The 130,069-nt window shown below is 40.3% G+C and overlaps 5 protein-coding genes across 6 annotated transcripts; 2 read left to right on the top strand and 3 right to left on the bottom strand.

The window, feature by feature from the left end:
- Window positions 1–9,566: 9,566 nt before the first annotated feature.
- Window positions 9,567–77,526, top strand: spns2 (SPNS lysolipid transporter 2, sphingosine-1-phosphate). 2 transcript variants are annotated; one of them, XM_029447496.1, is made up of 13 exons: window positions 9,567–10,042; window positions 29,898–29,963; window positions 46,419–46,555; window positions 50,045–50,196; window positions 52,780–52,846; window positions 55,582–55,703; window positions 56,918–57,070; window positions 57,883–58,072; window positions 59,985–60,050; window positions 60,561–60,659; window positions 64,145–64,308; window positions 67,558–67,594; window positions 73,597–77,526. In XM_029447496.1, exons 1-13 carry the CDS (start codon window positions 9,811–9,813, stop codon window positions 73,609–73,611), a joined length of 1,500 nt encoding a protein of 499 aa, XP_029303356.1. In that variant the 5' UTR covers window positions 9,567–9,810; the 3' UTR covers window positions 73,612–77,526. The 2 variants fall into 2 exon arrangements, with proteins under 2 accessions (XP_029303356.1, XP_029303357.1); XM_029447497.1 differs by having other exon boundaries at window positions 67,558–67,604.
- Window positions 77,527–89,899: 12,373 nt separating this feature from the next.
- On the bottom strand, window positions 89,900–95,810 carry ruvbl2 (RuvB-like AAA ATPase 2). Its single transcript, XM_029448107.1, has 14 exons — window positions 95,712–95,810; window positions 94,879–94,933; window positions 94,648–94,703; window positions 94,236–94,377; window positions 93,933–94,062; window positions 93,785–93,851; window positions 92,927–93,033; window positions 92,733–92,826; window positions 92,316–92,534; window positions 92,110–92,228; window positions 91,449–91,568; window positions 91,226–91,355; window positions 90,942–91,056; window positions 89,900–90,275 (listed from the first exon to the last, which is right to left on the bottom strand). Exons 2-14 carry the CDS (start codon window positions 94,931–94,933, stop codon window positions 90,250–90,252), a joined length of 1,380 nt encoding a protein of 459 aa, XP_029303967.1. The 5' UTR covers window positions 95,712–95,810; the 3' UTR covers window positions 89,900–90,249.
- Window positions 95,811–98,519: 2,709 nt separating this feature from the next.
- On the bottom strand, window positions 98,520–104,777 carry ftr83 (finTRIM family, member 83). The gene is made up of 7 exons (XM_029448106.1): window positions 104,202–104,777; window positions 102,328–102,423; window positions 101,907–102,140; window positions 101,330–101,489; window positions 101,124–101,186; window positions 100,530–100,598; window positions 98,520–99,137 (listed from the first exon to the last, which is right to left on the bottom strand). The coding sequence occupies exons 1-7, from the start codon at window positions 104,775–104,777 to the stop codon at window positions 98,611–98,613; spliced, it is 1,725 nt and encodes a 574-aa protein (XP_029303966.1). The 3' UTR covers window positions 98,520–98,610.
- Window positions 104,778–111,302: 6,525 nt separating this feature from the next.
- ftr82 (finTRIM family, member 82) lies at window positions 111,303–116,862 on the top strand. Its single transcript, XM_029448369.1, is given in 8 exon segments — window positions 111,303–112,027; window positions 113,451–113,546; window positions 113,655–113,759; window positions 113,761–113,889; window positions 114,593–114,752; window positions 114,853–114,909; window positions 115,114–115,173; window positions 115,544–116,862. Coding segments are annotated over 8 exon segments (1,719 nt in total). The 5' UTR covers window positions 111,303–111,436; the 3' UTR covers window positions 116,065–116,862.
- Window positions 116,863–117,695: 833 nt separating this feature from the next.
- On the bottom strand, window positions 117,696–120,953 carry atp5l (ATP synthase, H+ transporting, mitochondrial F0 complex, subunit g). The gene is made up of 3 exons (XM_029448370.1): window positions 120,791–120,953; window positions 120,249–120,409; window positions 117,696–117,897 (listed from the first exon to the last, which is right to left on the bottom strand). Exons 1-3 carry the CDS (start codon window positions 120,840–120,842, stop codon window positions 117,799–117,801), a joined length of 312 nt encoding a protein of 103 aa, XP_029304230.1. The 5' UTR covers window positions 120,843–120,953; the 3' UTR covers window positions 117,696–117,798.
- Between the last annotated feature and the right edge of the window lie 9,116 nt (window positions 120,954–130,069).

The raw sequence follows: 130,069 nt of genomic DNA, 5'->3' as shown, positions 1-130,069 counted from the left end.
TCTCGTCAAAGACGAGCACAGACCAGACAAACGGGACATATTTACATACCCTAGTATGACAGCCGCTTGTCACTCAATTTCTAAACTGTTGCTGCTGCAGATAACGTCCCCTGGCAAATTCTAACAGCTGCAAGTCATTGCATGTCTCCTTTGTATTGTAGTGGAGCAAACCATGCAGGGGGGTCAAAGGTCATCGCCCTAGTCTCTCTGAGCTACAAGGTCGTGCAATAATTGGGCTGCATTGTCATCGTGTTATTCTCAATAACTGCTGTACAGAACAACAACTTGGCTGAAGTGGAGTCGCGTACGAGAATTCATTTGCTGATTTATGACATTTCTGGCCAAATATCAAATATTTCCCGTAAAAGTGTTGAAACGGCTAACTGAACTTCACATTCACAGATCGATGAAAGCTGTAGTTCAAGGCCGCCAAGTCATTGTTAAAGGTTTCATTGCTTTATTGTTGAGTTCTCTGGTATTTCCTTTTGTTTTTGAGCTTTTCAGCCTTGTGATTTTCCAGAACTTGAGTGATTACTCAGTATGCTGAGGGAATAGATCGGGGCAGCAGGACATGTATATGGAACAACTAGCTAGCACACACGCACACTAAAAGGTATGTGGCAAACATTCTGGAGGTAACAGTTCAACCTGCAATCAAAACACAATAGGTATTGTGCACCATGCTTCTGAGCACTTTATCTGCATACCTCTTCGTTTCCCCTGTCGACCCTGGCTGTACAGGAAACTGTCACAATGGCAAATAAATTGTCCAGGCCAATCAATGAGGGAGCCAGGAGCCAGGGTGAGAGCGGATACGGTCAATGTTTACTCAGGGATAGGGAGAATTTTAGTCATGAAAACAGCCATTCCTCAGATGCAAACAACATGGTGATACACACAATATTGAAGCAATCAGAATGCTGTCAATAACACTGATATTAAGTACTCATCAAACATATTTACTGTAACCAGTAACATAAGCCAGCTTATCACTTCCATGTGTGTGTTATTCTCACCCTTCCACATCAGCCCCAGGACAATGATAAGAGTTGTCAAACCACATTTGTGGATGTGAAGTTGCACTCTTTTCCTTATCACCATTAAACTGCTGCAGTGGCATGACATCATAGAGAGGAAGAGCCCTCTCCACCCTATGTACTGCTCCTTATTTGGACAATTACACCATATTGGCCTTCCTGTCTTCACACCGCAGCAAACATACATATCATATTTTACTGTAAAGTGCCAGGACAAGAAGAAGAGCCGTGTTGGTTACATAAAAAAAGAAAACGTGATACCAAAGAAAACACAGGATTATTATTTGAAGGCTGAGACTGGAGTGTTAGTGTTACTCTATATAAATGCACAGCTCTGTGTGTGTTTCATGGCTGATACAGTATCACATTAAATGTGTTGATTGTACTGTTAGGGATTGATCATTTACATATACATTGTTGGCTCCAACTAACACAGAGGTTTGGTGATTAGTCTTTTCAGCCTAATTGTAAAATGTGATATTTTTAGGTAATATATCAACAATATCAATTATTATTCCTGTTTGTATTTAATGGTGTTTTTTGATTTTGAGGAACACTTCACCCCAAATATGACCATTTGTATATTACTCACTCTGTGTTACCTTGAATACTTGCATGCATTTTTGCTAAAACTTTATTATTTAATACACTCATTCAATAAGCGGTCTTAGGTTTTAGTGAAAATGTGTTTGGAAATTAGTGAGTATACAACTGGATTAATGAGACTTGGATTATACTGCATGAGTTGAGTTTGTAAACAGATGTTTTGATTTAGTTTTGCTGTTGTTAAACGCGGACCCTATTTACTTCAATTTATCAAGAATTGCATCCGTTTTTAGATTCTTCGTTCATCGTGGAGGTATGCGAGAAAAACAAAGATTTCTTCAAGAACTCAAGGTAACACAGGGTGATTTCTTGATATACAAATGGTCATTTTGTGGATTTCAGGCTGCATAGCAGATCAATCAAGCCTTTTTATCATTGTCATGCAAATGACTTAGTCTGGAGCAGGGAGTACAAATGTGGACTACAACGGAAATACAGCCAAATCTGAGGTTTGCCCTATAATGGCATATGCACATTCTGGTCCTATGTATTTAGCATTCCTGTTTCAGAGGCTTATGGCCTCTGGGCTGGAGAGTGCTGATTCAAAGACACAGCCATAGCAATGGGGTAATTACAAAGACCCGTGCAGTCTATAAATATGAGCTACAGCACCACACAGATCTGCTCTCACTGCAAGTCAACCTCAGCCGCATCGCTGCTAAAATTTCCCCAATTAGGCAGAGCTTGTAAGTTTTTCAGTTGCATAAAGAATGCAGTCTGAGGAAAATGATTCAAACAAAGAGGATCAATGTGATGATATTGAGGCAGACAGTGGAATCAGAGCTGGCTTTACCTCCCAGACAGATCAACTGAGACTGATGACCCCACGACCAAGGAGTCCAGCGTAGATGGAGCTGTCGAATAAATAATTAAATGAGCAGATAAAAGACGCTGTCTCTGCTCTGAACACTATATTTAGTCACTGCAGTCTCTCGGTCTCCTGCTGCTGCGCTGTACAGTACAGCACCCCAGATCACACTTCCAAGGAGCGGAGACATCAGTCCAGATCAATTCAAATCCTCAGCTGCTCTGCCTCCAGACACCCTGTTGCTTGAGTTTGGGAGTGCATGACAGGAAGGGGGGTGGAGGGCAGGAGCTACAGCAAGCTACTGTCAGGCAGAGACAGTCAGGAGGTCAGGAGGTCACAGCGGATGAGAAAAGGTCAGAGCCCACACCTCAAGGCTGACTAAAGCCTAGACGGCTCTGGCTCCAACAACAAATGCATGTGAGGAGAGTGCATGGAAGCGGGGTGGTCCAGTGCCATCAGACATCATGTGTTGATGATAACAGCTTAGTGTGAATGAATGTCCCTGAAGGCCCCTGTAGGGCACATGAACAATATTCTGGCAATATAAGGGCATCTTTCTATTGAAGTTGGCCTATGTTCAGAGCTGGCTCTATACAACATTTGTTTTTATGAACACAAGACATTAACTAAATACAATTTTTTCTTGAACTGACAATATTTTGTGGCATTTTTGCCAACATATACTGAAAAAACAATAAGCTCAGAGATGAGCAAAATTACTGTCCGCTATGAAACATGCACCCTGTTAGATTTTGGGGTTGTATTAGATATGTTAAGCACTGCAACCCATGATGTAAAGTTAAATTAATTACATTAGGCACTGCCTATGTTAATGCTTGACCTAAAGTTTGACCTCTTATGAATGAATGGAGCACAATCTTCCCCAGTCCGTTCGGCTCACTGGCCTGTGTGAAATGACTCCAGTTCGATGCTTCATTGGCTGATCATCGAATCAACCGTTTCTGCATAAATTGACGCCATGGGTCAAATAGAAATGGAACAAGTTCATGTCTCTTCCAATAATGAGATTTGATAATATTTATTATCACTACTTTACTCTCTTGCTGTAATAACGTAAATTTCCCCGTCGTGGGACTAACAAAGGATTTCTGATTCTGATTCTGATTCTGATATTCAATGAGTTGAACTGAAATGAGGGCAGTAAACTGGGCAGTATGATTTACTACGGCATGATGAACTACAAACTACACCGACGTGTAAGATGAAAGAGATGCTTCAAAATTATATTTTTTCTGGAAAATGACAGAGATGTCAGATGTCAGAATGTTCTCCATTGAAAAAAATGTTTCGACAACACAAATTATAATTTTTTTCTCAGCTGAGCCAAACATCAGGGAGGCCTGCTCATTGCCCCCTTCTGGATCATTAACATAAATAATGTACTCAGGGAAACTGGGACAAAAGTGGCAGAATCCCACACTGTTGTGTGATTACTGATTATTTGAATTGTTTAACATTTTGTTTGTTTGTTTCAATGTACATTTGTTTCCAGAGCCATAGCTCACAGAAGAAAACACTGTAAGATAGAGAATAAAACAGATATTTACATACATTAAATACAACAATCAGATGAAAACATCATCACTATCAATTACAAATTCTACAAAATGTAAAAATGCTTTTGGAGGGATTATGGAGGAACCAATCTAAACGCTGATGGTGTCATTATTCTACAGCCAATAAATGAAGCAATGATAAGTTAGAGCAAAACTCTTGTCTATTGCCACTTTAAACAAGAACAGAGTAACACCCCACCATCCCCATTACTGAGCTGAGTTATTAATGGTGTGTGTACTCTTGACAGTCGGAAAAAAAGGTGGAGACATGTTTACCAGAAGCACAGCTGATAGACTCAGAGGGACATTTAAACTTTGTTGGCAGAATGCAGAAGATGTCGGCCTTATCGTCCTGCAGGCGCTGGGCCCAGTGATTAGCAGGTTATCTCCTATCCTGCACTGGGGGCTCGGCCCTGAGCTGAGACAGGAAGGAAGGCCAGAGCAGTGGCTCAGTGGCTCCGGGCCACATAGCAGAATAACACGAGAGATAGGTTCAGGTCCACCAAGCCATTCTGCATGATGGAAAAACCCACAGGATCTCGGCACAGACAAGACCAGCATATCAAACACATCCCAAAGAATGAGGAGGCGAGGTGGGGGCTGCAGAGAGGGAGACAGGAACAACTGTTTTCTGGGGCACCCTCCTAAGCCCTCCGCATGAGACCACCGGTTGGTTTGGCCCTCTTCTCATTTTCCTGCATCCTCCTTTCCTGGATGTCAGTGTACAAAAGCAATTCTTGTCAGTATGGCTTGATCACTTTCTGCAGAGCCTGCCAGGCTGCACTGTTTGCATCAAACTTTCCAGATTCAAGCAGAGGGGATTTTCAGACATCAAAGATATCAGGAAGCAAGTGGATGATTGCTTTGAAACTAGTTCTGCAAAACAAAATGCCATGAGGGGGTTTAGGTTTTGCTGGAAGAACTTTCTCATTTCAGTCGAAATAAAACAATACAGGTCAACTCAGTGCATGTGAATGCCTTCAGACCTCAACTCTGATACCCTTGCAATGCCAAACGCCTGCAGAGCAGAGCCAGACAAGCGCCCAGCGTTCTCCCAAACGGCTAACAGGACTCAGCCTCCCTCAACTTCTACATGTTTACCTCCCTCCCAGATTTTGAAACCTTTCACTACTTTAAAAAGTCTAATTTACCTTTGCAGTTATGAGCATATGGCTTTATGCTTTTATTTCTACAGTGATGTATATGAGGGCAAAAAATAATCATAGGGATCCATTTTATAAGTCTGATCTAAATTGTTTATGACTAAAGAAAAGGGAATTAAAAGGTTTTGCCAGTAAGAGTTTTCTAAATATTATTTTAAAGAAATTTCCTCTTTGAAACAGGCGGGGAAAAAATAAGTTTTGCCAGTGTTTTTTTCAAGTGTTTGTTGTTTTAATACCTATTTAAGCCACAAGAGGCTGAAGTGCATCGATTCCCAATTTTCTATATACAGTAGGACTAAAAGCATTCAACTTAGTTTAAAATGGATCACCAGAATATTGTATTTCTTACTCTCAGGCGTCAATACTAGCCAGTTCATCAGAAATAAGAGCCTGCTGGCCAATGTCCCCTTTGGCTTTCAGCTAAATCTAACTGCACTTGTCAGGAATGCCCCTCAGCACGCCCACCTTTCACTCACACACTGAACTCTGTACTGGTGCTAAAGCTACAACATCTCAACTTTCTGGTCAAACTCCTTTAGTACGTCTTTGTTCAGAATTATATAATTCCCTACACTCTGCTCTATATATATAAAATATAGTTGATCATGCTGGTGTAAATTTGGGATTCCTGTCTTGGCAAAGTCAAAATAGCTCTTTGCATACAATAGAATAGTCTAACAATTAGCTGGAGATGTTTTGGCTCCTTTCTGACTGAAAACAGATGGCCAAGAAAAACTTATTTGCATGAAAGATTGGACCAGTCCCAGCCATTCTGGGAAAAAAGCTAATCTTCCTTTGGTGCCGCTATCACAACAATTTGTTTCAGAAGCTCATCTCATGAAAAGTTGTTCATTGAGGTGCTTTTCACATCAGACAACAACACGATGTGTAGTCATACAGGGCATTGTCACCTTCTTCTGTGGTATTTAAACCATCATTGTAATTAGTTAAAAATTCTGAATCCCAGTAGCATCAATAAAAGGAGTTATATCCAAACTCCCCGCAGTCATTTAAGGCTTTTTATATCTCTGCCACAGACTGTAATGAAGTTGGGGACAGTGGTGGCTCTCAGATAGTAACGAAACCGCTGTCAGAACTGAGCCAGTTGCATTGTGTTTATCTTTTCTTAACCGAACCAGATGATTTCTCCCCTAAATGTTTTTCTGTAACCACCAGGAATGTTACATCCAAACACGTCCAATAGAAGAATTCCTCCGGTACGACTGCTTCATATCAACTCCAAGTTGAGTTTATTCATTTTTCAGCCACACATACTTTTTTCAATGAGAATAATTTGGTGCAGAACATTACAGACAAAATGACATTTGGGTCAGAGTGAAAAATCTCTGTTCTAATGGGTCTGCTACGCTGGTAGTGAATAAAAAATGACTTTCTTTCAGCATTCTCCAGGGACTGTTCAAACCACTGCTGTTGTCTTTTGTGTAAACCTCTCTCAAATGTGTGCAGTGCAGACAACCAGGAGATGGAGAGTGATAAGCAGCTCAGGCTCAGACTGATGGTGTGACAGCATATCATTTGGCGACTTGAAGTAATAGTTCTCCCCAATGTGGAGTCCGGGTTTGCTGTGAACTCAAAGCCACAGTTATATTCAAGCAGCTAGATCATCTTTATGGAGGCTACAAACCTCACAAGGTTGAATATTGTGCTTTTTGTGTTTCTTAATCACTAAACTGTGCGGGATTTCTTCATTTTCACCTCAAAAAAACTATTAAAATAAAACATGCAGATGTATACGATGGTATTATTCAATTATCAATAGATAATTATAAAGGTTTGTGCATCTGCAAATTATTTTGGAATCACAGTGTCACAGTGAAACATATTATCAACATCTCATGTCATATTTTGGTTGTAAGTGTGGGGTTTGAAAATTGTTATTCAGAAAGCTTCTATTCTAACTTTTGAGACGACATGTCTGATGATATTTGATGATTTCTTCCCCCACATGACAAGCTCCATGGGACTTTTAGATGCACAATAACGCTCCACTGAAACTGTAATTTCTGCTTTCTGTGGTATTGAACAATGGAGTGACATGAGCATGGACAGATTCTTATTCCCATGTATACAGAGTACAAGTGCAGCTTAGACATAACAGTGGTTATATAGTTGTTATTATAATGTTTTTTAAATATTGGAATCCCTATTGGTACTACTCTTCCTGGTGGTCCATAGTCAAAGAAAATAAATGTGATCATCATTTGTTTCATGTATTCACCACATAGACACATTAGAACACAGATTTTCCACTCAAAAGTCACCTTGCCTGGGAAGTTTACAATATTAACATTACATCCATCAAAAGAAGTGGTTGGGAACTGTTCAATGGCAATTGCATGTCTGTTAGAGCTCATTGTGTGCAGTGGAAAAGCCCAGTAACCATGTGAGATTTGTATTATTATATTCCCACACACCTAAATAGCATTTCCTGTACACCTGACCAAACCAATTCATTCATCAAACCAATTTCACCGTTTCCTTTAATGCGTACTATAGCCTTATATGTGAGGTCTAATGTAATCTCACCTCAATCACATAACAAAGTGTCTCGGTTAGACCTATAAACCTGCTGTTCCATGGTAATGTACCTGAATGTATCTGTGCACATAGAACATTCTGGGTAAGTTCTCCTTGTAACGCTACGATCCGAACACGGGAAGTAGGACACAAATGCACAATCCAGAGGCAGCTTGTGGTGTAGGTAAAAGTCTTTACTTGGAGCATAAACAGGTTCGGTACACAGGTAGGAACAGAAGGAACCCTTACGCTCCTGTTGTGTTAAAAGAGCAAAGTCCTCCATGTGGCCTTTGATTTAATAACAGCAGTAACAAAAACTTACACTAAAGAAACAACATCCCACATGTTGAATACAAACAGTACACAGTACATTTTTTTTGTAATCTAATGAATGACATTACTAATTACATTAGCTGCCGTATTCAGTAACTGACTACATGTCAAAGTAATCTGATCCTGTCCCTAAACTACACATTTACATTAGAATATAATTTATCTCTACTCCAACACCACAATCAACACTGTTAGCCTCTGTTACTGAATGTAAACTCCCCAGCAACAAGCCTCTGTGTTATCTTTGATTCTAGTTGAACATTTTGATAAACACATCAACTGCGTCGTCGGCACTACATTAGATCACTTGCAAAATAATAATCCTTCCTGTCTGTTAAGGATTTGGAGACCATAGTTCATGCTTTTATTTTTCCTTATCTCGCCTATTGCAAATCACACAGCCTTATCTGCAGCTGGTTCAAACAGCAGCGCGAGACTCCTTCCTGGTACCAAGAAGAGAGACCATATCTCCCCCATACTGGCCTCTCTACGGGGAGATGTAACTGATTTTAAGATTATCTTATTTGTTTTTAAAGCACTGTATGGATTGCCACCAGGATATATATCTGAACTCCTCATCCCCTATTCCACCTCCAGACCCCTCAGAACTGCTGACCACCCACTGCTCTTCATTCAGCGCTGCCAGTTAAAACCCAGAGGTGACTAACACCAGTGTGAATCCAACACAAGATCTTCCCTCTAATGGGATATCTTTAAAACCTGTTAAAATACCTTTTCTTTGGCCTTTTAAAAGTCATCATATGTGTTCTCTGTGCAATGTAGTGTGGATTTATGATTTTTTACAGAATTATTAATTCTTCATTTTCATCAAAGGTAATAATTCTAATTATGTCTGTGCTGTTGCTTGAATGTAATCATCAGGGACAGCAGATACAAGATGTGCTCATTAGCTAACTCTGGCATCTACATTGAGGTGGATGAGGAAATGTTCATTAATATGCACTGTCTCTGGTAAATAATAACAGTAATAAAAAACAAAAACAATAATAAATAAATAGAGTAAACTAAAATAAATAACTTGCCTTCCAAGCATGCTGTCTTTCATCTGAAGCCTCTAAAAAGGTATGAAAAGCTAAACTAATTAAATCAGATTTTGAAATGTACTAATATTTGACCCTTTACTCAAAATATGAGCTCACCAGGGGCAATGCAGGGGCTTCCTCTTATCTCTAAATGTGTCTGTGCAACATACTGACCTACTTTTATCAGCCTATACTTATTCAGGAGGAATATTTTCTCTGTCAGCAGTCATTGCTCCCCGATAAATATGAAAGCTGAGGATTAATAAATATATAGATACATTCAGTCACACCCACCCGTCTCCCACCACTGTCAGTTTACAGAAAGGTTTTTTCCAAACGCACCACACTCCGGTCCCCGGCATCTGCAGCACAGTATCAGGTGCGGCTCCATCATTCGCTGCGGGGCTTCAGGGGAGGAGTTTGTGCAGCCAGGTCACACCCCCTGCACTACAGCGCCCGGTCCTTAGAAAAATAATACTAAGGAGCGCACAGCCCGTCCGTCCCTGCACAGTGCTAGAAAAATATGATCCCGAGAAGAGCAACTCAAGCGCTTCAACACTTAAGACAACAATTTCACTGCGAATAATTCCAATTAAAATCACAGACCATCGCTGAGTCTGGTCTTTGTTGAACTATTTTTTATCTCTCCATTCCTTTCTCTCTCTCTTTTTAATTCTCTCTGCGCTGGATCTTTCGAGCCAGGAGATGTGTGTGGAGAGCGATGGGTGCGAGATTGAAGGCTGCGGCAGCCTGGATGAGGTGCGCACGCTGTCGGGCAGCATGAGCCCCGCGCTGAAATCCAACCCGGACCTCCACCCGTGCAAGCCGGGGCAAAAATTCCGCGCCGCGCTGCTCAGATGCCACTCACCGGCTGCTGCCGCCGGGATCCTCAGCTTTGGGAACGTCCTCAATTACATGGATAGATACACTGTAGTCGGTAAGAGACCTTCCTTTTCCCTTTATGTTAGAGCTGTTTGTTTTATTTATCTGAGTGTCTCCAACACACAGCAGAGCAGATTTCTGTATTTTCTGGAGTGATTGCACATGCGCTAATTGCCTGTGAGCTGTGTTGTAGAGCAGCCAGCACACCTCATCTGAGACGGGCGGAACAATGGGCTTTGCCCAAGCGCAGTGGACACTCTGCTAAAACCACAAGGCTGTAAGGTGTTTCCATCGCTGTAGACTGTGTGCTGTGCTTTCATCATATAGATGTACTCGCTATTACTCAAGAAAATGCTGGACAGTGATAGTTTTTAACCGGGGCTGGTAGATAATTGCAGATCGATCAATTAAGGCGATCAACTCTATGTGTGTTGTGTGTGTGTGTGTTTGTGTGTGTGTGTGTGTGTGTGTGTGTGTCGCTGTGGGCTTTTCTGTCAGACCAGTATCATCGACTGCAAAATAAGAGCGATAGAGTGCATCATTATGAAGAATCAGTCATTAATTCCTCTCCGTTTCTGGGAGCGATTTATTGCAGCAATATCTAATCGCCTGTATTTTGTGCGGCAGGCAGCTCGCTGTGTGTGTGATGCTGTGATGAGGCCATGTGGTGCTCATCCCCCTCAAGTGTCCGCATCTCCTCACTATAGCTGAGATCCAGAGCATCATTTATGCAAACTGAACACTGTGTACAGATGGAAATGCAAGCGTGTATATTGGCTTGTGTTAGAATGTTACAGTGTTACAAAACCTTGATTAGTTTAAGACCAATTTTGGAATTGATAGAATAATAGAATTTGACTGCCAATTATAAATGTTAAAAGAAAAGTCAAGAGCAGAGTCAATTAAGATAGAGGTTTCAGTTTGTAGTCCCACACCTCACACCAGCATGTAGGCTATGGTATCTATTATGGATTCCTTATAAAGTGTGACATTTGTATATAAAAAATAAAAATAAACTACTCAAAGTACACATTCAAAGTGTTACATCGGACCTTATCCTTATCTTAGGTTTTCCAATATTTGGTTGCTGGATTTTGTTGGGCTTCTTATCAAGGCTTGGACATCGGTGGCACTGAATGGGTTAAAATTGTTGCTGCAGCATGGAGAATAGAGGGAAGCTGTTCATGGGGAGAGAATATACTCTTCTGTACAAAGAGCTGTCTTCCTGGTTAAAGTGCAAGTTTCTATTGATACTCTTATTGACATGCCTATTGTCACACAACAGCAAAGTAGTAGGAGGGAAATCATTTTATTTTTTTCTTCACCAATTATTTGCTGCATAGCATATAATTATCTGACATCAAGATATCTGAAATTGATAAATCACGGAGTGTCATTTCACTCTGTAGCCCCTGGCAGAAAGAAGGAGTGGCCAATTAAAACAGAACAATGTGTACACCTAAGTAGCCACATGCCTACGGCTCATCTTCCTGAGGGTTTCAGGTCCAGTCTGTAAAGAGTCAAGCCCTTGGGCACCTGAATCATCATGGAAGGCTTTAGCTGCTCGACCTACAGTCAAGAATGTGTTGATGAGGCATATCTAATCTCAGCATCTGTAAGCACCACTCAGCACAGCACATCCTCATCATGGATGCGTCGGTCTTCCTCCACAGTAACAATTTGTATTCATGTCTCTTTACACCTCCTCATGCTTTTGATCAGAGGAAACCCCTCATTAAGTGTCACAAAAATAACTCCTCCATCCTCTCCATCATGATCCTGCCACTACAGCTATTGTAAAGCAGAAAATCCTCGGCAAAGTCGTTAACTTCGCTGGACCTCCGAGCGCTTGCTTGTGGCAGGAGGACGAGTGACTGAAGAGAGATGAGGAGAAAGTAGAAAAAGGGAAGGGTATGCGGAGGAAGGGATGATTGGGTTGGGGAGGGGAGTGTGGTTGCAGCAGCCTGGGCTAACCCTCGTGGCGAGAGGCTGCGCTCGGTGCATGTGGTGCAGAGGGATCCCTATCTCTTTCCATCCCTGCCACCTGCATTATGCATGGGCAGCATGTGCGTCTGAGCGTCATACAGGATGAGGACGGGCAACTCTGTGCATCCAACACAACTAATACATACAGCCTGAGCTGATCTGCCATTCTCCATCTCCTTCTTTCTCTCTTCAAGCCTTTCTCTCCTCTCCTGCTGTGTGAGCTACATTGCAGTAGTATTTAGGTGGTGCATCTCTGTTAGCAGCGCAGTGGTTTCTACAAGTAGAGCTGCAATGATTACTCCACTGTTTCTATAATCGATTAATCGTTAAAGTAATTTCTCAATCAAAAGTGTCAGAAAATGCTGTTTTCAGCCTCTCAAATATGGAGAGTTCCTGCTTCTCTCTGTTTTATATCATATTAAACTGAATATCTTGGGATTTGGACTGACAAATCAAGACATTTAAAGACATCACCTTGGACTTTGAGAAACTGGGATGTATATTTTTCTACCATTTTCTTACATATTAACCGAGAAAATGATCGGAAGATGAATCGATAATGAAAATAATGGGGTGTTGCGGTGATTGTAAAAACGTGTCATTTAGCTTAGATTTTTTCTTTTCCTGATTTAATTTCTGAGCTCAGTTCTAAGTGGAATTAACTATTAATTTGTCTACTTTCCATTTCCTCCTTGTGGGACTCTCCCGTTAGCTCTCTGTCACTTCTTGTTTCTAATCACTCTGCTTCTCCAGCTTTCTTGTTCTCTTTCTTCAGCAGCAGGTACCCAAAGCGCATCCCAACTCATAGATCTTAATGTCAATTAGGCAAGCATGAGCGCACACCCACATAAAGCAAATACACATTTTGAAAAGACTCTCCCCACCATTTCAAGAGGGGCTGAATAAGAGAGGGGAGTTTTGAGGGAGGGGCAGGCTGCTGCAGTGGCAGGCAGTCAGAGGGAAGTGAACGCAGAATGCAGGCTGAGCCCGTGTGATGCCGTCCCCCCCACTCCCCGACGTCAAAAGGTCTTTGTACCAACAGCCATTACTGTAGTGTGTGTGTATCACTAAAGCATTGTCACAGAGACAGAGGGTGACCATTCCAGACACCGGGGCTATTCTGCTCCACAACAATGATGGGAAAATTGCACCCACCAATGCACAGCAGCAGTGTCAAAGACTTGGATCTTTCTGTTAATCCCCGGTGTCAGAGGTGAAGCCACACACACACACACATAAAAAACACCACATACAAACTGCAGTTTATGATTCCAACACTTGACTTTTCCAAGACGATGGTGAGAACCACAAAAGAAGAGAGGAGTCACAATGTCTTTTCATTTTTACGAGAGGTTGTTTTGTTCTCGATTTGATAGATGCACCGCCAATATGTGTTTTACAAGGCTTGGATTTCTAATGCCACCAGTATGTAAGAAGGGGCGGCTTCAACACAAAGTCAGTGTAGTATGAGACTTAAGCTGCTGCATTTTGAAGGGAATGCTTTAGATCTGGGTATGGCACTAGAATGAGTGAACGTATCATCCTTCAGATTTCTAACAGTGAGTTACTTTCAGTCTGGGAATGGAATTTACTGTAATGTAAGTGAATTATGGTAATACACTTCCACTTTTCCATTCCTTAAACTGCTCTTCCCCCTCTTTTAAAATACATTTTGAAGATCTGTTTCACTCTCTTAATGCGGTGTGTTACTCGGGATCATCAAAGTGGTAGCAGTTCAAATGTCAGCAATTTCCATATTACTATGTCGAGGAATTGGCAAAGAGACAGTGATCTGTTTTTTGTTATGGAACAAATCCAAATGTGAATAGGCACAGTTTAGGGCTGCTGAAGAGAAGCGACAGCAGTCCGCTGCAAACTCTATGCAGTCAGTTGGACTTTAAGCTCAGCTGTTCAGCCGGTGGGTCAGACCTGACCTGGAGTGCTCCTTCAGAAGCATGTGCTTGTTTTTACGACTGTCTGTGAAGCAGACAAGGCAGAAATGGGGAGCGTCTGGTACATTTCAGGGTGTCCTGATGAAGTCGTTTACGCCCTTTCTGCTCACTGCGTTCGAGAATAACAGCGTGCAGGGAAATGAGATGGCGATCACACAAGATTGGAGTGGAGGTCGGGGCTGGATGAGTTACGATGCTCTGGTCGGGTCACCTGTGTCTCGCCTTTGGAAGCAAACCACAGACACTTATATTCCATTTGCTTTTTAGAGTGCATAAGAGCTCTGAGATTTAGAGGGACACTATTTAATTAAATTAAATTTGAGGTGGCTTTGAAACCTTAAATCCCGGTGTTGGTCTCTCAGTAGCCCCAGAGCAGACAGTCCAAGCTCCTCGACAGCTTATCATAAAGAGGGGATTAGGCGTTTTTTTTTAAAGAATATGAGGATAAGGCAGACACTCGGCACTTAAAGTTATTTGCCTGGTAAGTACCGTGATGTGTGTCAACTCTAGCCACCCCCCTGTGTGAACACAGAGGCACCCCCTTCTTAACCAGCAATGGGGTAATTGGGGGGGGGGGGGGGGGGCACTGATTGCAGCCTAATCTGTGGAGAACAGAAATGTTGGGGAGTTGCAGATTATCCCCTCTTCTTCCCGGCACCTTAAACTGAGTTGTCTCAGTCAAGCTGTCATTCCAGGAATACCAAAATACAAACAGGGTCACATCCCATTGGACAAGTGCAGGACCCTTGCATGTGAACTTTTGGCATCTTGCATATAGACACAGATGACCTTGTGGTAATAATCCTCTTAAGGCAAACTCTGTCGCGCTGGACAGAAGATGTAGCAATCTATACAGTCTGACAGGCTATACAGATTCAATTCCTGATAGCTTAGTTCCTTTGTGGCGATTTATTATCGTTCCTCTGCATTAGCATTTCCTAATAAAGCAATCACTGTGTAAACTCTGCGCTTATTTTCTGCCGTCCACATGTTTTCCTGTCTGTTGTCACATCATAAAGCGCTCTGTCTTGAGTGGAAGTGCTCAAAATTGAAGTAAGCGCACCACTTTCAGTTCCACAGGGGCTATAGAAAATAAGAGAAGTGAAGACAGTGTCTGTCCGGGGACATTTGGGGATAAATCAAATTCTTTGCAAATACAAAATTAGAAAACGTTGTGTCTGCGCAACAACCCCCAAGTGTAGAATGTCTCGGTGACATTTCTTTTTGACTGCTGGTAGAAACATGACAGCGCAGATCTTCTCAGTAACATGAAGTGTTGCAGCGAAATATGTCAGGATGATAATACAACAAGTGTCTCCTCACTACTAAACTGTGTGAGAGGCTGTGTGGGCAACACTCGAGGTGCTTTGGGGTTTGGCTGTTGACTATTTCACCCTTCACTCTTCTCCCTATTTCACCCTCTCTCGTTTTATAGTGTTCACATTAAAGGACCCCAAACAGATGCATTGAAAAGATGGAAGGGCCTCTAGTAATTTACTTTATAGGGCTGCTGCGTCTTTCTTACCGTCTGATGTTGAGCTGTTTCGAATTAGACTCTGTACAGTATGAGACGTCTCTTTGAAAGACATCTCAGACTTCTGCACTTCTCTAAAACAGTATACTTCAACATCCTTCAAAATCTTTTATTTTACTGTTGACAGCTAAATATTGATACTATTCAACAGATGTTAAATGCATTAACGATACATTTACAATTACATGATATCCTACCGAGGGGACTTTTCCAGACTTGCTTCCCACTGATGTCCCACTAATCTCTTTATGCCTATATCCAGGCGTGCAGTTCCCACTGCTGTGAGAAAACAGTCTGTGTGTTCTTTAGGCTCCGTTTTAGCCAAAGTCTGTAATAGTAACCAATGGAATTAGATGGAGTTTCTTCCTCTGCCAGTGCAGTGCCTTTCATGTGGCTACTTTTTACCATCAAGCAGATGCACTCCTCACAGCAGCGTTCACCCCTGTGACCCCCCGTGTATGAACGCACCGCTTCATGGCTCTGCTGATGTCACTTTGTTGCGACCCGTTGACTCTTCCCCTTGGTACAGCTGTTATTTTGGCATCGCCCCAACCTTGCATCCGACATCACTCATCACGGCTATGAGGTCATTACATGCGTTGCATTCTGGAGAGGATATTTTTACTCTGTGCTGCTCCTGCTATAGACCAGAGGTTTGAAGGGAGGGACGTGAGGTAAGGATACTGCGTGAGGTGAAAGGGACAGGTACATGCCAGTGTTCTAGAAACAACAGGAAGTTAGTTATTGTAGATTGGCTCATTTATTTGGCCCGCTCTCCAACATGGTCAGCAGTTAGGACACAGCTCATGGAGGCAGATAAGGTACTTTAAAACCATAGTGCCGGATTGCTGCAATTTGCATCTAAAAGCGTTGTTCTTCTCTGAGTCATAACCAAGAGGCAACATCAGGGGATGCTCTAGGGCGTAGCTACCTTGTGATTGATGGGTCACTACCGCAGTGTTGTCCGGTTTGAGTGTTGCACTTGTTTTCGTCTTCGAACTTTATCCCTATCACAGTGTGTTTTCAGTTTCTGCAAGTTAATTGTGACATTTTGGAAGCCTACAAATGTCTTGTTCTGCGTTTGGTTGTACTTTGCTTGTCCAAATATTGGAATTTCTGGTTTAAAAAAACCAAGATGGCGATGGCCAGAATGCAAAACAGTAGTACACAAACCGATGGGTTACGCCACGTTGACTACGTCCACTTTTTATATACAGTCTATGGTCATAACTCGGCCAATTGGCATTTTAAAACCTTTTGCACAACCCTGCCACACATCCATTTAGAACAAACATCAACAAAATCCAACATCAGGCAAGAATCTGAGTGGCTATTTCAACATACAGGTCCTTTTCTTATCCTTTAACTTCTTATCTGGTTTTTATCTTTTAACTTCCAGTAGCTTGACGAGTCAGCTTGTAAAAGGCACCAGTGCTTGCTCAAGATGCCTGTTGATCTTTGACACGTGAAGGTGAATGGTAGCCTGCTAATCACTGACCTCCTCTTTGTCATCAGTGGAGTGTGTGGACATAAGGACGGGGCGTTGGTGCTTTCTTTGGTATTGTGCCCTCCACCTACAAGTTTACATAAAGATTACAGCTCTGAGATAAACACAGTATCTGCTAACTGCAGTCCAGTTCTGAAGAAATGTTGCAGTGACGGCGAGATGAGTGACGAGCAGAGCAGAGGGATTCTCCCAGTCTCTATCCAGCCCACATGTTAAAAAGACGCACCACCCTTCCTGTCAAATTATCTAAGAGTGTTTATGTGAAGAAAGAGCTGATATTTGTCTTCAGGCAGACCGTAAGATTGCAGGAAGGAAGGAGAAGAGATTTTGGATGTGTTTAGCACTTTCTTTGCTGTGTTTGACACGCTGTCAAATAACAGCTCATGCCTACTTAGAAAATGTGATAAGAAAAAATGTTGCTTTCCTCACTCCCCACATTCCATCTCTTATGATAATCTCTGCAAATTTTAACTGGGAAATGTTAGAGCCGCAATGCTGTTGAAGTGAAAGTATGTAAGATTGTGCTGGAATAACATTGAGAAAACTTTATATAAAAACAGTCAAAAACATAAAGCCTTATACTCTGTGACATCCACACTCATTTCAACACACACACTAAGAGATATAAAAGAGAGAAAAAACAAAGCAGCACAAACTAGAATGACATTGGGAGAGCGCAGACCCCAGCCAAAGCCAATGGTGCAATCACGTGCTCTTCGGATGGTCCCAATTCCCGAGTTGTGTATCTGTCCTTCGGAGTTGTAATATGGAAGCAACATGGACGCTACAAAGAAGATGTGTTGTATTTTACTGCTCAGAGCGAGCTGTGTTGATAGCTGTGTCCAAGTTCTTATAACGACTTGAGGTGGTGTTCCCCAATTATTCCGTTTATTCTAACACCACATGAATGCAGCACAAACGTCCTTGTTAACTAAAATGAAACATCATTTGTTTATCCGCCTCGTGATTCAGATCTGTTCCCAAATCTAATGGCCCATGCTCCACCCCTCCACCAAGTTTCATGTAAATCAGGCCAGTAGTTGTTCCGTAATCCTGCTGACAGACGGACGGACAGACGGACAGAGGCAAAAATTGAAAAAGACAAAGCAACACAAACAAGTGACATTTCTGTGTTGTGAAGGTCATATTCAAATGTTCCCCAGAGTCCAGTGCTTTGGCGGAGACCGCTGATACATGAGATGAAGAAATAGAAATAGAAGAAAATTCAATCCATTTCTCATCATTGCAAAACACACTCACACACACAAACAGACACTGAATATTGATCAACAGAACAGCAGCTTGGAATTTGTTACAAATGATGAAACCGTAATGTCCTGAGACACACTGAAATTGGATTTTTCTCTGACACATTAACAAGTTGTTCCTGAGAGGATTTGGAATCTAATATTGACCTGCTGCACCAGTTACAGCCAGCGGTTGTGAAATCAGAACTGCAGCTAGCAGTGATATTAGCTCTCAGCTCCTGGAAGCTCTCACTGCTGCTCGAATAATATTTGGAGTGCTTATTTACAGCAGCCCTATATTTGACAAACCTTTCCTGCTGAGGACAAATTTAATCCCCCCGCCCTCACCCATTTACATGTGATTGAGTAAATAGTGGAGCCTGGCACAGGGATTATGTAATCTTTTATATCCACCGATCAGGCCCAGAATAATGTGTGTTTGTGTGTGTTGTGTGTGTGTGTGTGTGTGTGTGTGTGTGTGTGTGTGTGTGTGTGTGCGTGCATTCCCTCACATGTTTCATCAGCTCTTTTTTGATTTCATTTGTGGATATCTTTCATGTTGTCAGAGCTAGATGAGATTTCAGCAGGATTTTCATTACTGTGTTTGGCGTATGGGTTACTGTGTTTGTGAGAAGAGCCGGGGGTTGAATGAGGCCGCTGACCTCTGTCAAAGATTTTAGATCTTTGTGTTAATGCCCTAGGTCAGAGGTGGACACACACACACACACACACACACACACACATACATACACAGTGTCATTGGTTTTGTGTTTCAAAGATGTCAGTGCTGTCACAGGGGAAATACATATGTGCATTATGCAGGTATGAAAGGGACAGTTTACCCCAAAATCAAAAATACTTATTGTTTCTCTAACCTGTAGTGCTATTTATTAATCTAGATTGTTTTGGTTTCATTTGGTACGAGTTGCCGAGTGTTGGAGATATAGGCCGTAGAGATGTCTACGGATATAATGAAACTAGATGTCACTTTGTTTCCGGTGCTCAAATGGCCAAAGAAAGAAATGTATAATTAAAAACTCAACAGCAATGTCTCTTTCCAGAAATCATGGAAACAATTTTGTACCAAACTACACCCACCAACGAATGAGTCTCTCGTTCATGAGTAGATGCATCCTTCCTGCGCAGTGATAGTAGTAGTTTGTTAGAAAGTAAAATAGTTCCGTCAGTACATGAAACCAAAACCATGTAGATTGTTATATAGCACTACAGGTAAGAGGAGAAATGTGTATTTTGGATTTTTCTGCGAACTGTCCCTTTAAACTTAATGTTGGCCTGGCAGCAACACATTATCTTATCCAATCAGTCCAGCCTTTAAATACTGGCTAATTTCATCCTGCACAGTTTTTGTATCCATGTTCATTTCCTGGCTGCACTGTGGGAGAATTTGCTTATATGAGACAAAGGCAGGTTGAGTTTATGCTGTTTGTTTCTGCAGTGCAGTTGTACACCAGAATGGTGGGTTACGCCTCACTGCCCATGGAGGATTATTACAGCGTTCTTTTGATTCTTCTGCACCATAAATGTTTACTGGTCCATGTTTTAACTACATAAATCTGCAGGCAGCCTGTCAACACACCACTTCAAGAATGTTGATTGCATGTATTTATAACACTGAATATATAACATTCTACATTAAGCTGAATCTGCTGCGCAATGTGGTAGTTGTGGCACAAAGTGAAAGGGTACATGTTCTACACGACTTAGATGTTCAGTGATGCTTTAGGAGACACAGCCTACTGCAGCCGCACATGTCGTCATTCAGGTTGTTGATGGAAGTATGTGGGCAGCGCACCAGTGCAGAGCTTCATATGGTTTAATGACTGCATAAGGCCCGAGGCTGTGTACTGTGCTGTAGGCATGTGGGCCATTCTTTAATGAAACACGCCTGGTATGTGGAGGAAGTCATAGAAGAAGAAAAGGATACCTTGGTGTGTTTTCCCACGCTGAGAAAAACTCACACCTCACGAACAGTTCTAGAGTTCAGTTTTGTAAATGGGGTTGCATACTTATGAGTTCAGAAATCAAATTGTGTTTAATAATAATTATAAATTAATAAATAGTTAATAAATTAAAACGACCCACAAAAGATTAAATCTGGCGTATGAGGTCATTTTTTATAAATCTGTGCAATAAGACATATTTGGGTATCTCAGAGTGTTTGATGAAAAAGCAGAGGAAGTAATGAGATGCATATCTAATTCATGAGACAGTGAAAGATGAACCCTGCAGCGTTAACTAAACTGTCCTCCCTGGAAGCGGGATGCAATGGAGTGGAGAATTAGTGACTTTGCCCTTGAATGAAGACACAGTGTGAGAGTGGCATTGGTTGGATTGCTTTTTAGTAATATATACAGCTTTAGAGGTCACTTTGACAGCATCTCAGAACGAAAATGCTTTTCTACGTCTGATTGGTCTCCTGCTGGGATGGAAAAACATCTGTGACCATTCATGTTTATACATCTATAAACTCCCAGGAGTCATTGTAGCGTTAAAGTAAATGTTAGGTTATAAACATTGGGATATGCACACAGTATTGTAATGGATATGAGTGGCAGATATATCCCATTAGTCCAAATGGAGTAGTTGTGGCTGCCGTGGAGAATTGAGATTGATGTGTCGGAGTAAAGACAAACCCTTTTATGACAGAGGTTATCACTGTGCACATAAAAACTAAATATGGCTTTGTTGTTTCATAAGTCATACCTCTGCACGATCCAGTTGAACAGCCCTGTAACAAAATGGAGGCTACATTGCACGGCAGAGATTTCTACCTACAATTTATGCCCATGTTCACCGAAAAGCTGTTTTTGTTTTTAATGGGATTTTTAATGATGTGTGACAGATTTATGCATTGTGGATTTTATCCAATTTCACACAATTTCACCCATTTTTACGAATAAAAAAACAAAACAAGGAACTCACGATAAACAAGGCATTCTTGGATTCTTGAAGAATAAATCTGGAAAATATTGTGCTATTCATACTGTATTTGGACCAGCTAGGGCATCATTGCCCCTGAATTCTCCATTTTGTGGAGCCTCAGCACTGTGATTATCCAGAGAAGATAGCTGCGCTGTAGCTGTTTGATGCTAAATTGAGCTGAAAATACAAATCTTCACCAATTGTCTTCTGTTTTTATCATGGCTTTGAGTCACTTTGCCCCCTTTCTTTTTGAGAAGCAGCTCTGTGTTCCAGACAGTCAGTTTGACAGCCTGTGGATATCGTTATGCTTTACAGCTCACACTGCGAGTGAAACAAGTCAGATGAAGTAGATGAGTCAGGTGTCAAGCTGAGAGCACAGAAATATATTATTTTCAAAGTAGATCTGTACAGTATCAAGTATTTAAATAAATATACCAGCAGCATCTTTATCTTTGTCTTATTAAGGACGCCTTGGCTAAATGAGCGTCATTAAGTAAGATAATGTAATGTAATGTAATGCAGCAAGATGTTTCAATGTCCCCAATAGAAGATTCTAATAAAAGATCAAATAAAAATATCATCAAATAAAAAGAAAAAATTAAAAGAAAGAGAAAGAGGACAAAATGAAATATCACTACATAATGACTTTAATCCTCCACACTGTTATGTAAAAATAGCATAGGGATTACTGACAGAATATTTCAAATTCACACTGGCACACACACACACACACACACGCACACACGCACGCACACACACACACACACACACACACACACACACACACACACACACACACACACACACACACACCTATGCGTGATGTCTTAGGCTGTTTAAATGGACAAAGTGTACCTTGACGTAACCCTACATGTCCAGTCCTTCTGTCTGTCGGTTGGTGTTTCTACCACATTTGTCCTAACTGAAATATCTCAACAACTATTGGAGGGATGGCCTGGATATTTTGTACAGGCTTTCATGGTCCCCATGGAAAGAATCCTACCACGTTTGGGGAGTATTGACTTATCCAGTGCAACATCTCTACATCTAGAAGATAGATTGGAAGATTGGTTCAGACATGCACGTTCGCCAGGGGATGAATTGTAAAAATAAAATCCTCTAGCGCAGTAATCATGTCAAAATGTCACTTTTTCTTTAGTTTATGACCAAATACATGAAAGAATAATGACATTGCCATCAAGAAAATGTATAGTTTGTGTTTAGTGCCAAGTTATTTTCTTGTTTAATTAAATAAGTTAATTTAACCTTTATTTATACAGGTAATCTCTTGGGGTCTCATTCCCAAGAGAGACCTGGCCTAGCTAAAGCTAAACTAACATGGAGAACTTGATAAATGTTTTATGCTAAACATTAGCATGTTAGCATTGTCTTTGTGAGCATCTTGACGTTAGCATTTAGCTTAAAGCACTAGCTTAAATGCCATTGTGGGTAGTTCTTTTCTTTATTGATTGATATGTTTAAATGGTCCAAATTGAATGTGAACCTCAAGGCATTTGTATGTGTCTGTGAAAGAGACAATGCCCATATCACTCCTCTATTAAATGAAACCAGACACTGTTTGAGCCTTTCTCAAGATTTTCTCCGGTTAACGTGGCTCCTTTTCAAAATTCCACATAAATAACACTCCTCCGGAGTCCACATCCAAGGTTGAGTTCAACTGCTGTTCAGTATTCCTGAGAGACGCTGGTGTGAACGAGTGCAGATCCCCTGGCAGTCAGACGGTCTCATCTCATCTCAAATACCTTTACTTCGCTTCACTGCATCTCTCTCTTATACATCCAATGCATTATCTCATAACGAACATGTGGGCTAGCCCTGGATGTATTATAGATGAGCCATAGGTTTAGTCTGCTGCCTTGATGCTTCACTATGCATCCTCTCCACTACCATCAAATATTTAGCACGTACTGGCTGGGACTAATGCAACACGGCCCTTGAGCTGAATTCGAGCTTTTGATTAGTGAAAGAAAATTAGGTTGAAAAGAAGCTGTATTAATCAAAGTGGTAAGGCTGGCAAACCTACTGGCCTTTGAATTTGATTTGGCCACAGTTTGTCACAAATTTAGAAGATTAGAGTGAAAGCTGTCTCAAATTTTATAGTGGTGTTATCACTGAAAAAAAACACATATTCATCCTCACACACTGGCAGGTGTTCTGATTTGAATTCATTCCTCTTATATAGTATTAATGGTTAATATGTATAGTGGTGTATTGATATTTAGTAAACTGTCCTTGTTAAGTACTTACACTTGCTTGATACGGCATCAACGTCAGCGAAATCAAAAAAGAAACATGACCTGAAACCATGTGTTATACAATTCTTATGTTGGCATGATGGAAAATGAGCAGGAAATAAGACTTGAACTTTCTAGCACGCTCACACACTCCCCAACTCTTTGCTGATGTTATTCTCTGTACGAGCTCTGAAGTCCCTCCCGTGCAGGCAGCTCTACACTGTTTTCCCAGACATTTGCAGTACGTTTCCTTTCTGTGTGGCAGGGAAAGGAAGTGGAATGGAAAAAGCTCTCCACCGCCCACTGCAGCCACATGGCAAGGGAGGAGAGCAGTCGGTCAGGAGCCCGCCGGCCACAGTCGGGCATATTTGTGGTCAGCTTTCTCCTCGCTGCAGTCTGCAGCGCGGCCTGCCTCTGCACTCTGTTGCTCTCTCCCCCTGCTCTTTCTCACTGTCTCTCACACGCTCAAATCCCCAAAAATTGGTCACAAAAACAAGCAGAAAAGATACACTTTCTCCTCACTCATTATGTCCACCCCCCTTCTTCCTTTCCCAGACTATTTATACTGATGGGGTTGACAAATGAAAAGGGATCACCCCTTTGCAGGAATGAGGGGGAAGGATCTGGCCACATCAGCAAAGCGGTTCACCGCTGCCGTCACTCTCTGGCCAGAATGAATGACTTCCATCTATTGGCTCCCTCTCACTCAGACACACACACAGTGAAACGAGGGGAAAGGGGAACACACACACACACACACACACACAAACATATACTATATAAATAAACAATGGAAACATATGCTTTACAAAACGGATCCAGCCCAGACCCAATTGCAGCCACCACCTATTTCGTTGCTCCTCATGACTCCTCTCCTCTAACTCCGTCTCTGTTTCTGTCTCGCACACTCACCACTGTTAAATTGGACTGCGTTTCTCTCCTTCCTCTTAGCCTAGTTTCTATGTGCAGAAATAGAACCAAGGGGGGCCGGAGATCCTCAACTCTCTGTTGGGGATTTGATATTAAATCTGTCCTCTCCAAGCCGATGTAGTTCTGCTGGTGCATATCTGTGTATGGCCGTATGGGGTGTGGTGTGTGTGGGTGTGGGTGTGTGTGTGTGTGTGTGTTATGGTGTATTTGTGAGTGTATGATGGTCCCAGAGGAGTAATGCTGGCAGTGTGCGTCACTGCACGAAAGCTGGCCTTGCAGAAACAGCATGCCATATCCTCATTTAAAGGTTTCCTCTGGATCACGCCATCATGTTGTGTTGACTGAGGACGTCCAACTTCCGAAACTGCAACAAAATCCTCTTTGTGTCATCTTTTATATATAGAGTTTTTTTGAAAACATGATAACGAAAAAAACATGTTTGTCTCGGTTCTCTGAAGCTGCATTGTTCTACATTGATTCACAAATCCCAGCCTGTACAGCTTCCGTCTACTGGTAGAGCCTTATAATGGAAACAGGCGACTGAAAGAAAAGTACTATTCATATCGAAGAATGATCATTCACCATTCACTGCTCTAAATGCAGCATTTGTGGCATGTAAACATTCACCAATTTGAGTCATTTCTTCTTAAAAGCTACACTGAAAAATGTGGTCTTAAAGGCGGACATTATGAGAGGGTGGAATAAGTGTCAGCTCCACACTGGCCCCCGACTCTTTGTCAACTCTGTGTGTTGAGTTTCAGGGAGCAACTGTCTGCAGCCACATAGTGTGAACAGTTCAGCATCATAGTACATTCTGGAAAGGGGTCCGTAAGTGTCAAAGAATAAATAAATGTGCTGTGAACAAGTCAGTTAATTTGAATGAGCCTGTTAACAAATGTCTTATTCAAAGTCACACACATTTACCGACTCCTTCAAGCGCGTTCATTATGTTTTCTATGGTATGACGATGAACTAAGGGAGTGTACAGCGTCCTCTGTGTGTCAGAGGGAGTGGCCTGCTGTGACTTTGCTCTGCTGTGTGAGTGCTTGAATGAAGATGGAAGTATCTGGTGTTATTGTTATGTGCTGTCAGGAAGATCCACATTCCTGCCATGGTTCTTACTTAGCGTCATGCTCAGGTGCACACAATCCCACTTGAGGCCCGAAACTGGAGAAACTCATTAACGTTGTTAAATTAAATGTGCAATGTGCATCCCTTTCAAACAGTTACGCTGATGTGATCAGTCCTGATTATTACTTCCAAATGTCATCAGTCATTTTCAAAATATTACTCCTTTCAAATTAGTTTACATAATGCCACTGTTGTTTTTTAAAAACATTTAAAAAAAAACCACAAAAATGTCATTCTTTTCTGTATACTAAATTCTAGGAGGACAACAACAATGATTTTGATTTTTGTGCATTAAACCACGAAAAAGTACAATTTTGAGAGCAGGGCTCTCGATAGAAAGCCTGATCTAATAGAAAGCACTATTTCATGCTGTCACGACTGTGGGGTCAAACATTGGGGTTTTAATGGGTTTCAATGGAGACATTTAAGGGTCTGCATTTTAGCTACACACTTTATTATAGGAGCTAAGGATGAACTTACACAATTAAAAACAAACAAACCTCACACCTTAGTCAAAATAATTGAACATTTTAAAATTAAAAAGCCAAACATGTCCCTAGTGATACACAACGGTTAAATGGATCTGTGGGGTTATGTGTTTAATGTTGTCGCAAATACAGTGGTGACCTATACAATGGTAAATATATATCCCGCTTTTCAGTGTTGCTCCTGTGTTTATACTTGGCATTTCTGACCTTTGTAATTTAGGAACATGTGAGCAGATGCTGCCTTGTTAGATGCAACTGCAATGAGGATGTTAGTATTAAAAAAAAGAAAAGCAGTTTGGAGATTTGGAAAGCTGAGCTCCTTTGTGGTCTCTTGACCTTTATCTTGTACAGCATTACCATAGCAACTAAACTGGGCGCTGCCAGCTTGGGCGAAGGTTGTGGTACCTCATCATCAGATATGTCACTGAATCTCTGTGTCGTAATAAGACGTGGCTTTTACATTTACAGGCTGACGAAGTAGAAAAAAAGAAAAGAAGAGACATCGCTGAAAGAGGAAGGGAGATGTAGTGTAGAAGGGACATCAACAGCACAGAGTTTGATTGCCATGCATTAAAAGGCTTCATTGGGAGTAGAGATAATAGTTGCGATAGGCTGCTACACAAACACAGAGCTGCTGGCTCTCTGTAATCCCTTACAGATTAGCACACTCCATTACACAGCTCATTGCACTTGAATCTAGTACAATAAACAGTGTTGCTGTGATCTGACATCTACCGTTTACTTCAATGGGCACTGCTTGAATAAAGAATGTCATGTATATCATAATAACTCATACAATATTTCTCTGTTCGTATTAGATCTAATCTGGTTGGAGGAAAGTCTCACACAGTGGCTCTAGTTTGTCTGCACCTTCACAGCTCAGTTTTCCTAAAATTACAATAAAATAATAAAACAAATCCAACTCTACCTTTTTTAATTGTCCGGTGATTATTTGGTAAGTGTAGACGGGTGTGGCTCAGACAAATGCAGACTCTGTCCAGGAGGGACGCTCCACCATCTGGCGTAGGGATCCCCCTCCCAGCAGGCTGTGTGTGTGTGTGTGTGTGTGTGTGTGTGTGTGTGTGTGTGTGTGTGTGTGTGTGTGTGTGTGAACTTCTTTCAGGCTAATTAGAGTACAGCTGCAGTTGTACAGTACACTGTTAAACACTGTTGTTGCTGTTTGACAGGCTTGGCAGGGGAGGGGGCAGAGGGTCCATGTAGAGATGACAATCTGATATGTTTTATTATTATAAGTGGTTTCAAGTCTGTTTGTAGGTGGAGGATGGCAGATCAGATCAGCAAAGCCATACCTGCTCTCCAGTGGTGTAAAGTAACTAAGTACATTTAGTCAAGTACTGTATTTAAGTACAATTTTGAGATATTTTCAGTGTATGTTACTTTATACTTCTATATTTGATGTATATCTATATCAACATATAATCATCATCATCATATCAAATAAGATATGTTATATTATTATTATAGATTAAGCTATAAAGCCGTATTTAAAGCAATTGAAATGTGCCCCACCTTTACTTCTACACTGTGGTAATACTACTTTTACTTGAGTCAAATATCTAAATACTTCTTCCACCACTGCTGCATTCTTATTTTGAGTCACTTTGGACAATTAACTAAAGTGTAATCTGAATCCTTCCATTATTCTCCCCTAACTTTGGATAATCTAAGTTCATATCCTAACGGGATATGATTTTAGATATGCCTGGAAAATGTAAATTGAGTTTTACCTGCCTTGAGATAGTTGCTGCGTAATTGCCACACTTTGTGCTCCAACTGCTGCTGTGAGAGCTGCTAACGAGAAACACATCACATCATGTTAGTGTTGATAAATGAAACTGATCTAGTTTGTAGTTTCAGATTCTTCTCATCGTTGACAGTGTGTGTGACTGAACTGTTGGTTTCACTGAAACTGGCGGTTCCTTGCATAGGAACACCTTTAAACCATTATGAAAGAGAAACGAGGCAAGGAGTTGTGAGTGTTAGCTCTTGAACAGGAAAGCTTCCTGCAGTGTGAGAATGTGAGCAGGTGGTTTGACTCAGGTGACAGGAATCTGACGCATGTCTCTGCTCCCAGTGTCAGGCCAACCTGCACCTGCCTCTGCATCGCACCACCACCGACACATCCTGTGTCTCACTGTTGAAAAATAGACAAGCGATGCCGATGCCGAGGATAGCAGAATCAACATCTATTATGTCGAGTACATTATTTGCCTGCTTGGCTGTGATCTTTCACATCATCCTCCATGATGCATGAATTATTTCTGTAAGTTACAGCGACTCAGATGCACTAGTTTAGAGTTCAGGTTATGCGAGCATACTGGTCTGCTGCGCTCAGACGTAGCAAGCTTTTTAAAATGTTAGTCGTGCTGCTGTTCCATTTTCATGAGCTGTGTTGCAATCCCCAGGACCAGCCTGCCAGTTTCACAAGAGATATAGTCAGCACTACCATGCACACCACGTTGCATCTGGACTGCAACTTATTCCTTTTCTTTTCAGTTCTAAAATAAGACTCTGAACCTTTCGAAGCCGGTGGTCTCGAGAGGAGCAGAATTCATTTGATGAGTTGTGTTGCTTCTTGTTTACTGGTGCTTAAAATTGTATGGTAGCCATAAAGAGATTTCTTTAACCCTCATGAATCGCCCTCTGATCTTCGCCTTCATCTCCATCTTCTCATGTTTATGATGTGTTTAAAAATTTACAAGATTTCATTGCTTTACATGCTACCAAGATTGAACGCACAAAAGTCATAATGTTGTGACGAGCAGATGTTCAGCTGTTCACATGCATCCCCAGGTGCCATTCATTCTTTCATTAAGGCATTTAGGCTTTAGACACATGAACAGTAGGTGCATTCCCTCCATTCCAGCACAACCGCTCTTGGGTTACAGTAACAAGATTAACACGACTTCAAAGACTTTGTGGTTTCTCACAGTGGGGCGATGTTGTGCTGCTGCTGTGTGTCTGTGTGACTGATGAGAGCCACCAGGAAAATTGACCTCACTCAGTCGGTCGCAGTGTCATCGGTTAAAGCCAAATTCAACTGGCTGCTCCCCAGAGCTGATTACACGAACCAGTGGGAAGCTCATGATGTGTGAGAAAGTGTGTGTGTGTGTTATGGAAGTGTTTTTGCTTTTTACTCCACTACATTCATCTGACAGCTTTAGTTACTTTTCAAATTACAGTTTTTTCAAACTTTTTGGATCAGCTGGAAAAGTATCGTCACAAAGCTGAAAACAGACGTTTTCTTTGAGAAAGTTGACTTTTTATAGATACGTGGTTCTCACAGGATGATCTTATAGAATATGATGCATTGCTGTAGATTAAACTACCCAACAGTATATAAAGGAGTTCAAATGAGCACAACCGTAAACATCTACAGCAGGACAATGCAACATACACATTAATGCAGCTGTAATATTAATCCAGAAACATCGTATATAATAATAAAACACTGACAGGGAACATTTTACTGCACAACCAATACTTATTTGTGATACCTTAAGTACATTTTGCTTAAAAAACTTACATACTTTACTTCCATGCAGGAGTTTTACTTAAGTAAAGCATATGAATACTTCTTCCACCACTGGTTTTAACACCAGAACTGTTAGTATATAACACACAGCAGTGAAATCTTTGCAACCATTTACTTAAAGTTTACCTCTGTATGGCAGCCAAGAGAGCACTTATCACAGATACTATATTGCTCTTCAGCGATGGTAAGTGAAAGATAGCCTTTGAGTGCTGTCTATATCCATTCTTATCCAACAATATTCACAAGCCACAAAAGACTACCATAAAGCCAGAATCAATGTAGCTATAAATTATACAGAGCTCAGTCTTTTAGTACCTTTGATTATAATTAATACTATGTCTTGAAACCACATTTATGTTTTCCCTCTCCTCCTGCTTACAGGTGTTCTGCTTGACATCCAGCGGCACTACGGAGTAACAGACAGTGGAATCGGCTTGTTGCAAACAGGTAAATCTCCTTTCATCCCATAATTGCATGTGTGAAAGAATCTGAGCTGAGCACATTCTCAGTATGATAATTATTGTGTAACCCTTTTTGGGTTTAGCTAAATTGGATGGAGCAATGAAAGGCAGCGGCTCTGACCCCAAGTCCCAGTTACAGTAACAGCAAAAATGCTGTTTTCACACACAAACAGTAAAATATATTGACAGGTAGTAATGCTACACACTATGGAGTTAATTTACATACTAATGATTTACTTTTACCTCTAATCTTTCTCCTTCATACACATTAGGTGCTGTATTTGTAGTATTTAAAAAGGAAAAACAGGTCAGTCCTATTGAGATCAGGTATCTTTTTTACAAGGGAGACTTGGACAAGAATAACAGCAATGTAGAGTTTCAACAATTAACATTAAAGCACATATATTTGAGTAATATTAAAAAAGTTAATATAAAACATTCCCACACATTTAAAAGAGAAGACAAATTAGGTAGGAATTTTGCCAAGAATAGCTTTATAAAAAAAACATACACAGATAAAAGCCCTCTAATTTAAAGTCTGCAAAGCCGAAACAGAAACAGTTTATTCAAACTTTCTTTGAAAAAAAACTGCCTCAGTTTTTTATGGATTGATTTTAATTAATGATTAAAAAGCACAAATAGCACTGCTCTGCAGTTATTACATGCGTTCAATGTCACCAAGGATAAAAACACAATAAAGCCCAAAGGCCTATTTCCATTGTGTATGTGCATCTCCATGTGCATTGATCGGAACACGACATGAAAGTTACACCAGTGTTTATATAATATTTTGTAATTATTAGCACCACTGTATCCCAGTCTTAAGGGAGGGTGGGACATTTCCTCACAGCAGCAGCTGCAGCAGGTCAATGGGAAGGAAAACACCGTCAGGAGCCAGTCCGGCTGTTCTCCTGAGAGCCTGCATGTATGTACCAGGAGCGTCTGAGGATTCTGGCTCAGGGCAGGGTTTCCTGTTCCACTCTAGACCCCAATGAATTCACCTTTTTTAGAGAGATACCTTGCAAAGCCCCCTCATTGGAGGACAGGGCCCAGTTTTGTCTCCATGTGCCCTCAAACTCATTCAAACAACAACAAACTTGCACATAAAGTGCCATTGAGGGCAACCAGGCAGGTTGGAGTTTGAGGGGGGAAAGAATACAGCCCAGTGTTTTCCTCCTTCACTTGATGTTCTCAGACTAACTTTAGGTGAGCTGAATGGTGTGGTGAGGACAGAAATATCCCCTAGGAGGAAATAAATCAGTGTTCTGTTGGCTTTTCGGTGAATAAGCCATTTCATCAACTCCAAATCTTATTTCCCCCGCTGTTTCACTTTAGCATGAAGAATCTATATATCACTCAAGCTAACTTTCTATCAGAAACTCTTTTTCCTTTACACACCTTCAGCTCCTTTTTAGGTTTTTGCAGCTAGATTAAATAGTAAGTCTGGTGTTTCAAAGCAACTTCTTTATATGATGCCTGCATAGACTGCTAATAGTGCCTGATTTTGTGAAAACACAGACCTGCACCGGGAGATTTGTATGAAATCTTAACAAAAGACAGGAAACTGTAAAGGGTGTTTTACTTTTAATTCTGTTTACATTGGCTTAGTATGTCGGTTATGTGCACTACCACACTGGCAGAGACTCACACACCTAAACGCACACAGTAGAGGGGCATGTGCAGCTGATTTGCCCTCTGCACCATCTGCATTTGCAACAGGGCTGCTGTGTGTTTGGTTTGCCAGGCCTGTCCCGGCCTGTCATGGTTCAGACTCCGCGTGGCCCCTGATCCCCAGGCGACCTCTTTCTCACACTGGCCTGAGGAATGCTGGGTGTCCGGGACATGAGCTGTGAGAGCGGGTCGGCCCAGACAGGGAGCCTTGGTGTGAAGAAGAGGTTAGGAGGTTGACGTAATGAGGGAGCTGGAAGGGAGAGTCTCAGTGTGTGCTTGTATATGTTTACAGTATGCACACGTCTCTTCCGGTTTCCCCCACCCCCCACTTCCGTCCCCAGAGGGAACAATCCCTGCCTCTGTGAGCACCTGCAGGCCTGGCCCGCTCTGCCTTCTCTCCTTTCTCTCTCCCTCCATCCTGGCAGCTTACGTCCACCTGGAAAAGCAAATTGCCAACGTAGGTGTTTTACAGGCGGTGGGTGTTGTGTGTGCGCTGAGGCTTTCTCTCTGTCTCTGCTGCCAGGTCACCCTCACACTTTTAAAAAACACTCACCACACACTTTATGAACTCTCTTCTGGTTTCAGCTTGAGCAAAGGATAGTTTTGAACCTTTTCTTTGGCTCTTCATCAGAACTACTGAAATGAAAGATTTCCCATATCTAGAAGTTACTGACAAGTTGTACTAGCCTGATGAGAGCTAGAGGAGCCCTTTAGACCTGCTGCAGTGTTTGCATTTTGAGTGTTGCACTCCAACAATGTCTATCTTTGGTCTATTTTTGAATCGTGAGATTTACATTTCTTAAAACAAGCCCACAAGCACTGGCATTAGATAATTACCTCTGACTGGGATAATCGGAAGAAATAGTTCCCAAGTGGGAAAATGTACGTGAGCCCCCCTCAAGTCAGAACAACAATTCAGAAACAGATGTCAATGTGATGTTTAAATACTCGGAGCAATGAAATACAACACATCTCCTTTGTAGTGTCCATGTTGTTTCTACATGGCGACTCTTGAACACCACCTAGTCGTAAGAACTACTTCTGTGCCATCTGAGGGGTTTGTGAATGCACCATTTGCCTTGACTGACTGACTTCTGCGCTCTCCGAGTGCCATTCTAGTTTTAGTAGCCTATGTTAGTATCCAGTATAAATGTGTTTCAAGATTTTTATTTATTTTATTTAATTTCAAGAAAGAAAAATGTCTTGATGAATGCTTTTTGCAGTGTCGTGGGTGTAAACTGGTGTTTTCTTGCTAAAGAACAACACATGGAAAATACCCTGTGGTGAGGTCAGCCTCCGCAGTACCAGCTATCTCTGTTATTTGGTAACATCGACCCTTTCAAAAGCAGCTTACACAACACGAATTGACATGAGGTATGTGCTCATTTCTATTGTGCATGTGTGTGTGCATGTTTGTCATTATTGCCCAAGGAGGTGAGGTCTCAGCTCTGTGGGTAAAAGGATGAAGGTGTTCTTAACTGTCAGTCAGGTTAGTGGTAAAGGTAGTTTGAGCTGTTTGAGCCCGTCCATCAGCATGCAGAGATGGTCTCACCTGAGCTCAGCAAACCTGTCAGAGCACCAGGAGAGCCTGAGCTCAGCTCTCCCGCTGGAGATGACAGGCCTCCTTGCTAATGGCCCGAGGGCCGCGGCTAAGTGAGTGACTCTCACACGCAGCTGTGAACAGGCCCAGTCCCGAGGGTACGGAGGGCACGAAAGGTTAATGGAAGAGAAGAAGAGGAGAGGGGGTTCACCTGGATGGTGTTACCTTTGGTTTAGGGGTTTAGGGCACTTTCGTTAAACAGTCGGAGAAATCTGAGAGAAAACTTTCTCCTCCTCTTAGGTTATTGCATTCAAGTGCTTTGAGGCAAAACAGAAAAAAAGACCTAATGGGTTGAATTATTCCTTACGATGGAAGCTGGCATAGTAATTATCCGCCGCTGGTTTAACATGGAAGCAGAGTTATTGGGGTCAGTCAGGCTGGATGTACAGTGGAGCGGTGGCTTAATAAGGAGCCGGCGCTCAAAACAGCTCTCAGACTGTCTATGGCCTGTTCTGTGTGTGGCTGCCCACCTTGTCTGAAACACGACACCAGCACACACACACACACACACACACACACACACACACACACACACACACACACACACACACACACACACACACACACACCAACTGACATAGCCACAGCCTTAACATGGTGTCAGTCTGCCATTCAGCCAGTGTGTGAGCTGTATGGAATGAGACCACAGGTGCTGCGTAAGACTTCTGGCTTGAGCTCCTCTAACACATCAGACTTAAATAAAAAGACCTAAACCGACAGAAGTCAGCATTGTACTTAGTGGCAGTCAGATTTTTCTTTCCAAAGCTGTAGCTGTGGCTATCTGGAAGCATTTACTGGTTCAGAGGCGTGGCCAGTTGTAGGCCTGTCATGATAACTCATATTGTTGGACGATGTATTGTCCCGGAAATGATTGCGATATTATTGTCAAACCATTTTATGCCACTGATATAATGATAAAATAATAGCATAATAATGCAGTAAACCATTTCAAGGGGCAATGAACTTTTAATTATTAAGGATATTCAGACACAATAGGAATGTGAAAAAATAAATAAAACATACAATAAAAACACACAACCAAAACAATAAATAAAATGGACTCTCGGGCTATGTTCACAAAAATGCGGAATGCCCAAATCTTACAATGGTGGGGAAATCCTGATGTTAATCCTGGCATCGTGTTGGCTCAAATGTTGGTGACACTTATGTAAACAAACACACATGTAAACACAATGGGTAAAATCAGGGTCAGCATAAATGATAGCGGTGGTGTCCATATATCGTACAATAAGTCGATAACAAAATGACTGTGAAATGCCTGGCCAGATTGTATATGTTTATGGTCAGTGTCAATCACAATGTTCTACTGTTGGATAGAGGCCTCTCTGATTCCCTCTTACACAGTGGGAAGTTGTGCTATCAGTGCTTAATCAGCTGTTTTGGCCGATCACAGCTGCTCCTATTTTGTCTCTTGCCCTCGTTGGTATCCCTTGGTACCTCCTCTCTCTCTCTCTCTCTCTATCAGCAGTTTGGCAGCTGTTGTGGCCTCGTTGTCACTCCCACTGGCACCTTATAAGAGTTAGAGGAGACGAAGGGATGAAGGGAAATCCACTATTGATTCCCAAACCCAAATAATAGCATTGCGATGGTGTTTAGCGACTCCTCTCCTGCTGAGACGAGAATAGAACGCTGACCTGATGTTGCGTCGACTTCACGGCGCGAGCGTGGGTGTATGTGTGTCTCCATCTCGGACTGTTTTTATAGGCCATGTCTCGGAGGGGGGCAGCTGTTGGGCGATGATTGGCACCCTGCTCCCCATCTCCTTCCCCCCTCACTTCCTCTCAACGAACCAACAGCACTGCCTGTGAGTGACTGCCAATCAAATCAGGATTTTAAAGCCAATTAAACGAGCATGCTCTCAACCCCTCTTCGTGTAAATATCCCATCAGATCTCTAATCGCCCTTTATTTTTAAGCACTGCAATAACTGCACAAACACTGGAGAGTTGGGGGATGTTGTGGTTTAGTCACAGATTTGAAAATAGGCCTCTTATTTCATTGTCTTTTTTAGTCGATATGGGAGAGATCAAGCATTTCTGGCAACAAGGTTTTGGGTGATATTTTTTCCTGCTTCTTAGAAAACAAGGCTGAACTCTGATCGATTGCCTGACGCCACGGGAGGCTTCTCCAGTCTTTCTGGCATCAACAGATCAATTAGAAACACACACACACACACACACACACACACACACACACACACACACACACACACACACACACACACACACACACACACACACACACACACACACAGAGACTCCATGCCCCTCCTCGTCAAACACATGTGCACAATTCATACATACCCTAGCATGTCAGGGTTGAAAATTGGGCTGCTGCTTGCTCATTTGCTCTGTTTTCATTCTTCATTAAAAAGTGTGTGTATGTGTAAGTAATTTGTGCCTGTGTGTGTGTCTGTCAGCCCTAGTTTTCATATCCCACTAGTCCCAATAACAAGGGTAGCATACAGGAACACAAACACAGACAAGCAGGGTCCTCTGTCATTTCAGCCAGAGCTTGTCATTAAGCTGGCTGCTCCTGTAGTTACTTTAGGAAAATGGCAGGAAAGAAAAACTCCTCACCCCGCGCTCAAGTTCTCTGCTGGATCTCAGCTCAGTGCCATGTCACCACCCACAGGAAAGTATCCCTGGGAAAACATAACTACATGTTTTTATTAATGCTGCTGCTTGGATCGCAGGCTGGAAATTAAACTGACTGCGCATCTTGCTACTGTGCTACTGTTTCTTTGTTTTTAGTTCAGAAGCAAGCACGTTTCTTTAATCTCACCATATGTGTTTGCTTATAATATGCACTAGTAATGTGCAAAAGAGGATACACTCTTGACAGCCGGCCTGGTATTTGTAGCAGCGTGTAATTCTCCCCAGCTGCAGCTCTCACACTGAGCAGGTAGTAGCTCTGCTGCAGCTGTGGAGGCAAGCTATCAGGTCTCAGAGTAGATTCAATAAAAGAAAAGGGGTTTAAGTTTGCATTAGGTAACGCTTGATGGCAGCTTCTGCAGGAATTAGCTGCTGAGTTTGACAGAAACAGGCGAGAGAGTGCTGCACGGGTATTTCCCAGGCTGCATGTGGCATTTATCAAACAGCATTGGTAATCCAACACCGGTGAAGTCTGAACAGAGAGAATTAGCGGTGATCAGAAATTTGAGGAATGCAGAAATGTTCAGGGCGCCACATGAAGGGAAAACCAGCAGGCAGAGATGTGATGTATTAGAATGTCTTAGTTAAGACGTGTTGGTCAGCTCTGGTGTCCTACTCAAACCAAGTTATGTGTCACACCCTCCACAGGCAGTCACATTAATCATTAGAGGAAAAAGAAACAAAGGTGCCACTCCCACTGGTACTGCACACCTGATAAACACAACACACTGTTGCCACAGTGCACTGGTCACCGTTGATTAGATGGTGATGACCGAAAGGAAGATATCACTCTCCTTATTCCACTCCCTGTTGTAGTGTATGTCTTCTCTTTGCAGACTACTTTAGTCAGTAGCAACATCAAGTTAAAAAAAATATGTCTTGTCCCAACCTTTGTAGTAATGCATATGGATTTTCTCTCATTCCTATCCCATCTAAATATCATAGTGAGCAGGCAGGGAGAAGAGTAAATTACTCTGCTCCATATGGATACACAGAAGCCTTTTATGAGACCCAGAACTCCAGTAAACAGCATTAGATTTAGTGCTGTGTGAAATAGAATACACCAGAGACAGTGCAACCCACCAGGCTGCATTCTCTTAAACAAACATATGACTGTCCACAGCAGTAAACTTACCATGCCAACGTCTGTATTACTATATATATATATTGCACATTTGCATAGTAATAAGTTGTAAAATGTAATATCATACTGAACATGATTACTCCAAAATAGAACACTCACTAATCTTGCAGAGAGAGAGCTGCTCATTTACTTAATATATTGCACTCTAATAATAATTTTCCATTTAGGGAGTTTGTTTAATTATTGAACTGATACACACTCTCTGCCTTCCTAGAAACAAAGAAAACAGACATTCAGTGTCCCAGTGGAAAACGTCAGCTACTTTTCCATGTGTACAAAAATGTACATAACCAGTTTGAATCAGGACACCTGCATGGTTTAGAATTAGAACTGACGTGCTTTTATTATGAAAGGTTCCCCCTGTTAAGAAAAAGCTACACAGAATTGTTGCTACAGATTTAGTGGGTGGTGTTGTCAAAGATGTGTCAGCCAGCAGCTCATGCCAGACACACAGTAGTGACAGTTTAATACCGTGGACAGATTAATTCATTTGCTGTCTTTTGATTGGTGATAACTGCATCTCTGCGTCTCTGTTGTCTGCTGCAGAATGGAATTATACTGAGAAAGGTTACATACGGTTCAAATGCTTAACATTCTGTGTGTGATGAGATCCTGACAGTGGTGTGAGGGTTGGGTTACCTGTTGTGTTTCTACATCATTGCCAGTGCCTTGAAATGGTAACCTTAAGGGTAATGATAGGTGTGGATCTCACGTTATATTTAAATGACAAATGTACTGTACCATAGAGCTTTGGTTCTTTGCCAACTCAAAAAGAATATTCCTACTGGCTTGAATCATTAAAAACATCAGAAATTCTGGTTTTTAATCGGGCTCGGGTCTAAACTGCTGCCGCGGCTCGGGCTGGTGTCAGGCTTGGACAATAACCATATAGAGTTCGGCCTGATATTGTTTGGTGATATTGTATCACAGGCATCAAAATCTCACATTCATTTGGACTAAATGGTTCTAAATAGTTTGCAAGTTTCGAGCTATTTGAAGAAGTTATTTGTACGATTGGCTCTTTTGTTGTTAAGTAATACAAAGCAATGCATTCATACAAAGTGTTGTAAAATGTATTATTTAATCTATGTGATATAGAGATAACATTACTGCAGACCTTCTTGGACCGAGCCAATACAAGAGCAAGGACAGAGTTACAAAACTGTTTTCACTGACTAACAGACATTACTCATCCATAGTAACGCCTCCGGTTGCAGCAAGCAGATAACCTTGTAATGATGAAAAGGACAGGGCACAAAAGACACTGAAGAGGAAAGTTGTATTTATGGAAGCGGCGTGTTTGCGTGCTGAACCATGACATCTAGACACACACCTCGTCCACAGTGAACAGGTCACAGTGACACTCTATGTGCTGTAAAGGGCACCCAATGACAACGCCTAGCCCACAAACATGTCCAGACCTGCAGATAGGATGTGCTTCTCCTGTTCCTCTAATTCTGTCTGTGGCAGCTGAAGGACATTTGAATTCCTTCAACTGCTGTCCCTTGGTAAGACAGTCTATCCTGACTGTCAGGATTCACAGCTGCATGGATGACAGAGCCTTCAGCTACTGTATGATGGGAAATACCCATGTTGGAAATGACAGGAAAGCAGGAATTTTCAGAGATTCCAAATAGTTGAGATCTGACTTTAAGGAGGGAAAGAGCATAAAAGAGGCGCATTTATTCGTATACATTATTGTTTTGCATCCTTGTACGTAACAAATAGTGTTGCTATTGTTCTTCTGTTTAACTTCATGTGGTTATATATTTTCCTTTTCAAGAAATTTCTTTTTCAAAATGTGTCCCTGAAAACATGAATTTTCCAATTTGCCACTGCAGCATAAAGAAGCTCTGTGACACTTCAATTCAATTTTAAAAAACTGACATTGTATTCAACCAGCAGCACTTGAATCTCAGAGGTAGGAGTATAAGGGGAGCGGCAGAATACTTTCTGTGTGCGTTGTGAGGGGATTAAGATGGCTTTAATTTCCACTTTTCAAACAAAATCATTCTCAGACACCTTCAAGAGAAATGAAATAATTTCCATATACTCATCCTCTATACTCACTGCCTTTTTGTTCAAATTAAAAATGAAAAAGGATCAAATGGTCTGCAGAGCAGTTGGTATCGCACGGCCGGAAACAAGGCCTCACAGGTGCTCTCTTCAGGGGAAACTAGTGTTTCATAGGGAAATGCATCCATACAGACTCAGAGAATATCAATCACACACACACACACACACACACGCACGCACGCACGCACACACACACACACACGCACACGCACACGCACACACACACATACACCCTGCATCTCCTCCTGATCTTCCATGTAATCATAGGCGTCATCCCAGCAGGTATTGTTCTGCTGGCCAATCAAAGCGAGAGCTAGACGTCCGGTGTTCCTGTGTGTGTGTTTGTGTGTGTTTGTGTGTGTGTGTGTGTGTGTGTGTGTGTGTGTGTGTGTCTGTGTGTGTTTAGAAGGATCTGCCCGTGGAGGTGCAGCTTGATAAATTGTATTCAGTTTGAGCTGAGTTCGATGTTGGGATGTCGCGATACAGGCCTGCTCGTATTGACGATAACCGTGCTATTTAAAAATAGAATCATCTTATCATATGTCACAAATATGATAATATCGTGTTGGCAGATGTCAGGCCTTGTAGATTTTTTGTTTCTCTGGTCCATCTGGTTGCCTTTTCACTATCTATCAGTGTAATAGTTTTTTTTGTATGGCTCTCTGCCCATCTCCCTACACTCGTATTTTAAATGTATTTTAACTTGAAAAAAAAGCCTAAATGCACAATGATGAAATGTCTCATAAAAACAATATGATAAAACAAATCCAATAACAAAACTACCTAACTGAAGGTAAAGGTAAAGGTACGGTTACATTCACTTTTACAGCATTCATTCCCAATGAGACATATGTTTTAGGGGTTTTAAGTGTTCATAAGGTGCCACTAATGATAAAAGATAATAAATGATGATGGCGATGATAATAAAGGGTGATAAATGAATAAGTCCGGACTCTCTGACATTGTCCATACTGTTTATAAGTGCTTATCCAAGAGGTAGCCAGAGGACACATACAGCGTGATTCACCTGTGTCTGAGAACACAGTACTGTCACACTTACATACCTGACCACAGGTCTCATGTCATGTCTGCTTTTAGACTTCTCGCACATCCATTGTCCTCCCATGGAATGTGCTTAGACTATGCTAATTGATATAATTTGCTCGCTGTGAGACTGTGACAAATAGGCACAGCATCTTTTTTGGAATGCATAGAACGTCAGAACCGGTTTGGCACTCCTACCTGAAGCAGATATAAAACCAGAATTAGAATTCATTGTGGGAAATTTTGAGTCATTGCGACTGCTTTTAACTATTCTGTCAGAAGTACACTGAGAGTTCAAGAGACTTTGAGTTCTTCTATTTTACCTCTGGCTACAAAGAGAATGAAATAGTTAAGAAGGAATAATGATTCATTTATCTTCTCTATGGAGTACACTACAAATACAAACTCACTTCTCCTAGACTGGCCTGAAAGGGGTCCCTGCAGTCAGATGAGGCGACATTAATAAATGACCTTAATTATTCAAACAACTCAGTAAGGTTACCGGGAATGGCCTTCTTATTCACCGCATGGCTTTGAGTATACATAATGAGTATGAGTATACATAATAATTTAGTCATAAATGTCCTTGCCATTAATTAACCGCACAACTTGTTTTCTTAACTTGTGAATCTGGTGTAGAATTGACAATTACCCACAGCCTATGAGGAGGAACTTGTGAAATAAACATTGGTTTTTAAAGAAAGGATCTGTGTTTGGTCAGCTAATTGCTGGTAATATGTTACATGAGCCTAATGACAAAGGCACCATGTCAGTCAGAGCTGATACTGTAGGGCTTGTTTAGGTTGTTTTACAGTCTACAGTTGAGTCACTTGAGCAGATGTCTCTGTCACTGATAGCTCTCATAATCACACGCCAACATTTAAAACTGTAACTATTAATAATATAATAGAGTTAAAAGTATTTTCTTCAGGAATAGATCCTGACTTGGCAACAATCCCATTATGAGTACATTTATTAGTTTTTTTTAACAATGTTAATTGAGTTTTTTCACATTTTAATTAAAAAATAAATAAACAATGTGTGTGTATACTTACAGATATCCAGTATATATAATAATATAAACATATACACACACACACATTAATGACCAAACAATATTAAGATGATAAAATAAATAAATGATGGAACTCCCATTACATGAATTGTAAAATAATATTAATTACAAAAAGTATACATTCATTCATTCAAAATACAATAAAAATAAATCACCAGAGGGGTGACATTTCAAAAGGTTCATTTACAATATCTAAATATTCAACATTTATATTATCACGACATTCATGTTCTGTTCTCCTTATTCATAAAGAAAATCATCATAATCATAATCGGCCAGATTTTATATATTTTAGATGCAAACAGAGGTGTATGACATCATTTGGAGCTCAATAATAAAAGTTAATTCTGACTCTACAGCACTGAAAATGCAGCTTGAGTCAGTCAGAGAGTAGTCAGAGCTGACCATTGTTCTATAAAAGAGGTTATGGAAATGTTTCCTCCACTTTGACCTGCAGTGTAAACACAGTCTCCTCCAGACATCAACTCCTCCCTATTAGAGCTTTCCTGCTGCATATTTGTTACATGTGCAATTTATTTATGAGAGATTTACATCTTTGGCAATTACACAATGGTGTTCCACTGCATAAACAAGAATAAGTACAGAGACAATGGTGATCACATTAGGAATGTCATGCCTGTTGTATATTCACGAGCTGTTTACTGTAAGCCAAACCTTTCTATTCATTCCACTTCTAGCCAACTACCTGTTCAAAAGAGCCATTCAAGGTGTTTCAGGCCGCAACATTAGACGCATCCTTTACAGATTGAGTTATGAATAATTAAACTTTATCGAGTTCTCACTGCCTGCACTGAGAGTTTTGGGTGTGACCTGGCATCTGTAAAGACTTATTATTAGTCACGGTTTGTTTATCCGCCCTACAATGTCTTAAAACAGACTGAACACATTTTATTTTTTATGAGTCCATTCTTTTTAATGAAGCCAAAACATATGTTACACCAAGCGACAACCTCCAAGCCTGACAAGTGAAGCTAATGCCGAAGTGCCTTAAACCTGCATTCTTTCTAATGGCCAGCAGGGGACGACTTCACTGGTTGCAAAAAGAAGTCCGATTGTATAGAAGTCTATAAGAAAAGGACCCTACATCTCTCTTGATTTATTATCTCAGTAAACATTTTCTTAATGAGTTCATGGTCTCAATCTCTAGTTTCAAATCTTCTTCCATACAGCATGATTTTTGTTTTGTACATTTGAGTCACATTTAGAGTAAAATAGACGATAAAGCAGAGTGCTTAAGGGAGGGGCTACCATGCAATAGACCGGTCGCTATCACCGTTGTTGTCTGACTTTTTAAAAAGACACCCCAGGATTTAATCTCATGGACAAGTTTTTAAGCTTCATTTTATTTTGAAAGAAAACATACTTAATCCTTCTAAATGAGCTGCGCTCGGAGGAGAAAATCATTCTTTCCAAGCATGACAGATTTCTTCATTTGCATTTTTGCAGTCTTCACAGAAGACTGTCAGGAGGACAATGGGATCGTTTTACAGACAGTCTTTATAGTGACGGGGCATTTCCTGGGAGTAGATGAACCACCATTAAGGTTATATGGTATCAGTGTGCATCCGGTCTCAGTAACAGCATGTGTTTCATGTAATGCAGATTATGTCTACGCCTCAATCTTCTAAAATATACAATGTAACATTGTATTAATTACATCAAAGTTACACCATGAAAGATTCCTTTAGATTTTTGTCAAATGAAAAGAAGCAGGTGTCTCCTTTGTGGATCCATATTATACTGTGTGCTGCTCTTGTAATCCTAACATTAGCATGTTTTATCGACAGTTTGCAAGACTTTTATGATATGTCTTATTGTTATTCTATACAAAGGCCTATTTCAATTGTTTCATTCCCTTGAAGATCTATAAATGAGGTCAAAGAGAACTAGACAACCTACCTTGTCAGAGCCGACTCTGATTAGAAAGAATTTGATGAGAGCGAAACTGCAGCAACACGATTCTGTGGAAGGGTGTATCTGTATTTTTGCTTAAAATAAACAACCTGATAACATTCCTCTGTGCCTCGTATCAAATAAAGAAAATATCTGTCACAGTAATTCATCATCTCATTATTCTGTCAGTTCAAAGCAGCTTCTTGACAAAATGTTTCTCTGACACACGTGCCCTGTCGGGGCGTTCAGTCAACAAAACACTTGCGCATGTTTTCACTAGATTCCAATTTAAAATGGTATTATAGACTTTTGCTTGTTCTGCACCAAGGATTTGAAAGGGTTGCTGCAATCTATTTTTTCCTTAGCTTCTTCCTTGCTTACTGAAGCTTAACACTCCGATCATGCAGGATATTAAAGCAATACAAACATGAGGCTCCCTTTCCTTGCTCAGAAAGCAGCTAGGTTAAAAAGAAATAAGTGCGAGCACACAGCCAAGACCTAACTTCATTATCATGTGCTGACCCTGCTGAGAGGTGATAATGAGCGGTAGGAAAAAGGTTTAGCTTATCAACAATTCACAAAATTACATGAAATAAGACACACAGAGAGATTGTGATGTGTGGTCCTGCTTATTACTTTAAATAGGCCAGTTAATGATGTAAGGATATGTATTTCTGGCAAGCTGAACAGTGAGAGTAATGATCTCTGGGCCCCCTGGCTTCTAAAACCCATGTGGAACCAGCTGCTGGTGGCTGATAGAGGACTTCTCCCTCATCTTATCTCCAGTTTGCACTGCACCCTGCTGTGTGTGTGTGTGTGTGTGTGTGTGTGTGTGTGTGTGTGTGTGTGTGTGTGTGTGAGTGTGTGTGTGTGTGTGTGTGTGTGTGTGTGTGTGTGTGTGTGTGTGTGTGTGTGTGTGTGTGTGTTTGCCTGGCTTCCCCCGCAGTGCTGTGGCTGCAGGGTGAGCTGGTAAAGCTCTTCAGAGAGCCGGACCTGCACTGAGCAGCCATCAGTGTCATTTAGTATTACACAACAGACCTGCAGCACTCAGCCACATAAATGCTCACAATGGAGGCTGCAGAAAGAGCGAGAAGGAGGAAAAGGCAGAGTAGTGAGACAGAGAGGTAGAGGATGAAAACATACTGAGGTGGGAGAGACTCATTATGTGTAAAGAGCAGATAAAGTATTCCCAGCACTTGTGAAAGCTCTCACTGTAATTGATTCATCCATTAATAATAATAATTCAAATTAGATTTAAATTAGATTTTAGATTACATTTTCACTTTCTGAAATTAGATTTATTTTTCTCAAAATGATACAACGAGGTCATGCTGGATAAGTGATTTTACCGGTAGGGGTATTTCTTGTGTAAGATATTACTTATATATTATATTTATTAATATATTATTGTAATATAAATGTACACCCTAAGACATAACATTTTTACACTATATTTCCTTTTATTATATATTATATATATTTCACCATTTGAAAACACACCATCTTTGTAAAAAATAAGAATACTCACAGAAGAGCTCTTAATCTGAAATTATTCCAGTGTCGTATTGATGTGTCTTTATGTGCTGTTGTAGCTTTTGCTGCTTTTTGTTTCAATGTGAAGTCCTTTTCTTTCTGTGTTTCTAATGTAACAGAATGATAGCAAAACATTACAGCATCAGTATCAAAGTCACCCTGAACACACAGTAGCACTAACGAGGGGGAAACAACAAAGGTAGAGAAAGTCTCAGTCAGTTATGATGTACATAATGAAATTGAAGCTGATACAATAAAAACCATGTACTGATCAGATTTTGGAAGTAATGTAACATGATCACTTATATAATATATTTTGGGGGTAACTCTTCTCGCATAATATGGTTACAAAAGGTCATCTTTTTCATTTTTTTCTCAAACCCTAATGATGTTCAAAACTAGAGTTATGCTATAATCTGATTATAGTCCCTTATCCTGTTGGCTGGCCTGAGCAGCTGTGATGTCTTATATAACACCGCCTTCCTCTCTTTTCTCTCTCATCTCCTCTTCTCCCTTCCTCTTCTGTATGTTTATGCTGATGATGTGTCAAAACACTCCAGCCTATCTCCCCTAGCTCCCCTGTGTCAAGAGAGCAACATCTCTGCCCTCTCCCCTCTGCAAAGACGTTAAACACGGTTTGAGAGTATTAAAAATTCAGGTCTGTTTGGGTTCGTCCTCCTCATAAATATTGACTGAAAGCCCTGAGAATGAGGCCTAGTTGTCCAGTCAGCAGCGGGGCAATTACGGGGGCACACTTTAAAGCTCTTGTGTTCCTTTCACTGGGACATAAGTCTGGTTGTAAGAAATTTAGATGGAGGAATTATTTATGAGCACACAGCCACCACGGTCCTCCGGTGCCGCTGTGTGATATATTGCTATTAATCTCCTTGCATCTGGTCAGTTTGATTGTAATTCTAGCAGTGATACATTAACGCCTGGCATGTTTTCTTTCCTCCAACACTTTTCTGATTTGTTTAATCGCAACAAACTGACAACATATAATTATATTTCTCTATTAAGAACTACCGTATTTGACCACTTTCCTGCAATCCTATACACTGATAAACATATTCTAGTTTTAAATGTCTATTTTAATTGAAACAAACGTTTCTTTATTTCTATATTACTCACTTGAAGTGGGATCTACTGCTAGCGTTATTTTAAAGTTACATCACATTGTATGACCTGTTTTTAAAATAATCTCTTTAACGTGACGACATTCCTGCTGTGTTTAAAGTTAACGTGTCGATAGCAAAGGTCTGTGGCAAAGCACAAAGCCATAATCTTGAGGTTTCCCATCCCTGGGCACTACATGTACAAGTCCTCCCCTCTCTTTTCACAAATGGATTATTTTACAACCCACATCATCTTTCTCAGTGACATTGCTCAGTGTTGTATCATCCATATTTAATATTCTTTTGCCAGGTTTCTTGTAGTAAGTGTAGGTGAAGTATAATGGAATCCTAATTGGTTGGAGTTGAATGGAGGCGTCCTCTGGCAGTCCTTCAGTGTGCCTCTGGCTGACTGCTATCACACAGTCAATCTGGACAGGTCTCGGATTAATAAGTGGACCTGAAAGCTGAAATACTTGCCTCAGTCCAGTTGGCATTCGAGTTATTTTTACCGCACAGTGAACAACATATGTCTGCATCAGTATCAGTCATTTTCTGTCACTATATCCAAAGTAACACTTTCTCTTTCCTTCTACAGTCTTCATCTGCAGCTTCATGGTGGCGGCTCCCATCTTCGGTTACCTGGGCGACCGCTTCAACAGAAAGGTCATCCTGAGCTGTGGCATTTTCTTCTGGTCCATTGTTACTCTGTCGAGCTCCTTCATCAGTAAAGAGGTACGACATCGCAACCGTTCTGACGCAAAGGGTGGCAGCACGAGAGCTGCAGTGTTATTCTATTAGGCAGCCGTCTCTGTGACGAGCTAATTATTCTGTTCTGATCTGGATATGCTTTATGTTAAGACTAGTGAAAAAATTACACGCTTGTTAAGTCGGACACCCACTTTGTAGACATTCTTTATGTCTCTCTCTCTCTCTCGCTTTCTCACTGGCCACCAGCCAATCAACTAATGAAGGCCCATGCCTCAGACTTGTCTCAATTACAATGCTTTAGAAGATAAGGCTCAGTTGTTTCACTGCCCCCTGACAAGTGGATCTAGGTTTGATATCTCTAAAAGCCCCTGTGTGCTTGACGCTGTTGGATGCATTAAACAATACAATTATTCTCAGTGGCGGGAGACGGGTTTCCACTGAGAGTAGCCTGTATGTGGCTCTGTATGTGTGTATGTGTGTGGTTGTGTCGAGGAACCCCATTATACAGTCTTGATGGACAGTTGTGATACAAATCTAACAGACTGACGATTTGAAGTCGCTCGACTGGCAGGGATATGTGGCATTAAAAGCTACGTGAGTTAAATTTATGCAACACACATAGTGTGTGCAGAGCAGTGTCATGGAGTCCCGCAGTGTTGTCTCTCCAGTGAGTAAGCCCATATACTGCTGAAGCTCTTCAGCCCAGAGCTATGTAAGAGAATGACAGCTCAGAGATGTCTCAGGAGGACGTCCTTTGACTTAAATCCCCCTTTAGACTCGTCTACTTGGAGACAAGATGGCAGCCATTTGCTAAGCAGGAAATACATTCATGCTGCTTATGGCTAAAATTAAATTAAGGGCCTCTTCCCCTCTGACAGATGCCACAAAGGCAGCTGATTGCTGATGAGGAGATGGGGAGTGATTTCCAGCACCTACAGTACTTTGCCCTAAACTTTAACTTTAGCTTTCAGACATGTTCCTGAATTTGCCAATCAAATGAGACAAGAGTAGATGGCTCTTATGTAATAGCTCCACAGCACTGTCGCCATAAGAGATGAAAGACATGACAAGTAATGAAATGTTAATGACCACTTACAACTGAGTCCTATCATGTAAGACACTGTGGGGCATTTTGGAAGGATTTGCAGCAGATGCAGAGTTCAGATCTTATGTAACAGAAATGTGCTGCTGCCATAAAATTAAATTGCACACTTTTTTCTGCATGAGCACAACAGATTGTCGTCAAACATTATCACTTTCAGGGCATTTGAAATTTGAAACACATTAGTGGCAATCTATTTATATTTTTATCAAATGGAAAGCACGACTCATTTAATTTATGTTCATCTATAAAGAGGGTGAGACAAGGAAAATCACAACTGAACTACTGTTATTGTTCAGCCTGGCTGATTGATGATCCTTTCTTCTTTTTAGCACTGAAAGTCATCTTTATAGCTGCAATTATGTTTTTATTTGAATACTAAAGTAAGAAGAGGGTGACATAGGTTGTTGCAAAGTGGATAATAAATTGTAGTATTTTAATGATATCTATAAAATATTTCCTTCTAAACAAATGTGCCAATTGATACACTAATTAGTGTCAAGCCTTCTATGTCCTATTAAATAGATATAATTGTGCAATAAGGGAAACGGTCTATGTACTATAAACTGTGCATAGAAAACGTTTTACTAAAACATTCATGAAAACTTAAAATTTGGCTAAATATGTTTTAAGCCGATATTTAGTGCTACATAGCAAATGTTAGCATGTAAACACGATGTTGAAAATAATAAATATTAAACCTCTTGGAAATTGTTTCAGAACAGTTGAATATCTATATCCTATATTCTTTTTTATCTCATCATAGTTTTCAATCTGCTTTTATAACCAACCTTTGGTATTGCTGCTTTTTGTTGTCAGCTGCTCGCATTTCTGTTCCAAGTGGCGTGAAAGTCTGGTGACCACATAATCAAAAAGGATCACGATCCCACTACAAGACGGACCGTTAAAAGAAGAAAATAGACTGATTGTAAATCATTCAAAAACAATGTGACAAGCACAAAGATATACAGCAGAGAGAGCTCAGCTGTGATCAATCGTGAACAAAGCCAACACAAAAGTAGAAACAAATAACTGTTTAAAGGAACAGTTCACCACAAAAATACATATGGTTCCTCTTCGCTATAGTGCTATTTATCAATCTAAATAGTTTTGGCGGGAGTTGCCGAGTGTTGGAGATATCTGCCATAGAGATGTCGGCCTTCTCTCCAATATAATGGAACTAGATGGCACTTGGCTTGTGGGGCTCAAAGTGCCCAAAAGATAAATTTGAAAAAGTCAACAGCAATGTCTCTTTCCAGAAATCATGAACCGGTTACTCAAGATAAGCACTTTTCCTTCTGCGTGGTGATATGGGTGGTAGGTGTATTTTAGAATAAAGAAAAGTAGTTCCTACATGAAACTGCTTACAACAAGGTCAGTGGATTAACTTGAGTAACAGAGCCTTGATTTCTGGAAAGAGACATTGCTATTGAGTTTTTCTAATTCCTTTTTAGCACCACAAGCCGAGTGCCATCTAGTTCCACGGTATTGGAGAGAAGCAGACATCTCTACAGCCGATACTGTATCTCCAACACTCGGCAACTCACACCAAAACAATCTAGATTAATAAATAGCACCACAGGAAGAAGAAGAGGAACAATATGTATTTTGTTGGATGGATCCCCTGAGTGTCATCTCAAAGTGAGGTGTGTGTTTGTGGTGTAGTCTCCAGAGCATGGTTGATGGTTGTGTGTGACCCCGTGACGTGATGTCTCAAGCGCTACCTGCAACTAATATTACTCATGAGACTAATGGACAAATTAGTGGCCAATATTTGCACTTTGCGTCATTTCCTCCGGAGTGTGGGGGAACCAGATTTCTTCACGAGCAGACACGGTGTCCGAATCCAGTGAATAGTGGTTTCCATGGAAACAGTTAACAATCCAGCTGCCTACACAAGTGCCCCTGCCAGCGTTCAGCTCGTATTCAAGCCTTTTAAGTATTCCTCTTTTCATTTATCACTTTATTACATCTGGTGGAAGATAATGTGTCGTGGTAATTTAATGTTGCTAAATTGTACTAAACACATTAAAATGCTGACGTGAGGCTACTTCACAATTTCATTAAGTAAATATTAATTGGTTGATCAAGATAACCTCCTCCAGCTTTTTGGACCAAGTGCAACAACATTTCAATCAATGATGGCCTGTATGTTCTCGTGTTCATGGGATTGAGTATTAGCTTCTCACTAATGAATAACTACATGCTTCATGTTGTAACGTGTGTTATTCACTAACTAACCTAGCTAAATCACTGTGCGTGCTATCAGTAACGGCATTTTAGTACTAAAGGTAGTTACACTGTTTTGTGCTCTAATGAAAAGTAGGTGAGGGGAAATGGTTGTTGGGTTGTTGACACGCAGCTTGTTAACAAAACTCCTACTTCTTTTTTCACTCTTTCTCTCTCTGCAGTACTACTGGCTGTTTGTGCTTTCCAGGGGACTGGTGGGTATTGGAGAGTCCAGCTACTCCTCCATCTCTCCCACTATCATCGGAGACCTGTTCACGAGCAACAGCCGCACCATGATGCTCTCTGTCTTCTACCTGGCCATCCCCCTGGGAAGGTAAGAGCAGATAGATCCTGTATACTTAAAGCAGACCCCAGCAAACAACAATTATATTTTGGGAAGCGATCATGCGGACATTTTATGAAAATATCGCTTGGTGATTTCATGGAATTCAGCTGGTTCTTTACATGTTTAATCCAAAGGTGCAAAGGAATCAGGAGAATCAGCATTGATAATTGAAATTATCCTCACATAGAGAAAGTCAGGCTCGCTCCTATCTGGCTCGTCCAGAGTCAGACACAGAGCACAAAGAGCTCAGGCCCTCTGCAGAAAGAAAAGCAGAACTTACAATTGGCTGTGTGAAGCTTAAAGGAGGATAGGAGGCTTTTTGCGATGTGGCGTGAGGGCTGTGAGAGTAGGAGGTATTATTAAGCTCAAATCTCCAGCCTTTTCATTTCATTCAATCAGAAAGAGGGCCACTGGGAAAAAACAAGCCAAGCAATAAAAGATGAATGTACCGGTGGCTGCAGCACGGGAGCCACTTGAGGTTTATCGTTATATACAGGGCCTAGCAGCTAGCTGCACTGTTTTCCAGCTTCCAGCTGCATGCAGAATCACACACAAGGAAATGTTAAGCAAAAGGAAAATGTGCTGCAGTCTCTGTACACTTTCAGAAAATTGTGCCCAAGATAACATCCTCAAATGTCAATAACTCAAATATATTTAGTTTGCTGTAATACAGAAGTAAAGAAACCAGAAAATATTAACATTTAAGAAGCTGGAATCAAATAATTGATACTTTTTTCATAAAGAATTACTCAAACTGATTAATCAAAATAGTTTGCGGTTCATTTTAAAGTTGACAACTAATCGATTAATCGTTGCATCTCTAATTAAATGTGTTGTTGCAGAGCAAACCACCTTGATGAATGGCTGTATAACTAATTGAGTGTACTAATCATTTAAGTTTATAATGGCAGATTGGAGACAGTTGAATGAGGAAGGGAATGTCTAAAAGTGGTTGTGTTATGAGAAATGTTTGGGTCACAGTAAACTGCTCAGCAACACAGACAATAGAAGGTGAAGGAGTGGGCCTCAGTAAAGTGCAGTCAAACATCCTATCCAGTCTTGTTTGTACCGAGGTTGTTATGACCATTTCCAGGAAATGACCTCAGGAATTAGACCGGATTCACAGGAAATGGATTCCCCTGCTCTCCCTTTCCCCCCCCCCATAATTTAAACTTGGCCGCAGAGACAGCTTTCTGTGCGACGCCGGTGTTTGATGTGAGCATATTTTTCATGCTCCAGTTTTATTGTTGGTGTTGAACTTTCCAAACACTCTCTGGGTGGACTCTGATAAGATTAGATGTTAGTCACCCACTGGAAATATCATATGTTGTCTGAGCCTGTTTATACTGCCGTGTTATTTTTGGAGAACTAATCGTGGAAGCACAAGCGTAGACTGTTTCCCCCTTTGCTCTGTGTGAGCATGTGTGTCAAACTAGTTAAACATGTTTTGGCCCTTTAGCAGCCAAAGCTGATAAGAACCTACCTTTAAATCGTTGGCTCCATTTGATCATCAATCTATTGCTCCAATCTGCTGTTCCAATGGAAAACAACACCTCTAGGCCAGAGGCTCAGCACATGCAGACTAACAGGTTCTCTGAGAAATCAGGAAGTGTGATTGACTTTTACTGGCTAGTTCCAGTGAAGAGGCAGTGGGAATAAGATGAGATGGTGACAAATGAAAAGGGACTAGGGCTACGAAGAACACATGAAACATTTTAGCTGAATGATCTCTATTTTTTAAGATACTCTCTCATTTGGTGTTGATGATGGCGCTGTCATTTAAAATTGGTCATGTTTCACAGGTGAAAACCCTACAAATTATGTTTATTATCACCTAAGGCACAAATCACATTTGAGAAGCTGGAATCAGCAAACATCATTTGTGCTTGAAAAATGACGTAAAATGAATGACGTATGATGATGATGAAAGATGATGAATTGCTTATCAAAATAGGTCACACTGATCACAAACAAATATAAAAACTAATCAGCTCTTTACTGCATTATTGTGTTGAGATTATGCTCACATACTTGGCTATCAGTCCTTCAGTTTACTCTTTGTCCTTCAAATACTGATGCTATCTAGCAGCAGAGGCTTATCACAGCATTAAGGGCCCTTTATCTGATCTGATCTGATCTGACAACATTTTCCTCAAAGCATTTCACTATGTTGACACACAAGACATTTCATAACAGGTAAAATGCGGTGGAATTCATTTACACTGTGACAACACACAGCCTGTTAGTGGTGCGCTCTGTTGGCTCGTGGGTAACTTTGCACCTGCATTTTGTGGCTATGTGCACAAATCACACTTCCAGAAATAGACCAACTAGCTAAGTTGCTACCGGTGCTTTGATCAGTTACACTGTCATAAGCTCTCCATATCAAGTACCCAAACACTCAACGTGGCAGACAAACAGGATGTGTGTAGTGAAGGCAGAAGCATATAAGTGGACTCTGGACACTGACTCATTTATACATTATTATATAATATACAGTATACTGTGTACTGGTTGCAGCGGGTTCAGAGTAATGTATTTGATGTTTTGTGTCTTTCTGTCTCTCTGCAGTGGGTTGGGCTACATCCTGGGCTCCAGTGCCAAGGTAGCTGCAGGTGACTGGCACTGGGCACTGAGGGTAAGGGCATCATCATCTCCCAACACTGCACACAAACATGCACACACAGACGAACACCCCCTCCTGCAGGGCTTGGTGGGGAGGCCTGTCTTGTATCTGGGGTCGGAGGGGTCATTGGTGGCAGAAGCACCGGGGGGGCATTGTAGGGAAGTGACAAAGCAGAGAGAGCTAAAGGCTCTCACATACATCCATATCAGCATCATCTCAGCCTGCAGCCGACAGAACCCTTTCTGAAAATGCTTCTAAAAAATGTAACATCAAACTCACTCAACATCACCTAATATGTGTTCAAGCTAAAAGGCCGTATGTCGTAGTGGATTTCTATTAAAGATCAAGGCCGATGCTAGCTTTTTCTTTCTCAGTCCCTGTAAACACATTTATCTTTCATTACACTTTCCCCCATGGAGGTCGTCTCCGGTGAAGCTGGATCAATGTCGGCCTCAGTGAAAAAACAAGGTGTCAGGGCTTCCTCAACCTGTGTGTATAGTGTCTCTTTCAGTACAGGGAAATAATGAAACATAGCGTAAGGTTCCATTGTTATCTGAACACACGCTGCATGTGCAAAACTGACGCTAGAAGGGTATGTTGAAGATCATAGTTTGACCCATAGGACCACTGACCACACTGTCGTATTTGTAAGTACAAGAGCAGCCAAGAACAATAACCACAAGTTAACTATTACATCTATAACAGCCTTGCTTTTTTTAAACAAAGGAGCACAATGGAAAGTGCATGGGCTGGACTGATCAAAATTAAGAAATCAAAATGTGTACCAGAGAAGGCTATCACAAAGACACATTTGTTTCTACGTGCTGGCTCGCAAAATGCCCCAAAGGTGCTCCAAGAACATTAAGGCTAGCCTTTTAATTAAAGGCTAATTTAAGCTCTCAAGAGAAATTTATCTGAAGAACTTTGCCGTGATGTCCCATCTTGATAAGGTTTTACTTTAACAACAAAAAATCCTTACTGGACAGTTTTTTGTGCAGTAGCACACTTACTGCATACTTAAGAGCAGACACAGGTGTTAAACCAGGACCATAAATCACTGTTGTCATAGCATTTATTTTACTGGGACTCCAATGAGTACTTGAGACAAAACGTTTAGAGGCATACCAGCAGTAATAGAGAGGACCAATGAAATGTCTAACAGGACTCCCCAAGAGCAACTGACTTCAGGTTCATCTTTTAGAATCCCTAAAACAAAGCACGACCTGACTCTTCTTAGACTGACATTTTAAAGGAAGACATTAAACATCCCCTCAGCATGTCGTGGTGGAAGAGATTCCTGGAGGTGGCAGCTCACTGGGTTTGAGGAAACAGGACATACGTCCATTTTCTTCTTGTCATGGTGGAGTATTAAAAAGAAAAAAACAAAGAGCGGGGCAGTTTGTTCCATAGCAGCCACAATGACATTCCAATAAAACAATCTCAAAGCCAATTAATCACTGGTGTGGCATGCAGAGGAAAACAAATACCAAGACATGAAACGGGTTCTGTGTAGCAGTATCCTGCTTAAAGGAAAAAACACTGCAGCGCTTCCGTTTGTTTTTGCCGAACATGTTCCAGCTACCTTCCTTGTTTAGCAAAAATGTGGATGATAAGAAGGAACAGGGGGATGCTTAGAAATGAGGAGCAGGAGAGGGCGGTAGCTAATTTGTTTGATTGCCAACCATCCATGCAGGAAGTGTCTAATGGGCCCTGTGGGAGTCATGGTCAAAGGTCACAGACTCCTCGTATCTTGTTGAATAGTGATGAGGGGACTTGAGTGCAAAACTTGTGCAAAACAAAGCTAATATTTATTTTCTTTGAGATGAGGTCGCTCTGTACCTTCCATTAAGCTTCCTCTCGCTGAAAGCACATTATCAGATTCTGATGTAGATGTCGATCTAATTAAGTTGCTCCATACAAGGAGAGGAAGATTGGAGAGAAGACACAATATAGGAAAGGAAATAATCAGTGTGTGTGTAATCCCGCACCTTTCAGACTATAACCACTGCATTGAGCAGCATTATCAACCATGTTATGAGCCACATCAGACTCAGAATTACTCCCTCAATGAAAAACATGTGCACACACACTCGTTTACACAGCCACACACACACACACACACACACACACACACACACACACACACACACACACACACACACACACACTGTACCACAATACTTGTGCATATAAATGGCTTCTATAAGCTACAAAATATAATATGATGAATTTCCCCTGACAGATGAAATTGGTTTTGCTTTTGTGAGCAATTTGTATTACTTGAACAAATCCTCCCCCACACATCCCATCCGGCCTTTTGTCTCCCCCACAGAGACACACACATGCACAAACATGCTATCTCAAAACCCATAAAAGATGATAGTGAACATAATAGCAGATGGGCGCTTATAAAGGTTTTCACCTTGGTGCAAAGCTCACAAAGCTTCTTTTAAAGACCAAAAACTCTTCTTGAGTCGTATATGCTTATACACATAGGCGAGCCCCCCCACACACATAAATGCACAACAGAGTAAGCAGAGGGAATGTTCTCAGCTCCAGAGGGCTTGTATAGGATGTCAGGCGTATCGACAAACACACTGGCCGTCCATTCAAATTTTGTAAACACACTGTTCTTTGTCCTGCATCTCATGTCGGCCCCCCTCCAAGCCACTCGCACTATGACTATCATGTCAAGTGAGATGTGTTAACATGATTCAAAGTCTGATAGGTGTTTCTTGCTCCGGTAGGTGTCCCCAGTTTTAGGGATCATCGCGGGATCCCTGATCCTGGTCTTCGTGCCTGAGCCGAAGAGAGGCAGCATCAAGACCCGTACGTCCTGGCTCTGTGACATGAAGGCGCTCGCTAAGAAGTAAGGCCTGCCGTCAGCCTCAGAGAATACTCTAGGTTAACCTGTGTTAACCTGTTCAGTGATGTATCCTTCATTTCTCCCCAGCAGGTCACTAAGAGCCATGCGTGCTCACAGTTGAGCTTACACTGGTTGAATGATAGACCACATTCATAATATATTAAGTCTTTTGAGTGGAGCTTTGGGTATAAATAAAACCATTAGTCCATTAATCGATTAGTGAATCAATTCAACTATTTTGATCATTTATTAATCGTTCAAAAGAATACTAGACCCACACAACCCATTATACATCAATATTAAAGGTAACACACTCCTTTAATTGTTACCTTTAATTATTTTCTTGTGTGCCTCCATGGTAAACAAAGCTGAGAACATTCTTGATGAATTGAAGTAAATGGGGGACGCGTTTAACAACAGCTGAACTATATAAAAAACATCTGTTTACACTCTTAATTCAATTCATCAAAACATTTCTCTGTTTTTGGATTCTTCAGTCACTATGAAGTCATTTTGTTGTGGGCGAAGCATTTTTTCAGTTTTCAAGTAAAAATGCTAAACATTTGCTGGTTCCAACTTCTTGAGTTTCTGATGTTTGATAGATAATGGAAATGATCCTCGAGCCCTAAATACAAACATACACACTTATAACATTTCTACATTCACTCATGGGGAGCGATAGTAGCCATTAGTCAACACAAGACACAGTGAACCAGTATCGTCCACTCACCAGCACTGCACTACTGCTGAACTGTGAAGGGAGCATGCTACAGTGTTGAGCATACATGCACAACACTGTAGGCCCTTGTTATTATATGACCTGAGGGCTGCATTTCTTTAAGAAATGTTATAAACTCTACTGTGATGTAGCTTGTGCAGGGTTTATGGGAACCACATATTCATCCCCCCTCTCAGTGTGACTTTTAGCTTTACACAGTCTTTCCCATTCCCAACTAATGGAAAGTGTTAAAGAGTGTTATTTTTGTCTCCTGTATAAAACTGTCAACCTTAACTGCATATCATTTCAGCACCAGAGCTGCTATAAATTCTAATTCTCACCTGCAAGATAATGCTAATCTTGTGTAACCTCTCTGTTATCAGATGGGTTTTACAAAGAGAGAGACAGAGCAAGTGTGACAGAAAACAGCATGTTTGCCTTTTGTAAGCTGAGATAATCACTTGTTTTAATCATTTTGCGTGTATCTTTGTTTGGCTAGTCGGAGCTACGTGTTCTCTTCCCTGGCATCCTCGGCGGTGTCTTTTGCCACTGGTGCGTTTGGTGTGTGGATCCCTCTGTACCTGGCCAGAGCCCAGGTGGTGCAGAAGACGGCAGAGGTCTGCACAAAAGCGATCTGCAGTAGCACAGACAGGTGAGAGGTTAATGACTAGACACAGAGTGCAGGCTTTGAAGTCACTGGTTTAATCTGAAACCTTGTAAAAGAGAAAGATACCAGCATTGTGTTTAAAGCTGGATGAACAGGACTGAACTACTATAGAGCTACAGTAGTTCAGTCCAGTTCATCTACAGTGGAAACCTCTTATAGTGATAAACTGCCTATATGGATAAAAAAGCCTGGGCCAGAATCATTCCTATACAATTGCTGTTTTAATAATTTGCTTATAAAAATCAAGTAGTCTGCTTACAGTGTTGATTTTGGGTGTTTTCATATATTACAACATGTGGTAAAAAATGTAGTTATTTTAGATTACATTTTTATATTAAGCGTCTACAGTTTATTTACTGGCCTGTTGAACATTTAGAAATGCACTGAAGCCACCGTCAAGCTGTGGCTGACATTACTGTATCTGTACACAGAGCACTACTGTTTTACCCTTATTATAAATTGTACTAAAGTAAGCTATATGTTATACACAGTACTGTATTAAAGTGTACTTGAATTATATGTAATTTAATTTCTACAGTAATTCAGTAAACAGCAAAAAACTGTCCGTTTCATTACTTTGTATTCATGTAATAAATATACAAATGTCAATTAGATGGTTATCTGCATGAGAAATATAGAACCCGAAAATTGGTTTCCACCGTATTTATATTGAAAATATTCCAGTGTTATGACCCATGCTATTTTTTAACTTTAACTTCCTTTGCGTGGTTGCATGGACTAAAACCTTGCATGATATATATTTAAAATAACAGTTATGTCTCTGCTCTCCCGTCCAGCCTAATCTTCGGGGCGATCACCTGTGTGACGGGTCTGTTAGGCGTGGTCATCGGGGCGGCCACCACACGCCTGTGTCGCCAGAAGACAGAGCGAGCCGACCCACTCGTATGCGCTGTCAGCATGCTGGGCTCGGCCATCTTCATCTGCCTCATCTTCGTGGTGGCCAAAAAGAGCATCGTAGGAGCCTATGTAAGAGTCACTTCCTGTAACTCTTTTGTGTATATTGTGTCTGCAGCAGAGGAAGTTTAATTGAACAGTAGAGAGAGATGGGATTAGGTTCCTTTTTGCTTTCCTATTTCCAAAACTCAACATGTCCTCAGTGAAAAACGTTCCTCTCACAAAGAGCAATTATGTTAATTACGGATTAGCCTCAGAGGCTGAAAATTAAAAGGGAAAGTCTGGTATCCAATCTAACAAGAGAAGGCTTAGTAAAAGCTCATCGGGTGGAATAAAGCATGTAAAAGACACCTTGACTGATGCCAGTTCCTTTGAGGCACAGAGGCAGTGAGTGGGGGTTGCTCCTCATAATGAATAGTCTAATTGCAGGTTAGATTGAGGCGGCCTCAGGAGCTGCTGCAGGTAGTCTCAGGAAAATGCCCAGAGAGCTTGTGTGTCTGGTTGCCTTGTGAAGCAGGAAAGGGTGCAACTGAACAATCCCTGCCCTGAAACAATGCACTCTGAGCTGTTGGACTCACTAAGCACACATTTCTCACTCTTATCAGAGACAAAGGAAGAGGAACTGACTCTCCACAACTTGGGCGGTAATAACGCTGGAAAGCTGGAAAAGATGGAAAATATTTCCCATGCGTGTAAAGGAACATAACAAACAGCCTGAGCCGACCTTGACCTGTTTGTCCTCTGAATTCTTTACAGTATACATGTGAGGTGTGTTTAAGCATGTAATCTTATCTTGGACAATGACTGCTCTTATAAAACTGCGATGTATTTCAATCAACAAAGAATGACATTATAAAATAATAACCTTATAAATTAAATGCTCCATAGTGTATGTAGTATATGGAGGATGGAAAATACTTGTCCTCAACAGCTGCTACACAAAGTTGTGATAAATAACTTGCATAAGTAAAGATTACGATTTAATAATTCAAATGTATATGAACTCCCGGGCGCATATTTACTGATACTGAGACTCACATACTGAGTTTGCGGCTGTCATGACGGAAATATTGCATTTCTTCTCTGAATATAACCGTATTTTGTCATACGAAAACATACAAGGCTTTAAACATGAGACTTCACTTCTTCTCAGACTACTCTACTGTACAATATTAAATCATCGTACAGTACGGCAGCAGTTGTAAGTGATCAGCTCAGGTTTCATGGCGGAGCACTGACAGATGTGTCATGTTATAAGGCGTGACGTGGCTGTAACGATTGACCCCACGCAGCTGTTGTTTCGTCAACACGCAGCTAATCGGAGGAAAGGCTGGGCTTCTCTCTTCTGAGAGTCAACGTGTCGGTCACGGTGTCTGGTTCGCAGCTCTCAGAACAGACTTGTCTACTTCCCCTCTGTCAGTCTGCTTCTGTACTGTAGGTCTGGCATAAACCGGCCGTGTAAAACTGTGTCAGACGAAACCAGCCAATACAGACACACAAGATTTCCCTGCAACCAAATTCCTCTGGGTCTGTTTTTAGGAAAGCAACACCAGCTGGTACCGGCCCGTGTACATACAGTAGTCTACATGTTCGTTTAGTACACTGTATATCCAGTCCACCATAATATTTACAGGTTTCTGTTTGACCCATTCAGAAGAAGGACATAAATTAAAGTCTTGCAGCTGGATCTAAACTTAGGAAGTGTTAAGAATAAACAATCCTTATCATCATGTGCTGTTTTTCAGCTCGTAGGCTAGTGAGACTAAATGAAGGCCTGTATCTCCTTGTATAATTGGGCCACAACATAATAACATGTTTTTAAACCACAGCAACCAAAGCACTTTTATTCAGCGCAGGATTCCCACACACAGTAGCAATATCTGCAAACCTCCTCTTTTGGCTTCATGTCTGGTTACCAGTCTTTTGTGCAGTTGATCTTAATTAGCGCCACTAAATGGACACTTTTTTTATCTGCTTTATTTAGGTTTGCATCTTTATAGGAGAGACGCTGCTTTTCCTGAACTGGGCCATAACAGCGGACATTTTAATGGTAAGTACTTGGAGCCTATACTTATCCAGTGGGTCATTGGAAATTCCTGCAAGAAACGGCGGTCATCCAATTAGACACAGTTTTGTGAAATGTGTGAGTGGACTACAGTTTGGGTGGGGCTGAGCATTACTGTCTTTACCCAGATTGGTCATACACTGCTCGTGGAAACATATGGAGGGGAGCCCTTTCTCTCATGTATGTTTTGGTATATAAAAGTGAAAACTGGAGCTTGAGTGAGCCAAACGAAATTAAACTTTCAGTAAGGTGCGTGTACTGACCAGTGCCTACATTTGTAATTAGGTTGGAGACTGTGGTGAGTATGTAGAGACAGAGATAGACCATTACTGTGACTGACATGTCTGCCTGCCGTGTTCTGACCCAATGAGGTGGGCTCTGCGTACATAATTGAAGACTGCACGAGTCTTTTTAACATGGCTGAGTCAATCTTTCTACCTCTGTCTCATCATCTCACATGTATTTTTCACCCTCCGTTTCTCTCTGTGTGTGCAGTTCGTCGTCATCCCCACGAGGAGAGCAACGGCGGTCGCCTTTCAGAGCTTCACCTCTCATCTTTTGGGTGACGCAGGAAGTCCGTACCTGATAGGCCTGGTAAGACTCCTCCAGAAGAAGATGTGTAAGGGGGGGATGTCTTTAAAAATTACCCCAAGTCGTAAATCCCAGATGGAATGCACATCTTATCAGCGTATATCATTCATACACTCACACCATGTATTGAGATACCAGTTCAGCCGTTGCTTTAAGTGGGCCAGTGCAAAGTGAGGTACAAGAGGAGCTTTTAGCACACGTCTCTGGAGGGCTGGTGAACAGAGTTGTGATTTCAGCACGGCTCTTCAGGCTGTCAGTGGTGTTTTCTAGTAAATCAGGAGGGGCCGGTGTTGCTGTATTTGATTGGTCAGGAGATGAGAGAGTGGTTCTGACTGGGAGGCTAGGCCTCTCAAGGTCAGAGTCAATCAACCCCCAACATCGCCTGTCCACCCCACCCCCACCTCACCATTCAAACTGCATGCATACATCCTGGAGGCTAGAATACAAGTGCCGCTTGCTATTCAATGGACTGTAAAACAGGATCCACCTCAGACTGTCAAGCAGCATTCTTCTCATTCCCAACAGAGAATGAACATTTCAGAAGTTAAATAGTAACTCCGTGGAGGTACTCATTCTGTATGCCTTATTTGAGCGTACAGGAAGCAAGGAAAAATAGAATAGAAAAACATGTATCAGTAAAATAACGGCCATATCACAATCTTCACATGATATCCTAATGTTTAACTTTTTATATCAGTATATATGATGTGTTATGATGATGTGCCAGGAAAATGCTATGAGAGAATAGACTGCCTTAGTGTCATGTGTTTAAATTGTGTTTTATTGTTGTGCCTCCGGCTCACAGTGTAGGTCATGTTAACAAAGGCAAAGTGGAAGTCTTTGATTAGTGAATCAAACTGATCCTGGAGATCCTCTGTTGGGGCCTGACGGGCTGGCAACAGCATCTGTCTGTCGAGCTGCATTCAAAGTGTACTTCTTTTTATTCTTCCCTAAATGGAAATGTTAAACTATTTGTTGATAAAAGGAGCATTAAGTTATCTTCAAGTACTGACAAGCGCTTCAAAAGACTAAACAAAACAAAAAAATTCAAATACTGGGAAACAGAATCCAGCTCAAAGACTGCCGCTGTTCAGTTTTTGCAGATCAAATAAAACCCAGTGTCATCTTATATTCTACAAACGTCCTTTTGACACATCAAGAGAGCAATACTTTGAAATACTGTGACTCAGTCTGAATCACCTTAATTCAATTGATAGAATGTGTAGATTTATGAATAATTCGATCCATATAAAAGCAGCACAACAACTATTTGCTATGTAAAGATATATCTACTGGAGTAATGTCTAACTGAGCAGAGAACAAAGTCCCACTAGCTCTGTGTGTGTTGTGATCCGAGCTTCGGTTAGTGCATGTTAGTCCTTGTTCGTGGGCCCCACTGGCGAGCTATGTAGGACTGTAGGTTGGAGAAAACAAGCAATGTAAAGATGTCACTTTGAGCTCTCTAACCTTGTGATGGGCACTTTTCACCATTTTCTTGCATTTCATAGTTTAAAAATGTGAATAGATTAAAGATGAATTGATCATGAATAAAATGATTAGTTTCACCTTATAACACAGAATATGTGGAAAGGGAGGCTACCCAATACAATAGCTCTGCTAATATTCAAACAAGCTCCACATGTCAGAATAATGCTGCCCTTCCTCACACACACACACACACACACACACGCACACGCACACGCACACGCACGCACACGCACACGCACACGCACACGCACGCACACACACACACACACACACACACACACACACACACACACACACACGCACACACACACACACACACATATGGGCCCCACAGTAAGCAAGTCGTCCCGGTTCTCCCTCCAGCCTGCGGGGTCACGACTCTCCTCTGAGTGACACACTGACGGGCGAGGGGTTTCTCACTCCCTTGCAAACCCCCAGACCTACGAGGCCCAGAATGCTCCAACTGCGTCACCGCTGACTGCCTCAGTTCCTGAACTGAGGTTTAGCAAGCAAGTGTGATGGACTCGACGTGACGCAGGCTGAGCACAGGCAGATATACAGTCAACCCATGCAGGCTGACGCAAATCCTGTGAATGAGCAAAGTGGAGAATCTCAAGAAAAACAGATTGGTTGTTATTGCTAAGCAACCACAGGAGAAAGTAAGCCAGTAAGTCAGTCCTTTTGGTTCACAATTGGGGTTTTGACATCCAAACAGAGCTGCAGATGATGTGCTCTACCCCACAAACCAATGTGGTGTTCCAAGTGAACCATATATATATATTTTCTGGGAAAGCCTTCATAGATAAATGCCACACAACTATCACACAACACCACCTCCTGTTGTGTAAAAAAGTGCATCTGAAATTCCCCTCGGCTTGTGCCAAGATCCTCCTTCATCGGCACGGAGACAGCAGTTGTCACATAAGAATCCTCCGAGAACCACATAATGGACCTTGCTGCACGAGTAGGACATGGCTGCAGAGTGGGTGGCAGGGGAACGCCAGGAACAATCTCTCAGCAATCTCACAAGGAATGCCTTCTAGCTCGATAATTAGACATGCTGTTTACTGTGTATTTTTAGCTAAGTTGTATTGTGCAGGCAATTTACTGTACCTGAAGAAATAGCTCTGCACTGGCCACACACACAGCTGCTGGACGTACACCAGATTTTGCCACACACACACACACACACACACACGTGTATTTAATTTATTTTCTTATACCATTCTCTCTCTTTCTCTGATGACTCCTTATGTTGCATGCATGAAAACATACTGTAAGCACACGGTCCCTCCCTCCAACATCCTCCTGTCAGCAGTTCTCCAGCTCGCTCCGTAGAGAATCTTATTCTGCTGACGCTAACATATACTCAATGTGCTTCAGCCAGGGTAACCTATGGCCGCTCAGACTCTCACACACACACAGAAGAGAGGCCCTCTCATGTTCCTGATGTGCATACGTACACATAATCTGCTAAAAGCTAATATCAGCAGCCTCCTCTCTGTCACGATTGTCAGTACAGTGATCTATGTGTGTTTGAGAGCTGCCTTGTGAGTGACACTGGGAAGCAGAAATGGTCACTTCACACCCACCATTCTCCAGCTGTTGTTTTGCTCAGCGCAGAAGCATGACAGACTCAACGCCGGTGTTACTCAAGCCTTGGACAGCAATATGAGCTATTAGCTGTGAAATCCTGCCTCACTTAAAACAAAAACAGGGCGTCTTACATCATGCTGTGTGTTACTTGTATCTGTTGCTACGATGAAACGTGCAGAACTCACTCTGCATGTGTCAGTGTGAGTGTATAAGCAGCATGGCGTCATGTCGTGTGTCAGTGCATGAGAGGATATTTTAAGAACTTTTGGAAGATGATTAGTTTGAATAAAATGTGTCTTCTCTTCTCTCTGTGTGTCTGTGTTTGTCCATGTGCATATGTGTGGTTTTGGTGATGGTGGTGGGGGATGTGGGTGTGTTTGTCATTGTGTGTTTGTGGTGTGCAGATCTCCGATGGCCTTCAGCAGAGCTACGCTACATCAGCGCTGTGGCGGTTCCTGAGTCTGGGCTATGCCCTCATGCTCTGTCCCTTTATCATCGTCCTGGGGGGCATGTTTTTCCTGGCCACTGCGCTGTTTTTCCTGGATGACAGGGAGAAGGCCGAGAAACAGTAAGTGACTCAGACATTGTTTGAATAACTCATCATTGTTTCATTTGTTATTTAGTCATTCATTCTTTAAATATTTAAGACTTGCTTGAGATTGCCTCCACTGACTTTCCGAGTAAGAGCTCCACAAATCCAAACACACCACCGCAGTGCAAGAGGCTGGAGAAGTAGCAAAAATAGTACTATTATTCTGAGTGGCATACAGACACAATATCTTTTCATGCGTTCTTCTACCAATGTCCAGCAGCACGAGCGATCAGTGCAGAACCTGTTTGACGCCAAAACTAGGTTCAGGAAAGATTTTGGTTATGGTTCAAATAAGTATGTTCGAAATACTTGGTTAAGTGTAGGCAACAAAAATACTTGGTCAAGTTAAGGAAAAGATTGTGGTTTTGGTTAGAATAAATATGTTCATTATGTAACCTACATACGTGGCATTAGTTGAGCACATAAACTATGTAAAAAAAGTAAGTTTAAATTAGTTAACATTCACTTTTGGTTTTACTCGGGACACAAACAGCAGTCTCGTGGGTAAAAGTCCACAAGGTTGTTTGTTTGACGCCTCCATCCAACCCGATTTCCTCCTTATGCTGACTTTGTCGCTCTTTATACTGCTTCACCTGAGTTCCTTAGAGGCAGCCCTTCATGTCCTGAGTTATCTACGAAATGTTAGTGCATTACTTTTTTGTAGGTATAAGAAATAACAGTGAATGAGAACAGCCTGACCCCAGTGGTGGTGGTGGTGGTGGAGTTTGACGTGTGTCAGGGACAAGCTGCCCAGTGATGCCAACAATGGTGCCAACCCCACACGACTCAGAAAGGCCCCAGAGCCAATTGAAAGTCCCCGTCAGCTAAAAGTGCTCCCGAGCTGACACAAGCTGTTCTAGCCATCAATTTCTTTAAGTGTGCTTACTTAGACTTTTACCAGCTGCCTCCCCTCTTATTCGTGTATTCATATTTTCCTCTTTCAAACAACAAAAACATGAACCCAGCACGCAGGATAGCTGGTCATGGCCTTAAAAGGCTAAAACAAACACACTCATCCTCTTTCAGATGGTGAGACATGACTTCTTGTTTCTTTCTGACTATGTTTTCCTACTTATTTTATCACATTGACTTACTCCCCTGGTGCCAGCGCTCTCAGAAATGACTTCCTTCCTGTAGAAGATGAGGGATGTTTTTAGACAGGATGGCAGTTCTTATGTCTGTCTGCAGTTGCCTTGTCTTCACCCTGTGGAGTTAGTCGCTTGTTGTTCCCACGCCAAAAGAGACTTTACTACAACTTAAGCAGAATAAGCCTATTTGTAATCATATGCATACCGTAGAGGACAACTGAAAATGTCAAAATAAATGTGGAAACTGAACTTCAAGTGCATTTTATAATCCTGGGGTCAAGCTACCATCCAAGCCATTTAATATTTCCTCTGTGTAATGTTAATTTACAGTTTCAAATGGGTCTTTGCAAAGCCGTGCTGTGGCTTATGTTGGAGCTGCTCCAGGGAAAAAAGGGAAGAAATGCGGAACAATGACTAAAAGAAAAGTCACACTCTTGCCGTCGTGCCAGTAATAGATACTAGTTGTGGTCCAATCTGTGGTTCAAGCTATCTCACCACATTATAGCAAAGTGTGGGCAGATGGCACATGTTCACTCAAACTATATCTAACCACAACCTCCCTTTCACATTAAATGCTGTAGGGCAAAACTAATACAGCAACAGATGGAGTGAAAAAGTTTCAGATACAAAACAAAGACACTTGGAGGCATTGGAAGCTTGTTCCTGTATGTTCTTTTTTACAAATACGATCCTCAACGTAGATGTGTGGAGGCTGGAAACTTCTGGTAATACTGTTGGTCCCCCTAAGTTTTAACTTACCGCTTTATTAACTATTAATAAATAATTGACTAATGCTTTATAGTTCAGTTATAAGACACTAACGAAGAACAACTTTTGGGTTGCCAGTTTGTGAAAGATTTCTCTGGCTATTGAATCTTCAATGAAGTCTAATCATTAAGCCATTAATAAAGGGTCAACAAGTCAGGAGTAAGTCATCAATAAACGGTAATAAACAGCAAGTCTGCTGTTATAAATGGTAATTAGCACTTTGAGTTTTGTTTACGCAAATGAAAAGTGCTCTAATAAATAAAATGTATTATTATTATTATTATTATTATTATTATTAATACACGGTAATAGATAGCAAATCTGCAGTTATAATAAAATGGTATTAATCTGCCTTAGAAAGTGTTACCAAACCTTTTCTTGAAGTACATTCATGTATCATGAATATTCTCTTACTTTAACATTAATACATTTCCATCTGTATCTACCAAGAACAGCCCTCTCAGAATAGTTCTTGTTCACCTCCACCTTTGCTTGTATGCCTCACCTATAGATGGGTTAACCATACACCAGTTTATCAGATTACATCAAGGTGTATATAAAGCAAACAGTCAATTGTATACCTCACATAGTTCCCTAACAGCCTCTCCAGAACTGTACAGATTTGTACTCAACATCCAAATGAAGAAAAAATTCAAACTTAAACAGCAGCAACTTATGTAATAATCTGCAAACAGCACCTCAGGGACCAAGAAATATGAAACATCCACAACGAGGCTTGTTTCATGACTGTGATATTTATGGATTCCATTCACACTATAAAGCCCCCGATATCTAAATTCCCCCCGACTTTACAGAGCGTTTGCGGCTTTTTTCCTCCCTCCTTGGAGTGTATCCTCAGATACTCAGCGCTATTTATAAAAGGCGCGGAGCCGAACAAGTTACTCACTGGAGCGCGCCTTTCTATTTCTGGCCTTAAATAGGGCTTTATTATTTCTAGGTTGTTTGCTTTTTTGTTCTGCGGGGTTTCCATTAATAGCTCAGGTTCAGTGTGTGTGTGTGTGCGTGTCTGTGCGTGTGTCTGCGTGTGTGTGTGCGTGCGTGTGTGTGTGTGTGTGTGTGTGTGTGTGTCCTCTCCTCGTCCACATTTACACTTAGTGATGTGTGAGAGCAGAACTGTCTCCTCTGCCATGGCAGATTCAGTGTGGGTCAGGGCAGAGTGAGCACTGCTGCCTGGAGAATCAGCAGATTGCGATGACTGACAGACCAAAGGAGACAGTTAGCATGCGATGAGTGAAAGTGGGAGAAATCGGTGGAAAAAGAGAATAATAAATGTTGAATATGGTTTGAGATTATCTGTCTGAAAGCGTTTGTGCATCATTAACTTCTCAAACTATTCCTCTCTCCTCAGGTTGAACCAGATGACACGACCACCCTCCTCAGTCAAGGTATGACCAGGTAAATTGCCTTTTCTCCTAATGCCGCTTTTACACTAAAGTGCTTTTCACATCACCAGTTTAAGAGGTCGTTAACAAAGATGGTCTTGGAACATCAACATTTATAGGACTCTTTTCTCATTACCTAGGAATGATCATTTAGAGCAGTGGTCCCCAACCACCGGATACATCTGTCTGTGCGTCTGTGTCTCTTGACACATGTCAAGACGCTCGTCTGTCACGTGATACTTTACTTCAAAAAATGAAGCCCACAAGCAACAATGAGAGGAAAACAAATGTCTTTAAAGAGCTTTTTTGGGAAAAGGGAAAAGACCCAATGAGGAGACATTTAAAAGACAATATCAGGAGTCCTACTTACAATACGTCTTTATCGCTACAGCTCTGCATAACATACAGGCTCGCACATGAGGCAACGAAGCCTTCATAATGGCTTCGCCGGCACCCGGCGTTAAAAGACAAGCCCTTGGAGTTTTTTGAAAGAAAAAAACATGAACAAGAAGGACATAAACAATTACTGATGGCCACCACATCAACACATGCGAGTGCACTGAGAGCGTCATACTTAGTGACTAACTGTATTGCTAAGAGAAGAAACCTTTTACTATTGGTGAAGAATTGATACCCCTATGTTGGACCGGCTCGTTGCAGAGACACAAGCTCAGGGCTCCCAATAATTCAGCGTAATGGTGAGTTTTTTTATGCACTATATATTTGTTTTTATGCCGGCCGTATCGTTTTTATTCAACCCCCCGGTCCGCGAACATATTGTTTTACATGAAACCGGTCCGTGGCATAAAAAGGTTTGGGGACCGCTGATTTAGAGCTCAAGATTTTTCAGGACTTAAATGACACTTTGACCTGAGGCCATCTAAAGCTTAATGACAGTGTAAAGGTGACGCGATGAAACACAAATGATTGATCTATGATCCATTTACCGTCCCATTGTACTCAGGGAGTGTCCAGGCATTCTTGGAGTGGTCGTTATTTGACCAACTATCTGGCATCTTATCAAGAACTGAGCTGCCTTCCCTCCTTCCTGCCTTTATCAGACCTACACACATGGTGCAAAACCTCTCTAATTATTAACCGAGCAAAGAAAAGACACAGTAATTGGCAGCATACCAGCCAACTCTGCACTGCAGGACAATGGGGAGCAACTGTAGTTGCTGGTAAAAAGTAACAAGATTAAACTCTGCCTCACTGATTAGAAGGACAAGGAATCTGTTGTGACTTATTTGTAAAGGTTATCATGTATAGCCAAAAGTTCAAGGTTTTACCACTTCCTAATCATTTCTTTGTAATCTTATCTGAGTTTATTTTTCCTCTAAACATTTGTCTAAATACCATGCATAAAGTGCAAAATAATAGGTCATGATGCTGCTGGGTTTATTATTGCCACCTCCCAACAATGTGTCTCATTGTATGACAAACAAATCACTTCCTTTTAGATATTTTGGAGCTTTCCAAAGAAAATATTAATTAGTTTATTTTAAGGATTTAAATATTTAAACAAGGGTTTGATCATAAACTCACTGACAAGCACTCAGATTTTTTTTTCATGATGCAATTGCACCAACTTGTGAAAACTCTGAAATTGAGCTGTGAAGGATTTCTTACAGAGTGGTTAGAGTTCAGGAAGCAGTGTGATCTGCCACTTGCAACTCCCTGCAGTATTTGAAAGCAACAGTCGATTTGGTGGAAAAAGTGTACGAAGGTACAAATTCCTGCAGGCACAAGACAGGACGATCCCATGAACTACAAACACACTTTATATTATTATTAGTGACTATAAGTTACTATAGCTATATACTATACTATATAACTATAGTCTGGTCATTTCACTTAAGACTTAACATGTACTTTCAGCGGCATCCTGGTAGTCTGTCTATCACAGTTACGACCATTGTAAATGAAAAATGTTTTGCTTTGTGCATTCAATGTGCACTCAGAGATCTGAAATTTGACTGATGAAAAGCATTGCGTTCAATGTTCAAGGTCCGGCTTTATTTGTACAATGCTGTATTGGGTTACAACACGGAATTGGACGAGGAAATGCAAAGACTGAAAATTACTAATTGGCCAAATTTAGGAGATATATTGCTGGGAATGCAAAAAAATGTAATGTGAATTTAGTTAGTGTACGTTTCTGCAGTAAGACACATTTAAAATCTGCCGTGTTGAAGTGTCCTTGAATGAGAATCACCACAGAACTAGGCCCAAAGAAAAGTAGTAGTGTGATGGATTACCCATCACAATCAACTTTGAAAGCAGAAAACAGTTTATGCTCTCAGCCTGAGGGTTTCATCACTTCTCTGTTACACACAGCAGCTAAAGTATTTTCTCCCTGCTGTCAAACGGGGCTAATTATAGAGAACAGTGATTACAGCTACATGAGGTCAGAGTTGAATACGCCTGGAAACTGATCATTTCTATTCTAAAGCGAACCTCTCTGTGCTGATTGATTTTCAACAACTTTGTTTTGGAGCATAATCCAATCAGTGACAGGCAACATTTCCTCCCTCGGGTCTGACTCACAGATCGATACAGTTCACAGTTCATCCGCTCTCTGGTGACAAGTGTTCAGTCTTCACACTCTCTGATCACTGTCCCCAGAGGTACAACATGCAGCGCTGAGAAACAATTAGGAAAGAAACGCTGCGAGATGGAAGGAGATATATGCTGTGGTAGTTTCAGTGATGAACAGTACATTGACTCAAGTACCGTACTTAAGTACAATTTTGAGGTACTTGTAATTTACTTATTTATTTCCATTTGCTGCTACGTTATTCTTATACTCGGTTGATCCGGGCCGTTAGTCTCGCTCAGAGAATTTCTGAAATCTCAGATCACATCCACATTGTGTAAATCTGCCAGATGTTTAGCCATGACATTGAAAATCTCTCTGTACTCCAACACAACAAACTCTTAACAAAAGCAGTATTCCTCTCTCCATCACTCCCTCACATTTCCACTGTTGTCTTCCGGCACCAAGTAACATGACAGAATAACAAACAGACCCGATGAAGTGAAATGTAAAAAAAACATTTTATTTCTAAATAGGGGCCACTTATAATAACAATCTGAGCCTGTCAACGTACATTGACGGTGCAAAATTTCCCGGTATGATTACATTACATTACATTTAACGGCTGCCGTCTGCTGCGATCTCTCAATGCTGGACCAATTTTAAAAGTTGTTGTCCCCATTAGTCACTTACACACAAAAACATGGAGAAACAGGGTCCAGGTAAAAAAATACTGAAATGACCCTTTAAGTAAAATATCTATATACTTCCACTGGGAAGATTAAGAAGACCATTTTGATTACAGAAAAAGTGTTTGGCTCTGACAAGAGGTGAAAGTGAAGGAGAGGAAAGACACAAGCTGAATACATGAGGATGAAGAGAACCAGTAATTGCCTAAGATGTTATACATTGCAAGCTATTAATCTCTGGTGAAGCAATCCCAGATGGAGATCAGATACACTGAGATCCAATTAACTTCCTCTGCAGGAGGAACCGGCCTCTGCTGACCAAATTCACTCCACACCGCATGATAACTAGAGGACATCCCCAAGCTGGGGGGCTGTCAAGAGATCAGCGTGAGATCTGACAGCGGAACTTCACACTCATTTATTCAGTAACTACAATCTAATATTTCTCGGAGAGGAAGCCTGCATCAAGAGGCCAACCTCTGATTTAGTCACTGCTGTCCAAACTTTAACTGTTAAAAGTGTTTATACAGCTGCAGGCACATACTTTCCTTCTTCGCACTCTTATCGTTCAACAAAAGCTCCGAGTCCTCAGTCAGCAGAATGGGTTCATGGTAGGCCGGGTAGGGCTGCGACCACACACACACACACACACACACACACACACACACACACACACACACACACACATAGCTTATAATGAAGTCTCTTTACAAGTAACCTATTACCAAAACAATATGTTTGATAAAATTAACAAAAGGGCCCCAGAATATAATTAACTATCCAAAAGTTAAATAGAAAAAAGCTAATTTTTCTATACTGGGATCTCCTTATGGGACAAACTGCTCCAGCATATTAACGAAGTCAAACAAAATTAATCTTTAAAACAGTGTGGGGAGAGTTGATGGTTCATTTTTAAGGGAGAGAGTTTGCACCATGGGCATGAACCAGGTTAATGTTGTAATTTGTATGTTTCCATGTATAGTGTTGGATGTTACCACTTTGGTAATAAGTGTTTTTAATCATACTATTACGTGCTATCTGCTAGGATTTTTGTGTCATGGTACTATTTTGAGATGTTGTAAAAATCCAATCACTGCTCTCTCCATTCGTCCTTGAATGAGAAGCTCTATAGATCTATAGCAATGGCATCTTCCCAGCCAGAAACCACTACAAGTGGGTTTGATTAGAGTCTATTTGCTTGCCAGACCAATCAGACCTCCCCTTTGCTTGAGAAGCCAGCAGTCACCAGCACAGTAACAGTGAAGCTGCGAGGAGGCAGGCCAATCTCGCACATATCAAAGCATTCACAGCTTTAATTATCGCTATGTCACGCTGGCATTTGATCAATTTAATTTCAAGTTTGGCTCATAGACAATTCCCAGTTTACGGCAACCACCGACACTAATAATTGAGAGAAAGCGTTTGTTACAGAGAGGATTGGATGTGCATCTACAGAACAAAAAACACATTGTTTTTTAAATTCCTCTAATCCTCCCGTTGAAGCCATTACCGTTGTTTGTATGATGTGTGGCTGTTGTGTTTCTGGAACACAGCAGTGTCTCTGGCCCATGGGTGTGTGGATGTGTGTTTGAGAGTGTGAGACACTAGCTCGGAACATCGCTCCGCCGAGCCCCCTGCACTAATCCTATTGTAGCAGCAGTAGTAGCTTGTGCACTGGAGCATCCAGGGCACCGTAATGTCAGACCACAAACAAACAACGGGACGCACCATCACTCTCATCCAATCTGAAGAGCTCACAGCCGCGGCCCCGTGAACCTTTAATGTTCCAATCTCCAAACTGGAGTGTAGTTTTCCCCTCCGGTGCCACATTCTCCCCTTATATGAGCTTTGTTTATCTGTATTTCAGCAGCTGGAGGACATTGAAGAAGCCACGATTATTTGTCTTTAACAGATCATAATAATCAGATTTATTCCATATTAGGTTTATTGTGTTTACATAAATAAATCATTTGTCAGAAAAGTTCCTGTGAGTGAGCACAATACAAGTGAAATATAGCAGAATTATAAAGGCATTTTTCTCCCTTTCTTGGGACAGAGAGCATGCAAAGCAAATCATTTCTTGAAAATGAGCCACAGTGGTGGAAGGTAACTTAGTGCGTTCACTCAAGTTACTTGAGTGTTTTGTTTTTTATGCTACTTTATGATTCTTCTCCGCTACAATTCAATGGGACTTATTGTACTTATTGTATTGTACACTACTACTTCTTGACACCTCTAGTTACATTGAAGTTAATTTCACACTGAGGTTGGTTGGTCATACAGTGTTTTTATGTTTTTTAACATCTTTTATGCAATGCAATGTTTGCAGCCTGCATTCTTCCAAAACTTGCTGAAAGCCTAAGAAGCATTTTATTACATCAGCAAACCTTTTCCTTCTTTAATCTTTGTGTATATGTTTAGTAACATATTTGATATATACACTGAGGCATAAACACAGGAACCTCATCATCTAATGTGAAGCCGCAATCTGGAGAGGCAGCATCTGTGTGTTACTGTGGCTTAAAGCTGGCTGCTTTACAGACAGGGGGGGGGGGGGGGGGGGATCTGCATTAAACAAACTGTTATGTGTTGGTATGCTGTGTGCAGGAAAGTATTTAGGTCACAGGCTGGACCTGGTGTTCTGGCGTTATCGGGAAGGTCCTGACAGATGGCCCAGGAGCTTTCGACCTCAACATTAATTACATGAGAGCATCCTGTGGTGAGACCGGACTCTAACTGCACCATTTTCTCCCCTCTCTCTCCACCGCTCTCTCTTTCAGGTGACAACCACATGAGGAGCAACTAAGGATGGCGAAATGGAGATAAAGCGAGGGCAGCTGATCCACTCCTTTAAAACCACGTCCATGTTGTCTTCACTGCCGTCACCGCCACGATCAACCTCCTCCTCCTCCTCCTCCTCCTCCTCCTCCTCCTCCTCCTCTTGGCTCCTGCTGCTCTTCCTTTCTACACACTTGTGGAGGCTGCTCAGAATTAGAACGAGGGAGCGTCTTGCCCCTCCTTGAAACGCCTCTAAATCACAGGTCGGTGAGACGGCACACAGCGCTGCGCTGAAGCCGACAGCTGGTGTCCTCCTCACCTCTGTCTGCGAGGATCCACTGAACCTTCCAGGGAGGAGGTGGGGTGGCGAAATCCCCACGTGACCCCGCCGACTCCTGATGCCATACTACTGAATGCTGACCATGAACCTGCCCTGTCTGTCTCTATCTGTCTGTCTTTCTGTCTATCTGTCTGTTATATCGGCTGTCAATCTGCACCAAGTGCCATAGCGTCATTACATTCCTTCAGACTTTGCACTGACCACCAACAACACTCATAACTTCGTCACTGACTATGTTTACATGCACACTATAATTCAGTTATTGGCTATGAAAGGAGTTTGATTAAGCTGTTTGTATTTGCCAGACATTAGAACCAGCAGCATGTGTAAACTGCAGTCATAAAGCTCCAATGGTATTTCTGTTGCTCCCGTGCAAATATTCACAATTCATTCTGCCGTGGCTCTCATCAGCCTAAGACTGTAAACAGACAGAAGCTGTAAAATTCAAGTTATGTCAAGAAAATGATCCATCATGTTAAAAGTTGCTGCAGGAATATAATTCTCAAAGTGTTGTGCATCTGTTCAAACAAGCTCCAATAATCAGATTATTTTGCACATCTTAATAGCAGTATTAACAACATGAACTTTAAATGTCAATACAGTGTTTACATGATTAACGCAGTATTATCATAATCGATCCAAGTTTAGTTGTGCATGTAAACATAGCCATCAAACCAAGAGCCAAAAACTGTCTAAAGGTCAGTGAATCAGCCTTAAATATTGGAGCTTTCCCATCAACAGCTGTTTCTTTTTGACCCCCACATGTGTTTTTATTTTTAGCTTTTAGCACTTACATCAGCATAGACAGTGCCAGAGAACATGACAGAGATGAGATATTTCTGCACATTATTTTTCACAAGTTTTCTTGTGATTTCTTTTTTAATTCTTTTTCTTTCTGTGTGATGTTGGATTTGAAACTGGAGGTTACTGCCTATGATTGTTTCAGAAGGACGATGATGCAATCAGGGCGATTTAAAGTGGACACTGGACTCGATATTTTATAATATATAATGTACATGCTTTTCCCAAAAGTAAATGAAATGCTACTCTTTTGACTTTTAAGGAGTACCACCTGTGTTTTTAGTGTACATGAGAAGCAATACAAACATTTTTAGAGGAAACCAACCTTTATATCCACACTGCCTTATCAGTGAGCTCGGTTTTCCCTTTAAAGGGATTAGCTCTCTGATGGTTGGTTTTGAATTTCTGGACACATCACCCACACAGAGACGGAGTAGCTTTTAATGATGGATTCCAGTCCAGTCTACGCTGGTTACAATACCAGGCATTGTGTAAAGAGACCTTTCCCACTCGCAATTGTAGATATCCCATTCCACGATAAGAAGAAAGGACCTTTAAGTAGAGCTGGAGCCACGGTCATCAGTTTATTACTAAGAGACATCAAAATCCCAGACAGGAACAGGAAATCGTTCAGCCCCAGGTTAGACTGATGGCGAGCTCTTATTGTAGATAACAGATAAGAGAGGAATCCCCAATTTGAAATCAGACCAGTAGGTCCTCAGATGTCACTGCAGGATCTGAAGAAGAACTCCCAACTCGTCAAATAAAGCAGCTTTGTCAGGACGTCTTGCTGTCACTTTTAAACACACTGTGTAACCTTTAGCATAAATATGCAGGGTAGTCCGATAGTCTACGTCACGTCAAGTTACGGTAGTTTACTATGTATATTAAGTAACTACTTGGTTAAGGGAACTAAACCCTTAAAATTATGATTTGGATTCAAATAAGTAAGTTTGTTACATAACTTAAGTTACGTATGTAAGTTGAATACATTGTGTACGTTACATCAGTTAAGTACGATACTTTAGTTAAAATAAGTCAACCTTTGTTTGACTCATCCATCCACTCCGACCTCCGCCATACCCGGACCTTATCGCTCGTTATACTTAATCCTTTATTCCCGTCATAATTACTGCAGCCACTAGAGGCAACCCTGCACTGAGCAAAATTGACACTAGAGGGGTACATGGAGCGTCACAGTTTGACGCATAGGACCACTGACCAAGCTGCCGTATTTGACGAGTATGGAGAGAGAACGCCGTGCTACCAGAGAATGACTAGAGATTGACATAAGAATTAGTACAGAATCTGGATTTGGTTTCATCACTCATGCTTTAATTACAGCATTTGCATTGTACTTGTAATAATGCAACTTTAATGCAAAATCCCACAAAGAAGAAAAAAGTCTGCTTTAGCTAGTTGCTTGTATATACAAGGGTTTAGGCAAAAGCTTCATTAGGAGCATCTTTGAAGGATAGTTTTGTTGTATATTGCTTGGTGGATAGATTTTACAGAACCCTTGAAGCCACTAATGGAGTCGAAGGTTTTAAAAACTGGTGCATAAAGGAGAAAAAAACACTTTGCAGACCTCCAAGTAAACACTGAAGGAGGATTATAGAATAACCTTAGCGGAGGAATAAAGGGAAACGTCGAGATGGTTCTCGTAGCATTGATGTGTGAGCATGACTCACTGGCTGTGTGCGGGGTGCTGTGTGGGCTGTGTCCTTGTTGCCAGATCATTAGCTTTAGCATCTCTCCAACTGCGTGGAGCTCTCTGAATGTGATTCTGTCCAACCTGACGTGTTTACACACCTACATCTTCTTAATGAACTAAGCTTCTTACCTTTCTTTTGTTGATTTTTCTTTTTTCTTAATGTTACCAAATTAGTTTTTTTAAATAACTACAATATAGATATATATCACGCAGCAATTTTAATATATTGTAAATGATGGCTTGGATGCAATGTATTTATTTGTTTGTTACCATAATGAAGAATAATCTATAAAGGGAAGTTTAAGGTTTGGGTATATTACACTTTGTTGTATGTCATTGGGTTTAGAAATGCCTGTTTGTTCATCCTTTTGTATCACAATGAAACAACACAATACCTTTTTACATCACTAAGATTCCTCCCGTTTACTGTGATCATGAATTGGACATCTAACGCATATTACACAAAAAAAAGAACTGCCATGTGATGCATTTAGGACAACATATTGGTCTCATGTTTAGGGTGCAATACTTTTTGCATTAATTTTTGTAGCTCTTGTAAATGTTTTCAACTGATCAAACCATTTTGCACACTTAATGTTCAGGGATTTATTTGAACCATAGCCTAGCATCAACTCCACAGCCTCTGCCACAGAGGTCTGTCACTTCATGCTCACAGTACAGTTAGTGCTGACATATCGTCATCGATCATGAGAAGGGACGTTGGCTCTGGTCAGATGGGTCATGAATTGAGTTTCACTTTGCCAAATTTTAGTTAATTTAGCACCAGTCCTTTAGGAGTATAAGTCTGTTGTATTGAGTAATTCTGTGTTAATAATCACTGAAGTGATGTATTGAGAATGTGCTATTTCTTGTCATACAAGAATTGTGTATAAATAAACCTATTTCTGATGTTGAGCAGAAAACAAAGGTTATTTTTTATTTTTAGAGCAAGTCAATACAAGAGAAGTGTAGAGAAATCAAAGGATATTATTCTAGAACTGAACTGTGAGGCTCCTTCGGGGGGTTGATAGAAAATGTACATGTCTGTAAATCAAATAAACCTATTTAATCACTTCATACCATGTGTTGTCTCTTGTTTCTCTACATTCTGTTGGGGATTCATCACATCCATATGAATCATCATACAGCAGTGAATTAAGAAATGATTATTTACTTAATTACTTTCCCCTGATCTATTTTAGGAGACTTTCATAAAGAGCTTGCTTCACTTCAGAGCAAAGAAATGTGCAGCCAGTGGTAATTTGAAAAAACTACAGAAGTGTCTTCAGAGTTACATAACTGAGCTATATGCTATGCCCACATGTAACTTCCTTAACTACAAACCACAGACAGCTGGACTCTAATCGCATGGATCCTTTTCAGAGCACATATTTGTTAGTGTTCACGTCCATATGTCGTGTTGCTGATACCTTAAAATGTTTTTTGAGGATCCTGCTGTCTGGTTTGTTATCAAGGAACTAATTGTGAATCCCCTGGTAACTAAAGTAGCTACTTGTTAGTAGGGGTGGATCCATCAATCTGGATATATGTATCGATTCATGATCAACAAGCAAATAGCATCCATGCAAAGTGAAAACATTGATACATATCATCATCTTTAAGATCCGCCTTTATTTTGAAATTCCCATGGCACATCTGTGTCACCATTTCCATCCATGCACACCTCCTTTCTACACCTTCACACCGGGCTCAAACTTGAGAAATGTGTCACTTTATAGTGAACAACAGGAGGTCCAGTTGTATTCTTTGTATTAAAAATAATAGATATTTCTTCATTTAAATGTCTGGAAGAGTCGAGTAAGACATTTGTCATATCATATTTTACTATATTTTATATGATATAGTCTGATATCAATCACAGGCCCCTGAATCAAATTGAAATCGTATCGTGGCAGACTTTTTGATATCAGCAAATATCATATTGTTTTCCAAAGAATCAATATAATGTTGTATCATGATGAACCTTGTGATTTACACCCCGAGATGTTGAGGTTGTAGGGTGGTGCTTCACTTTCCTTGATGGGAAAAGGGCATGTAATGGTAAGATGATCATAAAGTACAAGGCCAGAAACAGTAATGTTAAAGTAATAAGTAATTATATAAATAAATAAATTAGTTATTAATGTTGTGCTGCTCAGCAGCTGACTCAGTTACTGAGGAGCGTCTCATGAAGAAAGGAAGTTTCATAAATGAACAATCGTTAACTAATATGTCATTAATAATGTCTTTGTCTGTTTTTTTATTTATTAGCAGAAGTTTGTAACTATTATGTATTTCCACAGGTAGAAGTAAAACATTGAAATCAAATTATTTGTTAGTAGATTCATGCATCTTGTGAATCCAATTGGGATTGGAAAAACCTTGTACACCTCAGCGTGTGATGGTTAGGTGTTCTCATTTCCTGAGGTCATGTAGCCGTTAAAGGTTGAGCTTCAGTTTGTGTTCCTGTCTGGGAAGTTGTGCAATATTTATTCTAAAATAAATATTAACTTTTAAATGGGTGAATGACCAATTCTTTAAATTCATAAATGTATATTTGCTTACACATGAGGTTGTGTATTTGTTTACACTAGCATTACTGCAATGTTTATATTTTTCATAGTGAAAAAAATAATAATACATTAGTAGAGTTGAGAAAGAAAATAACGAAATAAAGTAAATAATAACAATAAAAATTGAGAATTTAAAAAAAGAAAGAAAAGACAGTAGGCTCACAAGATGATGCGCATACATATACACATATACATATACCGTATATATAAAATGCATACATACATGTATACATACATACAAAAGGAAAAAAAGACTCTTCAGGGCTGAATCCTTCAAATATTGTTTCATTGTTATTTCTGATTATATAAATTACTTTTTCCTTTTATTCAAATGCTGTTTACATCTGACTTCCAGTTACCAAGTCATGTATAGTTTTAAATGTGTGAGTTCATTCACTTGTTCAGCTCAGTCAGAAATCAGGTCAAAGGTATTAATGCATAGACCTTTTTTTTTATAAACACACCAATTTTGAGAACTGGATACCATTTTCCCTCCTCTCCTCATAAGCAGAGGCTTACAAAGACTTGATTTTTATCACAGTGAGCAAAGGCCAGAGTTAGTCAGTGAATGAACTACTGTATTGTTCAGGTGCAGTCAGGCAGGCCTCTGTGAGGCTCAGTTTGTAAAGTGATCTTACATTCCCCAGAGAGGTTTACAGACGCACGGACACATCACAGACATGACACATTCGTGCTGTGGATGCAGAGGAGAAAAACATAATATTTACCTCCACAGGAAGTGAGGAAGCACACAGCTGACACTCTGTGTGCTGGCGTTCATTAGAAAGAGCCGAGTTACCTCTAATGGCAGCTAATAGCACTAATGGACTTGTCTATGACAGGGCTGCACAAACACAAAGAGTAAGTATACGCTGCGTTTGTGACAAAAAAAGACATGAAATGTTGGCTGTGAGGCCTTTAATTAGGCAGAGCTACATTTTAAACGGATCATTGTATCCGATGTGCCCTCAGTTTGAAGAGGGTGAGATTATAGAGGAGCCAGAGGAAGCTCAAAGTGAAGGATTAGTGTTTGGTGTGTAGATGGCCAGGAGAAACCAACACCCTTTCCCACACTCAGACCAATCCGTACCCCAAAGTCAGACGCTCCAATCTCAAAGTCAACACACCTATCATGCAGCAGGCAGGAAACAGTGGGGCGTAGACAGGAAAAGAGGAGCCATTCTAGCAAGTACTGGAATTTCCATTTGCACTTTGCCATTTAAACTCACAGAGGACAGACGTACAACACGCAGGGTAAATTTAGGTTAAAAAATAGCTGCCGGTGGATGTGAAGCTTCAAAATGTCAGCCTGTTTGGGGTTTAAAAGCAACATTGTTTAGGCCATCCATTTTTAAATGTTACCATGCATTATGAATCACAGTGGCCTGTTGTTTTGAAATGTACTCATGAAGAATAGAGGGTTTCTATTCAAGTAAAAAAACATGTTAGATTTGTAATGCTTTCAGAGGAAAAGTTAACTTTTTACCCACATGTTACACTTGAAATTAAATATTCAATTTGAATGAAATTATTACTCTGAATGTGTTAATGGTTTTTTGTGATACTTAATATCATTTTCCATTTCAAAATTCATAATCATTACATTTTTATAATTGAATATCATTATATTACATTATATTAGTAAATCCTGAACTAAGACATTTCACCTCCCTCACTTTCGCACGCAAAACTCTAACTATGTACAACTTTCATGGACTGCCAGTACAATCCTCTCAGTTGTTGTGCTCATTTTTAATCCAGACTGGAAGAATCCAGTTGTAATGCATATGGCATTTTCCAACTTTCAAAGTATTTTGGCGGTCCAACATTATAATAAATCCTTGAAAACTGAATTGAAGACATTTTTCAACGAATCATCCCTAAAGGGGTGATGGGTGTAAACGAGTGAAACCATATAAAGGCCTGAACTAAAGACCTATAATGATATGGTAATGAAAATGGCTCATCTTGGCAGCGTCTCATTATAAAATTAGAACACAATAAGTTTATGTTGCGGTGACAAGACAACCACTATCACATTTAATTACTGTGTGAAGTTAAAGTAATAATATGTCAAGAAACATGACTCACACCATTCTTTAGTGAATTTATACATTCAACAAGAAGTGTAATCTATTTGATTTATGTTTCCTCCTGAAAATGTGCCGCCCTCCTGAGCTGGAATAACGGATTTCAGACAGATGTAATCGCTTCCTTACTCTCTGTAGGAATGTCTGGGAACTTCAAAAAGATTTGGTTGCAGGCAGAGATGTTCATGTAATAAGACTGACCTGATGGTTAATACAGTTACCAGCACAGCATAAAATAGAGGTTGGGAAAAGAAAAGTAGACGTGATAATGAAGCTCAGCGTAAATTCAATCAGGAAGACGAACTTTATATTCATTCATGCTCAGTACTCTCTCACACGCTGATTATGGGCTTCCACTCTTTTAGTTAACCAACTAGATTTTGCCGCAGCCAATCATAGTGCGGCTGTCAAACTTTAAGTCTGTCCTCTCTGCTGCCGGCAGCTGTCATTTCAGGCAATATCGTTACGGCCCTTCACCTCCAGTCATCATATCCGGTGCATCAGAAGTCCACTCCTCATCAAACCCAGATCTTCAGCATTTTCTTCATCTCATCACCTTTACCACCATTGTCTAGACCCCATGGGGGGGTTTCCTATTCTACTCACGGCTTCACTTGCCCCTTACAATATATGATATCACGATGGGGTCTAATCACCAAATACTTTTCACATTTCTCATCCTCTTGTGGTTGAAATTGGTCTATCTGTGGAAATAGCTATGAATAAGAAGTATCTGCAGTCTGCAGAATCACGTCTCCACTGCGAATCTCTCACCTTCTCTCTGTTGACACCCACCGACTTTTCCAACCTGCTTCACACTGTAGAAACCTTCACTAAAGCAAGTGTGGTTGAAACATGACAGAAATCTCTGATTGCACTTGGTGAGAGATGTGCCATGTTCCCAGACTTATTTAATGTGAAATAGTGTCATCTGTATGTGAATGTGAGATCCGGGATCTGTTTTCCACTGGCTTTTCTATTACACCAAGAGTTTTTATGAAGAGTTATTTGCTTTTAGTTTACAGAGTTCACAGCACTTGGATGAAACATTGATGAAAGGAGACTTTGGTACAAACTGTATCTTGCGTAGACAAAGATGCAAACTGACAAACTAAGTCATCCACTGGCACATGTAGCACATATTTCTTGCTACCAACACAATTGAACACGAGAGATTAAAAGGAGAAACGGAGAACAGAGAACAACAAATGACTCTCCAGGCTGTTAGTGCAATTGAGGGGAAAAGGCAAAAATAGCTCTTTGCTTCATTAGAGCTTCACTTGAGGCGGGGACGTGCTCAACTGCTGTCATTACACAAAGACACAACGGAGCTCACAACTGAGTGACCTTCACACGCTGAAGGCAATAAAAAACACCTCTGAAAATGTAGCAAACAAGGAAAATGTGAATGTCAGACAGAGAAAGCAATACAGTACATGTTTATTTCAAACTACAGTATGTAGTGTTTTCATTTCCATAAGTGAAAAATAATTTGTGTATCCACCCCGTGATTTGGATCCGTTCTTCCTTGGCCCAAGCTACACACCAGGTTTCATGAAAATCGGAGTAGTTTTTCCTTAATCCTGCTGACAAACAGACCAACAAACCAAACCGAAACATAACCTTCTTGGCTGAGGTAATAATTTATATCACCACAAATATACTAGTAGTAATATTAAGATGCTTATAACAACTTATTGCTTATTGCATGATGCTCTTAATCCCATGTAGAGATTTTAAACAGGAATAATAACAAGAGCATCTACATCATCAACAGCTGTTTTACGAGAATTGACATCAGCAAATACATTGTACAGACAAGGTGCCAAAGTAGTTGCCAGCATTAAACTTCATATAGCTGAAAGATTTCCCTCCTCTTCTTCCTTTCTCGTTGTTGAGCATCTTCGTTCATGAGTGAATGGACACCCAGGCCCGAGGAGCCAACTAACCCTCAGATGTCAGAGTCTGCAGTAATGCATGGCTATGTGTCATTAAAGAAGCCGACACATGTTCCAGAGGAAGCATGACTTGTCCTCCAACTCTTTACTGTCTGCCCATGTGGAATTAATAAGAGATGTGCTTCATGGTGGGCTGAACAATGTCAATGAAGGAACCAACGGCGACGATTCAAGAAGACATAAATGGCAAGTAATGGTGAGGCCTGCCGTCGTTGGAGCCACGATAGCAGAAGACGTCATTACCCCACAGCCAGTTATAATGATCACTCCTCGTCTCTCGTCAGGCCTTGAAGCAGTGGCTTCACTTCAAACTGTGCCAGTGAGGTCACCAATGTGATGAGGAATTAATTTGATTTGCATGCTCACTAACAAGGATGTAATGTAAATTGACAGTGGAATAGTGTTACCGCAACTGTGCTTGTTATGTGCCGCAATGGGTTCAGTGTCACGGGTGCAGCAAGTGTGAGTTATGAATACCAGGGTTTTCTGAATTAAACATGAGCTTATGCTTCACTTGGCAAAGAGTGAATGATGTTGGTTGGCTTTAGTTGCTGTTTTTAGCTCGCGTGGTTCCATATTTAGAGCTTCTGTTTCCACTGCAGCATAAACTGATTTAGAAATACTTCCAAAGGCTATTTATACGCCAATGTGTTCACACTAGCATCTGCATTCATGTGTCCCACATGTGAGGTAGGAGCTTTGTGAATGACTTGTGTGTATAGTGCAGGCTGAGGCAATGAATGGAAGCAGAAGAGCATGTATGTATGTACACACACAACAAATAGTCACCTCTTTCAGGTTATACAGGTGTGTGCAGCCAAGAGGCCACACATACACTGATGCACACTAATAGATTAAACTACCCACCCCCACTAAAGAACAAACACAACTTTAAATGCACACATGAAACCACTCTTCTACAAGAGAACAAGATGTCAAGTGGGTTCATTTCAGCAATTCTCGTCATTAAAATTAGATGGATAAAGGATATTCCTCTATTTTGTGCTGTGTAATTAAAAGTGCTTCAGTCCAGGAATACATTACACAGACAGCTCATATTGCACTTCCCTGGGTAATTAAATGCTCTCCAACTGGGCTGAATCAGTTATGCTCTGATACTTTGCAGCATAGTTGATCTGAATACCTGCAATGCACACAGTCAAGTTGCTAGTTTACACGCAGTTAACAGTTTATTTTTGTCCGACAGCCGATGGCTTCTGAGATTGCATTTCGGCCAATGCGCTCCGCCTCTTTCGCTCTCCATGCAGACTGTTTACGGGCATTCAACAAAAACTCAATCAAACGTGATTCGGCAATACTACTCGGAACATAAACGGAAACCATACGTAAATCTTGAGCCGTTGTCTATAGAATCCGCATATATCTGCAGATCTGTGTTTTTTAGAGACTAATGTCTCATGGTGATCCTTTGACCTACCAGCAGATCAAAGTCTTCACTTATCCAGTACAACATCTCAACATCTACTGGCTGGATTGGCAACAATTACGTACAGACATTCATGGTTCCCAGAAGATGAATCCCACAGACTACGGTGATCTCCCGACTGTTCCTTAACCACCCCCACGATGTTGACATTTGAGGATTTTAGTGAAATGTCCATTCAACTCCTGAATAGTTTGCCGTGAAAGTTGGTTCAGACATTCATGTCTTATATCCTAAACTCATGACATCCCCATCAACCTCAACTGTACTTTGTGTTTTCTAATTAGCAAAGGTTGGCATGCTAACACGCTAAACTAACATGCTGAACATCAACATCAGAACGATAGCATTGTCCTTGAAAGCATGTTATCATGCTGACATTAGCATTCAATGATACAGTCTCAGCGAGCAGCTACTGTGGCTGTATACAACATAATTTAGATGTGGAGGAAAAGCTTTAGGGAATAAGTCATAGAACTGGCATACAGAAAGTGCATTTTCATACATGATGTTCAAAATCTACACACTGACAGTTTGAATACAGATTGATTTGTCAAGGTTTTCATCACTGATTTGTCATCAGAAAGCAAATAAGTGAACAACAAGACATTTATCAAGACATTAAGGCCTTCCAAATGCCTCTGTTGATTGATATTAAAGCATCAAGCATTCAAAATAAATCCTGGATCATCTTCCAGTTTTGGTTCCTCTGTCATTACATGAATAAACACTTACACCGTCTCCCTGGCATTACTCTTGCCAAGCCCTTAGTTGAACTAAGATGCTTTGCTTCGCTCTCTTTATGCTCTCTTCTCTCACTTCCCTTATCTCTTACACAACCAGAGGAATGGGAGCAGGGAGCTGTTAACCACAAATGAATGAATGTCATTGAGGGAGCAGCACTCTGAGATAAGTGATAAATGAGATTGATAGATTATTCATGATGGTAGGTGAGCTACCAGGCACTGCGTTCTGTCAGACAGTGACTGTTGAAACTGACTGCATGTTGCCACTCAACCTTCAGATCAGTCCTCCCAGAAACGTTGTGCTTTTTCATTTGTGCTGCAAAATGGTTTTAAAAGTTAAAAAAAATTGGATCAAAGTGAAATTACTATGAATTCATAACTTCGGTTGTTTGCCGTAGGGTACTGTGGCAGCCCACTGGTATTTTCTTTCCAAATAGTTTCTGAATTTACTTTGAATTAAAACTGATGTAGCATGATTACATTGTGTCACTCAACCTGTTTTTCTCTATGATTTTCTCTCGTATGTGAAAGCACATACAGTATATGCACTTCAATTGACCTCATTCTCTAATTTTACCACAGGAATCACATGCTCGGCCCTTTCACATATGGCAAACAGAGAGAGGATGGAAAGAGGATTTATTTTTTCTTGGGAACCTCAGGAAATGGACTCGAATTATATCCGTTCACAAGTACCACATTTCAAATGTTGCTTCAATCCTAAAATCCTTTTTGGGAACATGACATCAAAAAAGAAAATGTGGGAAGAGAGACGCAATAATAAATATAGGATTAACAAAGACTATGTGCTAAAGGGGTTGGTAAATGATGCATATATACTATTCTTATGAGACAATATAAAAGATTGTTTTTTCATGGACTAGTTTTAAGATTTTATGGAGGGCTATTTTGCTTCCATAACATGTCTTCTTTCAGAAAGAAAGAAAGAAGTGGAAAGAAAACATAGAAAATACACATTTAGGTGTTTATTTGACTAACTTTGTCTATTCATGTGTCCTACATTTACCAAAATGTAGCATTAGATAATGCCTAATTTGCATATTTAAATATAACATTTCATAAAACTTGTAAAACAAAAGATTATTGTCTTAATGTAAGTAATCAACAGGGGAAGTTACATGGTGATATCTATTAGTTAACTTTTTTACCCTATTCATCTGTAACGTCTTCAAGATGTATGGAATCTTTGCAAAAGTCTGAGCCAGAAATCTCCACAGTTGTTCTTTCCTGCACCAAATGTTCCAGTTTCATTTGTATCTATATTCTGAACCCTATTTACAAAGGGGTTTGTTCATATATCATTTAAAGATTTATTTAACATTTTATTCCTAAAAGCATGGCGCAACATAAAAAGATTTTATGGCTCCTTTGACATTTACTTTGATTTTAAACATACAATTTCAGAAAGCAGAATAAGTAATCCACTCTGTAAGTTTGATGGTGATATCTATTACTTAAATGTTTTACCCAAATCCCCTGTATTTATTTTTTAATGTTTATTATTGTGTTTATCAGTTTTTTGCATTGAAAGCTAACTCGACTTTTTTCTCTTGACCGCCTTTTGACACTAAAGTCATCTCTGCTTTAAGAAGTCAACCTCTGCATAAACACGTATCTGAGAGATGCTTGAGTCAAGTGTCGAGTCAAGTGTAACTTAAAAGTCCAGTAAACAGTTAGTGTAATCAGTTCCCATGCTGAGCGGCTTCTCAGCAGTAAGCTGTCACATTAAACCACACACACTTAAAAATTAGAAGTCACATACAGTATTAAGGACTGTATAATACGTCAATTACTACACACAATAACGCAATAGCTTACATTGCTTCAATGTTTTTGCTTCAACATCCTGCTTATATATAGAATACAAAAAAAGGTATATAGATATTGTAAAAAACCTTTGATTCTTGTATTGTGACAATAAGAATTTCAAAAGGACTCTTGAAGTGATAATCCTAGCTGACAATGCCTCAAATCAATTAAATTGATCAGCAAGTTGATTCCTTGCATGAGTGAAGGAATTGATTTTGATATGGATACATTAAGCTAATGACATTCATAGTGAACGCCTCATTAGACTATGAGAACCTCCAATGACCTCGGAAACAGTGAAAGCTTTCAGGTGATCCAGGTGAAAATAATCAGGTTGGCCGTTTGAAAGATCCCTCACTGATTTCTATTTCCTATTGAACTACACCGTCTGGTGACAAATCTCCACAGCTGGGAGAGGCATGGTTATGTGATAGGGACATTTGCAGAATGCTAGCGTGGCCTGACTGTGGTGGAGAAAGGGCACCGAAATCTGTGCAGCAAGCAAAATGCCACAACATGTTAGCATGCAGTGCAGCCTTGTAGCCTGTGGACAGTGGTGTGTACAGACAAAGAGTGGGAACCAATCCAAGAAACCCTACTCACACCCAGAGGGTCTGAGCTGAATATGATCTGTAGACAATGCTTTGGATTCACAGGGACACTGGAGAAAAATAAATGTCTTCAGGTCTTATTCAAACAGATATTAGATACATTCAGACTGGTGCTCAGAGGTAATAGTGTGATTCTGTATCTGCTCTCTAAATTCTGATAAAGATTAACACATTTTAACAACATCAAGTAAATGTGAAAATGTGTTTATCCCAAGAGAGAGGTACCACGCACACACCCTGTCTTACATGCAAACAACTGAACCCTCATGAAGTTTATCCCAGCTTTAATCCAACCAGTGAATCCATCAGATGCGCTGGTCGGCAGCAGCCAACAGCAGACTTGTGGGACTGAGGGGGATTTATGGGATGTAGGCAGCATGGTAATCCACGCAGAACTCTCTCCCACCAGCACTAAACATTAAATATTCATTTCCACATAGGAGACTGTCTGTGCTGTACTAATACTATATGCAGGTAAAATTGATTCATTTGCTCTAATTGGTTACGAGAGAAATGTAGCTTCTTGGTGGAGGACTGGAGGTAATATTCGTGACTAAAATGTGACTGTGGTTTTAATAGGATTCGGAATAGATATCATGGAATACAGTGTTGTGATCACTTTTATAATAAATAAATGAATGTAACAATTAGTGACATCTTTGGTTCAAAAACATTTTCTCAATTGTGATTGAAAAAGGCAACTATTTTCAGATTAATTAAACATATGATTAGCCCAAAATGGATTAACACTACAAACAAGGTTGGGACTTGTGGTACTAAGCATCTAATTAGCCAAATACAGAAGAATCTAGGTGTGTGTGTGTGTGTGTGTGTGTGTGTGTGTGTGTGGAAGAAGCACCTACAGTGCATCAGACTGGGTGTGAGATTGAGGTGTGGATGAGCTCACACCCATCATACAGAAAGGAGTCTTTAATAAACTACATGTTGCAAAAGGAAGATATTTTTAGGCCGTCAGCAATGCTGTTTGACTTGCTCATTGAAGAACATGTCCGGGGCTTCCATTTATCTCAGGATAGTTTGTACATTGTATTGTTTGTAGAACAAGATCTTTGGGCTCCACCTTGTGGCAACAAACCATTACACACTTGTGTCTTAAGCTCATTTGTCATGTACAATATGTTGCTTTAACCTCAAGTCTGTTCCTCTTGTAAAGAGTAGTTTCAAATGTCTCAAGTTTCAAAGGCCAAATTAATTTGAAGGGTCAAAGCAGGCTAAACAATTGAGCCAGGATATTAAAGGATAGGTTCACATTTTTCCATGTCTGTAAAACCATATTCACATGTCAATATGAACACGGAAAGAGGTTTTGTTTGCTGTAATCGTTCTTGATTTTGCTGACCTCCAGTGGTTTAACTTTTCACCTTACTGCAGTGATGTACAGGTGTACTCAGAGACCCGGTGCTATCACTGTTGGGTTTGGTTACAGGTGCAAAAGAGAATACGTTCAACAATACATAACCATCACTGATGCTACTGGTGATACATACGGTCAACAGGGACATTAATATATGGCTGTGTTCACACCAAATAACTACATCATGATACCGATTTGTAAGAAGTCTGAATTGATGCTTTGTCAGGTCTGTCTGCAAGAAGACGAGCAAACAACTTCTAAAATGTTCTGATCAGAGTTTTATTATTAAAAAAAACAAGTGCCCAAATATTGATGCAATCATTTTTCTATTTCTGATGGCTCAGGAAATGTCAATGCTAACAGGAGTCTGTTTAGGTCTTTGCATTGACTTTGTTTGTAATTGCACTGTTGCAATAACTTTGGCGTGAACACACCATCATACTGCTTTACAGCCTGGTGGTAAGATAATGTTGAAGCTGAGGATAAAGACGGGGCTTTTTTCTAACAACCATGTGAAATAGGAGGGAAATACTATTAAACAAATGTACGTATTTTGTTTTAAATCATTTTACATTATTCAGAAAAGTTTTATTCTAAAATTCTCGGGATCAGTGTGTATGGGCAATGACGTTTTGCTAACAATAGTTTGGGTTTGATAGTTATATGAACCTCAACTGAGCTCGGTTATTGGAACTAGTGCAGGTCACATCAAGGAATTAAAAATTAAACAACTTGTGGTATGGTATTCCAATTAATGTTTTCTCACCATTAAAAACTGTTTTGTAGCGTTCAAGACTGAATGACAAATAAGAAAACAAATGACCCCAGTGTGCTTAGAAAAGCCTGTTTAATAATTTTCATAAAAATAAACAAAGTCATAAGTCAACAAAAAGGAAAAAAACACTGAAGGAATGGATATTCCTGCCATAAGGCCTCGATGATGAACAGAATTGTGGAAAATTCAGAATTAAGTCAAATTCAGTCTTTTTTCATTCAAACAATGTAGAATTAAAGGAAAACAGAGGAGAACATGTGGGGGATTTTAATCAATTTATACATTTGAATTCTATCTTAATCAAATTTAAGTAAAACCCAGTTCTGAATTGACTCCAACCGCAGAGTCGATCGACAACATAAAAACTTGAGTGTAAGAAAACAAAGCAGACATCTTCATTATGTGGTATCCATTGAAGGCGTTTCTGAAATGTAAGAACAGATCAATCTTGCTTATTCAACATGTAATGAAGAAATTGGATATATTGTGTAGAAAGATTATTCACCTTCTTTAAAAAGGTACATATCCCATTCTGTTTGCATTTGCAAGAAAAAAGAAGAAATCCTCTCTAATGTTTCAGCATGTTGCTGCATTGTTTGACTTTAACTTGTGTGACTACAGAATCAACGTGAAGTGTTGCTGTGAGCAATCCAAAGCCGAGGAACACCACCAGTGTTACTCTCATAAATATAAGATTGTGCTGCATCATTAAAAGGCCATATCTACAGATGGGGACCATTTGCGTCAATAAAACAAGAATATTAAGTTCATAACTTCCACCCACATTAGCTTTTGGGCCAATAGAAACTCTGATATGCTTGTGACACATCACGTCATGAATCAGTCACTCAGTATAAATGCGGTCAAGTTGAGTCCTAATGTAATCTAAAGTATATAAGTGTTATTATCTTGATTAAAAGCATTTCTGGTATAAAGGTTTTAGAATACAAAAAGTTCCATGGGCATCAAAGAGTACAAACGTTTCGTAAGCATATGTTTAATCACTGTTACAATGAGGAGAGGGTTCTTGGAAAACCCCAAAATGTTTGAGAACCCTGCCGTAGACAGAGAGGACGAACAGCAAACTCACCTTTTTCATTGAAGAGGAAGGAATCTTGGTACTCCTTCATGTACTGAGAGGATCTGGCCTCATCCAGGAACAGAGAGTAAACCCGTTTAATGTCCTCCACCTGAACTTCTGTCCCCTGAAGAAGCCAAAGCACAGAGAAGACATTAGCACAGACGACAGGAATTCAAGACTAGAACTACTGAAATATAATCTGTCCAATGATTTTAAAAGTTGCTTGTAGAAGTTGATAACAATTACTTTATTTACATGTTTTACAGCTACAGCAATACGTTCTGCTTGCTCACCTTGCGTTTGCGACACACCAGTCCAGCAGTGCTGATCAGTTGGATGGCGTAGCGCAGTGACGTCTCCATGCCGATGCGAGTTAGGACGGTGTGAGCCTCCTCGCTCAGCTCCACATCCTCCTCCTCACACCTGAAATTAAACCACGCGAGTTGATTTCCCTTTTACAAACCCTAGGAAGAAGCAAATATAGTTTGCCGACAGCTGATGAACGCAGATTCTCACCGGATCTTGAGGATCTGCCTCGTCTCTTTTTCAGTGTAAGGGGAGGTGGCGATGATGAGCAGGCGATCCAGCAGGTCGATGGGGATGCCATGAGGGCTTTGATATTTTGTGCCGCGGATACTAAGAGACAACAGAGTGCATATTTGAAAAATGTATCGTTATTCACAGAAATGTAAAACCCTAAGTCAGGGGTATTCCATTCAAATTAAAAGTTACACAAATGTCCTCCCAGCAAAGGTCCTCATGTATAGCCTTCCTCTACGTCCATCAAATCCATAGCATTTCAGATCAATATTTATTGTCAATTTTCAAAGTACACGCAGACACATACCACTTGTATGACAATTTCATTTGGAAAACAAATAGCTCATTTAACCATAAATAAAATGAGTTGTTGCACAATCAACTTAAGACGTACATTTCAAGTAAAAGAAAAAACACGACAAAAACTTCTGTAAAAAGTCAAAAGAATTAGTCATTCCCTTTAAATTTAAATCGTTTCCTTTCCTAGAGAGAGAAAAGTTTATGGGTTTCTAATTCATTTATTAGAAATGGGTCATGTGCTGGAGAGAACCGTCACACTTAGAATTCTCTATTGGTGTATTCCTAAAGAAGACAACTAAAATGATCAGATGGGAGGAAAATATAGACAGAATAGTACCAGGTGATGCCTCTGTTGGTGGCCATAATGAGAACTGGGGACAAGTCACTCTCGAGGGCTCGGTTCAGGAAGGAAAAGCACTCCATGTCCAGCATGTGGACCTCGTCAATAAATAACACCTGGAAACACAAACATGGAGAATAAGTAATGTACAATCAGAGACAAAGCAAATATAAACACACACATGTACACATAGTTGCACTTACCCCAGGGATGATCTCTGCCTTGCCCTCTTCCCTCCACTCACACACTTTGGCATTAATCTGCTCGCGAACTTCAGACTTGATCTCTCCGGTGTCTCCGGAGAACAGAGCCAGGAAGCCTTGGGTGCGGCTGTTGATCACGTCGATCTCATGGAGGGACACTGTGTGAACCACCTCTTTCCTCTTCTGCAGCTCTCCCTCCGGACACTGTACGAACTGGGTCTACAAGGAGGACACGGACACAATAAAATTAATTTCAAAAAGCTGTCCCATTGGATTCATCACTATTCTACAAGGAATGTGGTGATATTACAGGTTATGGTTAATGCATTTTGTGAATCCACGTGACCAATGGCCAAAGACAAATGGCCAGTGAAGATCTGCTGTTGCAATCGTATTAATGTAACAGTTACAGGATACCTGAGCTCCCATGGCATCATAGTCTCTGGCTCTGGTGAAGGAGCGGCCCAACTTGCTGATCTTTCCAGTGGCTTTGTCAATTGTAATAACATCTCTGAGAGGAAACAGAGAAAGACAGTTTAGATCCCGCATCCTATTCGACAGGCCTGAGTGATCCTTATGTGTAAAGATCAATGAACAAGCGATTGACTCACCCTGCTTGAACCTTGTCTTTACTGAGACTGTCAATCATCTTGTTGCCCAAATCGTATATTGTCTCCATCTCAGTAGTCTTTAGAGTCAGCTTGCCCACCTTGGCACCCTGAGAGACAAAGTTAAATATGTATGAGTTTGTTTAATGACAGCAGTGTTACTCACATAGGCCGTGTTCACACCTGGCATTAATATGCATCTTGAGTGATCGGATCACAAGTTGACAACTCTGAAAACGTCAGTTTACAACCTGGCATTAGAAGCGTCTCCGCATGCATCTCGAGTGACCACTTGTGAATGGATCTCACTTTCCTACTCTAAAAGGCAAATAAACACATACATCATTCTGTTTGCAAAGACCAAAAGCGTATTGTTTTTAACAGGCGGGAGGCAGCAATGCACTCTTCCATGTATAGTTTGGCCGGAACTTTAAAAAAAAAAGGAGAAGAAATCCAAATTGCCTAAGATGTTTGATGCACTCGTAATACAGAAGGAGTGAAGCTATAATACGCTGACGTTCACAATGCGAGAGCAATAAAGGGTTTGCCGCCTTGGTTGAGACTAAGGAGCGTCTGCGTTATTATATCATTACCATCATTAGTATAGGTGCCATTAATAACCCTTGGTTTATGTGATTTGAGAACAAACTGTTACACTACAAAGGACATGCAGTCAAATGTGTCCCAGACCACCTCAGCAAGTGGTTTGAGTGATCAGATCACAAGCATTTGTCGTTTACACTTGTATTTAGTGTTGTCCACTTGTGTTAATACCAGGTATAAACAGGGTCATAGTGTGTTCTGATATAAAGAGAACTGTGCAAGACAGCCAGTTACAGTATGAGTACACTTGCAGCCTACCGTTCCAGTGGCTGGTCTATCAATCTGGATCTCCACCACCTCTCCTTCAATGATCTCCGTCTCCTCTCTGTAAAAGAAACCCAGTATGAATACCGATTCATTTCAAACAATGCGAATTACAAAACACAATTAGTGTTTTCTCACTCACTTGATCCTCACTCCGATGGCTTTTCTAAAAGCTTGGCTGAGTGACTCGGTCTTGCTCATCTCCAGGGAGAAGATTTCACTACCGGCCAGCGCTGTGAAGGGTGTATCAGGGCCAAGAGACTGAGCAATGCCTGCATAAAAAATGTAATCAAAATCTCATCTCAAACTATACTCAGCTAGTGTATACGGGAAAATAAAATCTTGCTTTAACTATGACTTAAGCCAATTACAACAACAATATGACTTCCAGAGGGGGAGGATGGAATGATATTGTGTTCTGGAAAGCCTCCAATGTGGCCCTTACCCATAGCGATGGCAGTCTTTCCTGTGCCAGGTTGGCCAGCGATCAGTACTGCTCTGCCAGCTATGTGGCCATCTTTAATCATCTCCAGAATGACCCCTGCTGCTCGACGGGAGGCCAGCTGGCCAACCATCCCCTGAGACACCTGCAGGTGAACAGGAACAGGTATGAAGGTTGAAGCGTTGATTATTCTGTGATGTAATCCAACACATCTGTAGAATTCACAGCATTTCTGCTTATAATCCTTTACTAAGCTAGTCTTTCAATTACTTGACATACACTGGATTCAAGTACAGAGTTCCTTACAGAGTTATACTCTAAATACATCTATATACATCTCTTTAGACTTTAGATGTTAAATGCCAACTAAAGAAGAACAACAGCTAAATGATATGAACCTTAGACTTAACGCTACCTGTCTTGGCTCCAAAGCATCATCCAAACCAAGGCCACGAATGTGAGAGTGCGCTCCTAAACACAAGACAGAAATGAACACATTAATATTAAGCACATAAAGGAAGAGGTAGCAAAGGCCAGGTACAACATACATTAGGGCTGACCTATCAGAACACACATGTAGCTATCATTAACTTGTGCCCATAAACAGCTGAAAAGTAAGGGTCCCAGTGTAAACGTGGATGCTTACCGATTCTCTCGATCCGTGTGATGTCACGAACCTCTGGAACCTTTGTAGTCGCCATCTGTTAAGAAGCAGACAGAAAACATGTCTTTATAATCAAAAACAATAACTAGTAACAAAGAATGAATACTTCTCCCAGCTTTTCTACTTCCCTTATTATTGGAAAATGACCGTTGTCTGAGGTTAACAAGGTGGTATTGGACACTATATTAATAACACTAACAAATCAATAGGCAAGGTCTCTGCCATCAGAAGGCTGAATGCATCTGACATCAAACCACAGCCAGGAGTGAATAACGCTTCTGCCTTAACAGCATTGAGAAATACTCTATTCTCAATTAATAGAGAAAGCATCAGGTTTCACAACAGGTTTCAGTGCGAACACTAGAAAACGAATAGCACACCAATTCACCTGCAGAGAATGTCGTGTCCAGTCGGTTGTCATAGTGACAGTTGTAACGCATGCCACAACACAAACAGTGTATGAGTTACATACATCGCTGTGGCTTTTAATTAGTCATATTCGTCGTTTTTCTAAAACATCCATCTCAGTTGTCAGCAAGAGGAGCTTGATTCGAATAAGCCACCAGAAGAAGATGCCTGCCATCTTCTCGACCGCGCTAGCACAGCAAAATATAATGCTAACACTAGCTAATGTTATGTTAGCAAACTAGCTAGCTCCATTCATGTCTTCAGCAACTAACGTTACTGTGACACACCGCCGAAGAATTGATGCTAAAGCAAATAGCAATAGTTTAAATTAAAGTAAACATGCTACAGTATCATGATGTAAAGGGTCTAAAGTATTTATTACAGTTATCGTATGATTTTAAACTCACCTGTGCAGCCACACTTGAGAAAATGTGAGAATGCGGCGGCGCTTCTTTCTAATGGTGCGCCGGGTAATTTTGTCCGACAAGAAACAAGTATGTCTTTTTCTATGTACATTTTGCGATTGACTGCCCTCTATAGACCGGGTGGCCTAATGATCGGATAACAACGTTATAATCTGTTTATTAAATTACAGATTAATGAAATAAAGTGAGGCTACCCTTTGTGTAGGTTCGGATCAGAGCCTGTGAATGTTAGACTATTTAAGCGATTATACTGCTTGCCTCGTGTCCCCATCTGGTGTCCGGAAGAAAGGTCTAGTATTTAACCTTTATTTATTCATTAAAATATTTTTAATTTAAAACTAAATAACACATAAATGTTTCTTTTAACTCTTGGTGATGCAAAATGACATATATGCAATTGCTTTACACGATGTAGGATTTAGAAAACAAACTGCAAGCAGATAGATGTAGGGAGGTGAGTTTGTTCAGGGAGGTTAGCCTTTAACATGTTGTTTGAAGTAGGCAATCTCATAAGGAATGAATAAGTCTGTGTTTGAAGTTTTAAGCCATAGGTAAACTGGACCCGTACTGTTTTACTCAATGAACAAACAACAAACCTGTTTGTTAGGCCTATATCATACTTCTTGCACTTTTCACACTTGCACATGTTTTGTATCTCTAACAGTGAATTATCTCCTCGCGCAGAAGCTTTCCCCGCGTGCGGTGAGCAGGTGCCTATGATGACACTGTGTGGGCTACAATTCTCCACTAGAGGTAGCAAGGCTCACATGGGATTTTACATGTTTAAGAATGTATGTGCAGAGCAGCTACAGCAGCCAAAATTACAGCAAATTGACACAGATGACTGCCAAACAGATTAATTTAGTTATTCCATCAATGTTCTGCATTTTGCCAGGAGTAAACTCTAACTTTTTGAATGCTGCCTCTCACCAGCTTTCTGTGTGTAAAAAAAATCAAATAATACACAATGACACAATTAGATTTTGACAATGCATATGCATCTCTGTATAAAGCAGCAAGTAAAAAAACAAACCTTTTAATGTGATTTGAAGAGGTGGAAATATATTGAGATTCATTTCACAATCCCTCATCAAGTCTATCCTACCTTTCAGTCTTGCTACCTTGTTCAGAGACATTGTGGTAAAATGTTTTTTTATGAAAATATCAATCAGGGATACAATATCATTGAACAATGGCAAAACTCACCTGCTGATTATAATCTCAAGGACTCTGGAGTTTTTCATATCCTCTCTATTGTATCTTCAAAGTTTTATTGTTTTTATTGTAGCTGCCGTTTTCTGATTCCACAATCTAAACTCAGGATACTGAAAGTAACAGACGATTGGAACTGAAACCAAACCTTTTTTTTTCTCAATGTCATCAGTTGTGATGTTTCCTGGTGTTAAATAGTTTACATAAGTAGCAACTAAAGGAGAAGAATACCGCTGCAGAAGGGGGTCCCTGCTCCATGCTACACCAGTTTGGGGGTCCTTGGCCTGAAAAACGTTGAAGACCCTTGATTTAAAGAATCAGATGTAACTGACAGAATGCACGTACCAAAGTCCAAAAGAAAAACATGTTTTGTCATTATTCTAGTTCAAGACCTCTGAAATGCTGCCAATGAAAACAAAATAACAATACAGTCCTATAATCAGGCTACTTTGACATGACATGCCCTTAAGATCTAGGAAAGAGAACAATGGCCACTGGCATATAGTTTTATCTCCTACAATAATCAAGTGAAACTCAACCACTTTTACAGCTACTTTTGTAAAGAAATAAAGCTTGTGTGTTGCATTACTAATACTGTAAACTGCTTGAATCCAGAATTATAATGACTAAAAGCTCTTTAGAGTCAGACTAGGCCAAACCTAGATGAGGCTCAACCACCTGTCACTCTCAGTCACACATCACCTACTCCAACACTGCTCTTCACAAACAAAGCATTAAAGGGATAGTCCGATTTTTTTGAAGTGGGGTTGTATGAGATACTTATTCATAGTCAGTGTGTTACCTACTGTAGATGGCTGTCGGCACGTCCCCAGTTTGGAGAAACAGACAGGAGTACCAGCACAAAAGCTAAGGAATGTCCTGCTCTGGACAAGGGCAGCAGCAAAGATTATTTTTTTGCAATCTAAAAAAAAGGCCCACCTAAATAAATAAATATCAGTTTAAGGATAAGCTATATTTAGAACATTTTCACCACTTTACCTTGCTATCAAACAGCCTTTGACAATAACAGAAGTTTTACCTTGCAGAACACGGGAGTTTCTGGTCTACCGCTGCCTTGTTCAATTAGTTTTTATTGTTTGCTTGTGTTATCGTGTGACTTTGATTCATCTGAACTAACCCTTTAAAACACCAGACGATGATGTTGAATCCAAATAGAAAAAAGGTTGAATGGATGAACCAGTTTCATTAATCCCCAGCTTCATATTTTAGTGCACAGCAAGCAGACGGACAGGTAATTAGTCTGTTGAGTGAAGTTAATCGTTAATAGTTATAATAGAAGTATGAACTAAAAATACAACAGTGATTTCACAGTTTATCCTTCTTATAACATGTTTATTGATCAAAATAAGTATCATAATGATAAGTGATTACATGACATATTTCAATCAAGCACAGCCTTGATTATTTAAAATATATAATTTAAATGCATTTATTTTGTACACTTGATCTTCATACATGTTGATTTGCAGAATATTCACATTCATCAAGAACAGCTCCCCTGATACACAACACTTAGTCAAAAAATGTTTTTAATCTTGTGAAAGAATTATAACATATCATCAGAGAATAGTAATGGCTTTGTTTTGTTCATCCATGCCAAAACACTGAATCACAGTTGTACATTGATCACAGAAAGTGTGTTATTTAATCACTGCTGGAGGAGGGTAATGCCTGACTCATACCAAACCCAGAAGCCTGGAAAGACAGCCTCGGTAAAGGAGGCCTTGAAGCGGTGGATGAGGGACATGGTGTCCCCCACAGCGTAGTAAGAGAGGGTACCCGCAGTGTGGTCGAGGAACACCCCTATACGTGACGAGTAGGGAGCGTTGATCTCTATCTGGTCTTTGTTGTGGCGGGCTGAGTAGCTGGCATCAGAGCAGAAGAGGCTCCAAGACTTGCGGTTGTAGCCGATGCGAGAGCTGTCTCCGTAACCCGTCCTCTTTATGCTTTTGTAGGTGATTCCGATGGCAGCCCCCTCCCCGCTCCAGTCAACCTCCCAGTAGTATGCTCCTCCGGAGAGATTCTCCTTACACAGGACCTGGGGCAGGGAGTCGAACCTGGAAGGGTGGTCACCGTAGGACTGAGGGTCTCTCTTGAGGATAGCTTTCCTGTTCCCGCGAGACAAGTAGAGCTGTCTGTAGGCTGTGTTCGAGTCCAGAGTGAGCTGGCAGGCATCTAGGAAGATACATTGAACATTTACTTAGAGCTGTGTATTTGCACAAATCTGCCGATGCGATACGTATCGTGATACAGCGGTTACATTTCAATATATTCTGATATATTGCGATACTGTAAGCAAGGCAATATATTACAAATGTTTAAATAAAAATGTCAGTATTGAGAATACACTGCCATATGCGTAATATTGGAGAAAACTCTTTTTTTCTGCATTCAGAACAGTAGAATCTGCATTTGCATTTATCAACATCGTACCACTACTTTTTGTGCAAACTGAGCAAAAGGATAACTAACTAAAGGAAGAACTAACATTTCCGTATATCAGTAAAGAAAATAAGTACTTGCAGGTTTCTTTAGGTGAATTAAAAATATTAGTTATATCGTTTTTAAACTATTCATTAAAAATGTATACACTGAATCGATACAGTAACACAAAACATAATATCTCGATACTCAAGTGTATCAATCATTTCTTACACCCCTTCTTCACAAGAGGAAGCATTTATTGATTTTATGGCTTGGGTTAAATGTAAATGACTAAACCCAAGATGGACAAAGCCGGTTTCACAACTGCACCTCTCACCATTGCATCACAAGCTGCACGTCATTTAGTTTTCTAGTTCTGTTCGATTTTGAACTAACTTTTGCTTTATCATGTTCTAAAGGAAAAGTGGGAGAACCTTTGGCTGGATACAGAAATCAGAATAATAACTGGGGTTGGATGTCACCTGCCTGCTGTTTATCTCCACCTCTGCGGGTCACAGTTGGTGGGACAACCGGGGGCCTCTCCTAGATCTGCCCGGCCTATTATCTGGAATGCCAGAGGTATCAACACTGTTCGTGAGTTTGACCACAAACAGAAGTCCATCTAACAAAGTGTATATTTAACTGTAACTGTAAGGTGAGACCATAGACTGTATATATAAACCTTTGAACTCCCTCTCCTATGACCTTAAATACTATTTGTTTGTATTTAGTTAAATAACAGTAACAACTGGCATTTTGCTTAAAACTGAATATTCTTATGATATTGGGAAAATGTACTAGTTTTTTTTATCAAGGACAATTACGCAGACTTTTTTTTGTTCTTATCTGGTTGGTTGAATTAGTTAGTTTGAATAATCAGCGTTAAACTGCACTTAAACTGCAAATACAAGTAAAATCCCAAAGCTGTGTAAGCACCAGCTAATATATTAGTTAATGAGTCGATCCCCATCTCTGTCAACACTGTGGGACATACAGTAGTTACTAAAGCCAGATTTTGTGGTCAACCACAAGGTCTGACAGAGAACCTCATCAGCGTTTAATTTACCTCATGCACTGAAATGAGAAGCGAGAGTAGTGATCTGTGTCACTGCAGAAAAAGGTATCAGACAAAGTGAGACTCACATTTCATGAAATCGTCCCTGTGCTGAGGTTCCTGGACGGGTACAGACTTGTACACAGCAGCTTCCTCACCTGTGAAAGTAAATATGTGTATCATATCAGAAAATAGTGATACACCACATACAATACACGTGTCGTCCCTATGAAGACGGATAGAAAACAGGCATAGGGTGGTGTTGATATTCTTGTTATATTAACCCAGATACTGTCACAATATCTAGAAATGCTGTTCTCATCAATGAAGCAGATCTGAACTGCAACTTAACTGAATTATATTTCAGAGGAGAATGTTAATGTTAAGTCGCTGGCAGTTTGACATCCTAATCAAAGTAAACATTTAACTATGTGGCTACTGAGTGACCTCAGGCTACCCTCTAATGAATAACATCAAACAGCACTGCACAAAGCCCTATTGTCTCTTGTGAAATGCTTAACTTTTAATTTGGGTCTATATATATATATATATTTAAATACCATAGCTCTGCTGGCTGTGGAAGCCTATTACCGCCAATGTGGTGGGAAAAAAAAGCTTCCATAGCGCTGTCTTTATGAAGTGTCCAACAATAGGCAAGTTATTTTCTTTAATTGCTGACTTACTTTTTATTGCTTTTGAATGCTTGTTTTTGGATTCATCCAGTTCGCAGAAGGTCATTTTGTTAACTGCAAAAATAAAATAAAAACAAATGAGTTAACATGGTAACAGAGATAAATGTTCATGACACGTGCTTAGTGTTACCAGACGATTGAAGATATATTAGACTATTTAAATTCACTTTTACATTTTCCTGTGTTTTTGAACTCACCTGCTTTGGCCACCTTAACCAGTTCATCATTGCTGAATTCATTCAGGTGCTGTTTCATCTCAGACACGGCCTTAGTGACTGGGCCGAAGGTGAAGTAGGGGTTGACGCTCACTGTAGGCAGCTCCTCCGCCGCCGTCTGGGCTATCAGCATGTGGTATGTCTAATAAGGAAAAAAACAGCAACGCATTCATGATAATGTATACCGTCAGTTTGTTTTCTGTTTGTTTTCTTCTTTCTTTTCATTTTAGTGTTATACGTGGTACATTTTGACTTTGTAGTTACATTAACTGAGTTTGAGTTGGTGTATTAGATGTGATATTTTGTAACACAAGTCTGTCTGTCAGTTAGCGTTGTGATTGACTGGTGACATGTAAAGGGCCCCACAGAGGCCCCACAGAGAGCCACAGACATCTTTTTGCTTGTTTTGTTTGTCTTTCTGGTTGTTTCAAAGCTCTTTATGGTCCTTTTACGACTCTGTGTGGTCAGTTTGTTGGGCCTGAGCCCAGTGGGCCCATTCAATAGTCTGTCCATGGTGGTACTGAATGTAAGTCATGTCTCTGGAGTAGTTGTCAGTTACCTGGATGAAGTGGATGTGGTCCTCAGTGCGGGACAGCTGGGTGATCTCGCTGTCTCTCTTCTTCAGATCAGTGATCTCATGGCTCAGACGCTCCATGTGGCCCTCTGCGTTGTTGAGTGCTGCTCTCTTGTTGGAGGAGATCAGCTTTGTCATCTCTTGCTGCATCCTCTCAATGGAGCGCATCATGTCGGCAAACATCTTCTCACATTCCTGCAGTGCTGTGTGGGCTGAGTTCTGCGCAGGAAACAAGGATGTATGTCATAAATCAACAAGGAGTCACACTAGTTGGGCCAGCATACTGAGAAGCTGTCATCACGCCTACACGGAGGAATGTTGTCCATGTTGGTAGTTAATTTAACCTTCAATTCAATCTACAGTGGTTAGTTTGGTTTTATCTGTGATGGATGAAAGTGGAACAAACCTTAAGTGAGTCCACGGCTTGTTTTAGTTCCTCCATCTGCTTGAGTCTGTCATGAATCTTCTCCTGGATCTCAGCCTGGGTGGCGCCAAGCCGTTGCTATAACAATAACAATACACAGTGTTGTTGATGACAGCAATTCCACAAATCAGCAACTCAAATGAACAAAATCATCGAATTGTTAGACTTTATTATAACAGCGTTCAAAGTTGACACTGGAAGCTGTACATGCATGGAGCAGCCTTATTATTTCACCTATTTGCAGCTGAGATACTTGCAAGATTCCCGCTGTTCGGAGTTGTACCCTCATGATTGTTTGCACTTATTGTAAGTCGCTTTGCACAAAAGCGTCAGCTAAATGAACTGTAATGTAATTATATGAATGGGCTTCACGACATGCTTGTTCCATCTATTGTAAGATGCTTTGTCATGCATTACCTGCCACTGTGGCAGTGCAATAAAACATGATTTGTGCATGTGTCACCGTTGACTCAGAAATAACAAAAGGTTCACAAATATTCAGTGGTGGAATTATTCAGATTCTTTACTTAAGAACATTACAATCATCAAATACTGGTTTATTAAATGTTCCCAGAAATATCCAAAAGAAAATTGGGGATGCAATTTGCAATTACGCACCAAAGCTATGGAACACTTTACCTGCAGACATTAGGGAGGCAAGCTCGCTCAATATCTTCAAAAGTAAGTAAGTTATTGTAGCCTTTTAATGGTGAATGTTTTAATGCTGCTACTCTATGCCACTTTAAATTTTTAATTTTTTGCTATACCTGGTTTAACATTGAATGTGTAAAGGTAACTTCGATAAATTTCAGAGTGTGTATTTTTGAAAAACCTGAGATCAAATAGACTGTTTTACCACGGGGAAAAGAGGAAGTTTCTCTGATAAATGTGTTTGAAAAAATATTATTGGAGAAAAACTGGCTTTAACCGAAAGATTCCATAAAATTTAACAAACAAAGGGAGTAAACCAGTTGAATTGTTGATCTCATGCTTTCAAAATATGGCTCTGATAGTTTAAAGCATTTACAAGAATGGTGATGAATGTGGTTTCCCGGCAGGAGGGTCGTTAAGTACGGCACAGATACGGAAACGAGGCATAATCTCCAATGTTATTTTATATTATTTTAATTCTGCTATTTTATATTATTTTAATTCTGCTATTTTATACTATTTTAATTCTGCTATTTTTATACTATTTTTAATGCTACTTCAGACTCATTTACATCAACACTGTGATTATTGTACTGTAAATGCTCTGTGTAATCTTGTACTATGTTTTTGCGTTGAAGCACTTTGGGCTGCAATTCTTGTATGAAAGGTGCTATACAAATAAAACTTATTATTATTATTATTATTATTATTATTATTATTATTATTATTATTATTAAGTAAAATTACTAACACCACACTGTGAAAATACTCCACTATAAATAAAAGTTCCTCATTCAAAACCTTACTTAAGTAAAAGAATCATCTCCAAAGTTTACTAAAAGTTTCAAAAGTAAAACTATTGACTGTGCAGTAAATTATTCCCTGTCAGTATTTTATACATGATGTTAGCGATGAAAAATGTACCCTGAAAATAAACAAATGTAGTGAAGTAAAATGTACAATATTTGTCTCTGAGATGTAGTGGAGTAGAAGTAGAAAGTTGCATAAAATCAAAATACTAATGTAAAGTACAAGTGCCTTGAAATAAGTATAGTACTTGAATCAAAGTACATTCCTCCACTCCCTGAATTAAACAGTACTAATCATGATGAGCAAAGCACATTTTAGCATTCTTAGTAATCCTGTTGCTAAACAGGTGGCAATCTGACAGCCTGTGTTGTCGCTTTAAGTAAAGTAGACAGTACCTGCTCCTCCGCCCTCTCCTGCTCAGCAGACACCATGTCGTGACCTTTGTGTTCTTTCACTGTACACAGCACGCAGATGCACATCTGGTCAGTGCGACAGAACAGCTCCAGACCCTTCTGATGCTGGGGACAGATCTGTCTGTCCAGGTGGCCGATTTCATCCACCAGCTTGTGCCTTTTAAAAGTGTTTGACTCGTAGTGGGGCTTGAGATGCTTCTCGCAGTAGGAGGCCAAACACATCAGGCAGGTCTTCATGGCTTTGTGCTTTTTTCCAATGCAGATATCACAACCTACATCCTGGGGTCCCGCGTAGTTGTAGTCAGGGGACGGAGGTGGAGGCGGGAAGGATTCGGTGTTGCGTTGGATGGTGGATTGGCGGGAGCCTCCCATGCGTCTCGGGGTGGGCCTCTTGTTGTAGGTGACCCTACACTGTGGGCAGAGGTACGAGCCCGTGTGGTCAGCATGGTCCCAGTAAGTCTTCAGGCACACGGAGCAGAAGATGTGGCCACATGGGATGGACACGGGATCCCTGAGGTATTCCTTACACAGGTGGCAGTCTTCCTGGTCAGATGACATGGAGACAATTTAGTGCTGTTCCCTGTAATGCAGTGAAGTGGCTGTGTAGACAGTCAGTGGCTCGTGTCAGCACAGTGGCAGAGTGATCCCGCAGGTACTACGGAAGCAGGTTATATAGAGTAAACAGAGGGCGGGTAAACGGGTTAAGCCGAAACCAGTCAAATAAGGGCGGGGCAAGAAAGGACACAGTTACATCAGTTATAGAATCCAGTGAGAATGAATGACATGTGTAATCATGAGTTACAAGGTTTGGCCTTGAGTATTGACAACAAAAGTGTTGTTCCTCAATTATTTTAATTTCGCGTAGTCACCATAAAATAAAATGACAATATAGACTTTGAGGATTTTATACATTCTTGAGCACAAAAGGCAACATGAAGTGCTGTTTGGAATAATGTTTCCATCCCATAAATAGATGGGTAAAAGTAAAAAATAAATTAAGTAGGCAACTAAACTATGCAGTGTAAAGAAACCACAGGTTTGTCACACTCTACGGTTGAGTGTTAGAGATTGCCTCAGGACAGTGTATTCCCTTTGGGCATGTTTGTGATATCGTCTCACAGTACAAACTGACCTCACGCTCAAGAGATTATTTTCTGCACTTTGACTTGCAACGACTTTTCGGATATAAGACTGTAATCTTCCGTCAGTAGCAGCGTCAACAGTGGCTCCTCTCATTGTGATGTATTTTAACTGGATAAAGTGCAGTGATGTTGAATGAACTGCTTTGTCTGTTAAATTCAGTTCAAGCTTTTCTGGACATTACAGTTTCAAAATGCTCCTTCAAACCAATTCTGAAAAATGTTTCCTCTTCTGAGCAAAATACCTTCCTCTGTAGATTTCACCTTACAGTGAACACACCTCCCGGCCAAAATGGAGTTTCAGGGCTGTTGAAATGGAGATAGGAATGCAACTACACTTGATAGGGCAGATAACAGGAGGGCCGAGAAAGCCTGCTTAAAAGATTCCATTGTGTGAGAGCCAGCAGGGCCCGAGCCAAGTGCCAGGCATTATAGGGTCTGTTGTCCGTCAACAACAGTAACTACAGCAGACAGGCAAGACTAAATGTAACATCTTATTTGACAAAAACATTCCACTGACAGTCAATTCTTTTTTTGTACTTTTTCTACCATACTAGCTGGCCCTTTTTAAAACTGTTTTAGCCAAGAGATGGACTTTGCCTCTATAAAACATAAACATTGGAATTTTATGGAGAATAGCCATTAAAGTTAACCTTGATACCAGAGCCAGCGGACGCTAAGGGGTTCTCCACACCTACTGATAATTTAATTTGCCTAAGATTTGGTTTCAGGTTTATGAGAGCAAACATTATCAAATGAACATATGTCAAGCCTTCATTACTTTCATGTGACGCTCCTAAAAGCATGTGTTATAAAACACAAACATAAAGCAAGAGGTATAAAACTAAATAATGCTTTTCGTGAACTTCCCCTGCACTGTTTCTAAGACAAGGGTCAGGTCTAATCTTATTTTGAAGTTTCAGTTTGGCTGACAAACATGCTTATCATAAATATTGTGCCCAACCCATTGTACAGCTTTTAGCTAAAACAAATATTTTCAACAAATACATATTATCACACACAATCTAACCATGCTATTTTGTATTTTATGTCAAATCTGCATACCCTTTAAAAATGACGAGACCACTCGTCCAGTTTTTACTTACCGTATTTAAAAAGAAGACCATTGTTTTTTTGTATTGTAATATTTCTTAAATGTCATGTTTAAATATGCAAATGAGGCATTCTCTTATGTAATATGTATATAGATACATAACATAAATCTGAACATTGGATAAAGTCAGGTTTCATTTTGTTGTCATATTACAGTCAAAAGTTTTTACAGAGGGAATTTTGAAAATCTCTTTGTACCACTTCATACATCAGAAAATACTGTACATAAACAAGATTTTGGCCATGTTTGTAGGAATAAAATGTTCTATAAATCAGGCTATGAATGCTATATGAACAAACCCCTGTGTAAAAATCCTCAGTGTGTAGATAGGAATGAAACGGGAAAGTTTAGTGTCTGTATGTGCTAATGAAGTGGAGATTTCAGGCTCAGAGTGTGAAATATGTATTGCAAAATTCACTACAGATGAATAGAGTCAACATTTTTAAGTAATAGATATCACCGTGAAACTTCCACAGTTTAATACTTGCATAAAGAAAATAATTTTCTTGTGAAATTGTAGTATTTCTTATACATTTCAATTATGCAAATAAGGCATTATGTAATGCTGACGTTTAGGGAATTTTGGAGAAATGTACAGAAGTAAATAGACAAAGTTAGTAAGATAATCACCTAAATGTGTATTTTGGATGTTTTCTTTCCACTAGTCTGAAAGAAGACATGTTATAGAAGTAAAATAGCCCAAACTCTCAAAGCAGTTCATGAAAAAATGTAATTATTGTCTCGCCTTGAATGCGACTATGACGTCCTTTCAACATGTGCTGGTTTTGCTCATCTCCTGGTTGAGGTTGTCGGGACAACAGAGATGCTTACTAGTGGTGTGCAGCCTTTCCATTCACATTCTGTCTGCATCTGTTTCAGTACTCTTCAACTTTGTGTATCTACCAGCATCAACAAATGTGTCCACTGTTTTCCCAGAACACATTTAAATATTGTGTCTTCCTGTTATTACTCACTAGCGCTGAAGTGGGGCCTTGTTTCCTTTAATTAAATAGCCATTTGTATTCTCCTGCACTGCCCTGCAGAACGCAGGTTGACCTTTCTCCTTGAACTTGGCCTGAGCTATAGATGAATTGTTTCTGTGAGCTTCATCAAAGAACACTGGGACTCTTTTAGAGACGCTTGTTATTCAATCGTATTAGAGTGTCTTGTATCATAAACATTATAAAGCTGCATGAAGTAGTAGTAGTAGTAATAGTAGTAGTAGTAGTAGTAGTAGTAGTAGTAGTAGTAATAGTAGTAGTAATAGGAGTAGTAATAGTAGTAGTAGGAGGAGTAGTAATAGTAGTAGTCGGAATAGGAGTAGTAATAGTAGTAGTAATAGTAGTAGTAATAGTAGTAGTAGTAGTAATAGTAGTAGTAATAGGAGTAGTAATAGTAGTGGTGATAGTAGTAGTAGTAATAGTAGTAGTAGTAGTAGTAGTAGTGATAGTAGTAATAATAGCAGTAATAGTAGTAGTAGTAATAGTAGTAGTGATGGTTGTAGTAGTAGTAATAGCAGTAGTAATAGTAGTGGTGATAGTAGTAGTAGTAGTAGTAGTAGTAGTAGTGGCGATAGTAGTAGTAGTAGTAGTAGTAGTAGTAATAGTAGTAGTAGTAGTAGTAGTAGTAGTAATAGGAGTAGTAATAGTAGTAGTAATAGGAGTAGTAATAGTAGTAGTAGTAGTAGTAGTAGTAGTAGTAGTAGTAGTAGTGATACTAGTAGTAGTTTTAGTAGTAATAGTTGTAGTAGTAATAGTAGTAGTAGTAATAGTAGTAGTAATAGTAGTGGTGATAGTAGTAATAGTAGTAGTAGTAGTAGTAGTAGTAGTGATAGTAGTAATAATAGCAGTAATAGTAGTAGTGATGGTTGTAGTAGTAGTAATAGCAGTAGTAATAGTAGTGGTGATAGTAGTAGTAGTAGTAATAGTAGTAGTAGTAATAGTAGTGGTGATAGTAGTAGTAGTAGTGGCGATAGTAGTAGTAGTAGTAGTAGTAGTAGTAGTAGTAGTAGTAGTAGTAGTAGTAGTGGTGATAGTAGTGGTGATAGTAGTAGTAGTAGTAATAGTAGTAGTAATAGTAGTGGTGATAGTAGTAGTAGTAGTAGTAGTAGTAGTGGCGATAGTAGTAGTAGTAGTAGTAGTGATAGTAATAGTAGTAGTAATAGTAGTGGTGATAGTAGTAGTAGTGATAGTAATAGTAGTAGTAGTAGTAGTAGTAGTAGTAGTAGTAATAGTAGTGATGATAGTAGTGGTGATAGTAGTAGTAGTAGTAGTAATAGTAGTAGTAATAGTAGTGGTGATAGTAGTAGTAGTGATAGTAGTAGTAATAGTAGTGGTGATAGTAGTGGTGATAGTAGTAGTAATAGTAGTGGTGATAGTAGTAGTAGTAGTAGTAGTAGTAGTAGTAGTAATAGTAGTGGTGATAGTAGTGGTGATAGTAGTAGTAGTAGTATTAATAGTAGTGGTGATAGTAGTAGTAATAGTAGTGGTGATAGTAGTAGTAGTAGTAGTAGTAGTAGTAATAGTAGTGGTGATAGTAGTAGTAGTGATAGTAGTAGTAGTAGTAGTAATAGTAGTGGTGATAGTAGTGGTGATAGTAGTAGTAGTAGTAGTAATAGTAGTGGTGATAGTAGTAGTAGTAATAGTAGTAGTAATAGTAGTAATAGGAGTGGTGATAGTAGTAGTAGTAGTAATAGTAGTAGTAATAGTAGTGGTGATAGTAGTATAGTAGTAGTAGTAGTAGTAGTAGTAGTAATAGTAGTAGTAATAGTAGTGGTGATAGTAGTAGTAGTAGTAGTAGTAGTAATAATAGGAGTGGTGATAGTAGTAGTAGTAGTAGTAATAGTAGTGGTGATAGTAGTGTAGTAGTAGTAGTAGTAGTAGTAGTAGTAATAGTAGTAGTAGTAGTAGTAGTAGTAGTAGTAATAATAGTAGTAGTAATAGTAGTAGCAGTAGTAGTAATAATAGTAGTAGTAATAGTAGTGGTGATAGTAGTAGTGATAGTAGTGGTGATAGTAGTAGTAGTAGAAAAACCTTGTTTTTCTTTAACATACCTATTCCCCTTAATTCATACGGCTCTCTAATTTCAAATAACCTGAAGACAGTTAGAAAGCAAATTACTTTGTACTTACTACATTATATGTGCAGTTTCAAGATCAACTTGATCAAAAGATGGTAAATCATGTAAGTTAATAAATAGTGGGTGTGCGTAATACTCGATTTACAATTTGTATAGCTCTCTTCTGTAGCATGAAAATTAAATTAGTGTTGGTTTGGTGTGTGTTTCCCCACACCTCCACACAGTAGGTAATATATGGAACTATAACACAGAACAATACAATATATATATATATATATATATATATATATATATATATATATATATAGTGACTTATGATTCTAGATATTTTTAGAGTTATAATATTGCAATGCTTTTAGACATTTTTGGGTTTACATTATTTATGTATGTTTGTTGACTTTCTGAAAGAAACTTGTCCATCTTGAGTTAGAAACTCCAATAAATCAGAAACCATATTCAAAGTTTAGTCCCTTGCCAGTGGATGTCGCTTCTAACAGGTAGTTAATCTGTAAGCGCAGAGCGCTCCCTTCACTCTGGAGGAAGGTAGGAAAAACTGGCTTATCAGAAACCTGACCAAATATGGAGAGGTGAAACTGCCTGGTGCATGAAGTAATGCAAGATATGAATTGAAGGTGCAGCCATGAAGTTTTTACAACCTTAACTTAACCTACTTGTTTTTGCTACATGATTCAGCAGTAGACAGGAAATGTAAATAACATTTATTTCAACTTTTCCTTCACAGCAGGGACATATTGAACAAACAACAGAAATATACTGAGAATGGGGCATTCATATTGTTGAAACCAGCAGACGAGGCCTAATTGAAGTGCTAATGAGAGGCTACGATGTCTGCAGACACTTAATGATGCAGAGTGAGTCCAAAGTTTTTATCCTAGCTACACTACCAGGGGGATATTTTTAGGAATTCAAAAATGTAGGATGAAGCGTGAACACAATTATGTAAAACATGCAATGCAACAACACAATTTGATCTGACAGGAATGTTTTGCACATGCACGCGGACTTATGCATTTCCGTTTAGTGTCTCAATATTGTCTTTCTGCTGCGCAAACATCTACACTACAGTCTACAGTTACACATTGACTTTGTGAATGTGCCCGGGCTGGTCTGACTTGACATAGTGTAAATACGGCAACACTGAACTCTAGCTGCTCTTAGGTAAACTGCCTGCAGCAAGTTAAACTCTTACTAGTGTTGGTAATAAAAGGAACAGCAACATCCTTGATGTTTGAAATTACTTTGAAACTGCTCGAGCTCAGCAGTGTGTCTCTGTTTGTTTACTGGGTGGTCCCTGAAATTCCTACAGTACTTTAGGCTTCATTTATGTTTGTCGGACTATAACCGGTTTGAGACAATGGCGATTCTGTCTGACAACAATAGGTGGAAATACAGCTGCCCAGGAGTGTGCGCACAACTCAACCGCGGATGAGCCACATGAGAAATTTTGAGAATAAAGGAAGCTGTGAGGAGAATGGAGTGGAAGCTTTTCTGGCACATTAGTCGTCACTTTGTGTGTTTTTTACATTTCATTCATTCTCTTTATTTCGCTCTGCTCTCTCTCTCTCCTGTACTGCCTGCCCGACCTCTCTCTTTCTCCCTCTCTCCTCCCTCTCTCTCTCCCTTTGCCTCTCCCTCCTTGCTCAACCTGCTTATCTAAACTGGGCAGGGCTCGATATACTCACAGCACAAGGGGAGGGCCTTGTCTGCTTTCAATCAATAACCTCTGGAATTCAGAAATACAAGTAGGTCCTGTCTCTGGCAGGCTGTACCACACTCTTGAGGGCGGGCTCCGAGGAACGCTCGACGGAATCTCTATCTGCTCCTGTCTGTTTCTCCAGGTCTGACTGTGTTTTGAGCCCATCACAATGGCTGACCACACTTCTCCAGATTACTTCAGCTGCTCCCTGTGTGTAAACCTACTGCGGGACCCTGTGGCTATCCCCTGTGGCCACAGTTTCTGTATGGACTGCATCAGTGGCTACTGGAATGAGGCTGACTACACAGGGATTTACATTTGTCCCCAGTGTAAGATCACATTCACCCAGAGGCCAGTGCTGCGGCCCAACGCCACTCTGAGCATGGTGGCTGAGAAGATCAAGAAGAGCGGGCTGAACCTCAACCTCAACATGTCCCAGGGGAACCTCTACGCCGGACAAAATGACGTCCCCTGTGACTTTTGCTCTGGGAAGAAACTAAAGGCTGTGAAGTCCTGTCTCAACTGTCTGGCGTCTTACTGCGAGAAACACCTGAAGCCACACTACGAGTCAGCCACATTCAAAAGGCACAAGTTGGTGGATGAGCTGGGAAACTTGGACAGAAAGATCTGCCCGCAGCACCAGAAGTCCCTGGAGCTCTTCTGTCGAACAGACCAGATGTGTATCTGTGCTATCTGCACCGTCAGTGAACACAAGGGCCATGACATTGTCTCTGCTGAGGCGGAGAGGGGGGAGAAGCAGGTAAGAAATCAATCAAATCAAAAATTTTGATAGATTACATACTCAAAGGCACAGGATCAGTGTTGTTAGAAAAACACTTTAAATCAGCTTCTCAGAGAATGAAAGTGTGATTTCATGTCATACAGATAAGCAGTGTATTCAGTGCATGACAGAAACCACAAGCTGAAACTCTCCTAATTCAACCACAATATGTTTTACAGACAGGTACACTTTTAAAAAGAGGCACATGCTTGATACATTAGATTTATATTGTCACTTGAATATGTTGAGTTAAAGCAAACAGGGTGTTTTTCCCAACTCCTGCCGGTTGTACTTTGACCCATTTCAGTAACACTATCAGCTAAAACTGGCAGTCACTCACCGCCAAAACAATTCCAGCTCTCTGATTAGCTGTATTGAGGTCGGGGGAGTGTCTTACAGTTATCGCCTCTGAAAGCCGCTTTTTTTTAGAGAATGTGGTGTTCCAACTGTGGGAGAGATACACAGAAACTGTCTGACTTCCCTCTCTGCTGCATTGGTTCCCACCTGTGGGAATGGGTCTGTAATGATAGTGGAATGTCAGGGAGTCAGGGCCTTAAACACCTCATGATCAACCAACAGCGACACACATTCAAATGACTCACCAATCCTGTAAAAGGATGTGAAGTAGATAAGAGTGGCAACAGATACTGTTGTATAAATCTGCATCATTCCGAGCAATTCTAGTTGTTCCGTATGAGTCGTTTACGAGTGATTTTAGGGAAACCCGGAATATGAGCTAACATATTGTTTTCAGGGCATGATAAAGTAATAATTCATCCTACTGTTTTCTTTACTACATGGGGAGTCTGGTTTCTCTCATCCAAAGATTTACAACCTGAGTCTCACACATCTCACTCCGTCTCCCGCTCTCTCCCCTCCCCCCTCTCATGTTCACCCCCCCTCCTAGATTCCCCACATTCCTCAAGCTTATCTTGAAGAATAGGTTGGTGGGCTTGAGTAAAAGCTGAATTAGAAGCCCTCTATTCTGCATGTCAGCGCTGCATGCACCTTGAAACATCTCTTTAGAAGTCAGGCAGCTGTAGATTCACATTCCTAACGTGGCCAGAATTCCATTCACAGATCCCCCCCCCCCCTCTGAGATAAAAGCCGGCCGTATTAAGAAGATTCTATGAGGGGGTTTATTAGACATGCCGAAGGGCCTCCCCAGATATGCCTCGATGAGAAAGAATGTTTTTACCGAACCAACAAATATGGGGCTTTATATCTCATACAATGAAACAGCATGACATTCAACTACCTCTTATAAATCTGATTTAATGCGATTTTTATGATCAACTTTGCATAATAAATTAAAGGAAGCCGGTACAGCAAGTCAGCATGGGAGTGCACGCTTAACAAAAGAGTGGAATAGATGGGTGTGTAATGTGCCTTTTTTCTGCAGAAACTCTTGGGAGTCTCCCAAGCTGAGATTAGACAAAAATGCCAGGAGAGGGTGAAGGAGCTGGAGGAACTGAAGACTGCTGTGGAATCATTGAAGGTAAGGATTATACGTTGTATCTTAAATGTCATGTATTTCCGTTGCTATAAAATGCTCTCCATAGAAGTGTCTTATGTAAAACACTGACACCTCGAGTGTTGTGTCCAGAACTCGGCCCAGAGAGCCATGGTGGACAGTCAGAAGACGTTTGAGGACATGATCCGCTCCATTGAGAGGATGAGGTCAGAAGTGACCAAGCTGATTGGTATCAACTGAGAAGGCTGCTTTCAACCAGGCCGAGGCTTTGATCGAGCGACTGGAACAAGAGATCGATGAACTGAAGAAAAAGGAGTCCGGCCTCAAACAGCTGCACAGCACTGACGACCACATCCACTTTTTACAGGTAACAAACATGAACAAAACAGAAGAATAACATGGAGTTCTGATTTGGGACTAAAAACAGTCAATACTGTAGTAATTAGTATGTGGGTGTAGTTTTTAATTAGACTACTTACACAGGTTGTCCATGATGACGATGACAGTATAACGTCATGTTAAGTCCTTTTAAGAATTTCAACAAGCAATTGAAGAGATGTTAAAGGGTTAATAAGAAGTGGGGTTGTATGAGGTACTTATCCTTAGTCAGTGTGTTACCTACAGTCGATGGCGATCAGCACATCCCTAGTTTGTAGAAAACAGACAGGAGTACCAGCACTGAAGCTAAGCAGTGTTCTGCTGTGGACGGGGGCAACAGCAAAACACATGTTGGCCACCTAAAAAATCTATATCAGTTTAAGTGTACACTATATTTACAATATTTTCTCCACTTTATCTTGCCATTATCTATGCTCTCTTCTATACACTGACTATGAATAAGTAACTCCGAAGAGATCCAAACTATCCCTTTAATAGCAGCACTTATTGTGAAGGGATCTTTGGATGTCCCTTTTCCCAAGAGTCTTGCTCTACAGTGATGTCTTTTAAAAACTTTAAATCTATGTTCCATGTGTAAAAACACATTAGGTCAACTCTATCTGTTCCTGAGATAGTTCATGTTGACGTACTTCGTCCTTGTCACACGGCACTTGTTTATCTTTTCCCATCAGAACTTCAACTACCTCTGCACCCCCACTGATGACGGCTATATACCCAAAGTGACGGTGAACCCTGACTTTTCCTTTGGGGCTGTTAGGAAAGCTGTGGCTGAGATCAAGGACCGCCTGGAGGAGTTTGGCAGAGAGGAGCTGCTTAACATCTCAAAGTCAGGTGTGAGCTTAGCAGCAGAAACACAATGCTTCTACATGATGGGCAGAAAACACAAAACAATTACTCAATTTGCTAAAAATGAATGTGTTCTGTCTTACAGTGAACGAGGTCCCAGTGTACACTACAGAAAGTCGAACATTGGACAGAAGGAGCAGAGGTGAGCGCTGTCACGTCCTATAGCAATATAAGACTGCAGGAGGTTAATTATTATTGAGGCTGACAATGTAGTTGTTGGAGGAAAACCACAAAGTGATTGCATCATAGAGCCGTTAGTTAAAAACACTGCAAAACCAAAAGAATGAAAGGCATGCGTGGGTGTATGCAGTTCACATTGGACCTAACAGTGCTTCTTCATGTGCAGGCAAAGAAGTGGTGGACAACACTCCTCCAGAGCCGAAGGGCAGAGCTGATTTTGTGAAATGTAAGTAACCTGAAATACGAAAGTTTAAGGGGACACACTACAGGTAATAAACTAGTTATTTTACTAGTTGATTACTATTTGATTACTATTGAAGAATTAATTTTTTTGTATTACAAGGTTTCTGAAATGTTTTAATGAATTGTTTAAATGTAAAATTAAGCATTTTCTTGTTAAATATTTGCATAGATTTCTAGAACAGAAATCTAAAAGCTGGATGAAGCCAGGTTCAAAATGTTTGTTTCATTTTGTTGACATATTCGTCAAAGGGTTTTATAGAGGGCATTTTGTTTCACCTTAACTCACTTTAATTGAAAACACAAATCAGTTAGCAAATAAATCAGATAAAAAAGTATTGATTCTTCTCCTCCAGACTTCTGCCAGCTGAAAATGGACGCTATCACAGCCTACAAGGAGCTGTACGTCTCTGACAACAGCAGAAAAGTCATCCGCACCAGGGACCTGCAGCCCTACGGAGACAACCCAGAGAGGTTTGACAGCTTTGCCCAAGTGCTGTGCCGGGAGGCTCTGTCCGGAGGCCGCTTCTACTGGGAGATCGAGTGGAGTGGGGAGTTCTCCATCGGAGTGGCCTACAAGAGCATCAGCCGAAAGGGCAAAGGCTCACTGTGTCTGCTGGGCTACAACGACAAATCCTGGAGTCTGCTCTGCTCCGACACGGGTTACTCTGCCTGGCACAATCGCGTGGACAAAGCTGTCAGCGGCCCCCACTCCCCCAGGATAGGAGTGTACCTGGACCACAGTGCGGGAGTGCTGGCATTTTACAGCATAGGCAACACCATGAGCCTCCTGCACAGGTTTGAGACCACATTTGTTGAGCCCCTCTATCCAGGCTTTGGAGTTGGAACCTCAGTCAAGATCTGCAATGTCAAGTGAACACTGATATTTGAGGTCTCATTTGAAAATCAGAAAATATTTTCCATGTGTTTCATATAATATACAGCAATGCTTTTGGAATATATATTTTTTGCAATTTTTTTTAACTGTACCAAACCACATTAATGAAGTTACGAAGAAAAAAGTTCCTCTCAATGTGTATATACTTTTTTAACACTACACATCACATATTACATTTTGCACTTCGCTTTCTACTCACATTTTCATGACAGTTTTTTATTATTTAAAGACATTATTGAATTACATAATTACTACATAATCACACAAGTATAATATAAAGTGTTATCACTTCAAGCATTACCGCTGGATAATATTATCACATGTCGGTTTCATATTTTTACATGTACGCATTTAAAGGGTGCGACATATCTCAAGTGATGATGTCTGATGTATGTCATAATGGATGTACCCTGAGATAAGCTACACAGTTCTCATGATAGGTCATAACATTGTTAGCTAATATTATTGCATACAATTTAAAATATATTTCACCCTTGTGATAGGTATGAGTTATACAATAACAAATTGTGCTTGTGCATTAGGAGCTATTATTACCGTTTCAACACATTCAAAAGAATTTTGACATGTTTTGGTATTATCTGATAGTCTTTTCAATTGCTGGGAGTCCTTTCAGTTTTTTTTGCCACTTAAACTAACCCTTATTTAATTTGTATGTTTACTTATATTATGGACAAGCAGAGTATAATTGACATCAAGTAAAGACTTGTTTTGTAACAAAATTATCCATTGTTAGTTCTAAATAAAGAGCTATGTGAATGAATTGATGTGTTTTTAAGATTGTATATCTATTCCTATATAAAAAAAATAAGGACGACATGTCTATAGACAAATTAAAGGTCTTAATGGATTAGAAATGATGTCGGTTTGATAAGGATTCAAATATAGAAGATACTTTTGTTTTAACAAAGGCCAAAATATATTTTAAGAACCTGTAGCAGCAGATATAATTGGGACTTTGAAAGTATTTAAGATTTTATATGGACCGTTCCATTTATAATCACATACTTCTGAATAATCAGACCACCTGCTCTGAAACAAATTACAGCACGGACACATTTACAATACTAACGGCTCCCTCTGTTGGTTGATTACAGGAACAGAACTGACATAAAAATGTAATGACCCATTACTGTGGGTATAATCATCATTAAACATAGTCGTCAAACTGCCAAAACAACAGTCACACTGTTCTGTGCTTCAGGTCAGAAGATGACATTTAACAAGTTGCATACAACTTTTTCCTTATGAATGTACAATAGGACAGCAATATGATGTTTTACAAACCATACAATATACTGTTATAATTGTGTGACAGTCAAGTAAAGAAGTCATTTTGTTATTTAATTTATCTTGTCGTTAAGATTTTAGATATGCATTACATTCCATGAAGTAAAACCCATTGGAGGTTCTTTATAACAGACAAAGTTTGCCAAATGCCGATCACACCATTAAGCTATACGCTTTTTTCCCATGAGACAAATATCCTCTGTGAAAAGAGACTATTCCACTGTGTATAAACTATACCAGAAACACATTTGTCAAATACCTGCATATTATATGAAAAGCAAGAAGTCAGAAAGCAAAACATGTCATTTTTTAACAATAGATATATGTTTATTTGCTCTCAGGATCCTTGCAGTAAGTTGAGCGTACAACGCTCAAAAGAAAAAAGAAAGCACAACAGTCCAAATTTCAGACATCATAGCCAACGATGCCTCCTTTGCCAATGCACTCTCCAATGTAGAACCACATCAACACTTCAGTGGCCACCAGTCCATTCCTTACAGCATCCTGTGAGGAAACAAAGAATGTTATTTGCTTTGCATCAAGCAAAATGTTATATTAGCCACCGACGAAAATCTCCCTGTCATTGTTTTCCTTGTTTGGTACGGGAAATGACATGAGAATAATGCTGATGAATGCACCTCACTGTTGTCACTGGCTTTTTACCATGCAATTTCTTTGCCAGGTTCTGAGATTTAAAAAACTATCTCTTAAGTTTTGTGTCCTGACCCATTAGAACTTTAAGACATGTTTGATAACAATGACTATTTATTTGTGTCAATGGGTTACTATGTAATGTTGCAGACGTGCAAATGACATAAATTATCATGTCTTCGTCATCACTGACATTAATAATAATAATAATAATAATAATAATACATTAGATTTGTATAGCGCTTTTCTAGAAACTCAAAGACGCTTAAACAGTGATCGATAATGATGTGATTCAGTTATTTTTGAGCATGACATCCCCTCGAGTACCACTCTATAAATCTATAATGAAGTTTTGGTTCTTTGCCATTATATGCACAACAATTACAGTGAAGCAGTCATAAGCAATGAACATTTTGAACATCTCAGGCTCCCTCCAACAATGCATTTAATAAATAAATGGAACATCACCAGAGTAAAAGCAAAATGAGAATCCAAGACATAAAAAGTACAAATATAGGGCTAAAATATAAACAGAAATAAAGTTATATACATTTGTGGTAGCCATTATTGCAAATTAATCCGCAGGGTTCTGTACTTGGACCGATTCTATTCACCTTATATATGCTTCCTTTGGGCAATATTATAAGGAACAACTCTATAAACTTTCATTGTTATGCGGATGATACCCAATTATATCTATCAATTAAACCAGATGAAACCAATCAATTGGCTAAACTTCAAGCATGCCTTAAGGACATAAAAACTTGGATGTCTAGCAACTTCTTGATGTTAAACACAGACAAAACTGAAGTTATTATACTTGGCTCTAAAACGCCTCCGAAACGCATTTTCTAATGACATAGAAGCTCTGGATGGCATTAATTTGGCCTCCAGCACCACCGTAAGGAATCTTGGCATCATCTTTGATCAGGATCTATCTTTTAACTCCCACATAAAACAAATCTCAAGGACTGCCTTCTTTCATCTACGTCACATTGCAAAAATAAGACACATCCTGTCTCAAAGAGATGCAGAAAAACTAGTCCATGCATTTGTTACTTCAAGGCTGGATTACTGCAACTCATAGTTATCAGGTTGTCCCAAAAAGTCGCTTAAGACTCTTCAGTTGATCCAAAATGCAGCGGCACGTGTATTGACTAGAACAAGGAAACGGGATCATATTACTCCTGTATTAGCTGCTCTGCACTGGCTCCCGGTAAAATACACAATATAATTCAAAATCCTTCTTCTGACTTACAAAGCAATTAATGGTCAGGCTCCAGCATATCTTAAAGATCTCCTAGTACCTTATAAACCAACTAGAGCATTACGCTCCCAGACTGCAGGGTTACTTGTAGTTCCTACAGTCTCTAAGAGTACAATGGGAGCCAGAGCCTTCAGCTATCAAGCTCCTCTCCAGTGGAACCAGCTTCCAGTTTGTGTTCGGGAGGCAGACACACTCTCCACATTTAAGAGCACGCTAAAGACTTTCCTTTTTGATAAAGCTTATAGTTAGGGCTGGCTCAGGTTTACCCTGGATCATGCCCTTAGTTATGCTGCTATAGGCTTAGACTGTCGGGGGACACCTCCCTGCTCTCCTCCTCCTCCTCTCTTCTTCTCCCTCTCTATCTGTATGCATTTATGTAAATGTATGTTACTAACTCATCATCCCCGGAGTTTCTGTGTCTCATGTGGCAGGTTGCCACTGATAAAGTTTACGTCAGGATCATGAATCGTGGCTGCGCCTGCTGCCCTGGTCCTGCTGGACACCGGGAAGCCTTTTTGACATTTTCCTGGATTCATCCAAACTTTCTCTTTTTCAACACAACATCATTTCTGTCAAATGTTGTATTTGTACTATGTTGTTTATCCTGTACACACAACATCTATTGCACGTCTGTCCGTCCTAGGAGAGGGATCCCTCCTCAGTTGCTCTCCCTGAGGTTTCTTCCATTTCCCCCCCTTTAATTATGGGGTTTCTTTTAGGAAGTTTTTCCTTGTGCGATGCGAGGGTCTAAGGACAGAGGGTGCCATAACCTGTACAGTCTGTAAAGCACACTGAGACAAATGTATCATTTGTGATATTGAGCTATATAAATAAATTTGATTTAATAAACTGAATGTAAACAGGAATCTAGTAATGCATAATGAAAAGTAAATATTTTTCTCTCCACACACACACACACACACACACACACACGCACCTTCACTGTGGTTTGACCGAGACGTCCTGACTTGAAAGCCTTGAGGATGTTTGCGGCCCCCTCGATGGCCTTGGGGATCTCGGCAGGGGTAGGGGGGACAAGTTCAACACGAGCATAGTACCAGAAGGTTGCTAGCCGAGGCTTTGAGAAGGTGACAGCGGCTACGAGAGAATAAATACTGCAATTACAAGTGTGCATCTTTCCAATGCTGCTAAAGTTAGTTTTGAGCTTCACAGCTCTCCGCACGGTGATTGGTAGCTTCAGCCACTTAGCTAACTGTGACAGGGCTTATGCTTCATAAGTGTAAACAATACATATCACGGATGGTGCTTAGCTTAAAAACATTAAGTAATTCAGTGTTTTCTGCGCCGAATGGCATTAACTAGCTAATGTTACATCCACCTAATTCAATTTATATCTGGGTCTCGCTGCAATTGATAGCATTGGCCTAGCTACGTTGTAAATAAAGATTATACTGCCTACAATTCAGTCCCCCATTATTGGATACACATTATGATTAATAACATAAGAAATGCACTTACCACCTAATAAGGTAGGTACTTTAGAGACCAGTTTTTGCACTGCCTGTGCCATGTTGAAGCGTTTGTCGATGCTAACTGCACCCCTGGTTCCTGTTAGCCGACTGAATGTCACCTCCAGCAGAAGGACCCGTGACTTCAGCTGACCACACAATTGCCTGGACAGAAATAGCCTGCTTGACTATAATTATGGTTTACATTATGAATGACATGTTCAACTTATATGGTATAAGTTAAAACATTTTACTGTTTCCAGAAGTTCAAGATAATTTGATTCTCACTTTCTCTAGAGTGTTTAACCTTACAGTTCAGTTACAAAACTCAATAGTAAAACAGATAAGAAATGTTGCCATATGGCCACTAGAGGGGGCAGGAAACCATATTTCTTATTTGATAGTTCACATACTGTATATTTAAATAGATAAAGATAATTGACAGGGACATTAAATGCAGACATTTAAAAATGGATACAGTGTATAAGTGACCAATATTTGTTTTAATAGTTATCTCAGTTTTGAACGTTGGCTATTGCTATTCACCAAATAGACGTGAGATATCCATTCTGGGTCTAGTGTACATTTCAAGGCACCTTGGTGATGTGTGTTATTGTGATGATGTGTGTTTTGAAAATTGAACTTTCACTCTTAGTGGAGAGTTGCTGCTTTAACTTAATAAAGGATCTGAATAGTTCTTCCTCTCTTTTTTGTTATTATCCTTGTCTGTTGTTCTGCTTTTGGGTCCTCACCTTTTCCACTGCGTGACACTCATAGTATACTGTAGTATGTCATAAAAGGTCATAGCATAGCATGTCATAATCATCTTGAAACAGTCGTAGCATAATGTCATAAAAGTCACAAATCTCATCGTATACTATGTCTGTAGTATATAAAAAGTGATACTATAGTTTGTAAAAGAAAAGTCATGAAAAAGTAATTGAAAGGTAACCTTTAAAAGATGTAATTAAAATGTCTTGAGTTTTGCTGATCTTTCAGTGTGAGATTTTCTTTTTCTTTTTTTAAAACGTGTATTTTCAGGATCTGTATCTTGGACTCATCCACCATGTGGTGAATAAATTGAGTGTTTTGACGAAGCTCCACAAAGAGGGTCAATGATTTCACTAAACTCCCTCTGACATTGTCATGAACAAGTGATGTTTGAAGACTGTAAACAAGTACCCGACCTTCAGGTGATTAAGATAGAAAGCTTTGTGTTTACAAAATGTGTCTAACACACAGCTCATCATACCTGTCAACGTCAGGGGACATGATGAGACAGTGTTTGTTGTTAGACAGGTCGCTCTCTGCAGAATGACGAGACGCTGTAAAGTCATTCCCTGAGTTACAGACGCTCCACTGTCGCCCCCTACTGGCGGGACAGGATCCAACACTGATCCACTTCAAATGTATAAGTCATAGGTAGCCTATAGTTTGTCATAAGAACTGATAGTATACTATGTATATAGTATATAAAAGGTGATGCTATAGTATGTCTTAATAATCATTAAAAATGCATAGCATAGTATGTCATCAAAGTTAGAGATTTATTGATTCAATGTCATGGTCACTTGGAGGTTGTAGTTCTTAGAGTGGTTGCATTGTGATATTATATGTCAGTAATAATATTTGTATTATTATAATGCACAGGTGTCAAACTCGAGGTATGAGTTTTCTGCACTTTCGGCATATATTAAATATAATATAGTTCATTGATTGCATATAACAAATTGTATCTTATTTAAGAGTCAGAATCCTTGTTTTGTTTTGCATATATATGCACTGCATATATATGCAAAACAAAACAAGGATTGCATATTATGCACTAAGAGTGAAACACTGTCTCTTAATATGCCTTTGATATGTTTGCTGTTGTACAGACAGTGATATGCCAGTATTCATAACGGCTAATGCCACAATAATAGCAACAGGTTCTCATTCAAAGTATGGGGAATAAAGAATACTCTGTCACACGTATGCCTGTTAATGTTCCGCTACGTTTATATAGCCTAATGTGTGATCGCGTTGTGCTGCTAAACATGCCAACATATTATAAGTATTGCTTAGTGAGTTGGCTCTAATGTTCTGTTACCGTCAGACTGACTATGTTGCTCGACAAGAGAGACTCAATGTTACAATCCTTTATCAAAGAGAGAAAATATTAATTCAAACATGCATCAGGGGACGTTACTGCTCTGACATCCTCACATTGGCATACCACTAAACATCATGTCATTTAAATTGGAGTGTCCAGGGGACTTCCGGTTATGGGGGCTTGCTATGAAGATGCAGCTATCAGTGCTCCGCCAATTTCTGTCTTAAATCCTGTTTTACCCACGTTTTATGTCAACCCATTGTTTCTACTCCACGGAAAAGACGGTGAAATGCCGACTTCAGCAGGGAAATCAGCTAAAGGAAGACCAAAACCACTTCAGTTTAAACTAGAAAACTTTGGAGCAGCCAAGCTACACGTGGAAGCTAAAGAAAGGTATGCTAGCGCTAGCATTGCGCCAGCCATGACCTCTGTTGAGATGGGCGAGGCCGGGCGGTGGGAAGCATGCTCGGAGAAAATCCTGATTGCCATAGGCTCTCTAAAGTCGGACTTTTCCATAAGACTTGATGGCATGCTAACAGCAATAGAGGGGATGAAAAGGAAATACGGGAATGCTCAGAACGAATGGCCGAGGCTGAAGTACGAATCTCATCTACCGAGGACGACGTGAGCTCCCTGCGAGCTAAAGTGAACAGCTTGAAGCTAAAAACACGAAGCTAGAGGATACAGTTGAAGACTTGGAGGCAAGATTAAGGTTATCTAATTTGAGAGTGGCGAACTTGCCAGAAGATGCTGAAAGAGGGGATGCTTGTGCTTTCCTCGAAAAATGGATCCCAGGCGTGTTAGATTTGGCACCGCTAAATTCAAAGTTTATACTGGAGAGAGCTCACACAATCGGCCAGAGGAGGGATGCAAATGCCCCACCAAGAACTTTGATCATGAAATTCCTAAACTACAGGGACAATATTTTTTTTAACGAAGACAGCCAGGCAAAAAAACAGATCCTATTTAAAGACCAGCAGGTGAGATTGTATCCAGACTTGGCTGCAGGAGTACACAAGCGGCTGAAGATGTTCGATAATGTCCGTCAGAAACTACGGAACCGGGGGATTCGGTATGGCATGTAAAGGGTTGGGGGAAAAGCTGAAGAACTCGGAGCTTAAATGTCGAATCAAAACAGCAATCCTCTAGTTCAATCGATATATTTATTTAACGTGATAAGTCAAACATAGAAAATATTCTCAGCTGAGGACACATTTTGCGTCGCCGTTTCCATAGACCGCATGGCTCAAAGAGCCCCATCGTTGCGGTCTCACGGCTCCGCTCCAGGTGTCCCCAAACATTTGAAATCATCGCATCTAATACATGGAGTAGGCGTTGACCTTCTCCTCATTGGTCCCAGTTTGGCGCCAACACGTTCCTCCGTCAGCAGTCAGGAAGTAATGGTTTGTTGACCCGTTTTATTAAAGGGGAAGTGCCCCTATTATGTTTGTAATACACTCAGTGCAGAAAATACATAATTGCAGAGAAACATATTCGTAGTGTAGTATATATATATATATATATTGAGGTAAACAAATACATACGATAGTCTTTCCAATATGGATTAATTTACCTGACAATTCCCCCTTTACACACCATTTATGGTGTGTATAATCTCCAGTAAATATAAGGCACCGAGTGGTGTACAAATTCATCATATGGTATACAAGAATACATTCATAGTGCACTTGTTTTTATTCCAGTCATAAAAAATACCTTCTGTATAAAACCAAAGAACTTCATTTGTTATTCCAGCATAAAGACAATTAGCTTCAGTATAATAAAAAACTCTTCCAGTAAAAGACAGTAAATATTAGTAAACTTTTAATGTCTGTATAAGATTGTAATATCTGTATACGACTGAGAGACTGTAACTACAATAAAGTCAGTGGCTTCGGTAGACACTTTGTAGAGTTATTTACACGAAATCATCTTCCTCCTGGCTGTCGTGTTCCTGCTCTATATCAGTCTATGAGTAACTTGGTTTGCTCTAGCATAAAAAACTGACCTCTCAGTTTCTTTCTCTTTGGTCAGGGCAGTGGTGATCAGTCTAGTGGTCAGGGTGTGGATACATGGAATGCCACAGCATCTACATAGGATTATTATGCCTAACATTATCGGTATGAACAACACCAACATCTTATACTGACCAAACCAACGCTCCAGGGGGCCTGTGAAGTAATTCTATACCCCACTGTTTGATGCTAGCTCTTTGCTGAGTCTGTCAAGTCCTTTCAAAGCTCTGGTAAAGGATCCATCAGGAGCTGTGTTATTTGGGATGAAAGTACAACACAGAGCCAAACAATTTGCAGACACCCCCTTTTTCAGCTAGCACCATGTCTAATGCAATTCTGTTCTGTCATCAGGCTAGTTCTATCAAATTGCATAAATCTATGGAGAGGGGCTGATACTCGTGTACATTTGTTTTGTGAACAACATCCACATACAGTAAGTATTCAGAATCAGAATAATCTTCCTTGTACTGAAGATACCAGTGACATGAGAACTCTCCATCTCCCGGACCGTCTTTCCATAGCATCACCAGACTAATTCTCTACCCCTGAATTCTCTGCTGATTCTTTATATAATGTTGTCAATCTTTGTAAGGCTATAGTAACTGATCTCTCTGAAACAGTATTATTTGATATAACTTTATATCCTTTCCTACTGACTGCTTGGAGATTGCAGTCTTCTTGTTTTCTACCTTTATCCTAAAGTGTCCTTGTGGACCTGCTCCTAAAACCTCAGCTGCCTAAAACAGACAGTCTCTAATCTCTGGGATGCGATGAAACGATGGTGAGGAATAATGGATCACAATCATTTATTTTCTTACATGTCACTCCTCTCCGTGGCAGATGTGCTCCTCTGCCCACCTGATCTGTTCTGCATATTGTTAGAGAAGAGGGACAGGTTATTACGTCACAGAAATCAAATTTGATGTGGTTGTGCAGTCTCAGGTGTACAGGGCTATACTCACCCTCCTGTGATGACTCTGACCCCCATGTCACAGTCCCCTTCTAAAACTTCGGGTTGTTGAATCTTCACTGATGGTGAGACAAGCGCCCCTATGGGTACCACCTCCCTGTGTAGTCAGACTTCACCACGAAGAGGTCCAGTTTCTGCTTCATGGAGTCAGTGTCTCTCACAGGAGTGGTGATATATTTATGTGTCACCAGGATATATTTGCTCTTATTCTGTCTAATGTTTTATGTTTTTGCAGTGCAAGTACTTTGACCTGCAATTCTTACATAAAGCTTATTATCATCATTATTATTATTATTATCATCCTTTACACACATTACCTTATTTTACAGTTCATTTAGCTGTAAACACTTTAGCTACTGTCATAGCGTCTACTGTATGTGTTGGAAATACTTCAGCTCATTTTATACACGTCTATAATCGTTAAACTATATTTATTTCCTTCATATTTATTTAGTTCAGAATATCCGTTTCAGCACATCTGCATGGATTTTATTGGAGTCGGCATTCGGCCTTTGAATCAAATGCTATGAATATACTCTATTAATATAATACTCAATATAATACTCCCCCTTTTGAGACATGGTCAAATACCGTGTCTCAATACACACATTTATATATGTTCTTGGTAGTACTGAGTTCTTCTCTAGCCAAGTGTTCTTTCGTCAGTCGTCTCTGTCTTGTATGTAATTATTCTTAGTCCAAACGGCTTGTTCTTACTTTATAGCTGCATTCTGCATCTCTTTCAATATCTGTCTTGTGTTCTGGCGTGTTTGTCTTCTCATTTACATATTGTTGTCTACTGAAACTGGATCAGTTCTTATCATATGTGTTGTGCCTTTATATAAAGCAATATACTTTGGTAGCTGTACTGCCTTCAATAAGTCTTCTATTAGAGTGAGTAATATGTTTGTTAGTCAATGTTACCATACCTTTATGCTGTACTTGTTGAGCAAACACATGTTGAACATGCATAGTTACTGTCTGTGTAGATATTTACAACTTTGTCTTTCTTTTATCTGCATGTCTCTGTCAATGCTATCAGTTCTGCTGCTCTGCTGACAGATGATTGGGTAGAGCTTCTGCTTTTAATACGTCGGTCTGTGTCACTACAGAAATCTTGTCACATTCGGATCCTCTAGGTTACTTTACATGATCCGTTAACAAACATTTCTATCTCTGGTTCCTCTTAGGGAACGTCAGTCAAGTCTGGTCTTGGTGAAGTTCCTTGTCCGTCTCTGTCGTTTAGTCATGTGGTTCTCCGTCCTCAGCTGTTGGAAATAATGTAGATGGATCAAAGTTGTACATTATTCTATAGTCAGATGCGGTTGTGAAAACAAAACTGACACTGCATGTGTCACTGTTAAAGTCAATGGCCTGAATAACACTTGATGCAGAGGCCTGACCTGCCATTGAAGCTGCAGTTACTGCTCATGTGCGGTCAGGCATTGCCTTATCTACTGGGTCTAGTTGTGAAGAGTAGTGAATCACTGGTCTACTCTTATCTCCATGGTTCTGTGTTAATACTAATGTCATGAAGTCTGCTGTTTAAATAAAAGGCTTCTTATAGTCTGGTATTTCTAAAACAGATGAGTTTACCAAAACTTTATTTTCTTAAATAATTTGTCAGCTGTTTCATTCCCTATTATCTTACGAACTCTCTTCACCATATTTCTTCCTCATGACATTTACGATCGGACCCTCAGGAGCTTCTAGCTCCCTACACTGTTTAGACTAAACTCTCAGAAGATTCTATCTCCCTACTATTCGTCTGTCGACGATTATAGTCTTTCACAAAATGTCATGAGGTTTGCTTAATATTTTTGGGAGATGTGGGAACGGACAGCCATCCAAGAGGGAATCACGCCGGCCTTTTACAGAGGGATACAAAGAAGCCGTGACCGTGTGTGTTAAATGGGTTATGCTGCTTTTATTATTATTTATTATTCTGAACGTAATCTATCATTAGCTGATTCTGAGTATTTTGCGGCTCTGTTCTGCTCTAATCATTTCTGTCTGCTCCAGAATTACACAAAAAGTCTACATATCTGTCATCCACACACTTATTAAACATGTTTTCTCAAAAACATATAAGAGACAGTTTTCTACACTTTACAATTCAGCCTCCTTTAATTGACTATGATAGTGTGTGTGAATGCAGATATACGACCTGGTTCCGGAAGTGTGGATCCCCGTTGCTGGGGAGTCATGTTCTCTTGTCAGTCCTTTTTCTCACGTCCGGTCTACAGTCTGGGGTTCTGGTTTCACCTTTTTCTTCTCTTTAGCTTTCCTCAATTCAATTGGATTTTAATTGTAATTTACCAATTTGTCTGCTGGTGCACGGTTTTAAATTTAGGTGCGCTTTAATTGCCGTCCTATAGGTGGAGGTGTTTAAATTTTGTAAAGTTTCTATAAACTTTTAGTTGTAGTCTCAATTTTGTCCACCAGAGGCATTTAGCCATCAACCGGATGTGGGTTTTTTAAATTCCCCCCGGATGAAGAAGGATAGAAAATGGAGGTTTCTTTGTTCTGAATTTTCTCTCCTTCCAGTTTGGAGAAAACTTTTTGGTTTAATCACTCGGTCACTACATCACTTATGCATTTCATTTCCACCCAAAATGCTCCAGCATAAGACTCAAGGTTTAGTTTATCACAATTTACTTTCACATGCCTCGTAACATCAAGTAGGCGGAATTAGCGACCCAGCATCACGTAGCCACCGTTAGCTGGTCCTAATCTCTGAGGCCTTTCACAAAAACGTCTCCTTCTTTCACGTTTTTCCAACTTAAAACTACTTCACATACACTCCACGGTTCTCTTTGATTTCACAACCGTCTACCAGTCAGTTAGAACAGTTTTCACCCGTTCTACAAACTCCAATGCATTAGCTAAATATCAGCGCTAGCTTAGCCTCGCCTTAGGCCTGCTTTAGTCACACTTTACTCACAACAATACAACAATACAACAAATCTTAACATGTTTTACACTATGCTTGCCGCAAAGGAGATGATATACAACATCTGAGACTATGAGGCGATCGTCATCGGTTCTCACGTAATTCAGGATTATAATCACTATCCTCCTTTGGTAAACAACACTAGCTTCTAAGCCACGCTTCCCCTAAGTCTTTGAATTAAACTATACCTATCTGCCTTCCAAAGGACTTCTTTAACATTAAACTAACTAAGCTTTCTTAGCTACCTTCCTTAGGTGTTTTCGTATTAAACTATATCAATGCAAGCTTACCATAAGCTTTATCCGGTACCAGACCGGACACCCCCTGGGATTTGTTTGATTAATCTATAAATTCTCCCAGAACTCTAACCAGACTACGCTGGAGCCCTCCCAAGGCTTTTAATAAATATCGTTAACACAATTAATATTTTCGATGCTTGCTCTTATCACTTGTATTTCAACATTCAGGATTGCTTTTTATCGTTTAACAGCAGTTGTATTAGCTATGACCGTCGAACATTGTTGCTGGCATTCATTAATAAGTTTTCCTAGTCTACCTGCAGTGAATATTTGTTTTAACCGGTGTTCACTCTCACCTGATCTTTTGCACGTGCAATGAATACCAGTCAACAATACTCGGCGATCGTTCTTCACTTCTCCTTTCGGGAGCCCACCCAGGGACGCCAATTAAAGGGTTGGGGGAAAAGCTGAAGAACTCGGAGCTTAAATGTCGAATCAAAACAGCAATCCTCTAGTTCAATCGATATATTTATTTAACGTGATAAGTCAAACATAGAAAATATTCTCAGCTGAGGACACATTTTGCGTCGCCGTTTCCATAGACCGCATGGCTCAAAGAGCCCCATCGTTGCGGTCTCACGGCTCCGCTCCAGGTGTCCCCAAACATTTGAAATCATCGCATCTAATACATGGAGTAGGCGTTGACCTTCTCCTCATTGGTCCCAGTTTGGCGCCAACACGTTCCTCCGTCAGCAGTCAGGAAGTAATGGTTTGTTGGCCCGTTTTATTAAAGGGGAAGTGCCCCTATTATGTTTGTAATACACTCAGTGCAGAAAATACATAATTGCAGAGAAACATATTCGTAGAGAGAGAGATAGATAGAGATATATATATATATATATATATATATATATATATATATATATATATATATATATATATATATATATATATATATTTTGAGGTAAACAAATACATACGATAGTCTTTCCAATATGGATTAATTTACCTGACACA

Source organism: Cottoperca gobio, chromosome 14 (assembly GCF_900634415.1).
Source record: "Cottoperca gobio chromosome 14, fCotGob3.1, whole genome shotgun sequence".
NCBI classification, from domain to species: domain Eukaryota; kingdom Metazoa; phylum Chordata; class Actinopteri; order Perciformes; family Bovichtidae; genus Cottoperca; species Cottoperca gobio.
This window is presented reverse-complemented; position numbering and strand designations above follow the sequence as displayed.

Bases quoted from the DNA above. Each gene is read 5' to 3' on its own strand.
- spns2 (XM_029447496.1), top strand. From the start codon at position 9,811: ATGTGTGTGGAGAGCGATGGGTGCGAGATTGAAGGCTGCGGCAGCCTG. The intron at 60,660-64,144 runs GTAAGACTCCTC...TGTGGTGTGCAG, and splicing joins GTCCGTACCTGATAGGCCTG to ATCTCCGATGGCCTTCAGCA. The intron at 64,309-67,557 runs GTAAGTGACTCA...CTCTCTCCTCAG, and splicing joins AGGGAGAAGGCCGAGAAACA to GTTGAACCAGATGACACGAC.
- ruvbl2 (XM_029448107.1), bottom strand. From the start codon at position 94,933: ATGGCGACTACAAAGGTTCCAGAGGTTCGTGACATCACACGGATCGAG. The intron at 94,704-94,878 runs GTAAGCATCCAC...TCTTGTGTTTAG, and splicing joins CACACGGATCGAGAGAATCG to GAGCGCACTCTCACATTCGT. The intron at 91,057-91,225 runs GTGAGCAAGCAG...TGGCTTCTTCAG, and splicing joins TGGTGTGTCGCAAACGCAAG to GGGACAGAAGTTCAGGTGGA.
- ftr83 (XM_029448106.1), bottom strand. From the start codon at position 104,777: ATGTCATCTGACCAGGAAGACTGCCACCTGTGTAAGGAATACCTCAGG. The intron at 100,599-101,123 runs GTAAGTCAGCAA...TTACTTTCACAG, and splicing joins GCATTCAAAAGCAATAAAAA to GTGAGGAAGCTGCTGTGTAC. The intron at 99,138-100,529 runs GTGAGTCTCACT...GTATCTTCCTAG, and splicing joins CAGGGACGATTTCATGAAAT to ATGCCTGCCAGCTCACTCTG.
- atp5l (XM_029448370.1), bottom strand. From the start codon at position 120,842: ATGGCACAGGCAGTGCAAAAACTGGTCTCTAAAGTACCTACCTTATTA. The intron at 120,410-120,790 runs GTAAGTGCATTT...ATTCTCTCGTAG, and splicing joins AGTACCTACCTTATTAGGTG to CCGCTGTCACCTTCTCAAAG. The intron at 117,898-120,248 runs GTGCGTGTGTGT...GTTTCCTCACAG, and splicing joins TCGGTCAAACCACAGTGAAG to GATGCTGTAAGGAATGGACT.